The 144,179-nt window shown below is 42.8% G+C and overlaps 1 protein-coding gene and 2 long non-coding RNA genes across 5 annotated transcripts; all 3 read right to left on the reverse strand.

Moving 5' to 3' along the window:
- Positions 1–28,876: 28,876 nt before the first annotated feature.
- On the reverse strand, positions 28,877–36,761 carry LOC116595338. Its single transcript, XR_004287624.1, has 3 exons — positions 35,242–36,761; positions 29,528–29,595; positions 28,877–29,118 (listed from the first exon to the last, which is right to left on the reverse strand). It is a non-coding gene; the product is annotated as an uncharacterized LOC116595338 (long non-coding RNA).
- A 30,047-nt stretch (positions 36,762–66,808) lies between these two features.
- On the reverse strand, positions 66,809–99,347 carry LOC116595337. Of its 2 annotated transcripts, XR_004287622.1 has the most exons (6): positions 99,160–99,347; positions 84,095–84,599; positions 80,863–81,043; positions 70,723–70,862; positions 70,197–70,276; positions 66,809–68,062 (listed from the first exon to the last, which is right to left on the reverse strand). It is a non-coding gene; the product is annotated as an uncharacterized LOC116595337 (long non-coding RNA). The 2 variants fall into 2 exon arrangements; XR_004287623.1 differs by lacking the exon at positions 70,723–70,862 and having other exon boundaries at positions 66,810–68,062; positions 99,160–99,340.
- Positions 99,348–101,921: 2,574 nt separating this feature from the next.
- On the reverse strand, positions 101,922–106,282 carry FOXA2 (forkhead box A2). 2 transcript variants are annotated; one of them, XM_032351567.1, is made up of 3 exons: positions 106,049–106,282; positions 104,954–105,023; positions 101,922–103,938 (listed from the first exon to the last, which is right to left on the reverse strand). In XM_032351567.1, the coding sequence occupies exons 2-3, from the start codon at positions 105,020–105,022 to the stop codon at positions 102,634–102,636; spliced, it is 1,374 nt and encodes a 457-aa protein (XP_032207458.1). In that variant the 5' UTR covers position 105,023; positions 106,049–106,282; the 3' UTR covers positions 101,922–102,633. The 2 variants fall into 2 exon arrangements, with proteins under 2 accessions (XP_032207458.1, XP_032207457.1); XM_032351566.1 differs by lacking the exon at positions 106,049–106,282 and having other exon boundaries at positions 104,954–105,058.
- Positions 106,283–144,179: the final 37,897 nt, after the last annotated feature.

The following is a 144,179-nucleotide window of genomic DNA, read 5'->3' on the forward strand; positions in this document are numbered from 1 at the left end:
ATTTATTTATTTGTTCAACAAAATTCCAAGTATATTCTAAGTAATGTGGTTGAAGAATTTCAAACAAATATTTCTCTTTTTTTAAATTGTATTTTATTTTTTCAGTGTTCAAAGATTCATTGTTTATGCACCACACTCAGTGCTCCATGCAAAACATGCCTTCCTTAATACACACCACCAGGCTCACCCAACCTCCCACCCTTTCCCCTCCAGAACCCTCAATTTGTTTCTCAGAGTCCACAGTCTCTCATGGCTTGTCTCCACCTCTGATTTCCCCAATTCACTTCTCCTCTCCTTCTCCCAAGGTCCTCCATGTTATTCCTTATGCTCCAAAAAGTGAAACCATATGATAATTGACTCTCTGTGCTTGACTTATTTCACTCAGCATAGTCTCCTCCAGTACCATCCATGTGGATACAAAAGTTGGGTATTAATCCTTTCTGATGGAGGCATAGAACTCCATTGTATATATGGACCATATCTTTTTTATCCATTCATCTGCTGAAGGGCATCTTGGCTCTTTCCACAGTTTGGAGACCGTGGCCATTGCTATTGTGAACACTGGGGTGTAGGTGGCCCTTCTTTTTATTACATCTGTATCTTTGGGGTAAATACCCAGCCATGCAATTGCAGGGCCATAGGGTAGCTCTATTTTTAATTTCTAAAGGAATCTCCAAACTGTTTTCCTTGCATTCCCACCAACAGTGTAAGAGGGTTCCCCTTTCTCCACATCCTCTCCAACACTTGTTTACTGTCTTGTTAATTTTGGCCATTCTAACTGGTGTAGGTTGGTACATCAATGTGGTTTTGATTGAATCTCCCTGATGGCTAATGATGATGAACATTTTTTCATGTGTCTGCTAGCCATTTGTATGTCTTCTTTGGAGAAGTGTCTGTTCATGTCTTCTGACCTTTTTTTTTGACGTGATTATCTGTTTTATGAGTGTTGAATTTGAGGAGTCCTTTATAGATTTTGGATATCAGCCCCTTGTCTATAGTGTCATTTGTGAATATCTTCTCCCATTCCATGGGTTGCCCCTTTGTTTTGTTGACTATTTCTTTTGTTGTGCAGAAGCTTTTGATCTTGATGAAGTCCCAAAAGTTCATGTTCACTTTTGTTTCCTTTGCCTTTGGAGATATGTCTTGAAAGAAGATGCTGAGGTCAATGTCGAAGAGGTTACTGCCTATGTTCTCCTCTAGGATTTTGATAGACTCCTGCCTCACATTGAGGTCTTTTATACATTTTGAGTTTATCTTTGTGTATGGTATAAGAAAATGGTCAAGTTTCATTTTTCTATACTTTGCTGTCCAATTTTCCCAGCATCATTTATTGAAGAGACTATCTTTTTTCCACTGTATATTCTTTCCTGCTTTGTCAAAGATTATTTGACCACAGAGTTGCGTGTCCATACCTGGACTCTCTACTCTGTTCCACTGGTCTATGTGTCTGTTTTGGTGCCAGTACCATGCTGTCTTGGTGATCACAGCTTTGTAGTAAAGTTTGAAATCAGACAATGTGATGCCCCCAGTTTGTTTCTCTTTTTCAACATTTCCTTAGCAATTCAGGGTCTCCTCTGGGTCCATACAAATTTTAGGATTGTTAAACAAATATTTCAAAATGCAAATCATGGGAAATATGACCCAAAAAAGTCATAATCACCTAATAAATATGAAATAATGTAAAAATAAATAAATTTTAAAAATAAAAAATGCTATGTGAGATAACTAGTTTGGGGGGACTTTTTTTAAAGTGCATCCACCTCTCACAGATGATTTTTTTAAAAAAGATATTCAGTAATTTGCCCAAAGTCATACTTAGTTTTTTCAAGAATCAAGAAAACATTAGGAGATTTCTGGTTCACTGCTGGTCCCCAAATAGATATTTGAAAAATATTAGCTTCTTTTCCTTTTCTCTGAATTCCAATCCCAGTCATTTTCCACCAAATCCCTCCCCCCACCCCCGCGTTTTTTGTCCTTGGTCATCACCTTGAATTGAATGTGATGAAATAGACCCACTGACTTGTTCATGGGGGAAAAAGAACATGAACACTTCTGGCTCTGAGTGAACACAGTTGATGGATGAATCCTAGCTCTTAGGGATTGTGCTTCAAGGGATACACCTGCCTAAGGTGGTTAAAGAGAGATCTATTTCTATAGCAAGAACAACCATAAATCAGAAAGAGATAAAAGCATTTAAAAACAACAAAGCAGGCAACATTTTTTTGAGTAATTGAGCCTAGTTTTAGAAAACAAGAAATGTCTGTGTCAGTCCTTGTCTTTCAAACATTATTCTCTGTTTGGATAAGCTATACAAACACCAGGACTCTGATGTAAGGAAGACTTTTCTTTTTGTATGTTGTACATAAATGTCTTTAATCTTTTGAGTTAGGAATTTATTGGTTGAGCCTTCATGGGTAAATTCAGCAAAGCTCTAAAATGGTTTTTCCTCCAAAAAGAAACAGCAGGGAGGAGGCAGAGAAGAGTAAGTGAAGCTCAAACCAGAAAACCAATCCCCAAACCTCAACCCATGAAGAAAAGTGTTTTCCTGGCACAAGAGAATAGGTGAAAGTCCAGCTGACCTTTAGCCAGCTTGACTCTGGGGTGTAGATCAGGTGGAGGCAAAGGGGCTGCCATTGAGCTTAGCTATTGCAAAGGAAAGTGCTTGGGATTTCATCAGCAGCTACAAACAAAATAAACCCACACCATAGTTTGAGACTCATAGTTGTGCTCTGGCCTCTTGCTCTGGTTCTTCACTCTTTTTGCCCATTCTAGAATGCTTTGGTCAAGGCCACATCACAACCTGCCATCCCCCTCAAGGGTAGCTCATGAGCTGGGATTCAACCAACTCTCCTCTCCTTCGTGGGCTGTTGAGAACAAGCAAGAAGTGCTTCATGAGTTGGATGGGAGACAAGGAGAGTATATCAGAAGAAGCAAAGGTTGCTGCTTCTGGTTTCACTTCTGTTCCTTCTCCTACTATCCCTGCTCCCAGTCTCTGTCCCCACCTCTGCATTTCCAGCTCCATGAAAAGATTTTGCACAGAATAATGTCTACAAAAGACAGCTGGATGCCAGTTTTGCTTGATTGTTTTAACAAGAAAGTGATATTTTAATGCTTGAAATATATGAAAGAGGTCTTAATCTCAACTCCCAGGTGTCTTGGAATTTGCATTTTTTTCTGAGAATTTACAAAGGATAACTCTATAAGATGTAAATCAAAGGACTTTTAGAAATTGGGTATATCCATCTGTTGGGGCTGTTGTGACAAGTGACACAAACTGTGTGGTTTAAAGAACATAAATTTAATGTCTCATAATTTGGAAGCTAGAAGTCTAAAATCAAGGTGTGGGAAGTGTTGGTTCCCTCTGAGGACCATGGGGAAAGGATCTGCTCCATGTCTCCCTCTTAGCTTCTGGTAGTTTGCTGGCAACCTTTGGCATTCTTTGTAGAGGAACTTGTAGAGACATCATGCTATCCCTGCCTCCATATTCACACGGGTTGTCACAGATTGAATAACTGAGTAAGTGGAGGAATGAACAAATGAGTGTGTGCATCCACAGGCTTGTTCAAAACACCAAAGTCTAATTTACCTGGATTGAACAACTTGAACTCTGAAGTTAGAAAACTTGGGTTCAAACTCTCCACTGAGGCCAAATGAGGCTCAGTTCCCTCAGGACCCTGAGGACCCTCAGGGCCCCTCAGTGTGCTGTATAGGGACAGAAGGGTGGTGTTCTCCCACTGGCCCTCCCCTCTGTTGGAAGAGCTGTTCCATACCTGTGTTAAGGTCACCTCTCCCTCTTCCAGGCTCTGCATTCAAGAACAACTGGACACTTCTCCAAAGCTCAGCCAGAGACAAGGAATTGTTGCCTACAGTTACTGGAGAGGTGATCCCAGGAAGCCAGAGCCAGAAAAGGAGGAAAAGTAGGACAGAGTGCCCTACTGCTTGGTTACTGCACTCCCATAGCCCTGATTCAAGATTGGACACCTCTGGGAGATGGCTGTGGACTGCCTCCCCCATTGCCCCACAATCCCCTCCAGACCCTCCAGCTCCTTTCCTTGCCTGTGTCTGAGCAGCCGCCTCTGCTCAGATTCCCAGGTGCCATGCTTCTCCTAGGATGAGCCCCAACTCCTGCCTGTCAGCTGGAACCCTTCACCACGTGGAACCAGCTCTTCTTGCTGACTCTCCAGCTCTTTCCCTGGCACCCTGTGGGTGCCTTCCAAGTTTGAGGCCTCCAGCAAATAGTCCTCCTCACTGGCACAGCCTTTCCCCACCACCTCTGTCACTGAGAAATCCTACCTATTTTTCAGGTTCCACCTCTCCCATGAAGGCTTCTAAGACGACCTCCCACCTCCCCAAAACACACAAAAACTCATGTCACACACATACTGCATACACACACATACCACATATACCCTCCCCACACACACCACCCACTATACACACCTACACATCTCCCCTCCCCAACACAACATACCTCACACACAATAGACACCAAACCCACACATGCATCACACATACCACCACAACCTATGCCTGTATACACCATACTATACATGCTCATGCACACTCACAGAGACACCACCACCAGCTCCCTCCTGTATGTTCTTGTACTGTTTTGGTTACAGCGCCATTACTGGTCACCACTTGAATTCATGCTTTAATAACCAACCATTAGGTATATTTATATTTATATCTTATTTGGCCCATAGAAGCAGATTCTATGGTTAATTTTTGTCCCCCAAAACAAACCAGCATCCCACGCACAGTGATCTCAGTGAACATTGGGTGAAATAAACTGAATATGATAAAATTGGAGTTAATTTAACAGGTGGAGGATGTAGAACAAGTAAATACACAGTGGTGGGGACTCCACAGGCCCTGGAGGGAAGCTGAGGTGGGTATTTTCTTAAGTCCACAATGGCAAGGACTCATCGCCTTCCTGACTGTATAACCACCATGAGGCACATCCTGACCTGAGAAGCATGGCAACAGGAAAGAAAACTCTGTGCCTGGGGTCCGGTGACTCCAAGGTCCCCTCTGTTGATACCAGTGAAGGACCCAGAGGGGATGCTCAACCAAACAGAAGGGAGGCTGGGACTACTGAGGGCTGGCCAAGCCAGGCCAGGATTTGGATTTCTATCAGAAGATGGCAGGGATCTGCTTTAGGGCTTGGAGTTGAAGTTAAATGTGACTGAGGCTGTACTTTAATAACCAACCATTAGGTATATTTATGTGGAAAAATCTTCACATTTTGCAAATAAGCCAGGTATGCGTTGTCTGCCTCATCGGGAATTCCACACACAGCTTGATGCTCTCACAAATTCACAATTCAGAATTAATTGGTTTTTAGGCCATGCATTTAGGTCAGATCACCCAGACACTCCATTTCATGTGGTGAAAAGAAATTAAGTCAATTTTCCCCCTGCCAGACCCTCAGCTCTCATCTTGCAGGCCTGGCGAGCCTTCCCTCTGCACGCACGGGAGGAGACAACCTTTAAAGGCATTCTCATTATTTCTCAGGGAGATGTCATTAAGTACTGTAAACATGTCCTGAATGAGTCCATGTCACAAAGACTGCAAAGTGTTTATAGAATAAAAACCTATAAGCACCAAAATGAGATAAAACAGGGAGGGGAGAGAGTAAGAGGGAAAGAGAGTTTTTTTTTTTTTTTTTTTTAAAGGAAAAGGAGATGTCTTCTTGACCAAGATGTTAAGCTAAAGGCACAGACTATAAGGTGTGTTTGCCCTGGGGTGGTTTGACCAGATGAAAGCAAGAATGGAATCCAAGGGGTCCAAGAGCCCACTATTCCTTTTCTCAAGCTCTTGGCAGACATCATTAATTGATCACACCCATTTTCTCTGAACTCACACCTGGCAGACATCACTAATCCATCACACCCTTCTTGCCCTCCAAATTCACATCTGGCCTCAGAATTCTTGGCAAGAAAACAATCCAATCAAGCAGTCTGAGCTTGAACTTAAACTTCCTTTAAGTTATCAGGAAGTTTAAACAAGCTTAAACTTCCTGATGCTTCTGTTTGCAAGAGGTTCAGTTTGTCCCTATTTCAAGTCTATGGCACTCCATTAGAACAAGGAGAATGATTGGCCAAGATGAGATGAGTGCATTGTCTTTTTGAACATCATAAAACAACACTAATGTGTTATTATTCTGCATTGTTGTTTACAATCAAGCTAAGGAGATATGAGGCTAAAAGTCTGCATTGACTTTAATCCCCCAGAGCTGATATAAGGGCACAGGCTCTAGAAGATGTCTAGAATAGATGGTACAGGGAATGAAGGAGGATTGGTGTCTTCATTTCCAAGAAGGAATGGCAGCATCAAGGCTCTCTTTGGGGATCCACCTTCAGCTACCAGAAACCCTTTGCCGCTCCCCTCATGCACACAGAAATGTCTTGGAGTTTACATCCTCCCCCCACCAGGGGCAGGCCAGAAACCAACAGTGTTAAAGTAGCCACCATGCCTTGGGGTAGGAAAATTCTGAGGCACACATTATGCACCAGATTCCCCATGGGCTCAGGCTAAGGCTGCCTTCTGCACAATTTTGAGATCACACACCTGTTTGGTTTCCTCCCCTCCTGCCCTATTTTTTCCACTTGCTCACTGTCCCTGGGAATACTTGCTTAATACATTATAACTTGCACATGAACTGTACTCTTGGACACTGCATACCTTCCCTGAGTTTTGTCACTCTAAGGTAGGCCAGACCTGCTCCTGGGACCCCAAATGACATCATCCCACAGGGTGTGCCTGGCCAGGGCTCTGTACTAGAGAACAGGGTTTAAGTTTCCTTTGGTGATGAGAATGCCTGTCATTTGCCCAACATGCCAGGAACTATGCAAGGGACTGCATGCCAGACAGCCCTGGAAAAATGTCACCACATCAGGTAACACAAGACCACTAAAGATCACCTAAAATCTTCCCAGAAGAAAACATAAGAAGAAACTACACAGGACACCAATCTCTGACAGAGATTTTTTAGAAAAAAAATTCAGGTGTATAAAAATATTCACTGAAGAAACTGAGAAATTATAAGGAAAAATAACAAAATAAAAATCATACCAACATACAGGAATGACTGCTATTCACATTTTGGCATACATTTTTAGACTTTTATATACATATATGCATATTTAACTTTAAAATTAGAGTAGACTTTTTTTTATAATCTGCTTTCATTTCATCATAAATGCTAACCACAGAGTGAGACTTTGTGAGGCTATTAAGTAATTTCAGAGTAGTTTTACTCATTTTATTTATTGTATTTCACAGGTACAATGATTTGTTCTGATTTTAAATAAACAGGGAAAGTTTTGCAGTCAAAGGGTTGTTAGCTTCTGAAAAGCAACGACTTTAGAGGACTATTTTCTATTCAAATTAGGCCAATGTTATTCAAAACAATCTTTGTGGGGGGGAGGAGCGCCTAGGTAGTTCAGTCAGTTAAGCATCTGACTTGTAGCTTCAGGCTCAGGTCATGATGTCAAGGTGATGAGATTGAGCCCCACATTCAGTGCAGAGTCTGCTTGAGATTCTCTCTCCCTTTCCCTCTGCCCTCCCCCAACCCCACCCCCTACTTGTGCACTCTCTCTCTCGAATAAATAAATCTTGAAAAAAAAAAATTCCTTGTTTGTAAAATTTACCCTAGAGCCTATAATACTTCTTTTCACCAAAATGACAGGATCAATCAGAGCTGATTGTTTGATAAAGCAGAGGAGAAAGAGTTAAAAGTTTCTCTAGTTTGATGTTGGTGAGGAGGCAGAGAAAGGGGAACCCTCCTACACTGTTGGTGGGAATGCAAGCTGGTGCAGCCACTTGGAAAACATCATGGAGGTTCCTCAAAAGGTTGAAAATAGAGCTATGCTACAACCCAACAATCACACTATTGGGTATTTACCCTAAAAATACTAATGTAGCAATACGAAGGGGCACATGCACCCGAATGTTTGTAGCAGCAATGTCCACCGATAGACAAACTATGGAAAGAACTAGATGTCCATCAATAGATGAATGGATAAAGAAAATGTATATATCTATAATGGAATACTATGCAGCCATCAAAAGAAATGAAATCTTGTTATTTGCAACAACGTGGATGGAACTAGAGGATATTTTGCTGAACACAATAAGTCAATTAGAGAAAGACAATTATCATTTGATCTCCATGATATGAAGGATTTGAGAGGCAGAGCAGAGAGTCATGGGGGCGGGGGTGTGGTATGGAAGAAAAAAATGAAACAAGATGGGATCAGGAGGGAGACAAACCATAAGAGACTCTTAATCTCAGGAAACAAACTGAGGGTTGCTGGAAGGGTGCAGAATAGGGATAGGGTGGCTGGGTTACTGACATTGGAGAGGGTATGGGCTATTGTGAGTGCTGTGAAATATGTAAGCCTGACAATTCACAGACCTGTGGCAAACAATACATTATATGTTAATAAAAATAATTTTTTTTTTAAGTTTCTGTAGTTAAAGTTAAAACGTGGCAAGAAGACTACTACTGAGTTGGATGCTCAGAAGCTGTACAGGGAGGAGATCCATGTCCCGTGGAAGGACTACACATAGGATGAGTGAGCATTCCACACACAGAAGAATGGAAGGGATATCATCTACTCAGATTTAGATTTCTATTTTGTTGCATTCTTTTTTTTTTTTTTAATAGTGGTCCCATTACTTCCTGAATATAATCACAGGATATGATTTCAATTTTTGTTTTCTTTCTACTCCGGGTCTCTGCTCCAACTCTGGCCTATGCTTAGACTATCCCATCCCCCTGTCAAGGCTTCTCAGACCCCTCTAGTCTGAATCTACCCATTCTGGACAGAATGCAGAACCCCTGTGGCGCTGGTCCCTATCAGAGTGCCAGACCAGGAGGAAACCTTACCTATCCCATCTTTGTTAGTCCCACTGTGCCCAGCACAGCATTCTCCTCAGAGCTGAAACTTGGAATTCTAAACTAGAATATCCTGCCCCCATATCACACAGGAGAGAAACCGAAGCTTATACAGTTGGCCCCTTTCCCCTGCCAGGGTTCTGCTGCTGGAGCATGGCACCTCAAGACGGGGCACATGGCATTCATCCCAGACTCTTGTCTTTTCGTATCTGTTTGCCCATAAGCTTTGAGAGGCAGCCTCCTTGCCCATCTTCAAAGCCAGCAAAGCAGGAGTGGGGTTTTGAGTCCTTCCCCTGTGCCTGTCTTCTCTAGTCGCATCTTTGGAACTCCCTATTTCTACCTTCCTCTTCCATTTTTAAGGACTCTCGTGATTATATTGAACACCCGCAGAAATCTTCCTAGAGAAAACAGACCAAAAGGCATGTCATGAAATGTAATGGGTATTCGTATATCAATACTTGATTGATCCTCCACTGGTCAAGTATCTATTAAGCATTTACTCTATGCCCATCAGCATGCTTAGATGGAAAGACACAATTAGAAACAAATGAGATCTAGGGTGACAACTATCCTGATTTATCCAAAACAAAGGTTTCGGGGACACAGGATCGCCAGTGCTAAAACTGAAATAGTCCAGGGCAAACTCTAGGTACCATCTCTGCCCTGAAGAGTTTATAACCCAGCACAGGACATGAACAAAATGCCATTGAGCATACTTCTTCAGTGGCCATATGCACTTTAAAGGGGAAAAGGAAGTATGAGGTAAAGATGAGCAAAACGGTGGCATGCCTTTCTCTGTGAGCACCCCTTTTGGATAACATTGATTGTATCCAAACACATTCCGGAGGCAGGCTAAGTGATACACACGTGATCTTTAAAGTTCACAAAAGCCCCATGCATGGAGGATATTTATTGCCTACAGTTTGCAGGTGATAGAAATCAAGAGAAATAACTTGTCCAAACATCACAAAACTACTGTTTTACGTCAGGTTCCCCAGAAGCAGACCCTGACACAAGGAATCATGAGCAAGCAGTTTATGAAGGAAATGCTCCCAGGAGAAATGAGAAGCTAGCAAGAGTTAGCAAAAGCTCCAGAGAGTGTGCTTTCTCTTGGTCTGGCCTGGGAATTCCAAGGTGTAATTTACCCCTCAGTTTCTTCCAAAAAGAAATGGGGTTCATTCTTCCACACCTTGAGTTGGCTGGTTATGGACCATTCTGGGAGCATGTAAAACTACCAGGCGTTTCCGGCTCTTTCTGCCATATGCGCAAAGTGGCTTCTGTTCAGGAACTGGCCACCAAACAAGAGTCACATATTTGGGCCTGTTGAAAATGGAAGTGCACCAAGGCTGGGAGAGAGGACACACAAACAGAGAAGGTAGCCAAGGTGTTCTGCATGGAGTATCAGCAGCCTCCCCATCTCTTCAGCCAGAAGGTGCTAAGGCAGAATGTGAAGTTCCAAAGCAAAGTTGTTAAGCTTCTCTTCCAATCCATCTACTTTCACATTCTTACAAATTTCCTTAAAACCTAAAATTTATGGGGTTTTTTTCTGATTTTTTTGTCTTTTGCAGGAATACTTCTATTCACCAGGATTGCTGTCATAAATATTAAAACTCCAAGGGTGCTGCCATTTAACGTGGACTGTCGGAGCAGCATGGCATATGGACTGTCGGAGCAGCATGGCATGTAGGTAATTTACCACAGTTTCCTTCTGACACTTGACTTGCTAATAACAGAGAACTAATTAGCATATCACTGATAAGATTATGAAGATTAAATACCAGTCTCTGGATCTCAGTGATTTGTCAAATGGCTTTTGGGCGTCAGAACCCACGTTAGAATTTCCTTATACACACAGGTTGTAATTACGCCAGGGCCTTTGTGTAAATGGGAAGGCAGTATTGTGTCTTTTCAGAATTATTATAGGAGTGGTAACTCCTAATTTCAAACATCAGAAGGCCTTCTTATTCACTGCAAATGTGATGTTACAGTGTGACCTTGGCTCTTTACTATCTCGGAGAACAGATCCTTTATGGGTTCCAGATGGGAAGTGTAAAGTTAATACCCCCTTGTAGACTAATACCCATATGTTTTCCATGTACTGCAGAGATGTACTTTGTTCATAGTGTCATTTATTTAAATGAAATTAACATATAAATGATGATAGATTGTTTGTCCAAAATTTGTGCTAGACATAGCAAAAAACAACAACAACAACAACAAAACTATTTAATATAGGCATCAAAAGTCTGAAAGAAGGAATGGATCATCCAAATGGTGATGATGATCAAAATCAACAACCTCTTGTAACTGTGTGTGTGTGTGTGCACAATGCGTGCACTGTTACTGTGTTTAGAACAAGATGTTTTCATGCCCAAAAGTAAACAAACACAAAAAGCATGGTTCAAACCCATCAAATATATATGTGCCTGTATTACTTAGGACTAGGTTTGACCACCGGTAATAGGGATTCACAATGGTGACTGAAACAAGAAAGAAATTCATTTTTCTCAGACATAAAATACAAATCTGCTCCATAAATTCCTTATGGCTCACTAATCAGCCACCTCTAAGCTCTGGCCCTGGTCTTCATGATCCAAGATGTCAAACCATACTCCCTTTTCAGTCAAGAGGCTGGGTCAGTTGTCCTTGACGGAAGGATCCAAAAAGTGGGTCCCACACTTCTACTTGTGTCTTATTGTCCTGGTCTGGCCCATGCCCAGGCACACAGGAGGCTGGGGAATGTAGTCTTTTACATAGTAGCCAAGGGCCCTGCTAAAATCTGGGGGTATATTACTGTAGACAAGGGGTGAATGGATCTCAGGGAATAAGCATTTATGGTAATTTCAAAGACATGAATAGAGCTAATTTCAATAAGGGCTATTTCTGTTTCCTCTTCAAGTCAGAAGGAATTGCTTTTATCCCTCAGCTCACTTATTCCGGAGTTAGAATCAAATCTGAGACTAATTCTTAATTGCCATGTTGAATGAAGTCCTTTCGGAACATGTGAAATCAATCTGTGGCAACACCAGGTCATTTTGGCAGGACCCAATTCTGTAATGGATCGTTTTCTTGCTTCAGGGACAGAGGGCCTCCTCACCCAAGGCCATGCCTTTTCTTCCAGGAACCCCACATGCATCAACTTATCCATGAGAGGCTGATGCCCATTTGGTGATTATAAACTTTAAGGAGAATGTGCTGTGTGGAGGAGAATGAGCTCCATCTTGGCTCTGCCATATTCAGGCAGTGTGATGCTGGCCAGTCGACTTCCTCCTTGCTAACATCAAGATAAAAACCCCTGCTTCACTCAGCATCTTCTCTTCCAGGCCCATCTATGGGGAGATGGAGAGGAGAAGGGAGTTGGAAGAAACTGGAGCGGGAGATGAACCATGAGAGACTGTGGACTCTGAAAAACAATCTGAGGGTTTTGGAGGGGCGGGGGGTTGAGGGGGTTGGGTGAGCCTGGCGGTGGGTATTGTTGAGGGCATGTATGGCATGCAGCACTGGGTGTGGCACATAAACAATGAATTCTGGAACACTGAAAAGGAATTTTAAAAAATAAATAAATATTTAAAAAAAAAAACACATCTCTGCTTTAAAGGTTGTTGAATTAAATAAACTATTATGGGTTAAACTGCCAGCTTTTCAACGTGCCCTCTGCCTACTTCATGTATGCCCCAGGCTAGGGTAGAATTTACTCCCAAATAAATAGTCAAGGACAAGGCTTTGGCTTTCTTACTGAACTTCGCAAAGTTCAGGGAATTCTTAAATATTCTCAGGAATATTCAAAACAGCCCCACTACACTGAGGGCTCTGATTTTTCTTGTAGTGGCCAACTTTTTTCTGTAGTTAATAGCCACACTAACTAACACTGTAGTGACCTTGGGTGGCTTACTCCAATTGCTTCCAAGTAGTGGATCATTTTCCCACCCTTTCCTCTAGGCCCAGAAATTCCTCTCCGGTTAGGGGGAAAAAAAAAAAAAAGAAAGAAAAGAAAAAACAAAAAAACTAGAAACTTAATGTACTTATTCTCAGAACATCAGTTAAATCACTGATGCAAAATCTAAGGCTAGCAGGTTAGAGCAGTGGTTCTCAAAGTGAGGTTCATGGACCAGGAGCATCAGCATCAGCAGGAAACTTGTCAGAAATGTAAATTCTTGGGCCCCAATACAAACATACTACTGAATCATAAACTCTGAGAACAGAATTCAACGATCTGTTTTTAACCAGCTGTCAACAGGAGTCCTGTAAAATTTGAGAATCGCTGTTCAAGAGGAACCCAAAGGACATTGATAGGAAAGCCTTCCCTGAGAATCTTGCACTGGTCTTAAATCCTGCCCCCCACCTATCCCACATACAGTCAGCATTTGGAGGCTTACTTAACACAGGCAGGTTTTCTAGTGTTGGTCCTGTGCCTTTGGAAAATCAAAACAACTAAACACTTGTGAAAATTTTTGAGTGCTTAAGTACGAGATTTGGCTAATCTTTCCCTACTTGTTCTCCAGTTTAAAAAAAAAAAAAAAATGGTTGATAACTTTTAAGCCACATGACCTGGAAAAGGCTCCAGCTGCTGACGGTGGATCTGACCACTCCGAAGGTAATAAAGGGTTGGCTAACCTGCCTTTATTTGCTTTCTGCTCAAGATAAACATTTATCACTGGGTGTATTGATTAACACCATATCACTTCCCTCCTTACACTTTCACAAAGGGAGCAAGCTCCCCTTGGGAACACAAACCTTTGAGGGGCTCCCACTTGTTACTGTGGCTAGGAAGCACTGTGGGCTACAAGAAAGTGTGGGACCCCCTCTGCCAAGGAGAAGACAGTCACCATATTCCAGAGCTGGTTTGAGTATCTGAGATGCTCTTGGGGGAGCCAATCAGGGAGCAAAATGGTTGCTACAGAGTGATATGTGGAATTCACCGTAGGATGCATAAAAGCTGCAGGAAATAACATTTCCCAAGTGCAGAACCCCTACTGAAAATGTCTACATTTTTCATGGCCTGGAAAATAGGCTTCAAATAAACCTTTCATTTTTTGAAGTTCTGCTTTGTTTTTGTATTTTGTTTGTTTGTTTGTTTTTCTATTTTTGCCAGTGATGGAAAGGCAGGGCTAGAGAGAAACCAACGATATCAACTTGACTTCCAATATACGAAAGACATATTAATGAGTAGCTACGGTGTGAGAGTGTCTTAATATTTGAGGCTGCCTCAGTTCCTACCTAGAAGTCTGTGCAGTATAAATTATAAATAGATGGACAAATATGTATTGATTTGCCACCAACTATCTGATCTTTTGTTTTTATGTTTATATCCAATTCCTGTAACTAATAATGTGGTTTTTGAGCCTATATAAGAAGTGAATTAAATTATCTCAATTTTAAAACCATCATTATTCATCCTGAGAAGGATATTTTATTTATTTTTTTAAAGATTTTATTTATTTATTTGACAGAGAAAGATCACAAGTAGGCAGAGAGGCAGGCAGAGAGAGAGAGGGGGAAGCAGACTCCCTGCTGAGCGGAGAGCCTAATATGGGGCTCGATCCCAGGACCCTGAGATCATGACCTGAGCCGAAGGCAGAGGCTTTAACCCACTGAGCCACCCAGGCGCCCCAAGAAGGATATTTTAAACATAGTCTAAAATGGTTAATTCATGACTAGTTACATACTGTGACTAACCTGACCTGACCTTCTGTTTTCCAGACAAATTATTATGACATTAAATTTAACAGTTTCTTATTTTGCTATTTTGGTTCTGGAGAGAACCTTGGTAGTCCATCTATCCTTTAAGGGAACTAATGTAGAAGGAAGGCTTTGGAGCTGTACCTGAGTCCCTAGAAAGCCAATGATTAGGATCACTGGCTACAATTGCTTCTTCATGATTTTCTGCAGATATATTCTGGTTTATAAACTTAAAGTTACCCTTGTTAAAAATTGGGTGCAGGTTTTGTTTTGTTTTCTACCTTTAATTTTGCAATAATTATAGATTCATATGCGTTGTAAGAATTAATACAAAGAGATTCTGTGTATTCCTTAGCCAATGTTAGCACCTTGTGAAATTATTAGATAATATCACAACTGAGATATTGACATTGAGAGCAATAAGATTAAAACATCTGCATCGCCACAAGCCTCCCTCATGTTGTCCTTTTATAGGTAAGATTGTGTCTTTCTCATCTTACCCTTTCCTTCACTCCTGGCAACCGCTAATTTGTCCTCTGCTTCTATGATCTATATTTTGTCATTTCAAGAATGTTTTATAACTGGAATGACACCTTATGCAATTTTTGGAGATTTAACTTTTTCCCTTCGATATTATTCTCTGGAATTCATCCAGGTTATTGCATGTATCAATATTTTGCTTCTTTTTATTGCTGAGTGGTATTCCATGACCTGGATATACCACATTATATTTAACAATTCACTCACTGAAGGACATCAAAGTTGTTTCAGTTTGGGGCTGCTATGAATACAATTGCTATAACTATTTGTGCACAGATTTTTGTGTGAGTGTAAGTCTTTACTGCTCTGGGATAATATTCAGGAGTGCAACTGCTGAGTCATACAGTAGTAACATCTTTTGTTCTGAAAGACACTAGTGAATTGTTTCCCACACTGGCTGTGGCATTTTACCTTCCCACCAGAAATACAAGAGGGATTCAGTTTCTTTGCATCCTATCCAGTTTTGGTATTGTCACTATTCCTTATTGTGGTTTCAAATTTCATTTCTCTAATGGGTAATGATTTCCCTAATCCCTAATTAATTCCATGTGATTATTTGCAATCTGTATATCCTCTTCCATGAAATGTTTTTTCGTGCTTGTTTTTAAGTAGGATTGTATGGCTTTTGCCATTGAATTTTGAGAATTTTTAACATATTCTATATACTAGTCCTCTTTGAATAAATGTTTTACAAGTACTTCCTCCCAGCCTGTGGCTTGTCTGATCACCTTAACAGGGTCTTCCACAAGGCAAAATTTTAAATTTTGACAAAGTCCAATTTCTAAAAATTTTTCTTTTATGCATCATGTGTTTGATGTCAAATCTAAGAAACTTTATTTTGTCATAAATGTTTTCTTCCAAAAATTTTACAGTTTTACATTTGCATTTAGTCCATAATCCATTTTGAGTTAATTTTTGTCTAAGGTTTGAGACTTAGGTCAAAGTTCATATTTTGCCTATAGACATCCAATTACCTTATTGAAAAGACTATCTTTGCTCCACTGAGGGACTTTTGCAACTTTGTCAAAACCCTTTTGGGCAAATTTATGGTGGGTTTGTTTCAGATTCTCAATTCTGTTCCATTGATCCATGTGTCTATCCCAGTACTGATTACTGTAGCCATAGTTAAGTCTTAAGATCCAATCAACTGTTTCCTTCCACTTTCTTTTCTTTTTCAAAATTATTTGTTCATCCAAATGTCCATTCATTCATTCATAAATTCACTAACTCATTCACTGAACCAAACCTGTGAAGGGCCTGTTACAAGCAGAACCTAGTATGTGAAGATGCATGAAATAACCTGAATGAACTGAATTTTGACCTTGAGAAGCTCTTTGCCCAAGACTGTCCCATATGCTACCTGCCAGGAACCAAACCCAAGAGCACAGGCATCTGGCCTTTGATATGTTATTACTCTTCATCCATATGCTATATGCTTAAGGTTGTCTGGACCACAAAGAATGAAAATAAGAGTTTTCTATTAAAAAAAAAAAAAACTAATCAGAACACAACTATTTAAGTGAGCAGAGAATTCTTTAGAGCAGTCAGTTCAGAAGGGTAAACTCTTCTTCTGTTGATGATCACAGAGATTGGGAAATTTGGCCCCCCTGTCAGCCCTCCTCTCGTACCTTATTAGTTCACCCCAGGGGTCACATTACAAAGGATCCAAACATGACTGGAGGCTTTCACCTTCTCTCAGCCTGAAGGAATTCTCTGGCCACCAGAATGTATGGGGATGTATTTGAGGCAGGCTGGAAGCTCTGAGATTCCAACCACTAATCTAACAAGGCAGGGAATCAGTGGATCAATACCCTTGGTAGGATGAGTCTGAGGTATGTCCTAGTCTCTCTGAAACTCCCCAGCTGATTTGAACCCTAATTGCCCAGAGTTTCTGTTTTAAAATAATACACATATGTATGTATCTGTGGATATTTTTACATGCATATATTAACTAGTAAAATATCCTAGGGAACACTGGAATTGAGAGGCAGAGGTGGGAAGAAGACTAACTTACCTTTTTTGGGAACTAGTCTGCCTAGATTTCAATCCCAACAACCCAACTGGCTGTGTGTCCCTAGGCAAGTTGCTTAACCTCTGGGGATAAATGACTGCACAAATCTTACAGTTCATTGCAAGGATCATAGGAATAAATATATAAAGTGTGCTTAGAACATTGTCAGCACAGTAAGTATCACATAAAAGCTAAGTGTCATCATCAACATCATTATTATTGCCATGTATTTTGTTCCATATTTTTGTATCAATTTTCTTGAAAAATAATAACTTGAAAACATCTATAGACATGTGAAAGAGTAGTTTTCTGACAAAAATCAATCAGGAATTATCATTTAAGCCATAATTGCGTTTTGTCAGAGGGTGCTGTAGGATACTTTTCTGTACCTGTAACTTGAAAGAATTTAAGGAATGCAATGAGATCTGTTTAGAATATAAAATAACACAAAAGAGAAGATGAGTCTGGGGATATATCAGTATTTCAGTTCAACTCCATAAGAATGTTCTATGCCAGTTTCATAATTATGCTCCTCATAATCACTTATTTCTGGGTTGGCTACTAGAGGATGCTTATTTAACTATGATTTTGTGTTCTACTTAGGGAACAGGGATATCACCTGTCTGCAAGCCTTTGCAAGGGAAAGTCAATTATGGGTCAGCTGGAAAAAAAAAAATTATCTGCTAACGTTGTTTGCTGACATTGGGTGCCTATACTGACTGGTGACCAAGTCCCCTGGAGCTGGAACCTACAATCATATCATCTTCATCTGAAAAAAAAAAAATCAAAGTTCAGGAATGATGGGGAAATGCACAGAATGAACACTTGCACAACTCCCCACCTCAAGCCCCACCCATAGAGGACAGTAGCCTTGAATGGCTGCGAGGGCCAGAGGCTGGTTCTGTCCATTCTTTGGTCAGCATCAGCTGGAATCCACACACCTCAGCTGTGTTTGACCCAACTTTAACCAACTGGGAACTGCATCTGAGTACAAAGACCTCTCGCAAGGGGTGTGTTTTGTTTTGTGTTGTTTCCTTTCTTTAACAGAGAGTCCGGCAGAGCGCTATATTTAAATACCAAGGTCTGGTAATCAGTTCGTCGTTACTGTTAGTTTGAATAAAATGTCTTTCCTATTGTCGCTAATTGCTTGAATATCTGCAAACTGATATACTCTTTGTAGACATTTATGCTGTCCTCTTTTTATAACTTTATTTCATTTTCTGTTCATTTCTGGTATTGACTCAAAGGGCCTTTATCACCTGACCCTGATAATCTGTGCTTTATGGCTGCTGGTGTGATTGGGAGCAGTTGAAGCAGCAGAGAGCAATAATACACGCATATAAATATTTGAACAGGAAAAAGAAAGTCTGTCTGATATAGGCCATGGAAGAAATGCATTTAAACAAATAATGCCACTAGAGGGACCTTGACTCTCAACCAGGACCAGGCAAGGTCACCCTACCCTTGCGCTACTGTAGGTGGCCCCAAGTGGCCAGGGCTGATTTCAAAGAGGGCATTCCCAACCCCACCTTAGGGCGCCTAGCCCAGGGTCCACACTCCGGTGGGCTTATGACGTCATTATCATGGATCACTAAAATAACTCCCCCTGAGAAGAATAAATTTTCTCTGGCCAGAGGTTAAAGACCTGAGAGGTTTTAATTAGTTTACCCGGCCTTTGCATTTGGTCACCAGACGTTATTGCGGGGTTCAAAGAACATGACGCTGTGTGTCTCCCTCTCCCGTTTTCCGGGGGGGGCTTCCGCCCCCCTCTTCCGCACCTCTTGTGAATAGTCGAAAATGAGTGCAAAATGACATTCGACTTAGAAAGTGAGAGCACCAGGAAGCAAAACTGGAGGCAAACAGAGCAGCTAATTTGGCCAGGCATAGCTGGTGCTGTCCGCGGTTGTCCCTGACAGCGGGGCCGGCTCTGAACCACCTGTGTTTGCTCACTAGCTTTCCCCAATCTGCGAGAAAATGGCCCGGGCCGGTCACATGGCAGCCAGATAGGCCAGGCACCATGGGAATACAAAAGCCGGAGCTTTTAGCAGAGTTAATCATTAATGCGCCTTTTCTTTGTCCCATTCAGGAGTGCTGACAGGGCTTTGATAGCCGGTATTTGCCATGGGGCGGCTGCAGCCCTAGCCAGGTACTAATGAGCCCATTGGCTCCACGCTTTGCTCCAAGTGCCCGCAGAGCCAGATCTGGACCTGGACACTGCCCTCTGCCTGAATCCTGGCCCCAAACACACCGCCTGGCCTCTAGGTGTGCTCCCACCCCTTTGGGGCTTGGTACTGAGCCTCCCCTCAGCTGTGTCCTGTATAATTTGTGCATCATCTGCCTGAGCCCTGAATAGCAAGGCTAGACGTGTCATTAGTGAGACTGGTAAACCATCCCCAGGTTTTATCTTTCCCTAGCCAGAAAAATTAAAGATAAAGTAAAAACAAAACAAAACAAACAAAAACAAAACAAAACAAAACAAAAAACCTAAACTAAATGGTTTTTGTTCTCTTAAATGTGTAACAAGGATGGACCATTTTGCTCTAACAGCAATGGGTTAGTCTCTTCCCAAAATTTAGTTTTGAGTTTCACCCATTGGCAAAATATTCTGATATTTATATATCAGCAACTAAAATGTAGGTTTCCCTTTTTTTTTTTTTAATGGAAAAAACCCACCTTCACAGTATTGCTTGTGTGTCAACAAAGTGCATTCAGGGTAAATGAAAACCAAATTAAAACCCCCTTGCTACCTATTCTTTTATCTGACTCTATGAAGCTGTTCCACTCCCACGAACAAGATAACCAAGACCTCCGCATTTATGCTTTGGCCTCCAGCTTGCTGAAAATGTTCTTTTCATTTGTGCTGCCACAGCACTGCCAGTCTGCTTGAATACACAAACTGGCTGTCAGGATACAAACCCTGAGGACCCCATTGTCCTTTAAGAGTGGTTGGAAACAAGCAAATTAAAAGTATGTCTTTGAAGCCTAGCTTATAAAAGGCAAACACTTTAAAATTTTGAGATATTTATTTATTTTTACTTTATTTTTTTAAAGATTTTATTTGTTTATTTGACAGAGAGAGAGATAACAAGTAGGCAAAGAGGCAGGCAGAGAGAGAGGAGGAAGTAGGCTCCTTGCTGAGCAGAGAGCCCAAAGCAGGGCTTCATCTCAGGACCCCGAGATCATGACCTGGGCCAAAGGCAAAAGCTTAACCCACTGAGCCACCCGGGTGCCCTAAACTCTTGAGCTATTTAAAGAGAAGGGAAAAAAAAAAAGAAAAAATAAAGAAAAAATAAAAAATAAAAAAAATAAAGAGAAGGGTTTTTCCTAGGCATTGAGCACATGAACATTTGGCTGATGGCTGCTGATCGTGTAGGAAGACATTGTCAATAAAGATACTACATTCAAAACATGGTTGTATGTTCATAGATCTCCCGTTGGGTAGAGTCAAAAATACCTTTAAAGATTTAATCCAGTGTTTGCTTCGGAAGTACATATACTAAAGATTTAATCCAATTGATCTTCACCACAACAAAAGCATACTGGATGATGACAAATTGTATTGCCTTTGTTTTTTTTTAATAGATGAGGAAGTAAAATTTGGCTGACTTGCTTCATCATCTTGGAACCATTAGTAGACAGATGATTAGAATCCCAGAAGGATTAGATCCCGTGTTTTAGGATAGATGGACTGCTCATTGTTGCAGGCGGCACCCTGTACCTCCAAGCTTGATTTTATTCTTAAGGAAAATACTTGTCATCCGAGTTTATTGGTCATCTACTATGTACTAGAGAGCACTCGGCTCAGGAGGGAATAAAGATGGAGACAATATGGTTCCTATCCCCGAGCAGTAGCTCAGGAGAAAAGAAAAGTACCACAAATAAATATAGCACCTAAAGGAAATGTATTCCACATTTAACTATCACATGAAGAAATACTGTAGTATTTACAACCTGGTAGAGCTTTGTCCCAGATCTGAAAACTCTCCAGAGGGAGGAAAAGCGGATGATTTCAGAATGCTTAGATGTTAGAATGTGGAAAGCATCCAGTTCAAATAATGTTATCAGTTTTAACATAATGAGTACGGTCTGTGGTAAATCAGCCTCTACTTTTCAAAATGCTTTTCATACAGGAAGCATGACCAAAGTCTATACCCTGAATAGTTCATTTCATTTCAGGCTCATCCAGCACAGATTTGTGTTAAATTTAAAGTTGACTCAACTGTAAAAATTCCATCTTTGTTTCTCTGCCACAGAGAAACAAATTCTAGCTGGTCTAGAATACAAGCTGCGGCTTTGAAAGGGCGCAAAGCTGTTGACTAAGCATGCATTCAGATAAATATATTTCCCTACATCCAAGGAACAGAAGAGAAAACTATTCTGTGATTTTTGGAGGAAAAATTATCTGAATTACACCTTCTTAAGATTAAACCAGCAATTAAAATGACAATTTTGGGCAGATAATGGAGATCAAATTGATGCATTGATATTGATATTGACAGTCTCTTGAAATTGCTAAAGTAGACTGAATCAAGAGAGGAGCGGAGTTGTGCTGTGCATAGTCTCATTTCCTGGGAGCAAAGACAGAAGTCTTAGTTTGGGATACCCCTAGTGTACTAAGTCAAGAATTTGAGTACAGATTGCTTATTTGGAACATGATCCCAGGAAACAGAGTGAGGGAGAGAAGAGACAAAGAAGGGAGGAAGACCACCAAAGGGTGGGTTATTTATCAGGTTACCAGTGTGTATGACTGGAGCCTAACCTGCAGGGCACCCAAGGAGGAAACCATGCAGAATCTCCTCCAGGACTGTCCCACTAGGGGAAGGGAACCAGGGCTACTTTCCTTGCAACTCCTGTCCTTCATGGATTGAAGGTTTCTTCTAGGGATGTAAACTCTGCAGTACTCTGACCACTTCACTCACTGGGGAATGCATTCCTCTGTTCAGAAAGCACCCTCTCACAGATGAAGCATTTGGTATATAGGGAAATCTGCAGATGACCTCAGATGGACCAAGGAGATATGGGAAGGGCATCAGCAGCATCAGCAGCATCAACCACAACAGACTTTACTGAAGCAGACATGGAGAGAAGAGCAAGAAGGCTAATGATTGTTTACAGAGCTCATAATGACACCCACAGTCATGGAAACCTCTAAACATACAATAGCAAGATGCTGCTTCTTGGACAACCACAGTTCTTTCTGGAGTCTTTCATTTGCAATATGACCATACTCCAGCCTGGAGAAACAGGATCCACCAGGACCAGAGACTGCAGGTGTCCAGTGGTTTTATTGTAAAAGCATAAGAAAGCCGTCATGAGCTTGGGGAGGTTCCACTACAAAAGCTTTACAAATACCCCCATGTATGCCATGCAATTCCTCATGGAAGTTCATCTTCCCAATAGCCTGCGGAGCTTGGTGGGTTGGCTGTGGTCATATTGAAATAAAGAACCAGGAAGTGGACTAAATGCATTTATTCATACCTTTTGTAGAATGCTTGTCAGTTTTCTTTTTTCCCTTATTCCTCAGGGATTTCTTTTAAGATTTATTTATTTTAGAGAGAGCTACAGGGGGAGAGGGAGAGAGAGAATTTCAAGCAGACGACTCTCTGCTGAGCACAGAGCCAATCGTGGGGCTCAATCTTCTGCCCCTGAGATCATGAGCTGAGCTGAAATCAAGAGCTGGACACTTAACCAATGGAGCCACCCAGGTGCTCCTCCTTACTCCTCAGTTTTAAATAGAATTCATTTCAAGATACAATATCAAGTTAATAATGCTTTTCCAGAAGGAGAGATCTCTTGATTGCATTGATGCATCTCAATTTTTTACAAAGCATGCAAATAGGAAATGCATGCATGGGAAGCACAGAAACACAGGCACTTGGGATGCCCACCTCTGAATGTAACAACAGATAAGGCTTTAGAAACTGCCTTCCTCTCTAGGTCTGTTTCTGGAAGAATGGTATTTTCTTCCTTCTCTGGACCAATCTTGACCTCGGGAGAGTAGTCGAGAAAAATCATTCCCCACATGGAGTGGCATGGAATCTGATGGTCTTCAGCAACATGCCCAGCACAGCAAGGCAGGAGCTGGTGACTACAGAGTTGCAGGGCACAGACCCTGCTGTTCTTCCCCACTGACCGCAATCCACTGACCACACTCCAGATGAGGGTGGGAAAGGCCCTACCTTTTCCTGATCACCCTTCCATGTCTGCATGCCTGATGCCTGAATGTCTGATGCTTGCATTAGGATACTGGTATCCTCCCCCTGGTGTCTTTATCTACACAGTGGCCCCAAAATGCAAACTCCATGCTTCTTTTGCTATTCCAGTTCAACCGAATGCCCCATTTTCTATCCTGGCCAAAGGGAATGCTGGCTTCTGGCACCCACTGAAGGGAGTAATGCAAGTCTCTAGTGTGGTTCCTTTTGATAGGATTTTTAAGAATAAAATCTACATAACAGGTGTTGTGGGTGGGTTTCATGGCAAGCAGACACTGAAATGGAAACTAGCAGGGAATGAGATCTCCAGCTGGGAGAGAAAAGGGAAGGGAGCAGATTAGGCAGAAGGAGTCTCCCCCCAACCAAAAAAAAAAAAAGGGAAAAAAAGGGTGAGGGGAGCCTAAGCTGTCCCCAAGGGGAGTTCTGGAGCTGGGCTAGACTTTAGGGTGTTTCCTGTTTGAGACAAGGAGGATGGGCTTTGACCTCAATGCTGATCAGGCTCTAGGTAGGAGATGCCCATGGAAGAGGGCATGGCCTTGGACCATTCAGTATTCTTCAGCCATCTGGAGAGTAAGGACTTCAGCCCTGAAAGGGAGTCATGAGACACATCTCGATGTCTACTACAGTAGAGTTTGCCTTCTCTATCAACTTTGGGCTTGACCCTCACAGAAGATGGACCCTGTACTATTCTGACCTCCACTTACTATTTTGGATGAGCTATTAGAAAATCATCTGATTTTCTGTATTCATAGCAAAAAAAAAAAAAATCAGCCAAAAAGTAAGACTCCATTTTCCCTAGTTTTATAAAAAGCACAAAGTAAAATATGCTTTTGTGCCTTTTGTTATTATAATTACCTTCCCCACAAAAGGATTTATTTCTTAAGACACTTAATTTTTTCCCTCAATAATCAAGTAGAGGATAATTTCTCAGTCCCTATCCCACTCCATCCATAGAGTAATGTTTCAAACACAAAACATACATTACAGATAATTTCATGCTACATCCAGATTTGAAAGTTTACCTCAAGTTTACTCAAAGTTTACTCAAATCCGATGGACTTGAGGGGTGACTGTCAATCATTTAGGAATCTTATGATAAACCTGAAAAGTTTAACTCATTCAAACACCAAACTGAAAACAGTCCAAGTGTCCAACAGCAGGTGAAGGGAAACACTGAGATATCTGAACAACGGAATGCTACTTAGTAACGAAAAAGGGTGAGCTTTTGATACATCTAGTAATGTTGGTGAATCTCAAAAATGTTATGCTGGGTGAAAGAAATCAGTCTCAAAAGACTATGTGCTATGTGATTAAATTTACATTAAGTCTCAAAACAAAGTTAAACTATGGTAAAAAGGGAAGGCACAACAAAACCAACTAAGAAGGCACAGGAGAGAATTTACTGGGTTAATAGAAATGTATTATCTTGACAGGAACTTGGATTTCACAGGTGTCTACATTTATCAAAATGCAGTGAATGCTAAATAAAACGTGAGTGTATTTTATTATACTTAAATTTTTACCTTGAAACACTGCAAACAATCATCGAACCCTAGTTAACAATAAGATGCATGCTGTTGTGTTCAGGGGTGAAATACATGGATGTGTACAACTCACTTTGAAATGCACCAGAAACAATGAGGGATGAGGAGGATGGTGCGGGAGAACATAAGTAATCAGAAATGTTAAGGGTTATAGAATCTAGGTGGTTGTTTGTTTTTAATATTTATTTATTTATTTATTTATTTGAGCAAGAGAGGGGAAGGGGTAGGAAAGGTCAGAAGGAGAAAGAATTCCAAGGTGACTCTCCACTGAGCTCAGAGCCCAGTGCAGAACTTGATCTCAAGCCGAAACCAGGAATCGGAGGCTTAACTGACTGAGCCACCCAGGTGCCTGTGGGTGTTGTTCAGTGAATGGTGCATCCATTTTTTTTATGTGTTTGAAATTCTTCATTATGTGATTCTGAAGGAAAACCATTAAAGATACACTTACCCTTTCCCATTCCTGAATTTACCCTCTCTTCTTGGTGACCCCAACCCCTAAACTATGATGGCAAAAATTAATTCCTTGTGGGCACTTGGCTGGCTTAGTCAGAGAAATGTGTGGCTCTTGATCTTGGGATCATGAGTCGGTGTCCCATATTAGGTGTATAGATTACTAAAAAATAAATAAATAAACTTGAACAATTATTTTCTTGTACGCAAGTCTCTTTGGAGACCTTGGTTTATACCAAGAACTAAGTTTGTTTTTTCTTTTTTTTTTTTTTAAGACTTTACTTATTTATATAAGAGAGATGGAATGAGCTCACCAAGTGGAGGAGAGCGTGTGGGGGCAGAGGAGGAGAAGCAGACTCCCCACTGAGCAGGAAGCCCAGTGCGGGGCTTGATCTCAGACTCTGAGACCATGACCTGAGCTGAAGGCAGATGCTTAATCTACTGAGACACCCAGGTGCCCCCAGAACCAAGTTTTGCATCTATTTAGAACATACTGGGTTACTCTTCAAGCTCAATCATTTTGAACCCAGGTGCAAATAGGGAGGTTCCTCATAATCTGTGGGCATGTACAAAGTATGCATCACTCTGCCTCTAGTGATGAGAACGCTTAGTGAAGCAAGCTCATGGACTATTATTAAAATAAAATAGTTCTCATTTATTATGGACTGAATATCTGTGTTACTCCCAAATTCAGCCTAATTCTCAAAGGGATGGTATTTGCAGGTGGGAGCTTTGGGATAATTAGGTTTAGACAAGGTTCTGAGAATGGAGCTCTCATGATGGAATTAGTATCCTTATAAGAAGGGACCAGAGAGCTTGCTTGCTCTCTCTGTCTCTCTTTGCCATGTCAGGAGTCAAGCCAAGAAGACTGCCTTCATCAGACACAGAATCTGCCAGCACCTTGACCTTGGACTTCATAGCCTTAAGAACTGTGAGAAACAGATGTCTGATATTTTCTTATAACAGCCCAAGTAGACTAATACATCATTGTTCTGAAAAAAACTTCCAAGATTCACACTCATTCTAAACACCAGCTTTAAGTGGCTTTAAAGTCTCTAACTATTTAGCCCCATTGATGAGTCATTCAACATCTCCATTCTCTGTTTCTGTAAGGTGGTGGTGTGAACACATGCCCTGAGGTGGCATCCACCATGGACAGGGCAGGACCCAGGGGCAAAGAGAGGGGAAGGACAAAAGATCTAGATCCAGTAACATGGAGGTGATACTGGTTGGACTGATAGCTAGAGATGCCATAGCAGTAACTTTCCAAGGTGCCTTAGACACAAGTTGATATATGTGAGAAGGGATCGAGGCAGCGTGGTGGGGACGGTGTCCTTAGAAGAGAGGAGATGCTGAGAGTAACGACTGCCAGTATTTCTTGAGCTCTTACTCGGTGTCAAGCACTACTCCACAAACTTCCCTCTCAATTGCAAAAATGTACCAAAAACTATATGAAGTAGGTGCAATGATCAGCTCCATTTGAGAAAAAGAAACTGAGACTCCCAGAAGTGAGGACTACCAACTGTCACAGAGCTGCCCTATGAACTGAGTAGAGCTCCAGCCCTCTTGGCCATGCCACCCATGTGCCAACCTCAGTTTTGGTCCATTCTGGAGTGCAAATGGGGGCTACTGAATAGGGGTGATGGGAAGATTCAGCGAAATGTGTAATGGACTTGAACATGTTTTCGAAAATGAAAATCTCTCTACAAACATCAGAAACTATTGTAGTTATATTTCTCATCTGTTCTGGAGAAGAGAAGGTGTTTTTCAACAGCCGAGAATATCCCTGGCAGGACACCGTGGAAGTTCCTCTATACTATCGGGTAATAGGTGGCTGTCAGTCACACCATGGAGTTAAAGCCTGAGATCTCTTGCTGGCATGAGTAATGGTTCCACAAGCAGATGGCCCTGGCAATGAAATGCTGAGAGGATCTATGAGAAACACCTGCCTGCAAATAGACCACTCCCCTCGGCCCCCACCACCACCAGCCCTGCTGATCCACTTGCCCTATTTGTTCCCTCAGTTACAGGAAGCTCCCAGCCATGATGCTTAATAACCACAGGTGCTGTGCTTGGGTAATCTGATGGGCACCTCACCCTCTTGACAGCAGCAGCTGCCTCTCCCACATGGCCTCCTTGTCCTCATCTAGAATGTGGGTTGGTATGGGTAGGGACAAGAGACAACATGGGCTGCTGGGGACACACCTGCTTCAGATCTTGTTTACAGATCTCCTCATCCCCCACCTCTACCAGGGACCAGGAGCTCTCCGTGTGCTCAGCAGATGCTTTACCAATGCTGTTTTCACAGCATGGTGTTTTTCTTTCCTTGTCTTTTTCTTCTCTCTCTCTTTCTCTTTCTCTCTCTCTCTCTCTCTCTCTCTCTCTCTTTTTTTGGATCAAGGACTTGAAACAGCTGTCCAATGGGCTGCTTGCTTCTAAGAACACATTTCTTCTTCAAACAACAGCTTGAATCTGGAACAGCCTTCAGACCTGATAACCCTCCCTTGGTGATCCATCCATTTTTTTGCTTGCCAAAGTTTCTCTCAGAACAAGAGAGAAAATAAAGCTGAAAATATGTTTTCGACAGTGACCATCCTGCACCTCAGCAGTAACCTTCGGGAAGCCCAGCTCACCCAGCATGGGGAAGCTCTGCCTTCCCGTTCACATTATGGTCCTGGTCCTGGTGCCTTCAAGGGTCATCCTTGCCACAGAAGGAAACTTAATGAACTTCCAGAAAACTTCAGTTACCTCTATTTAACATTTTTGTCCTATATTTACAGTTGTTTATTTTACCATGTAAACCCTGCTGTCTCTATGGCTTTGATGTGGAAGGTCTTTTCTCTGTGATCAGAGAGGTTTGCAAAATACGGGGACACAGGAGAACCAGATGAGACATATTTTGGAAGAGGAGGAATGTAAAGAGAGTGAAAAGGTGTGTAGGTGAGGAGCCCAAAACAATAACTCCTCTTACATTATCCTTTGAAATGGCCGCCATTTTCCTCTTGTGCTTAGAACAAGCCTTCCCCTCTATTCCCTCTTGTTGCTTCTTTTCATCACTCTCTATCTTACACTGACCCAAGGACCCCTGGGCTTTCCACTTAGTGTCAGGGAACCCAGGACGTTGAGCTTGACAGTTTTCTGAAGACAATTCAGCCCTGAAAAGCCTTCTGATACTTGTGTATGCTATCAATGGCCAGTCTGTAATAGGCATTATGAGAAAAATATGGGTGAGATCAAAATAATTCATCCTCAGCACTGGAAAACCAACTCCAAAATCATGCTCTCTATATGGAATGTCTATAGACTGTTGAACATATCTTGAATATATTTTGTGGCTTTGGGATACAACAGACAGAACACAATTGCTATCTCCTTGTTACTTGGTGGTGAAATGAACAGAGCACTAGACTTAGAATCAGGACATGTGAGTTTAAGTTCCAGTTTTGCTAGTGGCCAATGTCTTGGGAAAGTCACATACCTTTCCTCTTTAACCACCTCAAAAATGATAGACATAATCATAATAACCACCACCAATACCACCTATGCATTTTATTTGGGAGTTATGTGCTTGTGGTTCAGATGTGGAAACTGAGGGTGCAAAGCTGGGGAGCAGAGGAGTGGGATCATCATTAGGATCTGCTTATTCCTAGGGGTATCTTTCCATAGCCACACCTTCAAGAAATCAAGGATTTGCTCACTATTGAAACTACCTCTTGTCAGCTCAAGGCACATGTCTTCAAAGTGTCACCTTCATCAGAGTGCTCAGCATGTTCCATTCTGAAACATAAAGACATATACTCATGGTCTTGGCTTTGCACTGCTATCTCAGACTCAATCTCCCTCCCGTTTCCATCTAGCTTCCCTGTAATCTCAGCTGGTGCTCTGTGCCCCATTCTCACTTTTCCCAGTGGCTCCTCTCAGCAATGGCTGTTTTCCACTCCAGCTATGCTGTTTGGGGTTTTAACCAGTGGTTGGTTCAATATACACCTGTGGTGGTTTATGCTGTGTCAACCTGTTTAACCTGGGAAAAATTTTCTCCAGAGTCCCCTTTCCTGTATTATTTTGCATTAGTGCTGACCAACAGAGGAATTAGTACAAGTTTTGGGCTGTAGAAGCAAGGCAGTGGCCATTACCCTCAAGAGATTGCCAGGGGGTTGGATACAATGATGGACAAGGGCAGAAGTACCTGGTCAGGGTCAATTTGTCCTGGTTCTTCTCTGCTCGGTGTCTAGATCATTTTCCAGACCCTCAGCCCTGCAGAACAAGAACTGAATTAGACACCAATAGTGGTAGCTACAGAGGAAACAGCTTTCCATAGATCAATAGAAAATAGATCGTCTTAAGTTATTTATCATGGATTTTTTTTTTTTTTCCAAAATGGAGGAATCCTTTCCCCAAGCTGGCAGAGACATTTCTTGGCACCTTATTTTCTGAAACCTGAGGGGTGATCAACCATGCAAAACAGAACTAAGGGCTAAAACCTAAATCAGTGACTCTGATAAGGAGTACATGTGGGTCTCCATAAATGTCAAGCCATGTTGTAAAATTCTAAAATGATAATTACCATAAATCCACTCTAAACATAAAAGGTCGGAAAAATAAATGGCCAATGGGAAAATGAAGCAAATTGCAAAGTCAAATGATCAAGAAGATACCTTTCCTGCAAGGTTAAGAGGTGGGTTTTAAGAGGAGTGGGGGCTGCTCTCTGGAAATGTTGCTAGAAGCTACACCAAGAGTCTGGGTGGCCAGCGCCCAAGCTGTCATGGCTATAAAGATAGGGTGTCAGGTGACAGATGGGCTCCACACTCCTTGGTGATGTTACCTGGTGCCTGGGAGGGACTTGTGCTGAGGGGCCTTGAGGAGCAAGGATCAGCAAACAGGAAGGAATTAAAATGTCTCCTACCAGCAGTGAAGATAAGCCTTTTATAGGGGGCAGGCTGAGTAAGATTAAAAAAAAAAAAAAAAAAGTTTGCTCCAGAGGAACAAAGAAGTCATTCTTTTCCTTTGTTATGCGGTGGGGTGGAAGTGGGGGTGGGGGCAGAGTGAGGAAACTTCTACTCAAAGCCTTTCAGGAAACTAAGGCAGCCTTTGAAATTCCCATTTTTTATTTCACAACCAACATCCAGTACCTGCGTGGTGTGCCAGCTGGGAGACAGAAGAATCCAAAAGGAGGCCTCTGTGGGTATAGGATGGAGCCACCAATCATCTGTCTGTAGCGGGGAGACTGATAGCAGATGCTGAGTGGGGATGGAACAAGGCTCTAAAGCCAGAGGAGGCACCAAGGCAGGGAAGGGAGCCCTGCCCAGCTGGGGAATGACACCACGGAGGTTGAGCATGTTTGGAGAAACCACAGTTTGGCTTGCCCAGTGCACACAGAAAAGTGATCAGAGATGACACGAATCTAGAAGGCAGGGCCACATGGTAAAGGACGTATAGGTCTTGTTAAGGAAACCAGACTTGGTCCTCAGGGCACTGGGCTCTGTCCATAATTATCTCATCCCCAAGTTTTAAAGCACTAAATTAGGGGCAACTATGTGGCTCAGTTAAGCATCTGCCTTCAGCTTAGGTCATGATCTCAGGGTCTTGGGATGGAGCCCCACTTTGGGTTCTGTGCTAAGCAGGGTGTCTGCTCCTCCCTCTCCCTCTGTGATCTCTCTCACCCTCACTCTCTCTCAAATAAATGAAATCTAAAACAAAACAGAACAAAATAACACTAAATTGTACCTGAACATCTTGAAACTCAAAAGTTGTCTTTCCTCTTTAGAATTTACTTGAGAGCAGAGGTTCAGGGTTCCATCCTCACAAAGGTAGAGGATGGTTCTCTCTGCAGGGTCCTGCAGAGCAGATGCTGGGAGCACTGGGCCAACACTGGAAGGTGAGTTTCCAGATTCAAAGAAACATGGGAATGCTGGCATAAGTCAGAGTCCTAGTGTGAGTTAGAGATTGCCTGAGAACTCCGTGTTGGTGAAGAGGTAGGAAATTTCAGATAAAGGTGATTATAAAACCCCACTGCAGAATACACTGGAGTTCAGGCCCATGAGTCAATTCTGTGACACAAGCTATGTGTCAGATGCTCAGTGGCCACACATGACTAGAGGCTATCATACTGTACAGGGCAAACATAGAACATTCCCATCATCACAGACCGTTCTATTGACCTGCTCTAAACACTGACATTTTACATTATCATAAGTGATACTAAACACACAAGTGTTTGGAATCACCCTCCCACATTCCACATTGCCTATTATTTTTCACTAAGTAGAAATTTAGGGATAGAGAATTCTAGAAAAATTCTTGTAATTAGCTAGTTTCATCCCTTTCTCTTACCTGGTTCGTGTATGTGTGTTGATGGCTTATAGGTGTCTTACATGGGCATGTGCACACTTGTGTTTGTGCATGCATGCAATAAAGCAGGGCTCTATTTCATGCTGCATCCCAGGCAAAACTAAACTATCTCTATTAAACCAGCTAAAAAAGTTCTCACAATCTCCATGAGGAGACAGAAAGCACCTGAAGGCAGCACAAGGTATTGAATATGCTGGTGACTCTCCTAGTGCCTCCTAGTGCCTCTTGGGCATTGCCTTGCATCTGGTCTGAGCACAGGAGAGTCAAAGCTTACAAATTCTAATGTAAGTATGTAGGACACAAGTATAGTTGAAAGTAAACCCTGAAAAATCTCTGAAATTACCCAGAAAGATGATGCTATACCGCATCTTGGTATGGGCAAACTTCCAGCATCAGTTTCTCCTCCAGCAACAGAAAAAAATTGGCTATTTCCTTACATAAGCAACTGGTGAAGTGTTGGTTGGAGTTCCAGTATTCATTTGTGAGAACACAAGAATCTTACCAGTTGCTCATGCTAGGAGAAACAGACAGGATCCAAACCAAGGGAGCAGCAGAGTTCATAGGCAGTCCTTCTCAACCAGTGGGATGGCAGCTGAGTGCAGGGAGGACCAGCTAGCTCTCTCTCAACGTACAGAGCAGGACCCATGGGCATTAAGTGCACCTATGATGTGACACCAGAGTGTTGCCATGGCAACTATCTATGAATAAACATAATCACCCCCACACTGCACACCGCTGCCTCTCAGACCAAACTCTTGCCAGGCCACTGGGCCAGATTTCCATAGTCTGGATGGCTTGGTTGTCCACATAGGCAACATTTGCAATGCAGAGGTAGCTCTGCCAGCTAATTCCTTTCTGCCTTAAGTCCCACCCCTTGCCAGGTAGAGAGAGGATCTCTCTATGACAAAACAGATAGTGCCCTCATGGCCTCAAAACAAGATGATGACCCTGATTTCAAATAACACCAAATAGAAGTGTTAGCAAGTAGGTGTGACAGGGAGCAAGAAAAGTGGCAACAGCTGAGTGTTCTGGGGGCCAGGCACATGGTTCTGAACACTCATGGCTGTAAGTACCCAACCAAGCTATTTCACTAGTGCTTTCTTTTCCTGATAATGTGAGGGAGGAGACTGAACTTCCAAGAGCAAGATGACAGAAAACAAAATCATTTCTGTACTGATTTGTTACAGTCTCTGGGGGTCTGTTATCAGAAGTGGGTCAACAGGGCTATATTACATGATCCTAAAAAATGTGAAATTAAAAAAAAAATTACTGTCTTAATGTTTCCTATGTAATGTAAAGAGAAAGTATCAATGTCAAATTATTTTCATATTTCCACCCAGATGGTTGCTGTCTAGACCAGCTATTGAGGGCAGCTTAGGGGGCTTAAAAATTTTCTGTTTATCACACTTGCCTAACATGTGTTTTAGGAGCCAGGAAACATTTGCTTGTTGTTTTTTTGTTTTTTTGTTTTATTGTTTTATATTTTGGAAGTGATTTTGAAATTGGATTTACAAATGCCACACACACTCTACTGAGTTGGAGATCACTGGAGTCCTCACCCACTGAAGACATATTGCACCAGCCTTAGAATATAGGTTCACCTGCCCTTTCCTGTCACAGGGAAAGACATGGAGATTGCAGATAGATTGTGCCTGGAAAGGTAGCACTTAGGGGTGCCTGGATGGCTCAGTTGGTTAAGTGTCTGCATTCAGCTCAAGTCATGAGATCAAACCTGCTTCTCCTTCCTGCCCCCAACTTGTACTCTCTCTATCTCTCTGTCTAAAAAAAAAAAAAAAGAAAGAAAGAAAGAAAGAAACAAACAAACAAACAAAGAAAATGTTTTTAAAAAACTAAAAAGAAAAAAGAAAAGAAAGGAGAAGAAAGGAAAAGAAAAAAAAAAGAGAAGAGAAGAGAAGGAAAGGAAAGGAAGGAAGCACTTAAAATTACTCGGTGCTGTTACTCAAAAATTTATGCAGGCCATGAAACCAATAAAATTGTTCTTAAAAATAGCATGCTTCACTTGATATGATTTAACTTTTTATTTGATAAAAGTTATATGTTAACTATAAAATCATTGACTTTAGGATAAGCAAGTGTTACCAATTTAAACTAAGAATTAGTATGCCAGCTAGTTGTTAAACTAATAAAATGACTCCTTTTTTAATTTTATGGATTGAGGTCCGTGGCATACAAATTTATTTGAAAACAAGGCCAGTTATTTTCCTGAAGAAAGCCTGAGAACCATAAGAATAGCCCAAACTCCCCATTGTACAGAAGAGAAAAATGAGACCCAGAAAGGGTAATTAGTAAGTCATAGACCAGTTCATCAGCAGAGGAGAAAAGTGTCGTATCTTTTCTTCTAGGTCCACTAAGGTTTTTATTTTACTCTACTGATTCTCTCCCCTCAATAAGCTCAGGAATAAGTTGGAATTTCCAATTCATTTCTGAAGTGAAGGTACACAGAGTAGCTCTGTGGTATGGCTAGCCACCAGCAAATAAAATCTTAACTATATTAAAATCATTTTTTTTTTAGAAACTGAAAGCTAACTGAGATTTCAGCTCTTCAAAGAGCAGGTAGGCAAGCTGGCTGTGCTTGGACTCCTACCAGCCTGACACTAGATGACCAGCGCAGGTGAAATGCCTTGGGGACAGCCACCCGGCAGGCTCAGAGTACACATTTGTCAGTGCCCTCTGATAGAAGAAATCTAGGCTGGCAGGCAGCGGTCAGTGTCCCCAGTTTCCTCACCAACTCACCTGTCACCTGACCCTTCCTGACCTTCACGAGTCACCTAAGGCCACCCAAACATATTTTGATCTAGATTTATTAACAACAGCAACAAAAAGCAGAATGGGCCATGAGGGGAAAGGCCATTTTGTCTCTGAATAGGAGAGGGGGTGTCTGGGAGTAACGGAGGGAAATAGGAGGAGAAATTAAAATACCAGCAGGGACTAATAAAGCTATGTGTGTAAGTGGTTTTTTAGCATCATTGTGGAAATTTAGTACCTACTGGTTCCTGGCACTGCCTATTTCCCATTGTGTCTGAAAGGTGGCTGGGGGGGGGTTGTGACCACAGCCCTGACAAAGTCAGTACACCCAGCCGGTGGGCTGGCTCAGGGATAGAGGGACCTGTGGACCCCCAGCCCAGTAAGTAACAGGAGGCTGAGGACACCTAAGGATTAAAAAGTGCCTTTAGTGCAGTAATTCCATCTTGCTGAATGAGTACAGTTGCCAGGTAAGGAAAACAGAAAAGAAACTGTTGCACTTTGTAAGTCAGAGAAGGTGTGGAACTTTGCTAAGGCCCTCTGAATGGTTGACAATAAAACAAGGGAAGCCCCCAGCTTTCCTGTGTCCTATTAGTGTTCTTTCCACCACAACCACCATTTCTGAGGAGGAAGCTTTAACTGACAAGGAGCTTGAGGCTTATCAACTTACTTAATTTATCTGTAGGCCAGAGTGCTTTGGGAAATTTTATCAAACAAGCAAAAAGCAAACAATCAACAGAATAACTAACTCCACATGTGAGAGGCAGACTTTTCTCCACTTCCACTGACCTCGCTGTGACCACTCAGGTGGGCTCTGGGTACCACTGGCAACCTGCCTCACTGGCTTTTGGTCTGCTCCTGTTTACCTGTTTTATCAAGAAAGGGACAGTGTGTCAGTGCCTTGCAGGGAATTAATAAAGATAAGAGAGGCCCTAGCTACCAAACAGAGTTTTCAAAAACCTTCCCCTGGTTTCCCTGGCTGCAGGGCTGCATGCACAGACACACAGAGCCACTGATGCAGGGACTATTATCGCCATCTGATTATTGTCATTATAATATCTATTCAGTTGCCCCTTTGTAAGTTCCTAGAGGGCAGGGACCATGTCTTAGGCTGCTTTTCATGAGTTTATGCCTTCCTGCTTCCATTCACTCATCCTACAAACATTTATTGAGTGCAGCCCTCACTGTGCCCACACAGGGCCACGGACACAGAAAATACATCACATCCTGTGTGTTCCTCGGCAGCACAGCCCTGCCCTGGCTGTGAACTGTCGTTCACCATTATGGGAACAGAGACCCAAATAAGGCACAGGCTGCACCATCTATAGCAGCCTCAAGGCCATGGGGCAATGGGTGGCACCCTCCCCCAACATCTTTGCTCCATCCAAACTTCTATAATATGCCCATATTTCTTTTATAGTAAAAACAGCAATCTAATAAAGTCTACTTTTTAAACCTACTACTATTTTAAACCTAAAATTCTACTTTTCTCATCCTTGGCTACCCATTTGAATCACCTGAGGAACATTGAAATCCAGGTGGTGGGTCCCCCACACAGTGAGTCTGATTTCTTGGCCTGGGCATTGGGAGTTTTCAAAGTTCCCCCAGGTGATTCTAATGTGCAGCCAAATTGAGAACCGCCAAGCAAAACCCAGAGAGGGGGAAGAAACCTGCAAGCTCATAAGCAGGTGTTACTCTTAGATTTGTTTCTCTGTGAACCTGCCATGCATTTTGGACCCCAAGATCCTGACTCTTCCTGTCCTGATCTCATATCACTCATCTGCCCCCCTGTACCTAAAATCTTACTGCGCTCCATGTTTTCCTGCCTGCTCTTGCATCAGGATGTGTCCCTCCACCCCCTTTGCCTGGGGACTCAGAACGCACATGCTTCCGTACTCTCTGGTTCAGCTAAGTCTCCAGGATTCTGACCCAACATGAAGTCATCTGCCTTACAATATGCTCTGTCTTCTGACTTTAAAAAGCCTGCTCACCTCCATTCTATGCACACCAGGACTCCTCTCTGTGGACACCAGGACCCCACTTCTTCTCAGCTTGGAGTGAAAACCTCTTTTCTATTCCCCTCGTTGTCAGGTACATGCCACTCCCCACCCCTCTCCACTGTGGTGGCACTGATGTCCTTTGGGAAGGAGATCCTTGTTGAGGTATGTGCACATGCAGCCTTTTGGTGGTTTTGGGAGATGCCAGGTGGACCTGTGGAGGGCTCCAAAGATCATTCCAGATGACAAATACCAGAGGGTGCATAGCCTTGTCCTTGAAGTCCTTCGAAAGGTCATGTGGACAAAGATGACTCCTGGAATGTGCAAATCAAAACGACAATGAATCATTTTTAGAAAAAAATATAAATTTTGTCAAGGAGGTGGAGAAATTTCAGTTCTTGTACAGGGCTGATGGGAAAATAAAACAGTATAGCTGCTCTGGAAGGTTGTTTTGTGGCTCCTCAAAACATTTTAGCATAGAATTCCCCTAAGACTCAGCAATTTCACTCCAAGGCATATACCCCACAAAACTGAAAACAGCTGCTCAAATATATGTACATCATCATGTCCATAGTAGCATTATTCCTCACAACCAAAAGATGTCACATGTCAGACAAATGGATACATTCATGAATGAAACTACATATATATTTTTTGGATGAAATTATATATATAAGATATACATATTAGATATATATTATATATGAATAAAATTATACATATGTATATTGTTATATACTGAAAAATATAATTGTTTAGTGAATAATCTATATTATAATAAAGTATATTGATTCAACAGGTATTTACTGTTAGATTACCTTACAAAATACAGAACACACACCAAAATTGAAACTGAAGGATGAAGTTAAAAATATAAAGGAATTTCTCTTTCTTCGAGCCCCCAGTGGGACCACCAATGTGCTAGACTACTCCCACAATTGTTTCCCTTTGCCACCATATTCCAGAAGTTAAAATCTGAAGAGATTTCCCACCCTTTATATTTGCTTTCTTTTCTGGCTTCACTGACGATTTAGATTTAAGGACAAGATTTGTTGCGCTGCTGTTTTTAAGGTAATTGTTTTATTTTCCAAATTACCTCTGGATAGACAGCATGGGTATTTGGATTCTTTCAATTCGATCCGTCTGCTTGGAAGACAAAACTGTGTTTAGGATGTGCCCATGAACACAATGAAATACAGGTGGGGAGCTCTGGTGCTAGAACATGAATGCAGACATGTAGGTCTGAAGATCTCCAAACACAGAGCTATTTTCAACTTCATAGTCTACTCATCCCCAGTCCCCTTGATAGGTAAGAAGCATGCATCCTGAGAGTCCAAGTGAGGGCTGGAGATAAGGCAGCTGGGTGGTGACTGGCATCCAGGTCTGAGGTCACACTGGCTGGTGTGAGGGCTTGAAGGGTGGATTTCAAGGTCGCCATCACCCTGAAGCTGACTTCTGTGGTTGCCATTATGAAGATGTGAAAACACTCCTTAGATAGTTGTAGCTAAGAGTTGACCCTTGAACTACATGGGGGTTAAGGATGCCAGTCCCCCATGATAACTCTTGACTCCCCCAAAACTAAACTACTTATAGCCTCCTGTGACTGAAAGCCTTACTGATAACATAAACTATTGATTAACACATACGGCGCACATTGTGGGTATTTCGCATTGTCTTCTTAAAATAAACTAGAGGCAAAAATATGTTATTAAGGAAATCGTAAGGAAGAGAAATACATTTAAAGTCCTATACTGTTTTTATTTTATTTTAATCTGCATATAAGGTTATCTGTACAGTTCAAATCATGCTGTCCAGGGGTCAACTGTGTGTCTACCATGTGACACATGAAAAACGAATATGGGGACGCATTACTTCTAAGCAAGGCAAGGCAAAGCAGGAGAAATCAATTCTGAAAAGATAAGTTTGTTTGATTAAAACATTTTGTTTTCAAAATAAAATCCATGAACTGCTTTAATCTATTCTAAAGCGTAATGGGCAAGTTGACAAGGAAATCTACATATTTTGAACCATATGCAGTGCTAGTACCTGACCACTTCAGACCTACGGAAGCATAAAGTTCAAATAGTTCAACCTAACCCTTAGGTAACATAATCAGTAAAGTGTGACATTTCATCAGAAAATCTTTTACTGGGTATAAAAGTATAGTGGGGGGATGCCTGGGTGGCTCAGTCGTTAAGCGTCTGCCCTCGGCTCCGTCATGATCCCAGGGTCCTGGGATCGAGCCCCGCATCTGGCTCCCTGCTCAGAGGGAAGCCTGCTTCTCCCTCTCCCACTCCCTCTGCTGCTGTTCCCTCTCTCATTGTCTCTCTCTCTGTCAAATAAATAAATAAATAATCTTTTTTAAAAAAGGTATATTGGGTATATTGGGGAGGATCTAATTTAAGAGCAATTATCCAAGAGAGAAAATTAAATCAGCAACAATTACATTTGAATGAATACAGGAATGCTTCCTAAAAGAAGAAAAAAACAGGGAAATATCAACAGGCAAATATATAATATATGTTTTACACACATAGTGATATGGAAAGTAATGGATGGACAGACAAAAAATCCATATTCATTTCAAAACTGTTCTCTGGTAGCAGCCACTCTGTAGAAGGACAGATCATCATCAAGAGCGTTGAAAAATTGATAGAATGCAATGAGAAGGTGCAATGTCACTTGTCGGCAAGCAGATAGCAGACATGCTGGATGGGACCAGGGTTCAGACAAAGGCTCCTGTATGGTGGGAACAGGTATAAGACAGATGGTTGGTTAAACATTGCCAGCATACTTGAGCAGTGCCATTCGGCGGTCAGAGCCTGGATAATGGTCACAAGGACATTGTGTAGCAGCGCATTGGCTAATTTCAACCCCGAGAAAGCTATTGCTTATCTTTGTTGGTTTTGCAAAGATTAAGGCTGTTTCTCCCCTTTGAATGCACCACAGCTGCCCAGGAAAGCATTCCTGGAGTTTTGTCTGGATTCCGGCTGCTAAGAGGGGCCAAGTAAAACTTGGCACATGCAAAGACTTGTTCTGCTCGTCATTGGGTTGCTTTCCCTCCAAAGACCCAGCTCAGTCTTTATACTTCTGTGGTGCTGGAGGAGGGTGGGTAACTCTGGAATCATGGTGAAATCTCTTTAGTGAAATCTCCCCCGTGAGCTTCAAAATGCATCTGCAATGGATTTATTAGGACTGGATTTATTTAGGACTGATTCATTTGCTACTTTTGTGGAAAAGGGTAAACACCATCGTAAATTCCATCCGGTGAATCATGGGGAGGCGGTGGTTCAAATTAAACGTGTTTGCTTTCGGAAGGGAGCCCTTGGCTTCTTATCTTTATGTACAGAAGAAAATAGAGCTCATCCTGGCCCCTACAGCCAATGGAAACGCACCTGGCCTGGTCAGCTGGCGAGGCTGGGCTTCCAACCTGCTGCTCCTCTGTGTTGTTTGCAGACAGAGAGAGAGGATGTAATGCAAAGGGGCTGGCCCGGTGGCTGTGCCTACAGCCCCAGACCCAAGGGGTTACAGTCATTATCTGGGCATGTTAGGAAAAAGTGATGCCTTGATCAATGGGGTATTTCTGACAGCTCAGATGACTTTATCTTCTTTTATAGGTCGTGTGTAGGAACCTAACCTTACTGAACAAGTGCTGTATTTACTTTAGGCAACCTCCTCAGACTAAATTAGATCAATTCCAGTTATAAAATTGAGATACTGTGCCCAGGGGATAGACCCTAAAATTATCCTTTTTTACTACATCTACAGAATCAAAGAAAAAGCCAAAAAAAACTATGTATATACATGTATGTATGCATATATACACGTGTGTATATACATGTGTGTATATACATATACACACAAGTATGTCTGTATATATATACATACATATCCTCTCTCTCTATCTTCATACACACACACACACACACACTCAGCTAGGCCTCAGTGTCTGCACTTAGTATCAGGTGTAGTCATGAAGAGTCAACCACCAGCAGCAAAGCACTACTGCTTTTGTGATCAGGGTGATCAGGTACCCATTGCAGGACAGGAGATCCCACTGGGAAACAATGTGCTAAATTTTGTGTTACCATATTTTTGGAATTCAAAAGAGGAGAAAAACATGGGCTGAGAAGGGCACCCCAAAATTCTTTACAACATTTAAATGTACTTTGTACTCAAGTGCAAAGAATTGAAATAATAATAACACTCAGGTCATGGCACATCATGTTTACACATGTTGTAAACATCAACAAACTCTGTTGATTTCTTTTACTTTTTTATTTCCCCTTGACCCTCCCTCTGTATTCTGGGACCCAAACTGCTTGGTCACAAAGGCACCACCCAAATGTATTTCATCCATAGGTTGGGATCTGGGCAGACCCATGAAGGTTGTATGGGGCTGTTTGTTCTGACAGTGCTTGTTTGAGAGTGGAAGGACTTCTGCTGATTTCAGGTCAACTTTTCTGCTAGGATCCCAATAAAGGATTGCTATTTTCCCCATGCTATGTCCATTCAACCTGGTTTCAGTATGCACTGGTGGATAGAGAGTCATACCCATCTTTTTGTCATCGCATTTTTTAAAAAGGTACATTTACTAGTTTGTTTTTTGTTTGTTTCAGAGAAAGAGAGAGAAGAGCGAGAGAGAGCACAGGGAGGGGCAGAGGGAGATGGAGAGAAGCAGACTCTGCTAAGTGCAGAGCCCAAGGTGGGGCTGATCCCACAACCCAGAGATCATGACCTTAGCTGAAATCAAGAGTCAGACGATCAATTTACTGAGCCACCCAGGTGCCCCTGTCATCTCACTTTTGAAAGAATCAGATTTTAGGGGCACCTGGGTGACTCATTGGGTTAAGGGCTCTGGTAATGATCTCAGGGTCCTACAATGGGGCCCTATATCAGACTCCCTGCTTCTCACTCTCCCTCTGTTCCTCCCCCCTGCTCGTGCTCTTTCTCTCTCAAAAAAACAAATCTTTTTTTTAAAAAAATCAGATTATAATAGGGATTTGGGGCTGTTTTGTTGATTTCTTATCTTTCTTATGTTCTTCCTATCACTTTGGCTTTATTGTATTTATTATTTTCTCTATTTTTTAATATGTTTAGTGATGTCCTTAGGTCTTTGGCTTTTAATATATCTTGTTTACTGTTAGTGTATTCAAAATTATACAAAACTAAGTGCTACTTTAGCTGTGGGCCACAACATTTGACATTTGACACTGTCATTATTGTTCCTTTCTAGATATGTTGTAATACCTTTTAGTATATGTGCTGCCGAAGCGAGCACTGTTGTAATACCTTTTAAAATTTCCTCTTAACCAATCACTGTGTAGTGTAGTTGTTTTTTTTTTTTAAAGATTTTATTTATTTATTTGACAAAGAGAGAGATCACAAGTAGGCAGAAAGGCAGAGAGAGAAGGGGAATCAGGCTCCCTGCTGAGAAGAGAGTCCGATGTGGGGCTCGATCCCAGGACCCTGAGATCATGACTTGAGCCAAAGGCAGAGGCTTAACCCACTGAACCACCCAGACACCCTAGTATAGTTGTTTTATAGTCCAAGGAAATGTTTGAAGTTTTTTTGTTGTTACTAATTTCTTATTTACATCATTATAATCAGGCAGCGTAATCTGTATATACTGATTACGTGATACTTATTGAAACTTCCTTTTTTCTGTGAGAACTTAAAATGAATACTCTATGGATATATGTTTGATGTTTATCTATTAGATTGGTGCTTCCCAATAGAAATAAATGCAATAAGAAATAACACAGAGGACATGGGGAGATGGAGAGGAGAAGGCAGCTGGGGGAAATTGGAGGGGGAGACGAACCATGAGAGACTATGGACTCTGAAAAACAATCTGAGGGTTTTGGAGGGGTAGGGGTTGGGAGGTTGGGTGAGCCTGGTGGTGGGTATTATGGAGGGCATGTATTTCATGGAGCACTGGGTGTGGTGCATAAACAATGAATTCTGGAACACTGAAAAGAAATTTTAAAAAAATAAAATTTTTTTAAAAATTTTAAAAATTTAAAAAAGAAATAAAATGCAAGCCACATATATAATTGTATTTATTTTCTAGCAGCCATATTAACAAAGTAAATGTATATAGGTAAAGTTAATTTTAATTATTAATATTAATCAAAAATACATCAATAACTCTTACAATTCAACACCAAAATAAACAAACAATCTGATTTAAAGATGGGTAGAGAAGCTGAATAGATGTTTTTTTCCAAAGAAGACATACAGATGGTCAATGGACACACAAAAAGGTGCTCAACATCACTCATCATGAGGGAAATGCACATCAAAACCACAACCTTATACCTGTCAGAATGGCTAGTATCAAAAAGAAAAGAAACAACAGGTACTGGTGAGGATGTAGAGAAAAAGGAACCTTTGTGTGCAGCACAATTGGTGGGTACTGTGGTGCAGCCACTGAGAAAAATAGTATTGAGGTTCCTCAAAAAATTAAAGATGGAAATGCCATATGGTCCAATAATTCCATTACTGGATATTTACTCAAAGAAAATGAAACACTTATCCAAAAAGATATATGGATCCCTATGTTTATTGCAGCATTATTTACAGTAACCAAGATGTGGAAGCAACCTAAGCATCCATTGGCAGACATATGGATAAAAAAGATATGGTATATGTAGAGAATGGAATGATTTCAGTCATAAAAAAGAATGAAATTTTGCCATTTGAGTCATGGATGGACCTAGAGGGTATTATGCTAAGTGAAGTAAGTCAAACAGAGAAAGACAAATACCATATGATTTCACTTATATGTGGAATCTGAAAAGAACACAAAAGAACAAACAAACAAAAACCAGATTCAAATATAGAGAACAAACTGGTGGTTGCCAGTGGGGGGATGGGCAGTTGGGAGAAATAGGTAAAGGGGATTAAGAGGTACAAACTTCCAGTTATAAAATAAATAAGGGACAGAGATGGAAAGTACAGCATAAAGAACATTGTCAATAATATCGTAATAATGGTATATGGTGACAGATGGTGACTACACTTATAATGGTGAGCCCTAAATAATGTATAGAACGGTTGAATCTATGTGTTGTACATCTGAAACTAATATAACATTGTATGTCAATTATGCTTCAATTAAAAAATTTTAAGAAATAGTTAAAATTAAATAGAATTAAAATTCACTGACTCACTCACATTACCCATTACCCACTTTTCAAATACTGAAGAGCTCTCTGTTGTTCTCTGCTATCATATTGGACAACGTGCATTAAATTATCCTTATAACTGCTTTTCACACATTTCAAATCTTTGCTATTTTTTGTCTCTTGATCAGATAGTTTTTATTATTTTTTTAAAGATTTTATTTTTTATTTGAAAGAGGGAGAGAAAGCAAGAGCAGGCAGAGGGAAGGGGAGAAACAGTCTCCCTGCTGAGCAGGGAGCCTGATGTGGGGCTCCATCCCAGGATCCTGAGATCATGACCTAAGCCAAAGGCAGATGTTTAAAAACTGAGTTACCCAGGTACGTTTTTATTTGAACGATATATTGGCAACTCCTGCTAAACTATCTATGAGACCTTGGTATCTGAAGTTATACGTATTTCCATCCCTGTTTATTTTTTCTCTTTTAGGTGCTCTTGTTTTATGGATAGTGACACTTCCATTCTCCATATTCTTAACTTTTCTTTTGTATTTGTCATCTCTTTAACTCCCTGAGCTCTGCAGAAGTTTGTTTTTTTTTTTTTTTTTAAATTTATTTTATTTGACAGACAGAAATCACAAGTAGGCAGAAAGGCAGGCAAGGTTGGAGGGGAAGCAGGCTCCCTGGTGAGCAGAGAGCCTGATGCGGGGCTCAATCCCAGGACCCTGAGATCATGACCTGAGCTGAAGGCAGAGGTTTAACCCACTGAGCGACCCAGGCGCCCCTCTGTAGAAGCTCTTAATCTGATCTTCTGCTCCTTAACTTGTACTGCCCCTGAATCCACCCTGCTATTCAGTCCCTCCACTGAGCTCTTTATTTCAACAATTGAAGTTTATGCCTGTGTGTTCCTGTTTTGTGCTTCCTGATCTCTTTGAGGATATTTATTAAGCTTCTGACCTATCAGTGTTGTGTTATCCAGTGGAAGTCACTTAGTTTTTAACAATGCTCCCAGTAAATCTTTTTATTTTCTTGTGAGCCCACCCATACTTGGGAGCACCATTTTCCTTTGTGGGTCAGATGTCCCTTAAAGATGGAATAAGGCCCAGGCCAGGACTTTCCCTGCTTTCTGGTGAGAACACAAGTCAGAAATGGTGTCAGAGTGGAGGACTTTGATGCTTATAGTCAGCTAGAGCACACCCAGATTGACCCACCAGGGAACTGAGATGCTCTAGAGAGCTTTAGAGAGCTCCTAAGAGAGCTCCTGAGACCAGATGCTTTTTCCACAGCTACCTCCTTTGAAATTATCACTCACATGGCCCAGGTGGGAGCTGGAGTGGAGAGTGTGCTCAGGGACCAATGATGTGCTGCCTTCTGTTATGCCTTCTGCACCCCAGCTGGTGCTGGGCTAACAGGCTGGTGGGACTTGTTCCTCACCAAGATGATGGAGTAAGCAGTTATCCTCCCCAGGGAAGTGTGGGGAAAGAAAACCAGGTAATAGAGAAACCCCAGCCAACTTTTCTTTGATCCCTGGCCACTGCCCACTAAGTTGCTGTTTTCCTGATTCACTGAGAGAACCAACAACCTTCAGCATTCCATCTGTGGTTCATCACGTTTAAGATCGCTCTCCATTTCATTACTTCTCATCTGGCCAGAATCTCAGAAAATGATGCTTAAAAAGACACATAAAAGTGTTGGCAAGAATCATTAACTTGATATTATTGTTATCGTTTTGTTGTACTTCCTTTCACTATGATTTTCAACAAATTCTGAGAGTTGAAGTGAGAATCAGAGAGATCTTGCTAGGTTCTTTAACCTTCCCAAACCTCATCAGCAAAATAGGGACAATAAGGGAATCTCATTCTTTGGGCTTAGAAGAGTCAATAAAATAATGCATACAGTAAGTCCTCATTAAATAAGGAAAAAGGGTCACAACTGTCCAGACCTCATACTCCTTTAACCCATTGACTTGTTGAAAGGATTAAGGATTAAATGCCTAGCACCATGGTCAGTTTAGTAACATTTCCCTGAAAAACAAACAAACAAACAAACAAAAAACAAAAAAAACCCTCAGATAATCAATATACCAAGTTCTTAAAGCCATGATAACACATGACCTCTCATAGTTCAGGTATGTTGCTCACAATTTGACAATGAAGAGTAAATATGGAAAAGTGGTACAATTATTTGTCCAAGGCTATCAGGAAATTTTCCAGGTTAATACCAGCAGTCCTTAATCAATGAGCCATCCACACTTACAAATGGGTAGCAGGAAAGAGTCATGGAGAAAAACCCTTCTCCTCTTACATTGCTTCTCAACTTTGAAATGATGTATGAGTCATTAACAAGACTTAATGGGCTGCTCTAAAAACCAACTCATTTATGGCACTAGAATTTAGGGTATATTTCCAGTCATTCATTCAGTACAAAGGCAAGCAAACAAAGTCAATCTTTCAGACAAGACCTTTACCTAATTGGGAAATGTTTGGGCCTACAGTGTTCAGTACGGTAGCTGTGACCCACATGTGGCTATTGAGCACTTGAAACATTCTGGTCCAAATTGAGATGCGCTCTGAGTGTAAAATACACACTAGATTTTGGTGATTTAGTATGCAAAAAATAATGTAAAATATCTCATTAATATGTTTATATTGATTAACTGCTGACATAATGCTTGATTATATTAGGTCAAATAAAATATTATTAAAGTAAATTTTACCTGTTTTTTTAAATTTTCTAAAGATTAATTATATTTTTAGAATTTAACTGGTTGTATAAATCTCTTTATAATTATCAAATAAGTATCAAATATTTACATTTTTTTGTTCAATGGAAAGACCATTTTAACCAGGAATTTAACAAGGTACCATGTTTCTGAAACATGTCATTTACAATCACTTCTTAGAAATCTGGGGTGACATTCAAGTTATTTCTAAGAGATTGTACCCATTTATTGATTTATTTATTTGGTAAAAGCTACTGACCTCCTTCTGCATGCCAGACACTGCTCCTGGCCCTCAGTTCTCTGCCACTTTGAGTTTTATCTTCTCATGAGCAAAGACAGTGAGTAAGCAATAAAAGTAAGAAGTAAGTGAATTTTAGAGCTTTCTCAAAGCTAATGAGTACTACAGGGAAAAAAAAATAGTGAGGGAAAGAAGGAGGAAGGTGCAGGCAAATGGATTATGATTGTAAATGTGGTGTTTTCAGTAAGCAAGTCCTATTGGAGCAGAGACATGAAGGGGGTTGAGACTGTCAACGATTGGGGAAGAACATTCCAGAGGGACTGGAGGCCTATGGAACAGGAGCAGGTGACCAATGGGGAGAGTAGTAGATGTCTCATTGAGGAAGTGGGCTGAGCATGTCAGAACTTTTACTTTAATCTCAGGGAGAAGGGCATGTCACTGGCAACTGTTGAGGTGGCATGTGGTTTAAATCACCTTCCATTTTTAGAAGACGATTCTTCTTGCTTTGTTGAAAATATAATGTAGATGGGCACTACACTGTATCACTGAGGAAGTTCCAGCAATAACCCAGGGGCAGGATTGTGGATGGTCACATTGGTAACATTGCAAGTGGTAGGAAGTGGCAGGTTTCTCAATATATAGTCCTGCTCTTTTGAGGTGGGACTAACAGGATGTCTTGATGGATTGAATCTGTGGGGTATACAAAAGGAGAGAAGAATCAAGGATGAATCCCAGGTGTCTCTCCTGCAAGGGATTTTTGGAAAAGAAACTACTTTGAAAAGGCTTATATTAAAAGTGCCAAATACATTAGGTCTCCCTTAGTTTGCCCTAAGCACGTGGAAGGGCACAACTACTGAATATCCACTTTTTGTGCCAGGTAGCAATTAACGCAAGAAATACGAGAATCCAAATGTTCCTTGCACCAAAGGAACCCGAGGCAGAGTAGCAAGACAAACTTGTCTAAAGTGTTGGTATACCTGTGAAAGGAAAGAGATGACCATCTTAATGTGGCTGTCGGGGTAAGCAAGTGAGGTTTCAACTTGGTTATCTGAGGTTGTATAAAAAATTCATCAAATCAAGAAAAGATATCAACAGGCATTCTAAGGTCAGGAAATAGCACATGCAAAGCCCAATGTTGACAGAGAAGATGGTTTACTCAGGTCTTGCAAGTACAATGTTGATGGTGGGCTAACCATGGGAAGTGGACCAACTAGAGGAGAGAAAGCTACAACAGGGTCTGCAGTGCTTAGGAGCTTGAACCTTTCACAGGCAGGGATGAGAGATCAGAATTTTCAACATAGCATAGTATATAGTCAAATTTGTGTTTTCTAAGAATGGGTCATGTAAGTCTATGAAGATACACAGAACAGTTAAGAAACTATTAAAATTGCCCAAGGTTTTGTGAAAGGTTTTAACTGGAAAGAATTAGAAGTACAGGAGGGACTGACTGGGGAGATTCTTGAAGGTTTAATTCACAGATATCAGTGAACCAATTAAAAGGTGGACTTTCCAATATGGAAAACAGAATACGACTGGGGAGATTCTTGGAGGTTTAATTCACAGATATCAGTGACCCAATTAAAAGGTGGGCTTTCCAATATGGAAGACTGAGAATACAAATGATCTCTTGAGGTGTTATTATTAACTGGGATGGGGAAAACACAAGGAAGAGAAACATGTTTCAAGCATGCCAGGCTCAACGTATGTCTTAGTTTGGGTTCCCCCAGCCACTGACCTGAAAGAAGGAGTCATTTATAGGCAGCATATTTGGAAGGTGACATTGTGAAAAATTGTGCTACAGTTGGGGAAGCAAGCCAGGAAAGGAATAGCACCAATACAAAGTTGTGGCGGTCCCAGCTGTGTCTGTGGGGCACTTGTCCTACTGGGCCCTTGGGGAGAAACAAAGGACATGCATCAGAATCCACCTTGAGAAGAAGGAGCTGATGTATTTATTCACCAATTCTCAGAGAAACCTTGATTCCTTACTTCTGTATGTTGCCAGAGGCTGAGAAAGCCTTGAGGCAGAAAGGAAGGTGCTCCCCTCCCCAGAGGAAGGTCTGGTGCTTTGGGTCTATGAATGGGAAGGCAAGTGCCAAGAGGACACTTGTGGGACAAGGGGCAATAAAAAGGTGTCCCTTGAGATCTTGAGAGGGATCCATGAGGAGATGCCAATATTTACCACACAGAATATGAACATGAAGTTCCAATGAGAAGTCAAGCAAGAGACAGTGACTTGGAGACCTAATGTATTTGGCACTTTTAATATAAGCCTTTTCAAAGTAGTTTCTTTTCCAAAAATCCCTTGCAGGAGAGACACCTGTAAGACTTACCAGTGCACACCCCATCTATCAGGCCCCAGCTGAAGCAACTTGGGTAAGACTAGATTGAATTTGTGCCCCAACTCCCCTCCTGTGATAAAATCTCACTTTGTTAGATAAGAAGCATGGGATTTTATTCCTAATTCTCTGAGAGGAATGGTTTTCTAAGATTTCATGTCTTAAAGGCAACTTCACTCTTACACAAACAGGTGTTCCCATGATTGAGTCCAGCTACTGTCTCATGGACAAGTCTTAGGAGTATTCCTGAATTTGAGTTGGAATTTTCATTTTAGAAGAAAAGCTACAGACTTGATTATAGAAAAACCAAGAATGAAGAAGAGTGGTAAACTTCTTTTATACTAAGACAATAGTATTGAGTAGAAATAAATATGTCTGCCCTTTCCTCTTGGACCACCTTTATTCAGCCCCACCTATCAGCTCCTACCCTGGAGCAGAAAGCTTTCAAAGTGTTAGAAGCATACACATTGAATTCCCAGTCTGTCTTCCATAGCTGTGGGATCCAATATGTCTAAGAAGTACCTTCTACAGATTATGAGTAGAATCTTGGGACCATCTTAGACTCTGGCTAAGTTCAAATTCCATGTCTTTCCAGTTAATAGTGGGCCCGTGGGTAAGTCATTTGTCTCAGCTTCCTCTTCTGTGCAGGGGCAATAGGCCCACCTCACAAATTTTTCAGGGTTGGATGGGGTGGGGAATGGGAAATTCCCCAAATCCTGAAAAGCTCTCAATAGTATTAAAAATTTAGTCTAGAATGGCATTTACTATTATCATAGGCCTGAATCGTTTTTAGCCTTCCTGCAGTGCTGGTTGCAGAGTGCAGGCCATGGTCTAAAACCCTCAAGTGTGAAAGTAGACATCCACCACTGGGGTCCCACAGCACCTGGCTCAGAGTTATTCAAACACTAGAGGTCCCACTGGATTCTCTCTTTCATTGAAAGCACTGGACTATTGAGAGACCCTGAGTTCTTGACCCACTTGGACCTCCCATTATAGTACGACTCTCGTTGGATTACTCCGTCCCTCTGCAAGAAGGAAAGGAATGAGTTGAATGGGTTTAATTCCTCCAGCTCAAGGCTTCTAAGACTACATTTAAGACTCTGCCTTGACTAACCCATACTCCCATTACTCTGGTTGACTAAGAAGCACAAATGATGGGAGTTGCATGAACTATTATTTTTCTAAGAAGTGCTAAGTGCCCATTCTGAGAAACTTCTCAGTTTTCTCAGCCCCTGAGCATGTAACTCAACAATCTTCATCCTCAACCTTCCCCTTTAGGTTCTCCTTCCCAGGGGGACTATGAAGGGGTTAGAATGAAGGGGCATCCTATTAGATGCCACTTTCAAAAAAAATTTTTTTAAGAGTTTATTTATTTATTTGACAGACAGAGATCACAAGTAGGCAGAGAGGTGGGCAGAAAGAGAGGGGGAAGCGGACTCCCTGCTGAGCAGAAAGCCCAATGTGGGGCTCGATCCCAGGACCCTGAAATCATGACCTGAGCCAAAGGCAGAGGCTTAACCAACTGAGCCACCCAGGTGCCCCACCACTTCCAAATTTTTAAACTAAACTAGGGTTGACTTCATTCTCAGTTCAGGGTGAATTTGCGGATGCGTAAACAAAGGACATGAGTTAGGAATGCAATGCTTTGATTCAGTTCACATCCCTGAGGATCTGCAATGGCCAGCATTGTGCTGGATCCTGGAAGAAGTAATCGGAGTAGAACACTGCTGAAAACAAAACACATTTCAAAAATAAATGTCATTTAGGATATGACTAACAGATGCACACTTCCTATATATTGTCTGTATGTTTTTAATCATTCTGCCTTCAACTGTAAGACAAGTTTCCTCAGGCCCACCCCCAACCTTGGCCCAAGAAAGCATATGTCATGTAGAATGATGGTGATTCCAGCAAGTACAATGAGTCAGGGACATATGGTGTCCCCAAGGTCTCTGTTTACTCTTGTACCTGGGGAGATTAGTCAGCCAGAGGCACAGAATCAGCCTGAACACCATCTGGCTATTCCCTGGTGCAGGTTGAAGGTGACAAGTCAGCCCTACATACCTGGATAGCTAGGTGAGGCCTTGGATCATTCCCAGTGGGAACTTGAAGCGGAAGCCCTGAACTGAAGGTGAAACTGAGGAATCATGCCCACCTTAGACCATTCTTGCTCACTGGGTAAGGAAAGAGCTGAACTCTGCAGAAGGAGGACTACCCCTTAGTGGTGGTTCCATTTTATCCAGGCCTCCCATGAGGATCTCTACCCAGCTCCAAGATATTAGGTGACTGCCATCACTCTTCTCCCTGCTTGTCTACACTCCTTAATTGTTGGTCTAAGAATTATAAGTATTCTGTATTCAACGATGGTGCTTTGTAAGCAGAAAGATTCTAGACTTTGGTCTTGTGTCTGCCTGCTTTTAAGCTCTGGTCTTGAGGTCTTGGGTAACTTTTTCAACCCCCTTAAATCTCTCTTTCTTTGTTGAATGACAATCCTTATAGAGCTGTTGCCTAGGGTGAACTTATCTGAGATAAACTATGTAAAGTACCTGGATTTAGGAGGACTGCAATAAAAGTGAGTGCTCTTCCCCCTTCCCTGGATTATTGGGTTTTATTCCCCCCACCAAAAATTCCTTAGTGAACAGAAAACTGTTCTGTTATTTGCCTGTAATCCTAACAAGAAATAAAATTCTCATCAAAATGATGTTGTTGTCTCATTGACATGTCTGGGTCACAAAAATAATGATGTGGTAAAAACAAAGTTGAGGCCACTGGCTGAAGGAAGAGGTTAACAAGTCTAACAGATGCACAGTGTAAACAAAAATAGGCTGGTACTTGGAGTTCCTGGATCCTTCTCTGGGAAGGGTAAAATTGCACCTCACTCTCCAAGGAGGTGCTGGAATTTCTGTGGGTCTTCACACCTGTTTTGGTCAAAATTCTCCCCAGCTCCTAGTATTTTGGATTTATTTCTTGGGGGTCTACTCAAACCCATCAGAATTGATGGCACTTTCCAGCCCACCAGCTCCAGAAGGAAAACAAGTTGCAATGGATTTTATAATAGATCCCATTTAGAGAGCTTCTCCATCATTTAGCTTTGGACAAGATAGGAAGTTACAAGTTATGGGGTTCCAAATTATGAAGGCACTGATTCTGGATTTCTACTGGCCTGATGGTTTTTGTTACAGGATTTGCATTTGTTTCTGAGAAGAGAAATATTATCTTTAAAAAAATTATCTGCGTGTAATAATTATCCCATCTGCAGCCACTCATTGCTGGTTCATACAAGCTCCTGGGTACTGCTCTCATTACTGAACTTCCCCAGGCCTGTTATGGGGAAATTGTGAAACATCTGGTCAACTTCAAAGAAATCAATGAGGTCTGGAATAGTGGACTTTGCTCACTTGTGGTGTTCCAATGAATATTTTCAGGCTTAAGGAACTGACTGTCCAAAAATCAAATTCATTGATTTTTCCAAAGGGCAAGTACAAGCAGATGGCCCCATTAAAAAAAAGGTCTCCCCAATGATTTTCCAGCACTTGCACTTTATTCTTTACATTGAACAGATGCTCTTATGGAAGCTGAAAAGAAACACACACACACACACACACACACACCCTAAGTTTGGCTACTGTGGAATATGCATAGGGCAGAGGGCATTTTCTATAGAAAAAGTTGACCGGTTTTAGAAAGCCATTTCATAAAGCTCATGCCCTGAGTGCAGTCTCTCTATGCACTCCTATGCCTGGTGGATCTTCTGGCTCTGAGTTCTGGTATGTATTTCTGCACCAACGTCAGACCATTGCATCCAGGATAGCTCTGTCCCCACAAAATGAGAGCAGCCCCAGAGTCCAAAATAGCACAAAGAGCTAGAGGAGAGCAAACTTCCTAGGCATAGCCTCTCCTCAGATGCATAAAGTAGGACCTGTGACCCACTTCTAAAAGAAGAAAGGGTTTCAGAGCAGGAGGAATAGGTTCTGGCCTACCTAGACCACTTCTGAAATGAGTCAGTCTCTCCTGAGATGGTCACGTTCTTCATTTTTCCCAGGGTTGGTTTCTTCATCCATAAAATGGATTAATGGTGCCTCTGGAAGCAATGGGCTCGCAGTGTGGGTAAAAGGTGGTACTCAAACAAGGATGGAGCAGCCTGTGAGATTCTGTGAAGATTCATCCTGCTCCAACCCCAGGAGCACTTTGCCATGTCAAGTGGGAGCACCAGGTCCCCCCTCTGGTTGTGTTCTTAAATGCTGTAATTCCAAGGTGGGAAGTTGAGAGCATTGAGCTGTCCTGGAAAAACAACCATTAATGGTAAAAATCTACATTTGAGCTGCAGGCCAGGATATTGATCTTTGCTAGTCTCTGGCATGAAACTGGGAAGGATGATATTGGTGGTTAATTTTCCAGAATGAACCCTTGGCCTCCCAAACTATCCAGATTCTTCCTGGATTCTTATTTCAAGGGAGAAACACAGCATATGCAAATACTTGCTTTTTGGGTCTAATTATTATCTAAGTTAGCCCTACTTTTACAGACAAAGAGAAATTGTGTCTTTAGAAAAGTGCTGGCATTAGGCATTAGGCAACCATGCCACAACAATTATGAACTCCCTTTATAGATGGTCAGTAATTCTCATATTGGTATTTCTGGTGGCTGGACTCCTTTGGTCTCATGTACCTGCCTTTACAGCCTAAAAAAGATCCAAAGTGGGCACCTGGGTAGCTCAGTCAGTTAAGTGTCTGCCTTCTGCTCAGGTCATGACCCAGGGTCCTGGGATGGAGTCCTGCATTGGCCCCCCTGCTTAACGGGGGCGTCTGCTTCTCTCTTTCTCTCTGCCTTCCCCATCCCCACCAGCTTGTGCGCGCTCTCTCTCTCTCTCAAATAAAAATATAAAATCTTTTAAAACGTAAAATGAAAAAAACCAAAGTCACAGACAAGCTGAATCAGGGAGCTGAAAGGGCCATAGAAAAACTGTAATTAATTATTCTGTTAATTAATTAGAGAGAGACATTTCTATAGGAGTGTGGTTTGACTGAGAGCTCAGGACTGGTATTGCAGTAGCATCTCTCCTGCTGTGTAATGTTGGGCAGTCCCTCTAACCACTCTGATCATGTGTTTCCTCATGTATCAATATACAAACAACACCTGATAACACTTACTTTGGCTATACCTTGAGGATGTCAAGGATCCAGCAAGAAAATAGACCTGATCATATTTTGAAAATACTAAAGACTATAAAATATTATAATAAATTGCCATTATTATTATGTCCAAGGACCACTAGCTAGAAGATGACACACATTTCTCTACCTACTGGATAATTTCTGGGCTTCTATCTACTGGTTAATTTCTGTTCATCATGTTCAAATTCATATCTTTGTGCTCAAAAATCACCTGAATCAGTATATGTGTATCCACTATAAAATTCTTGTAATTTTCTGTATGTTTGAAAATTTTCATAATAAAATGTTGACAGATTAAAACATTTTTTAAAACATTCTAACTGAAGGCTACAGTCTCATACATGTCTAAAGACAATGAATCGAGAGTTTCCATTTTGGGGAAGAGACAAGAAATGGAAGGAAGGAAGGAAGGAAGGAAGCAAGGAAAGAAGGAAAGGAGGGAGAAAGGGAGGAAGGGAGGGAGGGAAGAAAGAAGGGAGGGAGGAAAGGATGGGAGAAGGAAGGAAGAAAAAACTGGTGTCATTATTAAATGCAAAACAAAAGAAAAAAGTCATAAATTCTGACCCAGCAAAACATTCTATAGTTCTTGGATATTCATTACAATCTTATTTATAATAGCACATCATTCTCCAAAACAAGAAAAATGTTCGAATTTGTTACGGCATAATATTTTGAGGGAATGCCCATCAAAACAAAGAAAGATGATATGGTAGCTTTCTGCCTACCATAATGCTGAGTAAAACAAGCAACAGAAGGACAAACTCTTACATGCTCATCCCCAACGGATGAAATAAAGAAAACAGAAAGATTAGTAGAGGCACCCAAAGGATCGCCGTGATTGGATAAAGGGCCAAGAATTCCAGGAAGACTTTTTCTTTTATAATTTTTCCCCTTTGATGTGGTGATACTACATTTAGAACAAAAGAAATGTTTTTATTAACATCATTTAGGGTAATTCTTTTTGAAAAAAAAGAAATGGAGTCTTTTATACCAGGGCCCTCCACTTGGCACTGTTGGCAAGAGTAACTTTGTTTTGAAAGAAGACCTTGTTGGGTTGCCAAATGCATTGTTCACTTGTAGCTGCATCAATGACTTTGAACACAATAGTTGCCAGGTTAAGGGGCGCCCGCCTGTCCAGGTTCAAGTCCATTGTTGCTTCCAGTACTTCTGCAAGGAGGCCATGTCACCAAGCTTTGAAGTTGGGTTCACAGAGCCTATTTTCTCAGAGCTTGAAGTTTATGCTGGAGCCAGGTTTGGGGGTGGGGAACAAGAAGTTACAGAATGACCCCAAAATCAACACAGAAATGTGTCAGGAAATATTAGGGGCCATGCGCTGGGGTGTTACTGATAGGACACTGGACACAGGCAGGACCTTTATTTCAGAAATGAGCCCACGATCAGGGAGCCTTTGGTGAACCAGCCCCTTGGTTTCCGCTTAAACTGCCTCTCACAAAAGAGCCATAATTGCCCTTTGTTCTTAGGCAGCAAGAATCAGGGTCACATCTCAGAAGATCCCATCTAAAGCTCCTGGTTTCCCAACCAGGGCTGGGCAAGGCTGAAAGGCCATAATTCAAGGGCAACATTGCGCTGTGCACTTTGTCTAGTCGCAGACCTGGAATTCCACCTCTGCCCTGCTCCTGGGTGCATTGCCAGTGGCCTCAAATACCCAGAGTCTTGGCTCTGTCCCCAGTCATTTTAGGGGAAGGTCCCAGGTGCCCATTTTGTTTTAGAGAAACTTATATTTTTTTCCAGGGCATTCAGCTCAATGAGGCAACAACAATATTTCTTGAAGAACTTCTATATATAAGAAGCTAAAGTGTAAATATAAATCAAATGCATTCTGGCCCTCAAGGAATTCAGAGATATATAGGCTATCTACAGCATATATATAATATATATATGTATATATACAGCTAATATCTTAAAAGTAATAATATTTGTTGGGCTTTACCAAGCACTCTTCTAGGGAATTTGCCTGCATTAACTCATTTAATCCCCACAAGAGCTCTGTGACATGGTTATGACAGCTCCATAGTATCATGATTATGTGCATTTGACAAAGAAGGAAACTGAAGCACAGGCAGTCTGGCTCCAGAGCCTGGGGTCCTAGCCACCTCTATCCCCAAGGCTGCCTCACACTGACATGTCTCATTGACAGATGTCGCAGTTGTCATTAATTTGGGGCAGGGAGGTAAGTATACCTTTCTAGGTGTTTGGGAAGTTTGCTACTCCAGTGTGAGAGCTTTTCAGTGTTGTCAGATCAAAGGTTCAGATAATAAAAGTCTTTATTTATTTATTTCAAAATTTCTGATTAAATATACATATTTACATGTATTTTACTTTAAATGTATATACATATTTTTAACTATTATAAAAACAATACAAACAAATCACAGAATGTTTCTTAATTCAAGAAAAGGCATCTTCCTATAACTCCTGTGCCTGAACCTACTCAGAGTGATGTTTTGGATACTTTACATTTGCCCTCTCTGCCTCCGCCATTTAGCAGGTGCAATAATACAACATACTACAATTTGCCCCCATTGTGTTCATGTCACTTAAGTATGTAGCAGATACAAAGTTGTTATATCATTTTTATATTTGTCACTTTAACATATTCCTTCTGGTAGATGGTCATTAATTGACCAGTATCTATTTTTTAGAACATTCTTTCCTATAAATACATGTGGTTAGCATCTCTAGGTCTAAAGCATATTTCACATATTATTCTTTCCATAGCCTGAGTTCTCAGAGGTCGGAATATTTTTTTTATTTTGATACAGACTGAATATTATTTGCCAAGTTGTACTATAAGGCTGAACGTTTTGTTAACATTTGACCACTTGTGAAGCAGAATTTTGAATAATGAATCAAGTATATGTGTGGACAAGAATATAGGAGAGTCCGGACTGAAGGAAGGGAGATTTTGAAGTCCCTGGAACCACTGGCAGATGGTCAGGTTGACCTGGGAGAGGAAGCAAGGGGATGAAGAAGTGGGCTTGATTCTGGAGATAATGGGGAGCTCCTCCAAAGCCTGTAGGATTAGATTGGCAGGTGTGATGGTAGCAGCTGTTGGTAGCAGTGGAGAAGATGGGCAGAATGGTGGGTGATGAGAAAGCGGAGCTCACAGAAGGTAGACGGAAGAGTAGGTGTGCTACCTAATAAAAGACAGGGATGGCTGGAGGACGAGTCTGGAAGAAGGTGATCAGTGTAGCTTGAGTGTGAGGAACTGAGTATCAAGGGAGGACTACTGAAGAAGAACTGTACACAGGGGTCTGAGCGCTGGGGACAGGCCTTGGGGAGGGAGATGGATTTGAACGTTCCCACTGCTCAGAGTAAGCTGAAGCTCTCTGAGTCAGGTGGTCACTCAGCGACGGGTGCCAAAGTGGGTTGAAGGGAGAAGACCAGCAGAAATGCTGATATTCTGGGACAAGAAGGATGACAAGGATTCAGAAAAGGAGAAGAATGAGGAATGTTCTGGGAAAAAACATGACATGGTGCATCCAGGTCATAAGAGGATTTATTTTATTTTTTTTTTTTACTTTATTTTTATTTTATTCTATTTTTTAAGGATTTATTTATTAATTTGAAAGAGAAAGAGAGCACAAGCAAGGGGCAGGAAATGAGAATGCACTGAGTGTGGACCCTTATGTGGGGCCCTATGTGGGCCTCATGACCTTGAGATCATGACCTGAGCCAAAACCAAGAGTTGGATGCTTAACCGACTGCACCACCCTATTTTATTTTACTTTTAAATAATTTAAAAATACATATCTCCTCTGCTCCTGGGAGAAATAAAAAGGAAAAAGGAAGGAAGGAAGGGAAGGGGAGAGGAGGAGGGAGGAAGGGAATGGAGAGGAGGGGAGGAGAGGGGAGGAAGGAAGGAAGGAAGGTTTGGTTAGCCACATCAAATATTGCAGAGATCAGCTACCACCCAAGGATAAGTATTATTTGATGATGATTTCACAACTCCCTGACCCTCAGTCTTATCTGTAAGTTGGAAAATGTTACTCTGCCGTTACAAAATTGTTGTGAGGTATGGTTGAAAAAAATACAAGTGTGACAATTTCCCGTAAGCCAGCACTTCCCAAGGTATATTTTGTGGAATGTTCCTCAGGTCTTGAGCCATGAGATAGAAGTGTGTTCATGATCTGATGGGATTAGGACACATGATGTCAGAAAACATTCAGCAGGCTTCCCTGGCACAATTCCTCTCTACCTTTAATGGACTCATGTTCATAATGAGTTTCCAAGACACGGGCACAGTTTTCTCAAACATGGAATACGTTCCACAGAGCACCTTGAGGGATCACTGCCTGTAAAACCCACTCTGGGAAAACCAGTACCTTGGGTACAGGGACATCCACTCTACCATGCTGGGAGGATTGGGAGGGTTAACATGCGGTGAGTCCCTGGCAAGTCAGCAGTCAGTAAGTGTTAATTCCCTCCCTACATCAGGAAATGAAAGCAGGGGAATCATTCTAGAAAACCAGAGCTAAAATGGGTTAAGGAAATCATAGAAAACAGTCTGGGACACTACATTCTGCAACCTCTCCTGTGAAGTAATGATGATGTGGGTTCAAGGACCAGTCTACCACTTCCTAGGTTTGTGATCTGCCAGGTGTTACTTCACCTTTCTGAGAAATGATGCAAAGATGAAATCAGATAATCTGGTATGTGTTATTCCCTACCTCCTGCTGTGTAATGAATTATCCCAAAACTTAGTGGTTTAATCAACACACACTTATCTCACACTTTTGGCTGGTAGAAAAGCAGGCATGGTGTAGCTGGATTCTCTGCTTCAGGGTTTCTCATAAGACTACAGTTGAGACGTTGGCTAAACTTGGGGTCTCATCTGAAAGTTCAGCTGGAAAAAGATCGCCTTCCAAGCTCACATGTGTAGGGCTTGGTAGGATTCAGTTTCTTGAGGGTCTTGATTCCTCCCTGGCTGGTAGCCCAGAAGCCACCCTCATTTCTTTACCATTAGGCCCTCTCCAACATGGTAGCTTGCCCCACCAAAGCAACAACACAGAGACCGCTGGCAAGATGAAGTCATAGTATGGTATAACTTCATCAAGGAAGAGCATACCCTTACTGAGACCACACTCTGTTTGTCAGAGGCAAGTTACTCAAGGGAAAAAGATTACACAGGGCCATGAATACCAGGAAGTGGGTCACTAGGGGTCATCTTAGAGACTGTATGCTCTGTATATTGCAAATTCCTATATAATGTTTGATTATTCTTATTCTTAAAAAAACTTGTCAAAATTGAGTAGTCAGTGATATTAGCTGATTATCACCTTACAGAGATAAAACACTGGGAAACCTGCCAGTGGGGAAAGAAAAAGGAAAAACAAACAAAACAGAACATGAGATTCACATGTGGCCAGTTAATATACTTAGCACCTTGAAATGACCTTCAACCATCTTCCCACTGCTGCTGTACAGTTTTTCCTGTCAGGGAACAATGTTCTTGGAATTATACCACTAGCAACCTTTTTGTTTGTTTGCTTTTTAAAAGGCAAAGATAATGAAAATTTATAATCTTATACATTATACACATAGTAAGTCACTTAATCTGCAGGACAACCATGCAAATTAGGTTCTTTTATCTCCATTTATAGATAAAGAAACTGAGGTACAAGGAGGTCACGGATGGAAACAATCATCCTGAAACCTGGTGAGTGAGTGGTAAATAGGAGCTTCCTTTCTTCTGTGCGATCGCACATCTCCATCTTAACTTCCACAGTTTATAGCCTTATAAGAATGGAGTGTGGTGTCTCTGGTCACTCAGTATAAATTAATTTAGGAGAAACCAAGCTCCAGACAAACACTAGGAATTTGGGGAAGGGGGTGGAGGATGAGAGGTTAGTAGGCAACACTGCCATGTGGGTTTGCCTAAGTTTCTTGCATCAGTTGACAAAAGCTGGCTGGGTTCCTGCCACAAATCATAGGGGATCAGGGTCCCAGTTACTCTGTTGTGAGCTCCGATGAATTTCTTGGCCTTCCTGAACCTCAAGGTAAGAAAGGATGATACTTAAACTAAACAATCTCTAAGAGCCTTTCCTATTATCAAGAGTCCACAAATAAACAGGCCTGGGTGACCTTCAGAGGTAGCTCTGGGGAAGGGGCCATGCTCCAGCTGGTAAAGATCACAATGGACCTTTTTCAAATTGATGATTTGTGTGAGTGTAGCACAAAGCTTGGAAACCTGACAACATGAGTGCATATTTCTGTACTTGGACAAGCCCAGGCCCCACCACATCAACTTTTGGGGACATTATGAAATAAAAAATGCTATCGTGGAGTATTGTGCTGAACCCCTCCCTCTTCCACTCCCACAGAGAAAGGCAGTTTCTCTCCCAAGAAAAAAAGAAGAAAAAAGCTTTGAGTTTCTCACAGGAGAATCCTGGTGGTCACAGGGACAGTCCATGTTTGTGCTGAGGATATCACAGCACTAATAGGTACGTTTAGAAGGAGCAGTTAGCACACAATGTGACTAAGAAAATTGCTTGGAAGAGGGGCTGAGAATGTGAGATCAACCCTCCCCAACTGCAATTATCCATCATCTAAAAAATGAAAAGGCAGAGTCGGGGGAGGGGGGCATTGGTAGAAAGCACCAGCACCTCTGCCATTGTTCTCCTTAACTTTGAGACCTGCTAATCAACCACGAAGCCAAATTAGCTGGGCCAGGAACAAAGACCTATGGGGGCAGGGAGAAAAGAACAAAGCACTCATTCTCTAGGCCCAATGCCTGGAAAGCTAACCAGAAAGGTGCCTGCAGCCTGCAACACTGGAGTCCAGCTACTTTGAAGATCCTGCCTTATGAGTCTTTCCAAACTAGTCCCAGGAGGAGTTCTCCCCAGCACCCTTTGAGAATAACGCAGCCAACAAACACACACCTCCACATGTATACACACATATCACCTTTACCGCCATCCCGCCATTTTGAGACATGTTCCTCCCGATAATTCCTAACATTGATGTGTGGGAGTGATTCCAATCATATTCAGAGATGCAGTGGAGTTATTAGAATCTGGAATCAAGGAACAAGATCTATTAGACAAAATCTTTCTTCCCCTCCAAATGAGTTCCCCTGCAACAAAAAGATTGCCTTGATTATAAATCAATGTCTTTTCTCTGGTATTGATATCACTAAAGAAGATGGGAATTTAAGTTTTATGTCCTAAGAAACTCTCTTCCCTTCTCCTACCCCTAGGGGGGCTTCATGCAATCTCCCCATTTCCTTGCTGTGTGATCCCAGACTAGATGTTCAACCTCTCAGGGCTTCTAATCATTTTCATGTAAGTCAGGGTCATTGAACAGATTTGGTTTGTTGGCTGTGAGCACAGAGTCATATAATGTATAAGACAAGTCTTATTTCTGACCCTTCATTTCCAAAGCATTTCTGAGATGATTCTCAAAGGCACTCTTGTCTTGTCTTGTCCAGGCAGATATGTAAAGTGTTTTTCACTTCCTTTTTAGCGTCTCCAGGCAACCAGGACTTTGGGTCACTCAGGATTCTTGAGGGTAACTACATGGTCCAGCCCCTTGGAGTCCAAACCACTGACCAGCTTACCCTACAAAGCAGAGACTAAGAATTTGATTAATTCAAGGTCAACCATCCTCTGTGTACTGTGTACTGTGCCTCTGCTCCATATTGGGACCTGCTGTTAAGGTAGATATTTCTTTCCAGTAAACCCTTTTTGTGCTGAATCTCTACTTCCTTCACCCATATTTCCCTCTGGTTTTTGTCCTTGAACGAGACTTCTGGATTTTGGTCCCCACCCTGTTCCTTCTTATCTTGCTGGTGACTGCTTGGCTCCCATTTCCAGCCTCAAGTGCTCAAGGCTGACTCCTGTTGGATACTTCATAATTGCAGCTCAGAGAATTCAGAGCCTTAGACCATGGAAGCGTCTCAAAGCACAGATATTGTGTCTAATCTCTTAGTATGAGAAGTACATCTAAAGCCAGCTGCCTAGCAAACCTTACTGAGTTCCCATTATATCCCAGGCTTTATAGCTTGTCAGGATATTTTTTAAAAATTAATAGAACCTCAAGAAACTCACCATCCGGTGAGAGATACAAGCATATGGAGATATATATCTATATCTATATCTATATCTATATCTATATCTATATATAGATAGATATAGATATCATGAAGTGATCGTTCCTCCTGGGGGCTATTTATCTAGGCTTTGACTGAACATCCCTATGACAGGGGCCTCCCTTTATGATAGGGTTTAGTCTATCACCAAGTGTTTGTAATTCCTAAAATATCCTTCCTAATTTTGAGTCCATATGTCCTCCCTTCTGCCCCACATTAGATTTAGAGTTTGAGCCCAAGTCAGTCCAAGATCAGACTCCAATGTGACTCTGAAGAACTTTTTCTACCTCTCTGAGCCTCCATTTTCCCAGCTATAAAGTGAGGATGTTGATACCCATTTGGATGTGCTATACCCCATGAGATGGCATGTTTTGCCCCATATCACTGTTTTAAATAGTTATCAGTACAGATGTCATCTTCTCTGTTTTGCCTAAGCTAAGCATTCATTTGACTCTATTCCCTTAGTTCTCCTCCCCCCTCCAGCTTCCGTCACCAGCCTTCCTCTTCCACCAAAGATGCCAATGGCTTCTTGGCTATCTAACCGAGTGGCCTCTTTTCACAGCTTCTCTTTGGAACTTTGGAAATGGTTCAGCACCTTCTCTTTCATCAAAGAGTCTGCTTGCATGGCTTCTATATCACCATGTTCTGGAGAGTCTCTCTCTCTCTCTCTCTCTCTTTTTCTCCTAGAAGACTCTTCTCAGTATCTGTCATGTTATCTCTTCCTTAGTCCTTCCTTCATCACCTGTGGCTGCTCCCTGGTGCTTCCCTCAGCCCTCAGTCTTGTAAAAATGCAGTGAAGACTATCAAATATTCTGTGTCAGATACTACTCTGAGCACCTCGCATGCATGTATATGTTTAATTCCCAAGTAAAGGCCACATGTACTTGACTTTTAGTTTGCGGATGAGAAGACTGAGGTTCAGAATAGTTAAGAAATGTGCCTAAGCCAGGTCAGTCTGAGAAAGCATGCTAACATAGATGGACAGGCTGTCTCTTGACTAGTCTGTCTCTGAGTGATTCTGTCCCTGTCGAAGATTCTGTCTGAGAATCTGTTGGCATCTGCTATGTAGTTGTCTCCAGGAAAGATCCTTCTTTTAGGCTCTAGACCCAAATGTTAACTCTTTGCAGGGTCTCTCTGGTTGTCTGGATGTCTGTGAATTCATTTGCTTTCCCTACAAACCCATTCCATCCTGTCTTCTCTCATCTCACTCAAGTCAAACACTAGGAAGTCATCTGCCTCTTTCAGCCATCTAGGTGCTGGCGCTGCCTCTTGAATGCTCCTCACCTCTGCCCTTTACTCTATCCCCCTTGCCATTGCCTCACTTCCTGCAGCCTTCATGCCTTCCCTGGATTTCCGAAAATCTCCTAACTCCTCTCTCCCTGTCTCCAGTTGGACCTCCTGCAATTTGTTGTCCTGTCTGATCTTCTAAAATTCCATACTCCAGGCTTAGGATTCTTCCTTGGCTAATCGTTACCTTAGAGATAACATCCAGATTGTTGAGCACACAACCCCAGCCAATTTACCCTCTGTTCCTCTGCCTCCCCAGTCTCATCCTCCACCATCCCCTGCCTCATCTTCTGTTCCAGATTACCTGGATAGCTTGAAGTATGAGGATAACTGTGAAAACTGTGCAGAAGAGCAGTGTTCACCAGGGGCTACACAAATGTTTCTTGTAATCTTTACAACTGCCTGGGATGAAGAAATTATGGATGTCTCACTAGTGAAGCAACTGGAGTTCAAGAAGCTGTCACTTACCCAGAATTTTCAAAATTAGGTCTGTCTAAGCTCCTCACCAACATGCTCTAGTGAACTGGCTGACTGCTCGGTGTGAACCCCCTCTATATTCGCCTCCACCCCTATTCTAGGTTGGTTGATTCCTTTAGGTCTTAATTCAAGGGTCAGCCTTCTGGAAATTCATGGTTGGCCTCTGGTCTCCATGCTGACTCATTATTCCTTTATGTATCATACTTCTTTCAAATAAAGATTCCATCATTTATAGGATCCATCCTTGGCTTAATATTATCTCTTCAGGAAGACAAAAATCTCACCATGATAAATATAGACATCTTTAATCATATCTCACACAGTATATACCATATATACACACACAAGATAACTCCCATACAAACAGAGTTCATCTCTACTAGCCTGGCTGCACTGGTCCATTTTCCAAATCTACTAGGCTAAATCTCTTGAGGGCTTGTTATCTCATTTTGATACCCCAATGAGTGATACACAGTAGGAGCTCAATGAATGAAACTTGAGCAGATAAATAATAGGTGGCAAGAAAAATATCTAGCATTTTCTGAACACATACAACACCAAGCATTGAGCTAGGTGTTTGGCATGATTATGTCATTTTATTTGCTCACAATAAAAACTATGAAATAGGGAGTTTTCTTATCTGCATTTTACATATGTGGAAACAAAAATCAGAGAAGTTCATCAAATCACTTGAAGTCAACAGCTAGAATGATAAAGGATAGAGATTTGAAACCAGTTTGGCTGATGTCAGAGTTTGAGATCTGAACCCTGCCTTTCCAAAGACCAAAGATTCTTATAGCTCCTCAGAAATGATATTCATTTAGTTTCTTGCTTCTCTCACCTTCCTGTCCCTCTCACCTGAGGCCAAACCAACCAAGATCTTGCTCATCTTCATTCTTATATCATACTTCTCTTTTTAAAACTACACAAAAATTAAGAGCAATGCAAAAGTGGCATGGGCAGTATGGAAAACAATAGGACTAATGCTTCCTTTAACCTGGATGCCAAGATTTTGACCTATTTTAAGAGCTAAGATACACTGTCCATTTAGGGGAATATGTGGTCACCTTCACATCTAGGTCTTTCTCATTAAAAACTAAGTTAGGCTGCCTTAGTCTTGCATTTCTTTCAGTTGAAGACTCTATTACATCAATATTATTTATAATTATGATTTATAATATAATATTTATAGTATTTGTTTATATTAATTATATTAACAAAGTAACTAAATTTATTAAATAATTAAATATAAATTTAAAAGAATCAAATTTAAACTAAGTATGAATTTAAAATAATTAATTAATTTTTAATTAATTATATTAATATTTATTTTATACTATGGTGATAAATTTATAATATATTTATGATTATAATTTATAATATTTAAAAAATATTTTATTTATTTGATACAGAGAGAGAGAGAGAGTACAAGCAGGGGGAGCAGGAGAAGCAGACTATATAAAAAATAATATTTTTTAAGATTTTATTTATTTGACACAGAGAGAAGGAGTACAAGCAGGGGGTACAGGAGAAGTAGACTCAGCTGAGCAAAGAGCCTGATGTGGGATTCAATCCCAGGACCTTGAGATCATGACCTGATCCAAGTGATCACATTTTTGATGCTTTCAAACTGCTCAGAAGAGCCTCAAAAGTCCTTAGAAGTGCTTTAGAGTGTGCAGAGTCTTGAACATGGGATCTGAGCATTAGACTTCTCTTCCATTCTGCACTTGAATTGCTACAGAGTTTGAAATTCACTTAAATCTCCTAGAAGCACACCTTGGAAATACTATCCATAAATGTGAACCACAATCAGGCTGGCACCAACAGACAGGATATTGTAATACAGTCTCAATATAATCTTTGCAAAAAATCAAACACACAGAAAAGTCACCAAGGCAAATGTACACTTCAATCCATACCTCATGGATTATGGACCTAAATGTAAAATTATAACAGTTCTAGAGAAAAACACAGCAGAAAATCATTGTCACCTTGGATTAGACATGTATTTCTTACTTATGACACCAAAAATACAACACATGAAAGAAAAAAATTGATAAAGTGGACTTAACCAAAATGAAAATTATTTTTAAAAGGTACTGTTAAGAAAATGAAGAGAAGCCACAAATTGAGGGACAATATTTCCAAAACACATAAAGAACTTACTCAGAATATGTTAAAAAAAAATTCAAATATAATAAAAAGAAAAAAAATCAATTAAAAATACCTGAGCCCACATTTCACCAAAGAAGATGATTTATGGACAAATCAGCATTTGGCAAGATGCCCAACATCATTTGTCACTAAATAAATACAAATATAAACCATCACAAGATACCAATATGCTTATATTCAAATTTGAACTGTTCCATACATTGATTTTGTTATCAGTTACATGACTGTGTATTTGTTGAAACTCCTGGAATCATACAATAAGAAAGATAGACTTCAGTGTATGTAAATTATATCTCGAAGAAAATTTATTCCTGTATAGAGCAGCCAATGGTGGAGAAAACCCAGGGGGCAATTAGTTGGACCTTCATCTGCATACAGGTAGGCTTTCTGTTTACAATCCCCTTAACTATTACACAGCTAGCTGCCTTTGACATAGATTTTAGGGGCCACCTAAAGTTTAGAAACAATAAAAGGTAGAGAAAAGTCTCTTAGAACCTAGGAAGTAATACAATAGAAATTTTATGCTTATACAATGTATACTTTATTTTTTAAAGATTTTATTTATTTACTTGAGAGAGAGCACAGAGGGAGAGGAAAAAGCAGACTCCCTGCTGAGTTGAGCAGGGAGTCTGACTAGGACTCCATCCGAGGACCCTAAGGTCATGACCCAAGTGGAAGGCAGACGTTTAACTGTCTGAGCCACCCAGGCGCCCCTATAACATATATTTTATATTTAATTTGGTAAAGGTCCAGTTTATCAAGATCTTTTCTGACCCAGAAACTATGTTAGCCACCCATTCCCAATCAGTATCCCTGAATGGGGTGGGGGGTGGGGCGGCAAACATCCCTTCTATTTCATCACCCAAGCAGAACATGAAAATATTAGACAAGGCAGCACCTGTGGCAAGAGAGCAGATGTCTCTCCATGTGGGCATCTTTCAGCCAACATTCCTCTCCAAGAATATCCTAATTGCTGGAAAATAAAGGCAGAACCTGGACTTCCATTTCCCAAAGCTTAGTGTCATAAATTGGGCATCACTCTGTGTCTCAGACCCCAGCTTGGAGTACATTTAGAAGGAAATAGGAAATAGTTAGGAGTAAAGAGCCATGATGTGTGCACCTACCTTACTCTCAAAGAGCTCAGGAAATAAATATTACTTTTTGAAATTATCATTATTATTGTCAAAATTGTTTCCAAATAGAAAGCTTCTTAAAATGTAATCCTTGAAGCATGTCATTTTAAATATACATTTAACACTGTGAACATCATTTAATTACAGGAGATGGAGAGGAGGAAGAATGAAAAATGTGTTTTTCCAAGCCCTGCAAAAACCCTCCATAGACTCGATCCTTATGAAAATGTCAGTTCTAAATATCACTTGACAGATGTTTTTTCCCAGGCTTTTTATTGGGAAGGACATCAGGCACACCTTCTCCTCCAGACAGTCTTCTACGGTGTGGTGGGCCCCTGCAGACATCCACCTGTCAGTCATTTCCAACACAACTCTCTCCTTTTTCCTTAAGATTCTCCAAAGAAGGACTGAATATTTACTGCATTCATGTTAACATTTCACCTTTTCCACTGTTTGGCTTGGCTAAGACCTTTTTGGACACAGTCAGTGATCCTGTTTTCAGTGATTTAGGCAGTCCATGACCTTCTTCTTCTTCTCAGTCATTTTACTGCACAATACAACTTGGAGTGGGGAGAGGTACACACATAACAAGGAAGAAGAAATTAACCCCAGTTCCTTGCTTTCATCATAGATGTGTAGTCCTGATAGATGCTGATGAGACAGGAAGAAGAAACTAGTGGCTCAGATGAAGTTTAAGGATATGGATAAAATTGTTGGAGCAAACACCAAACCTCAGAGAGTTAACATACTGAATGTTCAGTTATCACACTTACAAAGGTTGATATGGGTTAGGTTGTCCTTGACTTTTGTGTCATCTTCAAGATGTATCCTGCATAGCTGTCACGGCATAGGAAGAAAGAGTGGGTGGCATATGAATATGTATGTGTAGGTCCAGAAGTTGCTTACATCACTTCAGTCCACATGGTACAATCAACAATCAATCACAGAGGTTGACATTTCTCCACTGAGAGATGGGGTTATTTGTCCTCCCCCTTGAAACTGGGTGGACACTTCTAACTACTTCTACTACTGAAACATGGTAGAAGTGACACTGTAGGACTTCCAAGGCTGGGTTGTAAAGGGCAATATGGCTTTGGCTTGGTTCATTCTCTGTCTTTTAATGTGAATGCTTGGACTTCAGCCACCATGTTGTGAGGAAGCCCAAGCCACGTGGATATGATACATGTGTATGCTCCAGCCGATAGCCCCAAATGATTCCCAAGCTGAGAACTAGGAGCAGCTGCCAGACCTATAAGTGAGTGAGACTTCAGGCTTCTGGGGCAGGCCTTAGACATAATAAGGTGGAAATAAACGATCCTACAGTAACTAGGTAAATTAAAGACCCACAAAAATTATAAGAAATAATAAATCATTGTCATTGCAGCGTAGTGATCCGAAGGGGCACATGCACCCAAATGTTTATAGCAGCAATGTCTACAATAGCCAAACTATGGAAAAAACCTAGATGTCCAACAGCAGATGAATGGATACAGAAGATGTGGTGTATATATACACAATGGAATACTATGCAGCCATCAAAAGAAATGAAATCTTGCCATTTGCAACGTGGATGGAACTAGAGGGTATTATGCTTAGCGAAATAAGTCAATTGGAGAAAGACAACTATCATATGATCTCCCTGATTTGAGGAGGTGGAGACACAATGTGGAGGTTTGGGGGGTAGAAAAAGAGTAAATGAAAGAAGATGGGATGGGGGGAGACAAACCATAAGAGACTCTTAATCTCACAAAACAAACTGAGGATTGCTGGGGTTTGGGAGGGTAGGAAGAGGGTGGCTGGGTTATGGACATTGGGAAGGGCATGTGCTATTGTGAGTGCTATGAAGTGTGTAAACCTGGCGATTCACATACGTACCCCTGGGGCTAATAATACATTATCTGTTTATAAAAAAAATTTTTTTAATTATTAAATGTAAAAAAAAAAATCATTGTTATCGCTTTAAGCCACCAAGTTTGAAAGTAACCTGTGAAGCAACACAATGAACACCCTACTAGTCTCTGCCATAATTCCCCAGCTTCTTGCAAGCAGTTGTTCATCAGGATTCTCAGACCACCAGCTTGGAGAAAAGAAAAACACCAAAACCACTATTACTACTGCCATCCTCATCAGTTATCATGAGTCAGGGTCCTGGCAAGAAACACAAATGCCTCACTGAAAAGAGGATCATGGAGAGTTTTTAAAGGTGGTTAGGGTAGGATTAAGCAAACTTATTAGTGACACACCCAGGTCTGACAGCAATGAGGGAACACTACCATCCTAGGCCTCAAGAGGCCAGGTAGGGAGTTGTGACTAGAGTCCAGTAGGAGCTCTAACTACAGGGTAGGGGGACTAGTCCAACAGGAGCTCTAATTACAAGTGGGGGAACTAGATGAAAGGGACTTTGACCCCTAGAATGCAACCACTGTCAGACTGAAGCCCAGCAAAGACAGCTGATGGAATAAATGCCCCCAAACTCTCCTCTCACTCTGATTTTCTATTCATAGTTCCTATTGGCCAAATGCAAGAGAAGACCAAAAGGCAAGGGAGTCTGGCTGATGAAATCCATAGGGATCAACTTCCCAGTGGACAGAATGGGATGACAAAGGTGGAGAGTAGACTCAGAGAGGGAAAGCAAATATCCTGCACATTCACCATCATCAACACCATCTTCATCATCATCATTTTTATACTATTCAAATGCATGTACTACTTCTGGGTTTACAGAATAATTCTTCATACTTTCTCTTGTATCGCCCTCAGAAAGTCACTCTTCCAGTATCCCCTGAATCTGCCAGAGGCTTGGTACATAACTGGTGCTGAGTTCTGTCCCATACATATCTCAGAATACTTACTCTAATCAAGGCTCCAGGCCTCTGTACATGGGTACAGAGAAAACAATTCCAAGATAAATATGTTAAATATCATAAGAAGGACACAAAGTTTTAGGAAAGCTTAATCTGAAAAGACTCACAGATGTGGTGGTACTCAAGTATGACCTTCGGCGATGGACAGATCTCAACAGGTGCACTTGGAAAGGAGAGTTTTCAGGTCCTGTTAAACACATGAAGAAAAAGTTTAAGGTGGAGAAATAGAAAGTGTACTCTGGTGACAGAAGATATTTCCATTTTTCTAGGGCATAGAATTTATAGAGATTAAGATGTAAGCTATGAAATTGAAAGTATTGAATTGTTATATTGAGGTAAGTACAGAAAATGAGATGCATTGGTGCCGACGTAGTAGGCACAGGGGAGTCACTGATGGCTTTTGAGTAGAGAAAGAAAGTATTCTAACTGCTCTTCAGGAATACCAAGTTTATAGCAGTGGGTGGGATAAATGAAGTGAGTACACACATGCTGCAGAGAGATTAATTATGGAACTATTGCCCTAGTTATAGTAATGAGAAGCTTGCCCCAGGGGATGGTAGCAGAAGCAGAAAAAGAGGATGTGGCATCAGGTTGACAATGTGAAAACCAAGAGTAGACAATGGCTTTTCTTACATCAGTCCCAGCTGGGCACAGGGATGTCATTTGCTCATCATTCACAAGTATTTACTGAGTGACTACTTTGTGCCAAGCACTGTTCTGGACTTTATGAACACAGCAGGAAGCAAGATGGTCAAACCAGTCTCACTGTCTACCTGGATTCAAGAAGAGAAGGTAGCTTCACCAATAAAAGCAGGACAAGTGTCCAGATATGTTCTGTAAAAACATGTAACGTTTTATAAAAAATGTTGGAGCACTGAACGTTTTCTTTCAATTTCAATGTTCAGCATATATATAAAGTAAGTTTAAAAATTATGTTTCAGGGACACCTGAGTTATGCTGGCAACTGAGCAGCCAACTAGTGGTTTCTGCTCAGGATGTGATCTCAGGGTCGTGAGATCAAGCCTCCAGTCTGGCTCTGCACAGACCACGCAGTGTGCTGGAGATTCTGTCTCTCCCTCTCCTTCTGCCCCTCTTTCTGCTTGTTCACTCTCTCTCTTTCTCTCTCAAAATACATAAATAAATCTTTGAAAAAAGAAAAGAAAAAGGAAAAGAAAAGAAATTACCTTTCAGAGAACATTTGGAAAGGAGAAAGGGAGCTTAGTGAGATGTGTTGGAGAAGTGAGGGGTAGAAGGTTTAGACTTGGGTGTTTATATATAAAGATACACATCTTCCCAGCACCCACCCACTCAGTACTCCCTATGGGCCTCCACACCCACCCCAAGCTGCCTAGGTCAGTGAGGGATGTCGTCTAGACAGGTCCAGTGCTTGCAAACCAAAAGTGTGTCCAACTTAGTGATATTTTTTAAACCAAGAAATACAAGTACACAGCACACAATAAGATGTTCAACATCACTAATTACCAGGGAAATGCCAATCAAACAGCAATGAGATATCACTTCACAACTGTCATATAGGCTATTATCAAAAAGACAAAAAAATGACAAGAGTTGGTGAGGATGTAGAGAAAAGGAAACCCTTGTACACTGTTGGTGGAAGTGTACATTGGTGCAGCAGCTATGGAAGATGATCTGGATGGGTCCTGAGATCAAACCTGGCATTGGGCTCCCTGCTCAGCAGGGGAGTCTGCTTCTCCCTCTCCCACTCCCCCTGCTTGTGTTACCTCTCTCATTGTATTTCTCTCTGTCAAATTAAAAAAAAAAAATGAAATCTTTTTTAAAAAAAATTGAAAATATCATTACCATACAATCTACCAATTCCATTTCTGGATATTTATCCAAAGAAAACAAAAATGCCAATCCAAAGAGATATATGCACTCCTATAGCATAATTTACAAAAGCCAAGGTACAGAAACAATTCAAGTGTCCATCAATAGACAAATAGATAAAGGAGACATGGTGTATATACCATGGAATATTGCTCAGCCATAGAAAAGAGGGTTTAAGGCTAAGTGAAATAAGTCAGACAGAGAAAGACAAATGCCATATGATTTCACTTTTATATGGAATCTGAAAACAAAACGAACAAACAAAACAGAAAGAGATAAAGGGAACAAACAGGTGGTTACCAAAAGAGAGAAGGGGGGAGGGGCAGGTGAAGTAGGCAAAGGGCATTAGTAGGTACAAACTTCCAGTTATTAAGAAAAGAAAAGAAAGAAATACCAGTACATGACCTGACCAGTGTACTTACTAGGGAAAAAATGGCAGACCATTTAAAAGTGGGCATCTTTCAGAAAATCTGCTGACATGTGCAGGTATGTAGGCATCTTTATACCTGTGACTGTCAGGAGGGGTTTGGGTTTAGGATTGGATGAGGGGAAGAAGGTGATGAATGGTTCATTTACTCAACCATCTTTATTGAATACTTTCTGTTCTCCACAGTGTGCTGAGGACTGAGAGCCATGAGATGAGTGAGAAAGCCTCAACTCTAAAATGTTCATATTCTCCAAGAAAGGGAAAAATACCCATTGATGAATTTAGCAAATTAGTTCTTATGAATTCTGAGGCCCAGCACTGTGCTCAACTTTATTCAGGAAGGTGGGCATCCAAGATCGGGTTATCTTCATTTTTAAATAGAGAGAGTTTGAGCACTGGCTTAAGGGCAAACAGTAGAGGACTGGCCAGCTTAGAATGATCTTTCCATTACATGCCAAGTTAAGGTTGGGTAAGCCAAGCTAACAATTTCAGACTATGGAGACCCCACCTATGGCTTCCAGTAAGCTGTCTTGAATCATAGGTGGATTTACCCTTCAGAAGTTCAGGTTCAGAACTGGGCAAAGGCATTGTCTTTGAGGAGGTGAGTGTAGAGTCATAATTGAACTAGCAATTGAGATCAGATAGAGGATATTGAAGAAATAAATTGAGAAATTCATCTTGTAAGAGACAGGATCACTCTGATGGCCTTGGTGAGCACAGGAACAGAGAGGCTTGGGAATATGTTCCAGATGTCAAGCCACAGAGTAAAAGATGCTGGGAAAACCCAGAAAGGGTTTTCTGGGAAAGGAGGAACGGAGGAAAACAGAGGGGCCTGCACCTGAGTGTTGGAGGTGAGGATGGAAGAGGAGATGAGACATTACAACGAAGAGCTAACAGTAAATATGGTGCCTAAAGAAACATGGAAGGGGAGGAGGAAAGGAGGAATTCATTTTGTGGAAATGCTGGGTATGAGGCAATGATGTCTAGGGATAACAGAATAAATGTCTGACAAGCACCTGTAGAGACTAAAGAACTCAGGAGAGGCTGGGTGGAGGGTCCCTCCACAAAGGTGATGGTAAGCAAGTGTGGCTTCTTAGATGGAAGAGTCAAGAGAAGAAACAAACAGAGAGCTGAATCCTGGAGCCATAGAGGGGCTTCTGTGAACCAATGGTAGGATGATGAGCAGTGAGTTAAGGAAACAATTATAACAACATCAGAAGAAAATCAGTAGCTGCATCATCATGGAAAGCAAGAAAAAGAGTTTTAAGAAGGACAAACTGATGAATGGTGTCCATCGCTGCCATGCTCACAGAGAGATGGCTGTTGGGTTTGTGATTCCAGAGTTGAAATGTGGTGTGTGTTCTGGTAGCAAACTGAAGAGTGGGGATTTGAAAAGGACATAAGGAGTAAGTTAGTCACAGCATCTCCTAGACAACTTCTTCGACTAGGTCACCAGTTACCAGTAGGAGGGGCCTTGACAAGAGTCTAGGAGAAGACCATCTGGCTTCAGTGGACAGGAAGATGGTCACCCAGATTCCAGTCTACCTCTAATATGAAACTGCTGAGAGATTTGAAAGGAAAAGAGCTAAACAAATGTGAGCCCCAATTTTTTTTTCACTTTTTATTTTGGAAATTTTCAAACACATCAGAGACAAAAGTATATCACATCACTCTACTCCCAGAATTTCCAACCCATGGCCAATCCTGATTTACCTTCCTTCCACTCACTGTGTACCCCAGCTGCTTCATTTGGAAGTTAACTCTACATTTTAAATCACTCCTTCTTTAAATAATTTTTTGAATGTTACTCTAAAGGATACAGACTTTAAAAAGTATAGTCATATGCCATTGCTACATCTAAAAAGTTGACAATAATTCCTGAATAGTTCATACGTGTGTAGATTTCTCTAATTATCTAATACTATTACAGGGACTAAAGAAGTGGAAGGGGAAGCTTTATTGAAATCAAGATCCAGATAAAGTCCACACGTGGCAACTGGCTAACATCCATTTTCTGTATGCTTGAATTTGTAAGTTCTCCCTGTCTCTTTCTCTCTCTCTCTCTCTTTTTTTTAATGATTATGTATTGAAGAAACAAGGTGATATGTTTAGTATATCCTGTTTCCCACCATCTGTATTTTACTGACAATACCCAAATGATGCTATTCAGTTTCTTCAGTTCTCTGTATTTCTGGGAGTTAGATCCAGAGGTTTTATGTGTTTCGTATTTCATTTTTGTCAAAAAATGTGTGTTTTCTATTGTATCATATCGATAGGTACAAATGTCTTATGGCCTCTCTCTCTTTGTGAAGTCCAGATAAATGTGGGATCCAGAGACACCTACCCCATCCATCTATGGTGAATTCCCAATTCCTTTCACTATGTTTGTGGGGAAATACAAGTTCTTACTCTCTTACAGAAAATCTAATCTATTTTTGAACAGCAAAAAAAAAAAAAAAAAAAAAAAAATTAAGATTCTATACATACTAGGTCCAATATATATAAAAATTGATATTCCTTAAGTTAAAAAAATATGTACGTTCAGGGGTGCCTGGGTGGCTCAGCGGGTTAAGCCTCTGCCTGTGGCTAGGGTCATAACCTCAGGGTCCTGGGATCAAGACCCACATCAGGCTCTCTGCTCAGCAGGGTGCCTGCTTCTCCCTCTCCCTCGGCCTGCCTCTCTGCCTGCTTGTGATCTCTCTCTATCAAATAAATAAATAAAATATTTTAAAAAATATACGTTCATATTCATGACAAACTATAGTTGATTTTTTTTAAGATGAAAGCAATGTTCAGAATGTGGTCTGTCACTGACATTGAAATGATCAGTTTAGAATGCCTCCAAAAAAATGCAATGATAACTAGAGATAAGCTGCTTGTTCAAACTCTCCTGCCCTGTGGGCCTGGACACAAACTTCCAGAAACCAACTATTGGTAATAACACAGGTGGTACAGGAAGCTGATTTTCCTTGTCATAAAGGGCCAATATGAAGGTGCTGGCAGGGAGAATGGAAAAGCAGTGATAAATGTAACATTACGAAAGAAGAATTAACAGGATTTGGTAAATAATTAAAGAAAGGCAGGGTTGAGATGTTGCCAATACCTTGGCCAACCAACTCTCAAGTAACAAAGGAATGTGATTTGGAAATTTCACAAGAGCGTGAAAACTGTCCTGCTGGTTTACGCCAATGGACATCCCAACTGGTACTGCTCTAAATTCATAGATAAGTGGTGTGCTCAGATAACCCCAGAAATTTCCCTAAGCCATCAGAATCCACCCTCTCATTTCAGGATATTTCTTAGAAAACTGCTAATAAATATCAAGTACACCCAGGCTCAGAGATATCCTAAAATGCTGAGCCATGTGCATTTTAAAGAAATAGAATATTAACCTCTTTATCTGGAAAATACTCCAGGGCTTCAGTCCCTATGTAATAAATTGGTTAAGCAAACACACAGGGGCTGGAGCTGGCAACACCCCCATGCATATAAAGAATTCTGTAGAATAAGTCAGAATTATGCTTTCTGCTATATGATCAATGTTATTAATGATTCAGTGCATGGCAGAGCCTGGGGGGGCTGGAAACTTGAGCCCCGACAAGAGTCAGGAGACACACTAGGAGCCCATACCTGAGTCCTGGAGGTGAGGAAGAAGGAAAGAGGAGAACAGAGAGTGTAACCTAGAAATTAGGTCTGAGAGATACCACTTGGGCCTGGAACTGGACCCCCAAATGCTTATTAGAAGCTGTACACTATAACAAATAATAGCAGTTTAGTTTAGGCTTTCCATGGAGCCTGTCACTCAACCTATTTGTCAGTGGACATTCCCAGACCAAAAAGAGGCTGTCTGCCAGCCCATTCAAACCCACCTTGATGCAAAATTAACTCTGATGTGGGACAAGGGTCTCATCCCTCCCAGCTACCTCACTAAGAAGTGACCCAATGCAGACCCTGGCATTTGACAAGGAATAGTACACACAAGCATGCAGAATTAGGCATCCATTGGGATGGCAGTCTAGGTCTCCTGGTACCTGGAAAGAACCTTCTACAGACAACCAGGGCCTCTCAGTGGATTGCCTTCCATGAAGGGGCCAAGGGCTCTATCCAGGGGGTCCCAGGGAAGGAGTCAGTGTTTATTGGGAATGGGGACTGCTTTAAAGGTGATGAGAAGATCTTTGTCATCTCTTTTCAGTGTAAGAGGAAATCAGTGGAGGGCTCTGGGCCCAGAATTACATGGTAAATTGTGGTTCTTATAAAAAAGCAAGTTTTGTGTGCCCGGAGGTGGCGTTTGGAGTGCAAGAGACAGGAAGGAAGAAAGTGGGGAATGTGTGCTGAGCCGAGTGTGATCTCAGCGCCTTCCCCTGGCAATACTCGAGCCTCACTTGAGACAAATTCTTAAGATAATCATAAAAAACCATAGCAACCTTGTTGATGTTGGGATTTGCACTGGGATTCCAAATCGAGAGGTAGGGCAGGAGAAACAGGTTTGGATTTCTCTCACAAAGCAGGCAAAAGAATGCGAGTTCTTCTCAGTGAAGGTAGAGAGCTGACTGCTGACAGCCTATTGGCCTTGCCACACACAATTGTGCCCCATGTTTCCATAAAAAGCTATGAGTCCAAAATGTACCACCAGTGTCAGTTATGTCCAGGGAATTTTGTGAAGCCATTTTTTTTTTCAAACAATTGTCTGTGACATTGTTTTGTTTTATCCTCTGACAGACAGAGAGTGACAGGGGACAAAAGAGATGGGTTGGCATTTACAAGCCTTCACCCATGTTACCTCCGAGGAGCTGAGGGTGAAATGCAACCACCCCCGTCAATTCTGCATCAATGCATCAGTGTAAAAAAGAATAAGATGCAGCCAAGAGTGTGTGGCAAGTGAGTTCAGACGCACGAAGTCTCCAGATTTATGGGTAGAAGAATAAAGTGAAGGGGACAGCAAAATGGTTCTCCCACATTGTTCCTCCCACACGGACTGACTGGCCAGCCCCAGCGAGGATGGGGAGATAAGTGGAGGACAGCTCTTCCAGCAGGAAGCAGGACATGTGTGCATGTGGCTTCCTGGGAACAGGACCTCAAGAAACAGGAGTGAGGTACAGGAGAAGCACCATGGGGCTGCTCACTGCCATCCCCACTAAGGACTTATCAGAACTGTCCCCAGAGGAGCAGCACCTACCTCTGTCCCCCAAAGCTTGCAACTGCCATGAGATGTGACTTTGCCACATAGGTCAGGCAGGGTCATGCCTCCCAAGGGCAAAAATCAACATTCTGTGTCAATGCCAAGTGCATCACAGCCCTTAGGGACAACACTCCACAGAGCAGGCATCAAGACAAGGTGAAGAGTCTGTGAATCAGAGCCCAGAAGGAACTCAGTATGTTCCCAAACCCAGGAAACCCCCAAAGACATCGCCTAACAAATTATATTCCTTACATTATTCAGGAAGACACTGACATGCAGTGTTGGTCCTGCACAGGTCTCTCCCCGCCTCCTACCGTCCCACTCTGCTCTTTGCGGCTTCTCCTCTAGTAGAAGGGAGAAGAAGCCTGCAGGCTGCATGTCCAGTGTGTGAGCCTCAGCCTTGTGGCTTCTGAGCCACCTCCCAGCCCATCTCCTCTCACCTCTCCACCTGAGCTCCCAACATCAGGATGCCAAAGAGTCTGTTTTGAACACAGAGAATACAAACCCTGTTACCTTCAGAATCCCCATGTTTGCAGCTGTTATGCACACTGATGCATTTTCAGTCCCTTTACTCTGATTCCAGAGGGATGAAGATGATCAGAGGTCCCCTCCCCTCTTAAACATATTTGGAGGAAGGGAGTCTGAGTCTTCGGTTATTCCTCAGGTGATGCACCTGAAGTGGAGTCTTCCCAAAGCAGCACTGACAGTCCACTCAACCACCACAGAGGAAGGAGTAGCAAAGAAAGGGAGAAAGGGACACTGGCTTCTTTGCAATAGGACACGTCCCTTGTGGGGCTGAGGCCGATGACAGGGGACACTGCTCTGGGATCAGAGAGGGATAACCCTGCCCTTACTGTCCATCCGATCTTAGAAGCATGATTTATTCACCACGTACAGGACCTGTTGCCACGCAGATGGGACCAGGATCAAAGTAAATACTCAGTACTTCTCCCCAAAATTTGAGTCTCCAGTTTTCCCCTCACCTTTTGCCCTGGTCTAAGTTCCATAAGGAGAGTGACCTTGAAAATTACCGCTAGGAGCCTTTCAGAACACCTTACATTTACCACTTAAAATTTAACACATTCTTTTTTTTCTACATTGTTTAGGGCCCTTTCTTTGGAATATTAAAAAAAATAATAATAATAAATAAAATAAAAATAAAAAACCACCTCCGTACAAATTCTTCCCCAGAAAATACATCATTAACATGATCTGGAACAGTCAGATCACAATTTAGTTGCCTTCACTCTCCTATTCCATTGCTAACAGTAAAGTCCTGAGACCTGGGATATTTTGTTTCTAGCCTTCACTGCTTTTTCCTTCCAGGAGCTGTGACAGAGTAAACTGCTATTCTGTTTTGTTTCTGATACAGGAGACCTCCCAGGCCCTGGAATGTGGGTGGCTGGCATTTTAATTAATGTTAATGCCTGGACTAACCACCTTCCTCCCCAAATGATTTTTAGTAAGATAAATAAACCAGCAAACCAGAAAATAGCCATATATGAGTGCATGGGTTCTTCCTGGAAAAGGTATCCTTCCAGGTAGGCAGGCCAGCTCCAGGTACCAGACCTGCCTCCATCCTCACCACCCCCAGTCAATTTGGAAAATTTAAGTTCAAGTACCAGTCGGTTGGGGGCCCATGGGGGGTGATATTTCTCCTTTGAATAAATAAAATAAATACTTCTAGAGATTCAGAATCCATTTGGAGTCTCCATTTCCTCATTAGCAGGATCATTTTTATTTTAAGATTAATAATACCAAAATGCATTAAGCCATAATTTCACAACAACAAAAAAGATACTTGGCAAATGCCCTCGAATTCCTAGAATCCAGCCCTGGAATCAATCCGATATTTAAATCAACATGGATAACGCTTTGTTGGGTCAAAATATAGTCACAGTTTCCCCAGAGATATTGTGTTTCTTTTATCTTTTTCTAGTAAATTTCTATTTTTCCCCCCAACCTTCATGGTTAAGCATTTTATCCAGTTTAAACGATGGGGATTTAAATTGCTATTTTAGTGGAAGAGGCTTGATTAAAACCTGTGTCCTCATCAAATTATTGGACAGTGGTTCTTGGGCTCTGTTTACATTAGTGTCAACCTTAATTTAAATTCTGCATAACTATATTTGCTTCACTAAATGCATTCACCAGGAACACACCACAAATTACTTTGCATTATGAGCAGAGTCTCTTTGTCTATTGCAAAGTGTTTTGAAATTAGCACCATAAGTAACTAGCTGTAAGTGTCACTCGATCTCCTTAATGCCTCATTAATCAAACCCCGTGGCAGCTGATGTGATGTCCAAGCCCATCTCATATAAGATCAGTATCACTTGCTCCTTGCTTCTGACCACAGTCTTTTAAACTTGATTCATTATTTGTGCCTTTGCCCTCCACTGTGGCATTCCTTCTCCCCCAGAGGCCTCTCAACGCATGCAGCTTTGTGCTGTATACCAGACATATGGGCATTCTTTGCAGAAATTGACCCAAAAAAACCCACAAAAAAACAAAAAAAACCCAATTCCCCTTCTGTGGAAATCCATGATCTTGAAAAGAGAAAAGTCATTTCCACAAAGGTTCAATATGATTTTCAGATCATTCTTAAAATGCCATAGGAGAAAAATTTTCTTCGGACAAGTTTTTCTTCATGTCAAGAGTTAGGGAGGAGAAAAGAAATACATTTACCTAAGAAGACTACTATTCCTTCACCTGGTTCAGTTTTTGTAAATGGTATACATTTAATCTAAGCACCTAATCAGGAAAGAAGATGTGCTTGTGCTTTATTATGTGGTAGCATTTCTGTACTAAATACAAAATTTTAAAATCTATGCTTGCAAAACAAATGCATAACATTTTATACTTGATAGTTTTATTACAATTCTTGTAGGGGAAAAAAAAGGTTATGCCATCCATATATGTTTACACAAAAGCATAGCAAAAATGACATATATGAAGGAATCTTTTTTCATGGTCCCATCACACATTTGCAAAAGTCTAAATAGAACCACCCCCCCACCACCACCCCGCCGCCTCCAACTCCCATATTCTCTCCCTTCTTCCCTGCAGGGCAGAACACACACCCACACACTCACACACGTTTTTTAAACAAATTTAATACTCACTGGCATTAAAACTACTTAGCAGCTCTACTGGACAATGACCACACGACATTTTGCAGGATGTCTTGAGCCCCGTGTGGGCACATGGGGTGGGCGTTTCCCAGCAGTGGTGGGGGGGGGGTCGTGGGGAGGAAGTCTCTGTCCCCTGCCATGGGGGTGGTGCGTGGCTGCCCTCCCCCCGCACGCGCAGAGCTCACCAAGGAGTGGCGGAGACCCGACAGGTGCTCTCATCTCCTGCGGCTGCTGCACGTGAGGTCGGCTTTCCGTAGAGCACTGTCTCAATGGGAGGCCTTTGGCTTCGTGGCCTTTCCTTCTGACCACCCAGCAGGAAAAATATACAGAAGGTTTTTTTTTTTTTTTTTTCCCTGTGAGTTTTGTCTGTGGAAAACAAAACAAAACAAAACAAAACAAAAAACAGCATTGAAACTTTCTACTTCCCGCAGGTGGGTTTCTGGCCTGTGAACAATTAATAGAATCATAGTAAAACTTGAATTTTCTTCCATGTTCAACTTTTTTGCCTTTTCACCTAATAAAACTATTCAGGCTAAATAAACCTTATTACAATAGACTTAAGCATTGTGGCTTGGCTCCCAACATTGGTGGCAAAACCCACTGAGTTGGAACACACACACAACTGCAAACCCGTGTTAGATTCTGACTTCAAAATGAATTTAAGGTAAAACATACTTTGTGCTTGTTTTTGTATTATTACCATGTCTACTGTCTCTTACGGCATTTAAAGTAGGCTCCGACTTTAAAAGAGCAAATGTGAAAGAACATTTGATTACATTTTAGGTGACATTTACTCTGATTAGTGGTATAATTTATTGCAATTACAAAAGTACATTTTATGTTCATCTCCAGATTATCCTAGTTTTAACTCTGATTCCAGCAACCTCTTTCCATTCCTACTCTGAACAAAAGAAGTTTGGAAAAGAGAGGAGTCCAGAATGATTTTTCAGAAGTGACAGATCATCAATGAACACAGTTTTTAAATTGACAATTCACAACTTTCCCATGTTTCCAACAACCAGAGAAGCCTGGTTGTTTAAACCAAAAACTCTGCCTCAACCCCCCCCCCCCCCCCGACTTTTCTTCACTATATACACACCTTCTGCTTCTTTCCCCAAAAAGCAACATATTATCCAGCGACCATTACAAATCACTGAACCCTTCTATTTAAATGCCCCACAAAGACTATATCTGATCACTGCCTGGATTTAAGAAAGAAAGGAAAAAAAAAAATCACAAATCAGATACAAACCATGTCATAGTCCCAGCCCCCCACACACCCTTCCCCCACTCCATTCTTCCATTCTCTCCCTTGCCATCCCCTTGTAAAATAAAAGGGAGCCGAGCCTAACCCATTACAGTAAAGGCACCCCGAGATTTAGGGGGATAAGTACAGCCTTACTTAGCTGCAATGCTGCAGCTGTGCTCTTATCTGGCCAAAGGAGACAGGGGACAACAAAAGACCCCAAAGAAGGGACGGTGGATGCATGGGAAAACCACTACCCCAGCATTGTGGTGCCCTTCTGCTGAGCAAATAGTTCAAACTGTTCATTCCCATCTTCTATTCTCTCCCTGGTACATTGTTTGTGCCCTTGCATTTCATTCTGCAAGGAAGGTTGCTCTCTGGGCCTATAAGCAAACAGTCCAGAAAAGAGCTAGCCAGCCTCTTCTCTTCCCGGGAGAACTAGCATTTTTATTTCGGCTCCAAGCTGTCAAAGACCTGGAGAGTTTATGTCAGTGTCCTGAATTAATTGCTTTAAGCTGGAGCAAGCTCCACGGGCTACCAAATGTCCAGAAGATGTTTATTAATAACGTTTCCTCCAGGATTCTGGCTCCAAGCTGTCCCTTGGTGGTGGCCTTTATCCGGCTACCACCCTCTTGCCCCTGGTCTCTTCGTACTCCGGGGAGGGGCTCGCCTTTTTCAGTCATCGTGACAAAATTTAGAATTGCCTGGGGTGGAAAATATCCACTTATGGAAAAGGACGTGTACGGTGAACATCTTTGTTCAGGCCCAGAAGGGCCCCGGAGTTACAGAAACTGTGTGTGTGACCCTAAAGGGGGCTAGGGGAGAGAATTTGCAAGGACACTCGCCTGTGGAAGCTCACTTAGCCAGTACAATTAGAAAAGGGAGCAGAATAAATGGCTTCCCTCTGCTCCCCTTCTCTACCTCCTCCCCCAAAAGAAAATTCAATGAAACTGACAACATGATGCATTGTGAAGTTTTCCTGGTATTAAGGGGGGGAAAAAAAAAAACTCTTTAATAGAATGAAATAATAAACCAATTTATATACCGATATAAGACGAGGATCGTGAGTGCCATTGTGTAATTTTCCACTTGACTTTTCATTATCTACCTGAACAAAATCAATCTATATGTATGGGATCAACATACAATTCCAGAGATAAAAGCTGAAAATAAATGTGCTTTGCATATCCCTCAGATAAAAGACACAGTCCTTCCTACTGCCTTTTCTTCTCCAGCAGATGCATTTATAAAATAAATTGTGTGTCAAGAAAAAAAATGAGACGTACGTAGTGGTGTATCTTGAGTGTTGACTCCTTTGCTGGAAATATTGATCCCACAAATGAGCAGTGGTTAATAAGTACCCAGCAGATGATATCAGGTCTTTTGCCCTAGTTTACCCAGAGTGCAGTCTGGGTCAATGTTTCTCCCAACCAATCTCTCCACCAAAAAAAAAAAAAAAAGACTTCCCCTATTAACATGGATTTAAGGCTGAGGACTTCAAGGGCTTTCTGAAGCCTCTCCACGGAGACAAAGCACACTAAAAAATCACATTATGTTAGAAACCCCCATGCAGCAAATGGCCAGCTTGTGAAAGACACTCAGTCTTCAAAAGGAAAGAAGAGGTGCTCTGTGGGCCTTGGGGTTGACATTTTTTCACTTGAAACAGGTTGAACTCTGTCCCTTCGATGCCCTACTTCACCCCAATAATGGAAAATGGCACTCAGAGTAATACAACTGTCCCCAAGCTGACCATCCCTGAGACCCATGATTCCCTTCCTTTTGGAATGTGTCATCACCAGTGTGCCATGTGTGTGCCATGATGGGGAGATGTCAGAGGCCTTGGTGTGCGTGCCCTGGGCTACTCGTGGGTCCCGTCAGGGTCAGGGTTCCTTGGGGAAAGTGCGCCTGCTCTGCTACTCCAAGAAGTTCACAGGGCCTATGTACATGCTGCCCACTCTGCTTTCTATAAGGCAGGGCCACAAAATCTTATCAACCAGCAAAGAAAGGCCCACAAGGGATGAATACTGGAGCACCTTTCACCCCAAGCAATCACTCTGCGTCTGTGGATTTTTTTTCCCCTGTCACTGAAAAGTAATGACATCTTAAGATAGTCCCTCACTTTTAGGCCAGGAATTTTTATAAAAATTGGCCACCCATCATTATTTACTCACAGTAAGCTTTATTAGTCATGGTAAGAGACTTCATGGAAGGTTGAAGGTCTACTTGGGCAACCTAACCATCACAACTTCAATTTGCACTGCAGGGCAAATCAACACTTTCATATTTTAACATCTTTTGTCGACATATTCTGATGCTTTGTGGGTCTGGTAGTTTGGTCCAAGGCGGCAAGTCTCGATTTCCATGTGCCCCCTTCCCTTTATCTTGAGAGCTCCAGGTGCATACACAGCACCCATCTGGACTTGGGCCATGGCCTCTCTATTAACAGTCTGCTTTTGTGTCTCATTCCTCAGTTGATACTCTTTGAAAACTCAGAGGAAAGCATCCAGGAGCAATTCGAATCTGACAGCAAAAGTATGGCCTGTTGGGGACACTCTTGTGACGGTCAAAGTTCAGCCTGGGGAGAAGTTCATGTACTTTCCAACACGTGGGACTCTTAGAAAAACAGTAGCTTCCTCCATCTCATCTTTCTGTTCTGGTTGCTGGGAACAAGCAAATCTAGAGAAAACATAAGAATGCAGTCAAGGAGAATCAGGCAGTCATTCGAATTTTGTTTGAAAAGTGAACTATATATATCCCAATGGTATGTTTTGAAGAGTCTCTATATTTTCATTAGAAAATTGATGTCTTCCATGCCTAGAACATATGGCCTCAGTGAAGATATATTTTATACATGCTTTATTACTCCATGATTCAAACACTTAATCGGCATCATAGAGGACCAGTATAACACAAGAGCTTCACCCATCCTATGGAAAATCTTTTCAGAGTTTTGTATGACTCCCTGAGCACCAGAACCAGATGTTCCTACTTCCACAGCCACACTTGCTTGTGCTGGAAAATGTTACTGCTGAGTGACTTTATAACCATTTTGTTAGTCATGGGCAACTTTCTATGCAATAGCAGAATCCTGACACAGAGTCAGGCCACATCCATGTTATTAGATAAATATTTACTAAACAGAAGAAATGGAGGTGTTTTAAAAGGTGTTTTTAGTAACCATGTCAGAGTTGAGCTATCTTGATGTTATTTCCCAGGAGAAGAAGAATGGATAGTCAGAAGTTCTCTCTCTCTATATATATATATGCACCTACATTCAGATAAATAGAATTAGACAGAAAGTTATCATCAACTTTGCCTAGCTCTGGTGTTTTCCATACATCAACAGTTGAAAATCTTTAGAGGAGGAGACAAAGGGTATAAGCAATTTCAGGAATGGGGGTGAAAATATGTGTACATCGGTCTTCCTGGCAGGAGGTAAAAATGAAAAAAGACAAGCACCTCAGGCTGTTGGCACACCACAGTTGTTGAAAGCCTAACGGGGCCTGGAAAACTGAAGAAATTACACATGCATAAAGACAGGCTGGCTTGATAATATATCTGCCTTGGTATCTTAAGCTACCTTATTTTCCCCTGAATAATTGCTTCATTTTTCCTTTCCCGTGTGTGCACAGCATCTTGGAAAATAACCAAAGTGCACAGTGTTGTTGATCTCCATTAACGCCAAGAGACACAGTCACAAAGCCTCACTGTGTCCCTTCACTCCAGACTTGATGGAGAAAGAACAAACCCATTTTACAGATGAGGAACTAAAATGCCACTCCTGCACCATGGAAAAGGCATCTCAGTTTACCCTTCATAAAAGCCAAACTGGGAATGCTTTTCAAAGCTGTTGCTTTTGCTTTTGCTTTTTGGGGGGCAGGGGGAGGTGAGGATGGGAACCGGGTGAAATAAGGCCCTCATTTAGAATCTCTTGCACAGGGATGCCTGGGAGGCTCAGTGGGTTAAAGCCTCTGCCTTCGGCTCTGGTCATGATCCCGGGGTCCTGGGATTGAGCCCCACATCAGGTTTTCTGCTTAGCAGGGAGCCTGCTTCCTCCTCTCTCTCTGCCTACCTGTGATCTCTATCTGTCAAATAAAAAAATAAAATAAAATAAAAAAAAGAATCTCTTGCACATCCCTCTAGAATCATCCACTCAAGCTCAGTGAAGATAAAATTCCTCCTCCCAGTTCTCTGAATTGTCAACACAGAAATCCATTCCAAAGAGGAAGCAATCTAGAAAGAGAGTGAGGAGACAGCTTTGCTGTACTCTAAAGATGCTATAAACTTTCCTTGGTACTTACAATTTCCTTCAAGCGGTACTAGATCAAGAATTTGTTTTTGTTTTTGTTTTTGTTTTTTTTATGATGAAAAAAAAAACCCACTGTCATTTACACAGGGTGACAGTTTGAACAGTGAATCAAATTTTCATTTTGAACACATACGGTCACTGTGGAAAAATTACTGGATTATAATACTGTAGAATGCTGGACAGTGTCTAATACATGCTGTGAGAGACCCTCTAATTGTGTCTCTGTCTTCTTATCTACCTTGAGCTGTTCAAAAAAAATTTTTTTAATTTGGAGAACTAAATAAAAAATCAGTAAAGTGAAATTAACATTTGACCCATCACATGCTACTTTTTGCACAGGAAACTTGCCAGGAGAAGGATCTTTGTTCATTCTGTATCTGTTGCAACTTTTCTTGGTTTGAAAATGTTTCAAATTTCATTCCTTAAGTATGTCCTTATTATTTAACAATAAGAACTATATGTCCCTACTCCTTTTTTCTGCCATGTTACTGTACACAAAGAGGACATAATACCAAGGAAGGAAACAAGTTTCTTTTGAAGAAATATGAAAGCAGTTGCTTTGTTATATAACGTGAGAGTGATAGTGGCTTTATGACAAACTCCTTTAAAATAATATCCTTCCACAGATAGAGTGTCAGACACTCTGTTTTGCATAGGACTCCAAGCTGCAGTGGCAACAGTTGTATAGAAGAGGGTGATGTAATGGGGGATCCATCAGAATTGAGTCAGGTGTTCAAATATACTTTATTTTCTTTTCCACAAATTCTACAAAATGGAGATGTGAATTCACACAGGCTCACAGAGTGAAGTTACTTGGTTCTCAATGAAGCCATGGTGTGGTTATTAAAAAGGAACTGTCTGTTCTCGGCCCAAATGATGATTCCTTGTTGAAAGCATCACTTAAAAGTTCAAAAGAAGTATTTGCATCCCAGCCTGGGGAATGTGTTTTATTCCCAATTTACTCACCCCTTTAAAATGGTTAACATTGGCTGTGGACTTACTAGATAGATCAGGAAAAGCATGGGAGCATCTTTGCACACTGTGAAATTATAAAGCCAAAGAACATTTTCTCTCTTTTTGCTTTCCTCTAGGAGTTAGGGAAAGAGTGAGAGGACAGTAGAAAATACACTAGGAGTCTTTTGATTTTGAGGAAAGATAAGCATCCATTTTCAAGGAATTTGAAGAGTGAGAATGCTGGTCTTGAAGAATTTCAAAATTAACTTAAGCCTGATTTAAATACTAAATACTGAGGTGCGATTTCTTTGCAGTTGTGAGTTTCTTTTTCCTATTGAGTAAAAAAGGAAAAAAATGGAATGAAGAAAGGCCAGGGGAAAAGGGGGGAGCAGATTATTAGATATTTTGTTTGATAGCACGCCAAGTAGTTTCCCACTAATGAAGACACACTGGATTTCACAAATTCAAATGTTACTGTCTTAGCTAACAAGTCATGCCATACCCAAAAAACAGGCTTGAATTGATGGCTGATTTTATAAAGATTTTAGGTTAGATAAGAGAACTTTCTGGAAAATTACATAATGGCTTGGGGTGGAATTAAATAATGTGGTTAATTCCATGTCCATTTGGAGCTCATTTATGTTTACATCTTTCTTCTATTTTTGCCCGCTTTCTGCAGCTCCTGTATGCACATACAGATGGTTACATTCTCATACTGGGCACTGAGAGAAGGTCACATGCTTTACATCCATGGCAATTAGTTCCCTTTTTAAAATGGAAAATGTCATTAAGTTCTTGAATAATTCAAGAGTAGAGGTCACAATACAGTGTCCCTTTTGGGGGTCTTTATGGTGCAAATGGCAAAACAAGGCGATCCTATCAGTAAGAGTAGATCTAAGGTTTACAATGTAGCTCTATTTAGTGTGACAGGAAAATTAAATTACAGGAGGCACTCATTCATTGTCACCCGTTAACAGGCTTGGGAAAATTGTGGATCCCTGGGGGCAAATCACTGACAACGTTGGAGGCAAATAATAATATTTCATTTTAATTGGCTGCTGTTTCCTTTGCTTGATTTTAAAAAAAACAAATATAAACATGCCCCCACAACTCTCCTTGGAAATGGGATCCTGAATCTCCAAAACACGACCACAACTTATGGGTAGATTTAAACTCTGGAGAACATGGGTTGTTTACTCAGCCATAGTTTAGCTAGTCTTGATCCAGGGCTTCCGGGAAAAGAAATAAAGGGGCAAGTTTCAAATAAAAATTGGCTTTCGCTACTCCCCACCCCTCCCCTACCAGGGTTCGTGGGACTGGACTTACTGCGTTTCAGGAACAGGGTCTGCCCCTCAAATCTACAAGGATTGAGGAGGAATCCAGGAGGGAGGACCAAGTGACGCGGAGGCCACCAGTTGTCTCCCCTTCCCTGGGGACAAAAATTCAGACCGCCATTGGCGATCCCCGGCCTGACCACGCTTGGGTGTTCGAACTGGGGAAAGCGCAGGCTGCGGGGCGAAATGAACATCCTTGGGGTCATCAAATGAAGTAGAAGTTTTTCCAAGTCCACGCCAGCACATCCAAGTCGTTGCTGGCATCCCCAGCCTCCCCACAGACCCAATTAACACTGCTGGGCATGGCTGCCTGGGTCCTGCTCCTACCCTAGCCACCCTTGACGGGTTCACGCAGAGCGCCGCCGGCGGTTCCACCTGCACGTCCTGCCGCGCAGCGCGAGCCATGCGGGCTCTCTCCGAAAGTGTCCGCGCTTGGCACCTGCTGGAGAGCGCCGGGCGCGCTGGTTTTCTCCCAGGCTGCCGGGAGATGGGGGAGGGGCAGGAGAGGAATAAAGTTTGCAGGCTACTTGGGGTGGGATTGGCCCCATCTGGTGGGTTGGCCACTTAAGGTTTGTTCCCTGCACTTTAGAACTTGGAAAAAGGCAACACTGACCCGCCCCCGTTCCTTCTCCCCACCGCCTATTGCTTTATAGATCTCTTTCTCTTCTAAAAAATAGGTTTTTGACACTTCCCTTTTTCGGCCTCCTCCACGAAGACCCTGGGAAGTCCTGCGTTAACGAAGGGAGCACCGAGAGCGGGGCGAAGCAAGGCGCCACGTTTCCAGCTTCCAGGCTTCCCAGACGTGGGAAAGCCCGCCCGAAGCACGAGGAGGTTCCCGGGGCTTTGCCGGCAGCTCCGCGGACCCAGCGTTCTGGCAGTCCCGGCTGCGCAGACCCGGGGGTGCGGCCGGGAGCCCCAGCACCGCTGCTCGCTATCCTTCCGGACCCGCGCCGCCCGGGTCAGGAGCGCACAGCTTGGTTGGCTTCCGCCCGGCAGTAGCACAAGGTTTCCCCGCCGCTCGCAAGCGGCAAAACCGTGCCCCACAGCCTATGGCTTGGGGCTCATTTCGGAATTGAGGAAAGAGGGTGCCGCTCGGTTTCTGAAGCACTCCCGACTTTAGTAACACTAAGTAAAGGGAGACAATTTTTAAGAAAAAGTTCTGTTCCAACGTGGTTGATGCCTAGGATGAACGATTGATGCCTGAGCCTCAATGTATTTCTAAGAGAAAGAATAAATTTCATAACTGCGGGGGAGTGGCGGGTGGGAGATGGAGGGGAGCAATTTAGGGTTTTTCATTTTCTAAACGCTTCAATTTAAGCAAACACTTGGGGGCTCCAGGCCGCTGTAATTCCAAAGACAATTTTCCCGGTTTTAATTTGATTTGCATTTTTCAACTTTGATAATATTCAATTTCATGGCTGAATACACATGTAAACACTGTTAGGTCGTGTTTTTCGCCCCTTGCACCAAACAGAATATCGCTTATTTCAGAGAGCCATAGGAGGTTACAACCTGCGTCCCAATATCTACGAGTTAGAATTATCCTGAATTATTTTTCAAAACTTAGCATGGCTATGCCTGGGCTCCAGAGAAGGTGAACTATTACAAAATATCTAAACTACTCCCCAGGTGAGGGGAGATCTGCACAAACATTGCAAAAGGAAAGAGGTAAACAGAACAAATTCCTCTTCTACATAGAATCTAGTCCATTTTTACTTGGAGACATTTAAAAATATACTTTATTCACGGGCTTAATCCAAAAATGATCAATGAACTTGCTACCCCAGAAATATTTTCAGTGTAAATTTCATAGCTAGAAAGACAAACTTTGAGAAATACAAAGAAATCATCATTGAAAGGAGAGATTTAATTAACATCATTGAGCTATTTTATCAAGCATAAAATTCAGAGGCAAATATGAAGTGAAATTAGGTAATTAGCTTTAGTCTTAGCCAAGCTGGTATTTAACAAAATAGCATTATCAATAACAATGAAGCTAGAATGCTGTGAGCTGCATGTGAACAGCTACACCCAAGACCGTAACACAAGTGGTCGAGGGGAGGGCACTCTGTTATTCTTCCTTTTCTTCAGGACACAGCATAGACTGTACATGATGCAGAAAAATAGCTGAGTCTTGTCAAATATGCAGATGGTTTGGCACATAATAAATAAATCAAAACCCCAAGTGTATTTTATTCTCCTTCACAAAACTGTACTAGGAAAACGGAAGGGGTTCAAAGAAATGGCATACGTTATTGCTTTGTACCTTATATAATAAAATAGCAATTATTTGCAAAATATCCCTCATTAAAAAAATATTTGCTTAATGTGCATGATTGTGGAACACTCGATATTGTGAAAAATATCTCTATCTGAAGTCCTAAGAATTTACCCATTACAGTATCTATTTTCGTTTGTTTTGTTTTGTTTCCCTAAAAGTGGATGTCTCATGGACAAAATTGGGGACTTAAAAAAAAATAAAAGATATTAGAGTTTTGGCATCTTGCGAAGAATAAAACCAGGTATTAGATCTGTAAGACTTTTAAGAAGCTTTCTGCTGGAGGCTGGCTGATATTGAAGAACTGTATGTGAAGCTGAAGTGATCTAATTTGAAATGATTTTTTCATGTGAAAGGAATTTAAACAAATAAAAACGAATTCCATTTGAAATAGGACCAACTTGGAAAAAGAAAGTTCCTTAATTTTTAAGAACACATTCGTTGCAGGCTGATTGTGTCTAACACCTTCAGAGAAACTGTGCTTTATTTATCATTTGATTCCTTTTTCTAAGAATTATTGAATTTTAAATGGTCATTGTTTAGGATTTGCACTAATCTTTTATATTGTGATGACTGGCAATTATGTCCTTCTATTTATTTTACACAAATAGATGGCAGAGTGCGCACGTTCGACACAATCACTTCAGAGCGAACCTGTTCCTACAGATAGAGCTAAATGAAGGGGACCTAATTAAAACAAATGGTCTATTCAGAGAATTGCAGATTGTGGACAATAGGAAGCATCTTTGTCTTTTACTATTAGTAATTGGAGTAAATGGGGATCTTGCTAAGAACCTCAAAAGTTTGATCATGGGAGTGAGTTTGCTAATTTAATTCGCCTTTATCCCTGAAGAGATCTGTATCCTGGACCCTTCTGTCCAGTGCAGCATTGCAGACAGGGAATCCGCCCCTCAACCCCCAACTTTGTTGAGCTGGGTCTGAGCTGCACCGAGCTTATCAAAGACAACCCAGACCTCGGGAAGCACTGAGGGTGGGGGAAGGGAGGCCAAGGAGGAATAGCCCAAGGAAGTCCCTGGCAAATATTTTAGTCAGGTGGGAACTTTCAGAGGTGGCAGCATGAGGAACCCAAAGGCACAACCCTTTCTCAAGAGCTTTCCCTACAGATTTAGGAACTTGGGAGGCTATGTCCTTTGGGAGAGAGGTGAGTTTTAGCAGGATATGTATAGCCCTACTACCCTGAAAGACCCAGACACTGGGGGTGGGGAGAGAAGCTAGCTGGGGGTGTTTGTTATAAAGGGACAGTGGTCTGACTATCCTTTCCTGATTAACAAGAGTCTGTGGGAGGGGAGGAGTGTGTGTGTGTGTGTGTGTGTGTGTGTGTGTGTGTACACACGCACAAGCTCGATGCACTGCGCGCGCGCCTGTTTGAGACAGAGAGAGAAAAGGAGAGGGATTCAGCTGAACGTAAGGAAGAAATCCCGCAGTTACTTTTAGTTGTTTACTGAGCAAGGACAAAATCTAAACAGCGCTTTCCACAATCAATGAAAGGATCGCCTCGGGTTCCAGAGTTGAGCTCCCTAAATGAGTCTGGCATTCTGATAACTGCAGGTTAGCACCTGAGATCAGCTCCTTCCCACGGCTCGATGCTGGCACGAGATAGGGAAGCATCTTGTTCCTGAGCTCTGGGAAGGGAGAGGCGAGAGGGGGATTTAATTGTTTGGCTGGGTGAATCGAAATGTCCTTTTAAAGCAAAGAAATCAAGAGAGATTGGCCTTTAATTGGCAAACTGCTGGTGGGAGGGGAGTGGTCATTAAATGGAGGGTGGACAAAATATAGATTGGATGTCTGCTCCCTGCATGTCCCCATAAACAGCCAGAAGATTGCATTCGCCCCTTTTCAGACAGTTCTTAGGAGGCTCAGCGCTCAACCTGACTGAGCGACTGTCACTCTGGATGCATTCTCCCCACCTCAACCTAACACCGCAAGTATCCACTTTGGAGTGGAACATGGTTTAATCTAGAACTAATGCAGTTCCCAGAGTCGTTTATTCCATGCCCTAGACATCGTTGTGTGTGGCAATGGCCTTAGAATCCAGTTGTCCAGAGCCTCCCCTCAAATCCCAAACTGGAAGATGATAAGTCTGCAGGAAACCTCACACCATTAAAAACCCTGGAAACCCAGGGGCCTTATCTTCCAGTAAGCTGAAAAGAAAAAAGGAGACCTTTACTCCAAGCCTGTTTTCAAGAGGACCCTGTTCATTTTATACTGTGTCCTCAGGGCCTAGCGCCAGCAAGAGTCAGCCACCAGTTCCTACACACCCATGGGTCCATGTGCAGCTGCTAGGTGGACACTCTCATCTCTCAGACTGCAGGCCTACTGAGTGCTGGGCCGCATCCCATCCTTCCTCTGTGATGGAAGCAGGCCAGTCCTCCTGGGCCAATATCCCATTCAGGGGCAAACCTCTGAGGCCTCTGTTTACCCGGATCTGCATTTGTATATATGTGAGGGCGAGGCAAACTCTGGGGGCTGGGGCCTTGCTCTTCCTGCAGCTGGGCCAGGGGCTGGGACAGCACATGGAAGCCCAGCTGTGTGTGATACATGCATTCCAGCTGTGCTGTCACCTGTGCCATCAGGCCACCAGGTGTGGGTCATGGGGAGGTCAGAGGCAAGAGTCTTTCAGAGCATTCCTGGCCTCTACTCCAGAATCCCCAGTAAGGAATACCACTGGCAGGCTACATCTCAAGAAATAATTTGGCTCTGTGCATTGTTTAAGCCCATGTCAGGTTGTTTTTTCTGCCCTTGACTTTTTTTTTTTTTTTTTTCTCTCTTCCCTGGCATTTTCTCTTTCTGATCACACCACAGAGGCCACCTAGCTTCGGATTCCCACCCCCACCCCACCCCCGCCACCCCACCCCCCACCCCCGCTGTCTCCACCCCTCCAGCCAAGCCCTCGAAGCTTCAGTGAGGTCCAGTCTTGATTGAACCTCTGGCCACTTTGAGAAACCATGGTCACAGAGGAATGCTGTGTTGCTCTGAGAGAGAAAATAAGAATCCCGCCTGATCCCAGACATAACGCATCCTAATCCCTTCTAGGACAGGAGGTGGGGTCTCTGCCATCCTAGCAAGGAGGACCCAGACCTCATTCTTCTGGAGATCTTCCTGTTTCTTTCCAGCCTTCTCCTAACATTCCAGCCTTCCCCTCTACCAACAGCAGCTCACTGTATTCTAGAGAAGACAGGTTTCCTACTACAATGGAATCAGAGAGTTCTGTGCCCAGGGTCAGATGAGGCCACTAGAAGTTAAAAGAATATAAAGTTGCAAGACTTGAGTTCAGTGCTGAGCTCTGAAGTCGGAACAGGTTCCCTCGCTTCTCTCAAACCCAGGTCCATTACCTATTCTACTGGTGGGGCATGGGAAAACTTAAATGAGGTCATGTTCATGAAGACACCTTGCCCAGTGTCTGGCACAGGGGTGACAGTACTCATTGGTGGTTGAAGTAAATACAATTGTGATAAAGAAAAGAGAGGGGTGATGCGTGGTGGGTGGTGGGAGCTGAGAAATATTAAGAAGGTAGGATGAAGGGCACAAGTTTTGCCAAGAAGTTGACTCACTTTTCAGTATAGAGGGTGAATTTTCTCAGCTGAAGTTACAACTTCTTTCGTTTGTGAATGGCTCAGTTGAACATAATTCAGAGTTGCTGGCCAAAGGAAAATACATAATGGGTTGGTCTTTTTTGTTTTAAATTTCTTAGATAGGGTTTTAAAGACAAAGCTTAAGCTTGAGTGGAAGGAGTCCGCATGTTGACATCCTGATTTCTTTGCTAAAGATGCCTCTGGCCTCCATACACAACTCCCTGTGACCCAGGTCCTGCCCTAGCTGACACTGTACCCTGTTCCATCATGGAAATGACATATAAGCATCCTCTGCCCTTTCCAGTTCTCCAGCCACCCACGTCCTGCTTTAAGTCCTGTCAAGCCTTCTCCTCCAAACACTTCTCAATATTATGTGTCCACTTCCAAGTAATGTGCTTTTAACAACTATGTCGTCAGATTAGCAATGTGTGTTCTTTTTCATATGAGCAAAAATTTCCCAACAAAATTCATTATATAATTATGTCTGCTTTGTGAAAGAGGAAGGGATAATGGATTGAGATCATCTTTCTAATGAGATAACAAGTTGAAAATCACATGCACACAGTCCTGTTTTGATTTGCTGGGGTCATTACCAACCCTGGCCCAAAAACATCCCTGCTTATTCTTGAACCCTGTGGCTTTATTCTTTTCAGATAAATGAAACAATAGAAAAGCTGATTTACCTATGCAGGAAGTCAAGCCGAAGCAGAATCCTTTCTTCAAAGAGAAATGAACCACAGCAAACAATTTCCCCTTCTTAAGTTCTAATGGCAAGAAAAACTCCAGTATTTCTTCCTCACACGTGTTGGTGATGCTGAAATTTTCCCTCTCCGTTTAGTTGATGTGTTAAATTTAAATAAATATGATGATGCTGGTATGGTGTCCTGACATCAGAGAGAACTTTCCTGCCTCTAATTAGCTTCAAGAGGGGGGTAAACCCCAGGCCCTTATTCCAATGAGAATGTGAGACCTCTACTTTTGCATGAATGAAAACAACTTAATTTGTGTTGCTTCTTTTAGCAATCCAGCTCTCAGTTGTGTTATCTGACAGTAAAATATCGTCCCTTCTTTGGTGGGGGGGGGGGCATAAGAAAAGGAGAGGAGGAAAAGAAAGAGAAGGAGGAAAGGGGGAAGAAGCGGAAGGGGAAGAGGAAGAAGGGAGAAGTGTAAAGGGTAAGTTGTCAAAGCATTTTAATGGGAACCTGGTGAGGAGGACGAAGGCATGTGTGACTAGTTCAGGTCTTGCTGGCAGTGAGCTCAGAGCTCTGAGGAACATCCACCCACTGATGTGAAAAACAAGCCAAGTATTGTGACGATGTGCTTGTAAAACATCCCTGCTCTCTCTACCTGAGCAGGAGATGGACTTCGGTGGCAGCTTCTTCTGCAGAGGATATACAAAGAATCCGGAATGAGCCCCTGGGTGCAGGGGCTGAGGGGGAGGGGAGACTAGGAATCACCTCCAGTCTGGCAATAGGGACCACGATGGAATGACAGCTTGTAAAATAAGCCTCCATCAGTCTCCCAGGAGACAGCCGGCTTCAACTTGGGTGTTCCCCGCTTGTTAGCCTCAGTCATAATTGGTCTCTCCTCCCATCCCACGTTGTTGGTTTTCTGTGTGTGGCTTTTGGTGTGAGCGTGTTAGGTCATCAACAAATACAATGGCGGGAGGGGGCGAGGGGGGACACACATGATTGTTTTAAAGAAGAAAGGAGAAAAAGGATAAGAGAGTGGGCAGGAAGGCTGCGAACAGAATGGGGAAGATGCCCCAGGATTTAGGCTTCCGAGGCAACCTCTGGAGAGCTCTGGGGTGGGGAGCTCCCTGGGAGTTTTGACAAAGGGAGAAGAAGCCCCCTGGAGGTGGGGACCCTGCTGAGCTCCATTGGCTATGAGCATCTATTCTGTGCAATTTTGTTTGCTTGTTTCTGGAGGTGACTGCAACACCCTGCCCATATCCGGTGAATCTCATCAAAAAGGAGTTTTTCAAAAAGACCCAATGGTGGTGGCATGCCCTAGGAAGGATGTAGTCTGAAGCCAAGGGCCTAAAGCTCAGCCCCAGGCCCTCCAGGGACAAGCAGGCACACAGGCACGTTTCAGTCACCCTTTCTCCATCTATTTCTTTTTAAAGTTTCTCCCACTCTCCTCATGATTTTTTTTTTTTTTTTCCTCTCTCCTTCCCTCATGTTTCTCCTCTTCTCAGAGGAAAACTCATCCTGGGCAGGGGGCTATGAGAAATTTGTTATCTGAACTCTGTAAAGCTGAGAGTGGTGAAGATACAGCACATTGGTTTTGCTCAAAGGGGCCATGGAAGGTTCTGAGAGCCTCAGACATTTCGTTACTATAAGAATAACTTTGGATGGGGGAAGGGAGCAGCAGAAATGTAATGAAAATCAAGTCACAACTTTGGGGAAGTTTTTTCTTGTGTTTGTGTTTCTGTTTTAATTTTGCTCCATCAACCCTTGGCAGACTGGGGTTGCCATGGTGCTGTGGCCAAGGCTGGTTTCCACAGTGTCTCTGACCCAGCAAAGGCATTTGGGGTCTCAAATCTTGCTCTTCTGCTACAGCAGGGACAGCAAATTGGGGGTGGTGGCTCTGAGGGGTGTGTGTGTGTGTGTGTGTGTGTGTGTGTGTCTAGGGGCCTTTTCTACGCTGCAGGACTTGGTGCCCACAAGTCTGTGGGCATTAGCTAGCACAGACCGTCCTGCAATGTCCAGGCCCATGGTGGGTGGGTGACTGTGAGAATGCTCCCTGTCCTATCGCCTCTGGCAGGGTGAAGATTCACAGCCAGAAAAGGCCCAGTCGCTTCCTCTGGACGTTCTGGTTTATACACTCAGGACGACGTATCTGCGCACCTCACCTTCAAAGCCCTCAATACCTCCAGACCCCACGCTTAGGAGAATGCGCTGTCCCTGAGAAAACCAGTTACCCCGAGGTACCTCCAGGTACCTTCTTGAACAAACACCTGTTCTATGCCTTATTAAGCCTCATCTCTTGCTTCTCCCCACCCCACCCCTACATTAAAAGCCCCCCCCCCCCAAAGCACTGAGGACCGGCTTTTCTTTATAAAGCCGGGAGGGAAGGCAGGCGATAAAGATCAGGCGTTTAAATTGGCCATTTGGAAGATTACATCTCTTCAGCGACGGTCTTTCTTTCAAAACTCGCACTGAATTGAGGGCCGCGGCTACTCCGCGCCCGGCTCTCAAAGGCCGGACACCTTTTCATTCGGCCGTGAGTGGGCTGGGCTGGGTGACCTGGAGCCATCAAAGGCCCGAGGGAAGGCCGTTAGGCTACACTCGTCTAATGACAAGTAATTGACGGATTCGAGGCCGCGCATTACCAGCAGAACGGTGAAGCATTAATTATTTAAAAACGATTAGTCTAGGCGTATGTCCTGCAGGCGTTCTATCTTGTTTAGGGAAGATAACCGTCGCGAGCCGGAACCCGGGCGTGGGAGCTCGGCGGGCGCTCTCTCTAGCCCGCCGCGGGTGAGGTGGACAAAAGTGCCAGGGCCGGGGCGCCAGGGAAGGCAAGGAGGGGGCGCCTGTGCTCCCCACACAGAGGTGCCCACAAAACTGACCCTGCCAATCACAGGGACCTATTTCTGCCCTTTTGAGTTCGGGATCTGGTGATTCCGGGGCAGACGGGAAGAGAGCTTGTCTCTCCGCCTGGCGAAATACCTAGAAGTCTGCGCGGGCTTTAAAAAAGGCCGGATGTCCAGCTCTTTAAAGCAAACACCCTAGGGGAAATGCAAATTTCAGGGAACACCTGGTAGACTCCAGAGGAAAGATACTTTTTCAGTACCCTATGCCCTGCCCTGGGACCCCGGGTTCCTGCAGTTTCAACTGGCAGCTTTGGAACTTTTAGCTTTTCGGAGCCGGTGCCTTCCCGCCCGCGGCAGTTAAGATGCGATTGGTTCTGTTCGGCCCTCCCAAATCCCGTCCTCCCTTACCGCAGCGCACCCCTACGCCGGACAGCCTCTGGGAAAATGGAGATAAATGGCCTAGTGGCCTGTTTCTCTCCCCTCCTCCACACCCGGGGTCCCGCTTGTAACCCGCTAGGCTTCCGAACCTGTCTGTAGCGGTGCGCGCCTGTGCGTAAAGGGCACCGGCCGCTTCTTGGAGCAAGAACGAAAGTTGACTCCTTTCTTGGAAAGGCCCTGTCCCTCCCCTGATGCCTCGCGGCGTCGACCCCCACTGCGCCCGGTTTAGGGACTTGAGGCAAACGCTTAGACCAGACTGGAACCCAAACGCCAGGTTTTGGGGGAGGACTTCGCCACTCTCCGGCCTCTGCCCCGCAGCGATCCGGTACCAGCCCTCCATTTCCCGCTGCACCCACCCCAGACTCAGAGGCCAGGAGTGTTCCACTCCCACCCTTTCACTGTCCTTGGGAAACGTGAAGCCGTCGGATCGAATCCCCAGCCCAGAGGCGATGCAGGAGTCTGTCCTGGCTTCCACAGCTTCAGGGCCTCAAGAAACTCTGCATGCTCAGACCCCAGACTGAGTCTGTTTGCAACTCTTCACCCCTTCATCCACCCACACCGTGCAGTCTCAGAAATCCCCGGAAAAAAAAAAAAAAAAAAAAAAAAGCCATCTCCCAAACCCCAGGTCTCTTCACCGACTTAGTTTCTCACTCCCGAACCCCCAACACCTTGCGTTGGAGCTTTTAGAAGGTTAAGGGACTGGCTGGGGGAGGGGAAGCGCGCGGACGGGAATGGGGGGCGGACGCTGCCCAGGGGACCTGGTTATGGCCCCAGAGTGGGCGCGCTCCCTACCTGCGGTGTGGCGGGCTGGCGGCGGAGCGTCCAGCTCGCGGAGGGAGGCGGCCAACTGCTCCGAGCCGAGGCATCTCCGCATTTATTTGAGCTCAAACCGAGCGACTGTTGACTTTAGCACACAAAGCAAAGATTTCACTGCCCGCTAGTTTAAAAATGAATATTTTACCAAGATATCGATCAGCGTTATAAAATTCAGTTAAGTACAATGGGATCCTAGCAAAAAAAAAAAAAAAAAAGAATAATAAAGGAGGGGGAGGCAATATAATATCTGTGCAAATTTGCTGAAGTGTGACGTGGCATGGAAAGTTTACCCTCCTGGAATTCGGATCTAGAATGTTTTTTTCGGTTGTTTACTGACTTTGTTTATTCACAGATCACGGTTGCTTAAACCGACGCGCGGACCGCGCGGGGAAAGGGAAGAAAAAGAGAGAGAGGGAGGAAAAAAGAAACGCCGCACCCTACAATACTTAGAGTTGGGGAAAGCGGGAGGAGGACGAACTGTGAGCTAGAGAGCTTGGAGCCCGGCTGGGGGAGGGGTCTGAGGCGGGCGGGGTGGGGGCGGTGTGTGTGAAAGACACCAGAAGCGCAGAAAAGCCTCCGAAAGCGCCCCCTCTCCGACATCCTTTTTATGTATTCGGACAGAACTATATCTTATCGGCCGGGATCAGTGGAGGGGGGAGCGCTAAGTAGTTTAAAACGACCCTCGCACAATGGGCGTGCGATACGAAACATAGCAGGTTAGGGCAGCGCTTTCAGCCTCCATTGTCCCCCACTCGGCCCCCGGCCCTGCCTCTCCGCTCCTTCGCCACGGGAGCCTTTTATGTGATAATGAAACACATTTCAGGCCGGGCTCACGACGTGTGTGTCCTTGCCAGGGGGAGAGACGGGCCTGATTGCTGGCTGTGGCCTCCGGATCCCCCCCACCCCTCCCCAATTTCTCTTCCTTGTGTTCCTGGGACAATGTGGCATGTTAAAAAGGGATTTGGAGCCTGGGCGGGGGGGGGGGGGGGGTGCTGATGCGAGGGGAGGGCAAACCCCCTCAAGCGCGTGGGAAGGCCAGGGCTTGAGGGTGCCGAGACCCCGCAAGGTGGCAGAGGGCGAAGGGGGGGGGGCTGTCTCCATGTCTCCAGAGTAGGGGCGAACCTGGGACACTCCAGGTTTGGGTGCTCAACAAGCCCAAAAATCTAGTCCTTGAAAACAGGGTCCTGGGCTGTGAAACTTTGAGGCAAAAAGTCCTGCTTCAGAAGCCTGTGCAGGCGGTAATCGTCCACCTTAAGATAGCTGTGAATGGCACATCTCTAAGTCTGCGGGGACACTGGCTCCTGCCCTCATCCCGCCAGATTGTAGGCCCGCACATGGCCCAGGCAAAGTCAAAACCGGGTCCGTTTTGCCCGCCCAGGCCGTGCTTCGCCTGGCCTCTCGGGTAGCCTGTTCAGTCCGGTTGGCTGCCTATTTAGGGAGGCTTCACAATCTGTGGGGAGATACAGCAAGATTTGTAAGAATCTATTCTGGTCTTTCTTTATACTTTTAGATTTTTCATTTAACGTTCACAAAACACCTCCTTATACCCTTGGCCCTGCATTCCTGAATTCCCAGCCTGGGCTAATTGTCGACTGTCCAAAGACGGGGTTGTTTGTGGAAAGGGTGGAGTAAACAGATCTACAGACCCTGGGCTCTCACCATTGGCCAGGGTCACTTGACAACCTCAACCCCAAATATACCTTATTTTATAAAGGAGATTTAGACCATCACCTTGAGCGATCCCTTTAAACACCAATTCCAGGAGAAATTCTGTTTCTCTGAATCAGGTGCCACAGTGGGAGGAGGTGGTCCCGAAAATCTCACTGCTCTCTGGCTACAGTTAGGTCTACCAAGGCTGGGCAGAACATCTAAATGGAGGAGGGTAGGATAGGGTGGTGGAGGCTAATGGGAGCCCTGAGGCTTAGGATCTACGCAGAGTTCCAGTTCTGTAGGAGGGTAAAGGGGTGCCAGAGAAGCAGAGATGAAAGTGGTGCACCAGGAATTTGCAAATCCAATCTGGGACTCACTGACTTGAAGGGAGGCCTAAGATTGGAAATACAGTAAAATACAGGCTTCGCCCCAGAGAAGTCAGCTTCCTGGGGCCCAAGAGACATCAACTACATTGTTCCTTCACATGACCCAGATGGGAAATTAAGATACATGTTTTCTCCCAACTTTATACGTAAACCTGCATCAAACCCGGGAATGGTCCACCTTGGATCTGTGTGAGTCAGTGTGTGTAAAGATCAACTCAAAACTCCAAAAGCAATCATAAATAATATTGAGTTCTATTTAATGATGTTCTTGCTTAAGTGTTTAGGGGTAGGTGTACTGATGTCTGAAATTTACTTTGGAATGCATTTAGGTCTATGGCCATACCATGCTAAATGGGCTTGATCGCGTTTGAAATGCACTTAGAAAAAAATAACCTGAATTGATCAATGGAGGTGCAGACAGCTGGACAGATATGTGATATAACAAGAATAGTGAAACAATAGCTGTTGGATCTGGGCAATGGGCACATGTGTGTTTTCTGTAAAATCTGTTGTACTTCAGTGTGTCTGAAAGTTTTAATAATAAAATGTTAAAACAACAACCATCATGCCCCCCCTTCACCAAAATAAAATGAAATCTCCAACCAGACAGGATCCCCTTCCCCCCACTGTTAAATAATTTCTGGACCTGTTTATTTTTCAAGTCAGGCAAAAGGAAAAAAAAAATCTTGAAGATTCAAGGGGTAAAACTGGCAATAACACTTTAATATAGATTTGTGGAACTCTGGCCCTTCCAGCCAGAACACACATTTATAAGCCATAAATAAAACACGCAGAAACCATAAATTAATCAGACCCGAGACCTGGATTTCACCGTGTCAAGAATGGGAATGCATTTTTTTTTTCTTGGTCATTTACAACAGACCCTTACATCTTTTTTTGTTTTTTTTTCCTTTTTAAACAATAGTACAACTCTGCTTCTCTGTTAAAACTACATGGTTTTACACTGAATCACTCACAAAAGTTTGTGGGGTTTTGTTTTTGTTTTTTTGTTTTTCATTTTTTAATAAAGTAAGACATCCCTGCAACAGCAGCAATGGAGGAGAAAGACAACAACAACAAGAAAAAAATCAGAACTCGCAAATGCTTAAAGAAGCAGGTGTCTACACAGTAGTAGAAACCAGAGGCTTTTTGCTCTTTTCTTCCTCTCTTCTGTTTGTTTGTTTTTGACTATATCCCTTTTTGCCTTCCCTCCTTATACAGAATAATAGATATCAGTGTGGCCCCTCTGTTTGGGAGGGGGAGCTGCTGAGGGCGAGGGGAGGCTGCTGTCCTGGGGGTGAGGAGGTAATGGATTTCTTCTCCCTTGGATCTCTCCAGCACCCCTTCCTCAAACTCTCCACCCCACTTCCTTTTTTCTTGTCCTTGTCCCAAGCTACCTGGCTCCAGCATCTTCTTAAGAGGAGTTCATTATGGGCCTTGAGTACACTCCCTGGTAGTAGGAGGTGTCTGCGGCCAGTGGCGAGGCATCCAGGCCCGCTTTGTTCGTGACCGGGCCCATGGCCAGGCTACCCGGCATAGGGGAACCATAGCCAGGGTAGTGCATCACCTGTTCATAGGCCTTGAGGTCCATTTTGTGGGGCTGGTGGTGGTGGTGGCTGTGGTGGTGCTGCTGCTCCGAGGACATGAGGTTGTTAATGGAGAAGGGGTGGTTGAAGGCGTAGTGGTGCTCGGGCTTAAGGTGAGCCTCCGGTGGCAGACCTGGGTGATGGGGAGGGCCAAGCAGGTGGGCCGCAGCCTGCTGCTGCTGCCCTGGCGATGGCGCCGGCTCCGGGGGGCTCAGGGCCGCAGCCGGCGTCCCCTTCAGCTCCCCCAGGGCCCCTCGCTTGTGCTCCTGGCACGGAGAGGCGCTGGAGTGGGGCGACTCGGTGCCCGCTGGAGTCTCAGAGGCCGGCCCGGCAGTCTCCCCTAGCTGACCCTGCGAGGCCTGGGCCCCAGCGGCGGCCTTCTTGCCACTGCCCGTGGTGCCTGAGGCTTCCTTCAGGGCCAGCTGCTTCTCACACTTGAAGCGCTTCTGGCGGCGCAAGTAGCAGCCATTCTCGAACATGTTGCCCGAGTCGGGGTGCAGGGTCCAGAAGGAGCCCTTGCCGGGCTTGTCCGGGGAGCGCGGCACCTTGAGGAAGCAGTCGTTGAAAGACAGAGAGTGGCGGATTGAGTTCTGCCAGCGCTGCTGGTTCTGCCGGTAGAAGGGGAAGAGGTCCATGATCCACTGGTAGATCTCGCTCAATGTCAGCATCTTGTTAGGGCTCTGCTGGATGGCCATGGTGATGAGCGAGATGTAGGAGTAGGGCGGCTTGGCGTGCGTGTAGCTGCGCCGGTAAGTCTTGGGGTCGCGCGCGCGGCTCAGGCCCGCCTGCCCGTACATGGGGCTCATGGAGTTCATGTTGGCATAGGGGGTCAGGCCGCCCATGGCCCCGGCCGCCTGTCCCCCGAGCGGGCTGAGGCTGGGACTCAGGTGCGGCCCCATGCCCGCCACACCTGCCGCCCCGGCTGAGCCACCCATGCTCGCCATGGCGCCCGCCCCGGGGGACATGCCGGCCAGGGACGGGCTCATGCCCGCGCCCACGTACGAGGACATGTTCATGGAGCCGGCGCTCATGTTGCCGGAGCCGCTGCCCATGGCGGCCGCGGACATGCTCATGTAAGTGTTCATACCGTTCATCCCCAGGCCGGCGTTCATGTTGCTCACGGAGGAGTAGCCCTGCGGACAGAGCCCGGGGAGGGAGGCGCACAGGGTTAGCATCGAAACTAGAGCGTGCCCTGACCTCCCACCCACCGGGCTAGCCCAGGCCCCCGCCTTCGAGGAGGCCTCTGGGGAGTCCTTCCCCCGGCCGGCCCCCTGGGCCCCGGACACCGAGTCCGTTTCACCCGGAGACAGCCGGGATCGTCCAGGAAGAGTTGGCCAGCAGGTTGCTGCTGTTTGCATGTGGCTTGGATCCTAGCCCTTCTGCCCCTTGCTCAGATTCTAAAGCAAGGGTCCCCCGGAGCACCCCTAGATCAGGCACCCCAAATGCATCTCCTTTCCTCAACTCTCAGGCCAGCATACTGAGATTGAGCATACACCGTGGCCTCGGTCGCGGCCTCCGACCCTAGTGAACAACCTGTGGGTCACAGCCTAGGGCGCCCAGCGGCCTCAAGCGGAGATTGTTCCAGGCTTCTCCGTTCATCCTTCCTCTTGGGACCCCATCCTTGGCCCCAGGGGAACCAAAACCCAGTGCCTGCGCAGAGTTTGGGGCCAGCTGGAGGCACTGAGTTGAGGGGCAGGGAGGAGACCGAAAACCGAACTACAGGCGGCTGGGCTTTGCAGCCACAAACTTTCTTTCTCTTTGTCTCTAGTCTTCGAATTTGCCTCTACTTCAGCCCCCAACTCCTATCCACCTTCTCTCCAGCTCCCCACCCCCTCGCCGGCCGACCTCCCACCCCTCCCCAGCCGCGCGCTGCCAAACATAACTCTGTTAGGATAGTGCGTGGCTCGGCCACGAAGAGGATTTGGAGGCGCCGCAAGTCAATATTTGATCACAAAGTTAATATTATCTCAAGGCTAACAGTGTGTCGTATAAAAAAGAGACCCATTTGAGTCGAAGGAGGGTGGAAAAGGCGGCTGCCCAGAGCGGCTGGGGGTGGGGGGCGGGTGCCGGCGAGGGAAACGGTCCTGAAGTTGGGGAACAGTGCGAACGCCACCACCCCACTTCCCCCTGGAAAAGGCGAGTGCCTACCTCCGGCTCGGCATAGTAGCTGCTCCAGTCGGACGGCTCGTGCCCTTCCATCTTCACCGCTCCCAGCATACTGGAAGCCGAGTGCATGGCAGTTTAAAATTTAACAGCCACAACAAACGACCAGCAATCACCCCCCACCCCCACCCTCTTAAAAAAAAAAAAAAAAAGTCAGCCAAGGCACCGTCCCCTCCCTCCCTCTCTCGCACTCCTTCTCTCCCGTTCCACTCCCTCTCTTTCCCTTGGCCTGCCGGAGGCGGTAGTTGGAACGGGCGGGAGGGGTCAGCCACGGGAGGAGGGGGCCAAGGATGGGAGGAGGCCCGGACCCGAGCCCCGCTGTAGGGAGCGCCCGCCGCAGCCGCCGCCGCGCTTGCGGGCTGCCGGGCGGAGGCCGAGGTTGGCAGTGCGAGCTGCCCGGAGGCGGCGGGAAGCGCTCGGCGCGGGGGCGGGTGGGGGGGTGGAGAGAGGGAGGAGGAGGAGGAGGAGGAGGAGAGGAGGAGGAGTAGGTGGAGAAGGAGGAGGAGGAGGAGGTGTGGACCGCGGAGCGGACAAGTGCCGCAGTGACGTGGGCGGCTGGTGATATAGCGCGGCGCGCTGGCGCGGGCCTCCAATCCCCAGACCCGGGGCAGCCCATTTGAATAATCAGCTCACACCTAGGTGAGAGGGAGCCTCGGCAGGCGCCCGGCACCTGCCCCTCCGCGCCCGGCGCCCGCCCCAATGCCGCCGCGCCCGCACCGGTGCCAGGCCAGGCGAGCGGGGCGAGTGGGCGAGCAGGCTCCTTGCTCCAGCCCCCATCCCCCCCCCCCCGCCCCGTGCGCGGGGAGTGCCCGTGGGAGGAGGGACCTAGGAGGAAGCCACCCCAGTAGCGGCCCAAGGCTCTGACCGCCGCCCGGTCCCCTAGCGCCCGGCGCCTAGTGCGCCTGTCGGAGGGCGAGCCCGGCCTCCGCTCCCGGTTGCCCCTCCGCAGAGCCTTAGAAACGTCGCATTCACTCATCCCGGGTTTCTTCGCTCTCAGTGCTCATTCCCTGTCAAAACGACAAGACGGTGACAGAGCCAATTTGCAAAGCGCTGTCGTATTTAGAAAAACTGTGTACACACCTTGAACTCGCCTGCCGCTGCTCCTGGGACGCCCCTCCCTGTTACAGTTCAGACCCAAAGCGGCTCGGGAAGGCGTGCGGGGCGCGCTTTCTCCTCCTCCGAGCCCAGCCTTCAGCTACCGGCTGGGGAGTGGCTGTCGGGCAAGAGCACTGTCCGATCGCCGAGCGCCCCGCGCTCGGCCCCCGCCAGCTGCAGTCGACGGTTGGGAGACTGCTATTTGTCTCTGACATTCAGGACGCCGTGTTTCAAGGTTACTTTGCAGTCACAACCGAGGTGCCCACAGCATTTCGTAACTAAAACAAACAGGGCAGGAGGTGGAGGGTGAGGCGGGAGGAGAGAGGGGAATAAAGGAATCAATAATGGGACACATGGAATTTACTTCAGGAAGGTCTCTGTTCTCTGCTTTCTTGAGGGGCTCTTCTGTAAGAATTAGAAGCCCAGCAACCATATACTTCCTTTTTATTTTTGCTACCGCTTCTGGGTTCAGCTTATCATCTGTCCTGGGCCAGCTACCAACACCTTAAGTGAGCCCAGATTGCAGGGTTTGGGGCTATTGCAGGTGTTTGATGTGGACTTCTTTTCTTGGTTCTAAAAACAGGCTGGGCCATGAGGATTCAGCCCCGTCCCCTCACCACAGAGATAAAGAACAAATAGGAAATAGTGGGTATCTGGTCCACTGGCCAAAGTGATGGGTAATGGTGTCAGAAGACAGGAGCTGAGCACCGAGAATGGAAGGACTGTATGAGGGTCAGTCTAGAAGGACAGCGAGGAAGAGCAGTCCATGCAGGGAAGACACCCTTTCCTTCCCACCCCCCTCATCCCAGGCCTGCATCTCTTTGAACCAGATGCAGTCGCTGGTACCACCTTTTTTGCTGAACCTCAAATGGTTTGACCCATTCATAGTGAAGGGGTTAGAGAGTGCCAGGGTAGGATCCCCCAAAGCTGAAGTCTGAATGGCTTTCAAAGCCCTGCGCAGCCCAGAGGGCTCTTGGGAGAGGCAGGCCAGCCCGGTGCACCTAGGAAGTATGTTGTGGGGTATATGCACACTTAGTGTATGTGCGTGCTGGGGAGCCCAAGAGACAGATTCCCGGCATCTCTCACCGGGTCTCAGAGCACGAAGGGAGCAATTTAACTGTTCTCCCCAGGGCTTGGGGAAGAAGGGTGCGCACTGGCACTCAAGAGGTAAGTTGCTTGTGTGTGTGTGTGTGTGTGTGTGTGTGTGTGTGTGTGTTTTAAAGCTTTCTGCAGAGGATCAGAGCAGAAACGCAGCTGTACACATACACACACACCTCAAAACACTTTGTCAATTCCACACACACCCACACACCCCTGCCCAGGGAGCGCTTCTCAAATTCAGTAAAAAAGAGACGCCCAAACAGACAAACCTGCGAAACGACAAGACACATAGCTTTCTGGTGTGTATGGAGTTGAAAATTCTGGTTAACCTAATCTTTCCATGTGTGTATGTATTCCATTTCCCTTTCTCTTTTTGGTCCTGACTGAAACTATGGTTCTAGAAATTATTCCACGAGCAGAGGAGCGAAAGGGACCTAGAGAGGAGGTCCGGGGGAGGAAGGAGCGCTCCCTTCCTAAAGAGCGAACCTTTCAAGTTCTCGCAGGGTCGGTGGTCGGGATTCCGGCGCACCGGGAGCGCTCGCCCCCGGCTCCCGCAGTGACAGGACGCCCCCTATCGGCCGCGCGGTCCCTGGGCCCGACCCGAGCCCTCCTTACCCCTGTGCTCCTAACCCCGAAACCCAGGTGCCTGGCCACCTTTTCCCCCGCCTCCCAGATGCGGGGTTGGCATTTGCTCGGAGACCCCCGAAGTTCTGCACAAACCCGAACCGCCTCCTGCTTCCTCGGAGGCGCCCAGGGCTCTGGTCGGGTCCGAGCCGCCAGTACGGGACACTCCCGAGCACGCTTCCGCTCGGAGGAAGGCGAGGGCGGCCTGCAGAGCGCTCGAGGCACCGACTGCACGGAGCAAACAGACAGGAACGTTCACACAGCCTGAGGTTCGCTTTCCGTCCCCGGCGCGGAGGTCTTTGGAGGCGCTACCTCCCCTGCACACTCCTGGTCCTCCCCGGCAGCTTCGGTTTCTAAAGGTTTATTCAGAGCGTCTGGCACGAAAGCCTCAGGCTGGAATGCTGTAAATTGCTCTGAGAGCTTCTCTCCAGGAAAAAGTTCGCGGGTAACTCGGGTTGAAAACAGATGTTTCCCCTGATACCTCCTTAGTTTAAATGCTACCTAGGACCGAGACCTGCAAAATTTTCCTTTGCCCGTGTCCTCCCCGTTTTCCTTTCTTTTCATTCGGCGCTGCCCCGTTTCAGTATAAGGCCTCCTTGTCACTGACGGCTACGCTTGGGGATAGCACACGGTTTATATTCTGATGCTCCCCCAGCGGATTTGACTTGGGCTCAAATCTGGGCCTCCTCTGCTCTTGCTGGGAGAAGACGCTACTATCCTGCATTTCCCTAGCAAAACCCCTTTCACCTGGGGGCTTTTTCTGTGCTCTAACACTAGCCTCTGGGGAAAGGGATACCAAATTCCCTAAGAAATAACCTCTAAAATACCAAGGATGGGGGTCGGGATGTGGTTGGCATTTGGCTCATCGATTCTACAATTCCTGAAGCCCTTCAGAGAATAAAGGTCCAGGGCAGGCCTTGCTTCTAGGGCATTATCAGGCTGGTCTGCAGGTGAGATTAAGATAGAGGAGAAGGAAAGGTGACTGCACAGTTTTGTGGAAATACACTTTTTACTTTTAAATAAGTTTTCGACTTGGCAGAAATCAGATGCTTACAGCTCTCAAAATGGAATTTTCAGGGTGAATCTTAGGTCTTCATAAAGAAAAGGCATATAGTTATGCCAAAGGTTACAATCATCATTTCACTTTCTGCGGGTGGGTTGTTATTTCTGAAATTTTATTTAAAGAAACCTGACCATCAAAATTAGTCTATTTGGTGCTGAACACAACCTCAGATACTCTTTTGCTGGCTTTCATATTTCCTTGATGGCCCAAACCACCAGTTGTTTATGGAGAGGTCAATCAGAAAGTTAATTAGCTAAGACTATGTTATCAAAGGAGATTTATGTGAAGATTGAAGAAAAGATTAAGCATGTCCTAGTCTTCAGAAACACATGCATACACACAGAGGAACATGCTGATAAAAGTGGGGAAAAAAAAGCATAAAGCAACAGTACACGTTCAATATGCAATGCCCCTGGATACAATGTAATCTTGCTCTCCTGGGCAAGATTCACAGGAAAAGATGGGAAAGAAGTAATAACAAATAAGGATAAAATAAAATGAAATAAATATGGTGTTTATATGATTTTTGAGTGGTACACTCATATGTTCAATCTACATCTTTTCTGCAGTATAGCTGTATCGTTTTGTATTATTATTTATTATTTGATTATTAAAATGTTTAAATTATTCTAAGGTGAAATATGTAATAAAATATTAGATCTGATGTCAAGGAAACTTTCACAAACTAACTTAGAGCTATTCCTTCAATTCTCACACTGAAAAGGAGATGGATGAAGGCACCGTTCAAATGAACCAAAGGTTTGAGTTCGGAAAAGCAAACCAATATTATTTTTTCTTACCTGTCTCAGAAAGTGGGCTGTGCCCCTCCTTGAATTGAGGGAAGGAGAGAAGTAATAGTCATGCCAGCCACAGATGGTGACTTCCTAGCATGGCACAAGAGAAGAAAGAAGACAGTCCTTGGGGTGCTACTAGAATGAATTTGGCACCTGGATCTCTCTCTCTCTCGTTACATGTAATGTGATTGCTGTTGGGAGGTTGGTGCAGTTATGGATTGTTCCTCTTTTATGGGCTTTCCAGTAGTTGGATTGAGCAGTTGTCAACTTGGCTTCCATCTGTGTGGGTCTGTGAAGGCCAGCACGCTGCCTTTTGGGTCCAGGGTTCGACAAATATTTCTGGTATATACTTAGCATCCTGTCCACTGTTCTTGAGTTTTGAGCACTTTCCTAGTATGCGAGACTATTATAGCAGGTAATTAACATAATTGGAAGAGATAAAAATAAAGAAATGACAACTTTTAGTAGCAATAATAACATGTCAACGTGAGTGAGCATAAACTCTTCTTTGAGGGATGCCTAAATTAGATGCATCTGCATTTGTGGCCCTGGGAGCTATTTCATATATTTGAATGTTATTCTTGGAGGCAGTCTCTGTTATTCCTGCCAAAAAGGCAAGCAGTAAACTACACTGGGGACAGGAGTCACGAAGAGTGGGTCACAGACCTGAAGAATCAGACCCTGGGCATTTCTTCTTGGGAATCCTTTGCTACACAGAGAGATAATTGTTTTTTTCTTTTTAAAAAAGTTTTTAGGGGCTCCTGGGTGGCTCAGTGGGTTAAGCCTTCGGTTCAGGTCATGATCCCAGGGTCCTGGGATGGAGCCTCACATCAGGCTCTCTGCTCAGCAGGGAGTCTGCTCCCCCCTCCACCCCTGCCTGCCTCTCTGCCTACTTGTGATCTCTCTTTGTCAAATAAATAAATAAAATATTTTTTAAAAAGTCTTTAATTCCAGTTAGTTAACATACAGTATTATATTAGTTTCAAGTGTACAATTTAGTGATTCAACACTTCCATACATCAACCAGTGCTCATCAAGATGACAAGTGCCCTCCTTAATCCCCATCCCGTATTTAACCCATCCCCCATCCACCTCCCCTCTAGTAACCATCTGCGTATTCTCTGTAGTCAAGAGTCTGTTTCTTAGTTTGCCTCTCCCCTCCCCACTCTCCTCATTTGTTTTGTTTCTTAAATTCTACATATGGGTGAAATCATGATATTTGTCTTTCTCTGACTGATTTATTTCACATAGCATTCACTTTAGCTCCATCCATGTTGCTGCAAATGGCAATATTTCATTTTTTATGGCTAAATAATATTTCACTGTATTCAAATACCACATCTTCTTCATCCATTCATCTCTTGATGGACACTTGCACTGCTTCCATAATTAGGCTTTTGTAAATAATGCTGCTGTAAATATAGGGGTCCTTGTATCCGTTTGAATTAGTGCTCTTTTATTCTTTGGGTAAATATCCAATAGGGTAATCCAGGGTAGTTCTATTTTTCACTTTTTGAGGAGCCTCCATACTGTCTTCCAGAGTGACTGGACTAGTTTGCCTTCCCACCAATAATTCATGTGGGTGTCTACAACGTCACCAACACATGCTTATTGTTTTGTTTTGTTTGTTTTTAGTAATTCTGACAAGTGTGAGGTGATATCTCATTGTAGTTTTGATTTGCATTTCCCTGGTGATGAGTGATATTGGGCATATTTTCATGTGTCTTTTGATCATCTGGATGTCTTCTTTGGAAAAATGTCTGTTCATGTCTTCTCCCCATTTTAAAGTTTTTTTTTTAAAGTTTTTTTTTTAAGAGTTTATTTATTTATTTGACAGACAGACATCACGAGCAGGAAGAGAGGCAGGCAGAGGTGGGGGTGGGAAGCAGGCTCCCTGCTGAGCAGAGAGCCCGAAGCGAGACTTGATCCCAGGCTCCTGTGATCATGACCTGAGCCGAAGGCAGAGGCTTTAACCCACTGAGCCACCCAGGTGCCCCCTTCTACCCATTTTAATTGAATTATTCACTTTTTTGGCTGTTGAGATGTGCAAGTTCTTTATGTATTTTGCATATTAACCCTTCCTTTATTGGTTATGTCATTTGCAAATATCTTCTCCTGTTCTGTAGACTGCCTTTTAGTTCTGTTGATTGTGCCCTTCATGGTGCAGAAGCTGTTTATTTTGATGTCATTCTCATATTTATTTTTGCTCTTGTTTCCCTTGCTTCAGAAGACAGATCTAGAAAAAAGTTGCTACAGCTGATGTCAAAGAAGTTACTGTCTATACAGAGAGGTAATTAAGAATTAGATCTGTGAACTACTGATTATTTGTGTGGACTAACAAATACACTTCCAGTAAGTATGAGAGGATGAAGCATATGACAGCATGTGACAGTTGTGGAGATGAGAAAGTGCTTAGTACTGTCTGGAGTTTGAGTCTTATGGTTAGAAACGAATTGCTTGCTTTTTGTCTCCATCTCAAGATGATATAGGGGCTCTGCATAAAGATAAAATAATTATGCAGAACTTGCTCCAAAATTAAGTAGAGACAATGAAGAAGCATTTATATATTGTTGGTCCATTCAGCAACTATTTTAATAAGCATTTACTATATTCCAGAGGCGAGGATGCAGCCCTGAACAAGGTAGGCAACACCATGGGCTCATAGAGATTGTTTCCTTCTACTTTCTCCTGCTGATTCTGCCACCTATTCTAGCAGAACGTATTTTCCTTATGTTTTCGTGTCTCCTTTCAGCCATGATGCAGAAGTTGCCCAACCCATTCCAAAGGGTAATCTACATTTCGCCATTCAGAAATAGTCTATCTCCTGGCAGGGATGGACTAAAACCCAAGACAAAGTGTTCTGTCTGTGTTGACCCAGAACTGATGGCAAAATCAAGGGCTTAGTCCTCTGAAATAGTTGGCACAGTGCCAGCAGAATGGATCTGGCCAGAAGGTAGCCAGAAGGGAGAAACGTGTTGTTCAAATTACCTGTTATAAATCCACCTTTTACGATCCCTCTAGCATATGGGGTACTAGAGGGCTATGGCTTTGGAAAGAAGGAGCAGGAAGCAGGGAGATGCTTCTGCTAGTGGTTGATGCTGGCTTGAGAACGGAGTCTTGTGGGTGTGAGAAAAGCAGTTGGCACAGAGAGCTCTCAGCCCTCAAGTGCTTGTAATACACACCTCTGTATCCGTTGTCAATTTCACTTCCGAAAGTAATTCCAGAAGGAGGATGGTGGAGCTTCCTGAAAAGTGGGAGCTTTATTTTACAGGGAGGGGTAGCATAACAGAACAACAGAAATCCACTGAGACTGAGGTAATTAACCAGACCCAGGACTGCCCCTCAAATTTTTATGTGCATGGGAATCCCTGGGGAACTTGTTAAAATGCAGATTCTGATTCAGCAGGTCTGGGGAAGGACTCAGGAGTTTGCATTCCAACAAGCTTCCTGGTGAAGCCATGCTGCGGGTCCTTGGCCACAGACAGACCAGCTCAGCCCTTCAAGGCCTGTTTCTCACTCAGTCTGCAGTCTGTCCCGAGATGGATGGTGGCATGTGACTTGAAAAAATAACAAGTGCTAAGTCCTTCTTCACCTTTGTCTGTTCTCCCCTCATTGGCCTGTGACTGCACTGACCCTCCCCTCAGCTTAGATTCCACCTTCCTGGCTCACAGGAGTAAGAACCTATCTGCAGGTGCAGGCAAAATAGTGCTGTAGCCCATGCTCCACCCAGAGCGCCCCCGACAGGTCCCATACCTGCTCTGCTCACACAAGTCTTCAGGAGAGAGGGACCTCTCTGCTTGGCTAGGAGGGACAGGGGACCTGTGGCTATGATCAGTTTGCAATGTGGAAACTGTCCTTTCCCAAGCATGGAAAATGGCCTAAGCAAAGTTTCCATTGTTTTCACATGGCTTCAGAAAACGCCCACCAAGGCCCCTTAACTTTTCGTCTTAAAGAAGAGGTCCCATGGGACCCAGTCTGGTCTTGCCTCCCTGTAGACCTTTCCTAAATAGCCCACAACCATTTAGCTGATCCCAACATGCATTTTGCTTGAAGAAAAATGGAAAGGTGTTAGAGACAGAGAAAGAGCAAAAGTGAGAGAGAGACAGGGGATTCCTGTTTACTGAATTTCCAAATGGGTTTGCAGGTTTGCAGGTTTGCAGGTCCTTCTCCTGGAAAAGACATAGGCCTCTCGTGATGGTGACTGAGAGTAGGAATTTTCTTCCACAGACTGACCCGATGCTGGACCGGCCCTGCCCACCAGTGCATGAGAAAAACAACATCATCAGAAGTAATTAAAACTGAACTCACAGACAATACCAAAGTGAACCCGCTGTTAAGAAACACATTGTTTCCCTTGCTTTGCCACTCATGTATTTTTGTATAAAATAGAAAACGTTTATGAACTAAAATCTGAGTCTCTAAGGGGAGAGCAATTTAAAAATTCAGGATGTTTTTTCAATGCTTATTCTATTTGCAATATGCACTCATAATTAGTGCTTAGAACACCTTTCCCTTGTCGGAATTTAAATAAGGCATTCATTCTGAAAAGGGCTCCTTCCTTCCAGGTAGGAATTGCTCAAAGGGAGGGTATTTTTTTTTGTTTTGTTTTGGTTTTGGTTTTGGTTTTTTTTTGTTTTTTTTTTTCCCTGTAGAAGCACGTGGAGAATTAATGTCAATGCAGTGAGAAATTTAGACCAAGTACTTAACCTGGGTTTGATTTTAAAGCAGCGTGAGTTGTGATAGTGAGACTGGTGAGGGAATTGTATGAAGCTGCTTGGAACTGGATATAAAATACAAATTGGTTTTGTAGCTGTCTCTTTCACACCCGCTAGTACATGGCTTGCCTCTTTCAGCTCAAAGGACAGCAATATGTGATACTGAACTCAAATGTATTGTTTAATATCATGTAAGTTCTTTTCTTTTTTAAAATATTTTTACATTTATTTATTTGGCAGAGAGAGGCGCAGTGAGAGAGGGAACACAAGCAAGGAGAGTGGCAGAAGGAGAAGCAGACTTCCCACTGAGCAGGGAGCCCAAAGTGAGCCTCCATCTCAGGACTCTGGGATCATGACCTGAGCTGAAGGCAGCTGCTTAACTACTGAGCCCCAGGCGCCCTCATATAAAGAATTATATAGTCCGCATAATATTCTCCAAAGTAGTCTACATAAATGGGTCTATAGCTTTCACAATTATGAGAGTTTAACTCACCCCTTTACAAGAGAAACCTGGTGAATTCATTCCTCGAAGTCTTCAAAATAAAGTGCTAAGTAGATGCTAATGATGGGAAACATCTGGTCTTTGTGGGAGTCCTGTGCCTCACCTCTGAGACACACTCCCTTACAGTTCCGTACAAACTGGAAGGAGAAGTCTTCTTTCTTCTTCCTGGTTGTTTCATTCTTTTCTCCCTCTTGACATGTTGAATTTCAGAATTTTTTCTACGATTCTCCCTGGATCTCCTAGTTGACACAGGTGAGGGAGAATAGAGAGGTTGTGGAGGGGCTAATATTTCACACGCAGGCCTGTCTGTGATGGGAACTCAAACTGTTGCTGTGGTCTTGGGAGTGAGAGATGCTAATAACCAGCCTCTGGCCCCTGGTCCTCCAGCCCTCCCATCCACACCCAGGCCCTCTGACCCAGATCTCTTCCCCTTCCCCACAGACCTTACCTTACTGAGATGGAACAGTTTTCAAAAACCTTGGGAGGAAAGAAAATGCTCCATTTATTGGCACCCTGTGTATGGGTGTGTGGTGTATCTACAACATGTCCAATATCAAAAGCCCAAAAGAATATGGTTAAATAAACATCAACCCAACTTTATTGTGGAATATTATGCAGCTGTTATACAGAATGACCTCAATCTTTCTAATATCATGTAAAATGTGTATATATTTATGACGAAGGGTTAAATAGTTGCAGGATAAGGTGACTTGATTTAGTTTTGATGAAAATAAACTGTGAATCTGTCTGTGCATAAAAAAGATTTGAAGGTCACATGAAACTGTTAACAGTGACACCCCAGAAGTTGGGCCCTTGGGGATGTTTGGGAGAAGAGCTTCCCTTGCATTTTATACATTCTTCATTTTTTACCATCCTCTCTTTTGTCTTTGTCATTAAATACCATTTGATGACAATGAATAAGACTTGAAAAGTCACTGGATATCACTGGATAGCTGACAGACTGCACACAAATATCTCTGATTCTTATTAAGCTTTTCTTATATGCTTTTCTACATCTTATTTTGGAGAAAAAGAACAAGTCTGTTGAAAGAAAGAGATTGTATTTGCAAGAAGAGAATCAAATTGGGAACACCCACAGGCCAAGAGAAGTTAGGTAACAAAAAAGAAACCACTAAGATTTGTTAATCTGACCTAATTAAAAAATTAAAAAGTGGATTCACAAGGTGGACTTAAAGAACCAGCTATTACTTAAATGGCTGTGGGTCTTAATTGCTTATGGACCTCAGGAAGTGAAAGGATCGAAATGCAGGCGCTCTGTGGTTTAGTTTAATTAATATTTATGACTGCAGAAGAAAATTAAATAAGGCAAACGGTGTAATTTTAAATAGCCTGTGGTCATGGTTAGCAGAACTCACAACAGATTCAGAGGCAAGAACGAGGGATCTGTGGGAATGGTGTGATTTCAGTTTTCTTCATGTCACCGATCAGTGTTCTTTGCTGTGTGAGACCTCCAACAGGGAGTCTCAGAATGTCACAGTAATTGTTTCCACTTACCTCCTTTGCACATTTTCATGTCTTTGTGACTGATTGTCCAAAAGAATATTTTTCTTGTTTGGTGGGGGAGCGATTATGCTTCAAGACATTAGCTCTGGGGCTATCTATAATTGTTGTGTTGGGCAGTTCTAGGGTGTATATCTGCCATTTACTGATTCTTTGCATGGATTGATGACATGAGTTTTTCCATCTGGGAGCTGAGTGTTGATTAGATAGCATCAGTTCCTATGATGGAGAATCTGAAATTGGTTCAACTTCTGCATGCTAGTAAATGTTTATTGAGTAGGTGAATGGATGACAGATGGATGGATGGATGGATGGATGGATGGAAGGAAGAATAGAGGACAGATGCTATGCAACATTAATTTAAAACTCATACTTAACCTGGGAAGACTGGTTTTGGAAGGATCAAATCAGATTACAACAAATCCTAGCCGAGTGCTTTTCAAATTTCAATTGAGGGCTTATTAATATGCTGTGACAGCAGTTTATTCCATTAATACTATCATTAAATAAAGGAAAGAAATACAAAAGAATCTTTCAATGCATTTCATATAGCAAAGACATGTGTTCTTTTGAAAAAAAAAACCCATTTCTATTATTAATGTGTGCATTATCCATTTCAGGATAGAAAATTCATTTCTTACTGTGGGTTCTCATTTATGAACCCGAAAAATTTGGGTATACTGGAGACTGAGGACTCATTAGCTCTGCCTTCAAAGAAGCTTCAGATTTCTCATCTGTAAAATCGGAAGAATAACAGAAGCTGCCTCCTTGGCCTGGGTGAGGATGAAATCAGCTGAGGCACATGATGATAGCTCAGTCCACTGCCTGGTACATCAGGAACATGGGTCAGTGTTGTTTTCCTTCTTGTATCCTGTACAGTTTCTCAGCAATACCCTGGAGCAAGAGCTCAGCATTTTACAATTTCTCCTCTCAACTGTAATAAAAAAACAACCTTCTTAAAGGAAAAGGGTATTTGTTCAAAATGATACTGTAAATTTGAAATGATCATTCTGATGTAAATGCTGTGCTTACCTCTGGGCCAAGGGCAACTCCAAGTTTAGCAAATGGGTTCTCCCATCTTGTGATTCTTCGTAGCAAAGAGCTAGAAGCTGAGGAGCCTGACCCAGCTGACAAGTAGTCTGAAGCTTCACTTTGCTTTAATTCCATGGCTTTTCCTCCCTTTGAAGGCTAAGTCAATTCAGCATTTCATTTTTTTGTGCAGATAATAACCCCAATCATTTCCAAGACCTTTACCCCTTTTCCTTCCTGCTCTCTTCCTAAAGTCCAGAAAAGAAAACCTTAGCTTCCACACGGTAATATGTTGCTCACCATTCTTTCTCACTCCCTGTAGAATTAAAATTTCTTTAATTTCTATACTATGCTGTTCTCTCACCCAGAAAGCTAACTTCCACCCATGTGATGTTCTCCGGGTTACCCAAATCGGGCAGAAGCTTCCTTCATTCATTTTTTCAGAAAGATCCTCAGCTACCATGGCCAGGCTGCTACTCCTCCTACCAGCTTTTTCAGCCCAGCCTGGAGAACTTGCTCTGGGAAAAAACATTTGCCAACTTCCATCTTAGATAAAATACAAACCAAAATAAAACAAAATAGCAAACACTTCTACTTGGATTCAGGTAACTTGAAAGAACTCACTCTCTTAAGCTGATCAACATAGCCACCTGTTCCATGAGAAAGTGAAAACCTTGCTCTTAGCAATGGAAAATTCTTCCCTTTTCCATTGGACCTGACTGGGTGGTGAGCAGGAATGGAAATTCCCATAAGGAGCTGCTGCTTTGCTCATTGCTTGGAAAAACAGAAGAAGTCAGGCTGGTAAAAAGAAAGTGGGGTGGGGGGCGGTAGAGGGAAAGAAAGCAGGAGTACATGATGGTGTGTGAGGGGAGAATTATGCCTTTGTTAACTTTTTAAAAAGGTTTTATTTATTTATTTGAGAAAGAGAGAGAGGAAAAGGAGTGGGATGAAAGGCAGAGGGAGAAGCAGACTCCCCACAGAACAGAGAGCCTGACTCGGGGCTTAATCCCAGGATCCCGAGATCATGACCGAGCCGAAGACAGATGCTTAACCCACTGAGCCACCCAGGTGCCCCTCTTGGTTATCTTTCTTAAAACATTGCTCAGAGTTATTCTTTCCCTGAAATGGTATTTTAACACAGAGATCCATATTACATTCCAATTAGCTTTTTCTACACAAAGGTATGTCTTGGGGATATGGGATTCTCCCATGTTTAAACATGGACAACAACCTCTTATTTTTCACTATGGTATGATATATACATTCCACCAGTATTTAGTCAGTTTACTACTGCTGGTGTCTCAGATGAGCTCCCTAGAAGCAGAGTCTGGAGGGCTGGAGCTCATTTGCTTGTGATTTACTAAGCTAGTCATCCCAGGTAAGGGATGGGGGAAGGATGCAAAGACCAGCAAAGAACCATCTTGGGTAAAGCCCTGCAGACAGGAGCTGTATGAGTTCTCACTCCTATGCCCATCATTGGTTAAGGCACATCCTGGGGTCAGATCACACATTCTCCGGCACTTGGAACTCTCTGTGGGAGCACATGAAGAGGCTCTTAGAGCCCAAGAGCAGGCTCTGATAGAGTAGCAGGCACAGAAGCTTACTGAAAACCCCACACCAAATGACAAAAATGGAAAGAGGGAAGCTGGCTAGTGTACCAATAGTATACATTATGGGACAACTTTACATTTTGCTAAATAGACAGTAGTGCAATGAATATTTTTTGTACATGTCTGTGTATGCATGTGACTGTGTTTCTCTAGTGCACAGAGGGTCTGGAAAGATCCACACCATACTTTTCTGGGGAGGAAAAAGTGTGCACTGTGGGTGTTAAAGGGGGGGTATTGAAGGAGACTTTGCCCTTACTTGTAATGTTTTAAATTTTTTTGCAAGAAGAATATGTCTGTGTGTTGTTTTTGCATTTAACATATGCTAAAATATCTTCAACAGCATCAACCAATTAAATGTTAGCAATTCTGGTCAAGGGGCTTGCCAAGTGTCTCTGCTCTGAGCCTCTTCCTTTTGGGTTGGAGCCAGAGATAGCAGTGATGGAACTAATTCTTCCTCTTTTGCTTGCAAGCTCAGGAATTAGGAATTCTGTGAGTCCAAGGCTACTGAAGAGGCCCTCATTCTTTTCCTGCCCCAGCTGTGACAGGGGTGTGCATTAATCTTGGTCTTAGCTCCCACTTAAAGGCACATTTATCTGTGTTTTGGGAGAAGCTCTGCCAAAATGCATTATATAAACGTGTACTGAATCCCCAATATGTCTGTGGATTCACAGATCATGGGCACCACAAATGTCTTCAAGGAGTTCACAGGGTTGGGAGTAGGCCAGGAACAAACTGAACATAATGCAATGTGTTGCTGCAACAGTAGGCCGTGTATCCCCAAGACAGGAGCAGTTTGCTCTTCTTTGTCTGGGAAGGCTGAGGTGCCTCCTGTTTGATGGGGCAATAATTAAGTCAAATCCTGGGGGAAGAGGAAGAGTCTGTTCCCCAAGTTGAAAGGAACTGAGGGCTCCTCTGGTCTCTCTCTAGTTGGAGAGAAACACCAATGCAGGGGTATGGCTCAACAGTGGGGGTTTGGGAACATCCTTGGAGAAACAGATTGCTGGTGGGAGATGGGAGGATTGCCAGAGAAGCTGAAGAATAAGGAATTGGACCTCTTTCCTTGAGGATGGGGAATCACTGAGGGTTTGGAATAGTTGTTCTCTCAGTAGTGTGGAAGAAGGTGAGGTGGGACCCAGGATCACTACTAAACTGGTCCTTATCAAAGAAGGACAAGTTAGTCAGCTGTCAGTCCCTTTGGAGTCACCTCATCTGCAGAGATAACCTCTCTTGAAGTCACAGCCCTTCATATAACCCAGTCATCTCTACCAAATTCCAGAAAAATCTGAGGGCCACACTAGCTCTGGAGCTCTCTTTGGGGTGGACCAAGACAGTTTTGGAGCCAATATCTACCCCCCAACCCTGGTTCCTGCCTCCTCTCCCCACACAAGTCATTGATCCCCTGTTTCTTAACCATGGCTCATGCTAAGCTCTGACTTAAAGGCTGCCTTCAGGGAACTCAGCTAATGCAACCATTTAGGAGGCTACAGCACTAATCTGGGTGGGGAAGCTACACTTCTGAGACCAGCATTGTCTCTGGCTTCTACTATACAGTAATGGACATGGCCTGATTCTGGAAGGAGAGATCTACCTCTGGCCTCTGACAGTCTCTCCAGAAAATTCCAAACTGTTGAGAAAGCCAGGAAAGCATTGGGTGAAATGAAAATATAGAACCAGAGTCAAAAGTTCTGTGTTTCAATTTGGTTCCCCTAGAAGTATGTCTAAGCATTCTGTACAAACATGTTGTTTGGCCAGGAAACATTTGGAAAGGGGTGCAAACTGAGACTGGGAAAGGAAGGTAGCCAATAAAGGGCATGCCACTGAGTTAGTTACTGCTAAGGGCAACTGAGGTTTAATCTTGCTGGGGACCCTGGGAGACACAACAGAATGAAGACCTCAGGGTTCTTCCTATCAACGGGAGAGGGAACTGGGGTATTTGTACACCAAGTCATGTCAGTCATTGATTGACAGCAGCTGCTGCTGGGCAGTCTTAATTCTCTAGGCTCTTCCAGTCGTGTGTGGGAAAGGTAGGATTCTGTGGACAGTATATGTTGACAGATGGAGGGTGGGCTTAGGGGGATATATTTGGGGCTCTGACATCATTTGTTTAAGTTCTACTGTCCATTTCCTAGTGCCAAGATTTTAGAGGCCTTATCCTTGTTATAAAACAAGGATAATGATGATAAGTGCCTCATCATCACTGTGAAGTTTTCCATCTGACTTGGCTTTAGTTCTCAAAAGATATCTTTAAGAATGACTGATAGAGAAGGGAGAGACAAGTAGACATATAGTAGTAACAGTTATCACATGCTCTGGACCCCAGCACTGCATTCCCAAGAGTGGAGAGGCCAGGAGTCCCCTCCAACTCCTTCAAGATAGGATTGACCTTCCAAATTTGATTTTCAGAAGTATGTAGAGTGAATCACCTGTATTCACTAGAAGTGATATTCTCCCAACAAGCACTGGAACTATGAACTGTGTTCCTCAGAAAAGTGCCTCAGAACTCAGTAATGTGATTTTTTTCACTTTTTAGGTATAACATTTTCTACTTTCCACTTTTTAGGTATAACATTTAGGATCAGTGGGGTCGATGTCAACTAGAGGGTTAATAGGATTATGTCTCCACTGCAATGCTCCCTGAAATGCAAGGTCTTTCATTACTTGAAGGAAGGCAGGCAGAAATGCCAAGTTTGAACAGAAACATTCTAAAACTATGCATTTCCAACACTCAGTGGTGTAAGAGTCAGCTGAAGTATTGAGTAATGGTGAACCTTGTTCCTTATTAAATAGAAGGTAAACTATTGCCTTGCTTCTCATTTCCTGGTGAGATGATTCACATGCAGTAAATGGGGACTCAAGATAAAATTATCTCACCGTGAAAAATCTTCATAGTGAAGACTGGATCTCCAGCTGCTCCCTAAACCCTGAGGCCAGAAAGTACAATGTACTGGTGACTCATATTAGACTATAGATCACAGAGGAAACCTCTTACGATTTGACCCTAAGCACTTTTGTGCAAAAACTGGGACTGTGATATTCCCACTTTGTGTGAGAAGGGACATCCCATTTTCAGGACCATTTCTACAAAGTACTGATGGAATTTCACCTGTCCTTGCAAGAACTCTCACTCCCTGAGTCTCAGATTTACTTTTAACAGAAAGCCTTTGATTAGATCCCCATGAGGTTAATGGGACCTTACATCAGTTACAAAACTCTTCAGAATTTATCTGGAAATTCCACCCTTTATTTTTATCACTATCCCAATGGTCTTTCTTATAATTGAGTTTTATGTTCCAGAGATTAATCATTTTAATTTTTAAATCTGGATAACATCTAACTTCCCATTTCCTAATCTCCTTTTGGACAGCTCTGAATAATAAGTAAAGTCTTAACCTCCTCTGGTTAAAAAAAAAAAAAAATGCACACACACAAACTTGAGATGTTTCAGACTTTATGATCTGAGCATAAAAGGAAAGGGCTGAGCCTTTGATTCATATTCTATTCAACCATGAGTACAGCAGTGCTGAAGGGATTTGCATGTTTAAAGGAGTATTCAGAAGAACAACCCACATAATGAATTCTCCAGGGGTCTTTGCAGAGGAATTGATATTCATCTCAATTGCTGGTATCTGCTGCAGGGTCTGCATTCTCTCCGTGAGCTGATTGGATGCCAGTGTTGAGCAGTAGCCAATGGTAAGGCTCCAGAACAGAGACCTCAATCTTGGTGGACCTGGGAGGGCAGGAAAGGATGAGTTGAGTGGCTGTTAGGTTACTCCAAGAGGGGTGCGCGCGCGCGTGTTTGTGGTGTGTGTGTGTGTGTGTGTGTGTGTGTGTGTGTGTGTAGGCATTGAGAGGTGGGTGGTGGGGTTGGTTCCTTCCCTTAAACAATTTATCATAGACCACCCTCTTTCCTAGGGTTCGAAAACCCAAAGGTATTCCTTTCCTGATTTGATGTAGGCAATTGCATGGATCACCACCTCTTTTACTTGTGTGAAAATGTCCTGGAAAATGAAATGGGAAAGGAACTTTTGGTCATATTGGTAGGAAACTCACATTAAAATATTCCGTGGTCTGTGCTAAAACTGCAGCATATCCCCAGTACCTGGAATAGCTATGGTTGAGTTTATTTAAAATTTTACAAGAAAAGGTGAAAGCACACCACTAGTCCATATTGAAACCAACCACTGTTTCTCAAAGGGGTGTGTGAGAAGGAGCTGTAATGGGGGCTGGAAAAAAACTCAACTTTGCTTTAGCTTAACTGTATTCATCAGCACCACCTTTTCTCTGCAACTGTGTCAACATGGTGGGCTGGACCTTCTCTGTTAGTCACCATCTTTGATGTCTGGGGATTCCTGGCTCTCTATCCCCACAGATCCCTCATCAGCCCCCTGCTGGGTGTTCTTTTCCCTCAGAGCTCTGTCAGTCACTGCTTCTCCCTGAGGCTTAGCACCCAATCTAACAGGTGGTCTAGATCAAAGTTTTCTTTGGTTGAGAAGTTAAATTGGTGGAGAGTAGTAGAAAAGAGCGTGAGCTTTTTAGAACAAACACCTTGACTTGAGTCTCTGATTTTATCACTTAGGAGGTGGATAACTCTGGGCAGGTTATTTAACCTCCCAGAGACTCTGTTTCTTCGTCTCTCAAGGAAGATAATAGTTATTCCTTTCTCTAAGCATTGTGGAGATCATGGCTGTCATGGCTCACGGTGAGGACAATCTCTGTATTAATCATGATCTCTAAAAATACAGTAATATTTCTCTATATGATGGCCATCACAGGTTGTGGAAACACCTGCATGGATTTTGAGTGAATTTGGAAGTAGTCTCATATAAAATACAGGCTGTGTGGTGCCCAAGAAACTCCCTTGGAGAAGTTCTAAGAGGTGACATTATTCAAGGCAGCTGTAGGCCTTGCCTTGTGTGTCCCATGTTATCTACCTGTTTAGCGAGGTGTCTATTCCAGGAGGAGAAAAAAAAAATAGCAAGAATATATGCTTTTTAAGGATTGTCTGGTAAAACCGGACATTTAACTGGTTTTTATGTCCCCCTCCTCCTCTTCTTCCTCTTTCTCCTCCTTGTCATCATATAGACACAAGACCTAATGTCTGAGGTTGGTATCATGAAGGGGTTTGGCTCTTGCCCAGGGTTTGCTTTCTTTCAAAGGTACCATATATTCATGATGACTAAGAGTGGACTTTTTTTTTTAAGGTTTTATTTATTTATTTGACAGACAGAGACCACAAGTAGGCAGAGAGGTGGAGAGAGGGTGGGGAGCAGGTTCCCCGCTGAGCAGAGAGCCTGATGCGGGGCTCGATCCCAGGACCCTGAAATCATGACCTGAGCCGAAGGCAGAGATTTAACCTACTGAGCCACCCAGGTGCCCCTAAGAGTGGACTTTTATTATCAAAAAATATTAAACCAGTGCCTTCTTGGTCCTTCTGTAAATTACATGCTCTTTCAATCCACCCACTATGAAAGTGAATCCATGAAGGAAGAGGTTTTCCTAGACCAATGTCATTCAAATTTTACTATGGACAATAATCATTTGGGGTGGTCAAAGGTGATTCAAAGGCACATTCGGATTCAGAAGGTCCATGGGGGCCTGAGCTTCTGCATTTCTGACAAGTTCCCAGGCAATGCCTATCTAGCATTCCAAGTACCATCTTGGAGCATCAAAAGTGAAGTACAAAGGAGCCGTTTTGAGGCTTGAAGCTCTCTTTCTTGAGTCCTTTCTTGAGCAAGGAAATTATTTTGAAATCCAAGTTTTGGGGGAAGAGAAGAAGATATTTTAAACTCTAAAATCTATATTTACATATCAAGAATGAGGATGGATAGATTGAGACCCTAAAGCTTTACCATAAGTTTTACCATAAAGCAAAGGGAGGCTATAGAATGTAATGTAAAACCATTGCCCAGCAAACAGCATGTGGTTCCCTACAGAGTCAGAAGGAGTGGAGTAATAGGTGAATCTCAGGATGACAGCAGGGTATGGAAACATCTAGAAGGTGTTTCTGAGACTCCAAAGACATCTGGGTACATGCAACTCTTTCTAATATGATAGGGGCAGCTGTAGAAGAGCGAGGAAGGAAGTGAGTTTGGGGTAGCAGGTCCTGACCTGGTGTTTTGTGTCTTCCTCTCCAGCCTCCTGATGAGAAAGGGAGCCAGGCATTCCTGTAGGAGACTTGGGAGGTTTTGCACCATGCCTGAGGCTGGAGATTCATCTTGCGGCTGTGGGTTGACAGGGAGAGGGCTGGAAGGCCTTCTGGAGAAAAAGACTGTCTGGTGAGGATTTTAAGCTGAACCTGAAGGTGAACATGGCTGAGACTCAAGATCTGTGACCCCCACAGATGAGAGTCAGCCTGTGTGTAGACCCCCAGCCATGATCCAGGACCATGCTCTGCAGACATTCCAGCACAGGGAGCTCACACAGTTCCTTGAAGCAGTGAACAGGGCCAGCACTCAACAGTGGTACCAGGAGCTAATGTCTAGACCAAGTGAGAGGGGGTATTCCTCACCTGGGAGCTAGTGAGACCTAGAAGACTTCCTGCAGGGGACCCCCATTACTTGAGGATATATGAACATTTCTTGAAACTGGAGACATCTTGATGAGGCAGAAAGAAAAGGATAAACAGCTCTTAGGGGAAGGTAGCTTTAGAATAGATGGGGTAATTAGCTGATAGAGGTTGCTTACATAGAGGATATGGTGTGACTTTTAATTAGCAGGTTGCTCAGACTGCCCTTGGTCTGTAGAGGGTATACAGGTGGGAGGGACTTTGAAGTTGAGTTCAATTATAGGAAATAATGAAACCAGTTTTTCCTTTCCACATGAGAATAGTAATGTATAATGTCAGTCCTACTACAGTGTCATTTAATCAATTCAACAATAAAATAGATCTCATCACTCTGGAAAACCATTTAATTTCTATTTTCTTTCTTCTAGATTATATCTCATACATACATATTTTACCTAATAATGATAGAAAACTTGGTATTTCACCGTCTTTTAAAATTGGGCATTGTGTTAAAAATATTTCCATGCAGGACATGGGGAGTTAGAGAGGAGAAGGGAGTTGGGGGAAATTAGTGGGGGGGGGGGAGATGAACCATGAGAGACTATGAACTCTGAAAAACAATCTAAGGGTTTTGAAGGGGTGGGGGGTTGGAGGTTGGGGTACCAGGTGGTGGGTATTATAGAGGGCACTGCTTGCATGGAGCACTGGGTGTGGTGCAAAAATAATGAATACTGTTATGCTGAAAATAAATAAAAAATAAATTAAAAAAAATATTCCATGCTTTGCCTAGAATTCTTCATGTTCATTTTTATGTATTCAACCTTCTTGCCATTTATTGAGAAAAATGGCAAATATGCATTTATATAGAGTTTAGTATATATGTAAATAATGTATATATACTAGGAATATATGTAAAACTTGCTTTTAAAGATGACTAAGAGTTGAAAATTGTTCTTGTTCACCCATCCAACAAATACTAACTGCTTTCTGTATTTAAGACACTACAGATGTTATGAGGCACATAGATGACTATGATTGTGAGCCAGTCCCCATCCTAAGGTCTATACACAGATGTAAGCTCCCCCACCCCCAATACCTGGCATTTTGGGAGTTCAAATAAGAAGTATAAAAATTGCTGGAGTGTTCAAAAGGGAAAGTCAGAGAGGGGGGCATTTTTACTGGTTTGGGTGGGAAAGGTGGGAGAAGATTCTATTTGGGAGGAATGGAGTGAACAATAATGTGCAGACAGGAAAGTCAAGACATTATCTGGAAATAGTGATTAAACAGTAGGATGGGAATATGGGCAGAGCAGGGGCAGGGAGTTTAGATACTGGTTAGAATGTGCTGGGCAAAAATGCCTGGTCCAGAATCCCAGGTTTTATTCAATGAGGAATGGGGAATAATTATTTATTTTATTTTATTTTTAGTTGATATATAATATATTATTTGCTTCAGGGGTACAGGTCTGTGAATCATCAGTCTTACACAATTCACAAAGCTCACCATACCAGAATAATTGTCTTTTCTTAAAAAGATTTTATTTATTTATTTGACACAGAGAGAGAGAGTGAAGAGGAATACAAGCTGAGGGAGTGGGAGAGAAAGGGAAGCAGACTCCCCACTGTGCAGGGAACCCAATGCGGGGCTCAATCCCAGGACTCTGGGATCATGACCTGAGCTGAAGGTAAACACTTAATGACTGAGCCACCCAGGTACCCCAATAATTATCTTTTTTAAACAGAGAAGTCAAAAGATGAAAGTGATATGTTGACCCACTAGAAACATCCAGGATATAGAGTGTTGCATTAGAAATAGGAACATAGATGGACATTGCAACACTCCAGGCACAAGGCAACAGAGAAGAGGACATGATGGAACCTGGAAAGAAAGGATGTACAGGATTTGGCAACTTGCTTTCTCCCCGCCTTTTTTTTCTATATACAGGTAAAGAAAATACTCTACATGGTTTGGAATCCTTCATCATACTACAACCTGCCAAGTTTGGAAGGGTGAAAAGTTGGAGGTGTCTTCCTTTTCTGAAGCTGACTGGAACGAACCTCAGTGGGTCTGCTGATTGTCAATCATTAGTATATTTATAATAGAACTCAGATTCAGATAGCACTTAAGATTCAAGATAGAGGGGCGCTTGGGTGGCTGAGTTGGTTAAGCATCTGGTTTAGGCTCAGGTCATGATCCCAGAGTCCTGGGATTGAGCCCCGTGTCAGGCTCCCTGATCAGCAGGGAGTCTGCTCTCCCTCTCCTGCTGTGCCTCTCCTTCACCCCACTCATGCTCTCTTTTTCTCAAATAAATAAATAAATAAATCATCTTTTTTAAATGAATCGAGATAAAGTGTTTTTTGGTAGGAAATTTGTGGATTGGTGGAGGAGTAAGTCTTGGTGACTGTTATTAGCAGTGATACATTGGGGTTTAGTGATGGGCTCAGTGAATTCACACTGAAGTATCTCATCTTCCCATGGCTGAAATTCCATCACATAGAGAATGTGCTTTGGGTCTTGTGGTTCCTGAAAGGAGAATATCCTTTATGAGGAGCAAGAACTGGGATATCTGTACTGGTTTGAATTACCTAGCTCAACTCTGGCCTTGGTGTCCATTCAGATGAAAGCTCTGCCCTGAGCCTTCACTCTAGAGCCACTGTCAGAATGAGGTGTCCATCATGGTGGTACATGTTTCCCCGTGGAGCTTGTCCAGAAACATGATACAGATCTTTGGTGGGAACAGAGCAGTGGAAGTAGGGCTCCACTTACTCTACCTCTAATTGGTGTTTAGGCCATTGGGACTCACTAGGACATTCAAGATTTTTTTTTTTAATTTTTTAGCTGTAGATCCCATAATGCACAGGTCTGTGGACTATGCTGGTTGTTGATAATACTGTACTTGGGGTATAAATATTTGAAGAACTTCGTTTACTCCATTTCACTTTTTCCAGTAATTCCACATAATGCCCCAATCCTTAATGCCATATAGTGAATTCAACTTGAACCACCTGAAAGTGACCTCTTTGGTTATATTTGACACCGGTCCCAATGCCAACTGACCCACTGTTATAAGAGTGACTGCTAGTGAGCAGTGAGAAATATGAACCAGGGGCTGTCATTGGGCACCTTCATAAACCTTATTATTTCCACTGATTCAAGGGTGTGTTTTAAAAAAAGAGGAACATGCCCAAAAATCTCTCTGTAAGAGCCTGCATGGTGGAACACAAATACTAAATGCTGACAGATTTCTGTCCATGGAAAGTATGTTCATATTCTGAGTTTTCCTCTAGGTTCCCATATTTCGTGGATACAGGGCAGCTTTCTTGCTTTCTCCCAATTTGGTATGTGATGCTGGCAGATCCTATGAAAAACCCAGTAGATACACTGTATTTGGGGAGAGGGTAGCTGGAGTGAGAAAAAAGCAGCCTGAGGGAGGCAGAACTCTAAAACAGCTCCCATGACTGCCACCCACTGGTGTTCATGGCCTGTACAGTCTGCTCCACTTGCGTATGGGAGGGACTTGTGATTTGTTTCTAGCAAAAGGAATATGGCAAAGAAAAAAGGACTTCATAGATGGAACTAAGGTCACAAATCAGTTGGGTTTGCGTTAATCAAAAGGAAGATGATCCCAACTGAGCCTGACTTCATCAGGTGAGTCTGAAAAGACAGCCTAGGGCCTCACTGAGGCCAAAGGCTCCCCCTTTTTGGTTTGAAGAAGTAAGCCACTGTGTGGTGTGCTGGCCCATGCTGGGGGTCACTTGCCAAGGTTCTGTGAACCACAACCTGATAGCATCTACCTGCCCTTGGATCCTGGGGGGCAGCTTGGGTCAAAGCTAGAGACATTGTTGCTGGGATAGCTCTGTAGTTGGTCCAGGAGTGAACAAAGGGAGTGGGGGAGATTTCAGGAAGACCTCTTCTTGAAGTGGCTGTAACCTTTCCAGTAGCCCTAGAAGTTGGCTTGCCATTGTTGAGCCTACCCAGGTTTAGGGAACTATGAGAGTATTAGAAGTCCTGGCCCACTCTGTGACTAGGCCCCACAGCATCCATTACCTTGTCAACTCTTGGTAACTCTATATTGTAGGTTTTCATACCTATTCTGTGTGATCATTACATTTGGTCCTATCTTGGGGCTCAGGCCTAAGACGATTAGCTAAATTTTACTTCCTGGCCATAGGTATAAGTTCAGGGGTGGGCTCTACACCCCTGGTGAGTCTCATGGGACAAGTGCTTGGGGTATGTGGGATGGAGTGGGGGGAACCTGTTTTGTTCTTCTGAGAAGTGATCTCTGCTATCTGTCCTGGATGTGGCAGAAGAATACAAATACAAGTATTTGTAAGGTTCTGAGATCCATTTGCAGCCCTGCATGAAGCTGACCACACAGAGGGAAGGCAAGAAAAACAGAATGAATCCAGGGCCTTGACTTTCTTACTGTACCCTTGAATCAAACAAACTCGAATCCTTCCCTCCCCTGGGCCTCCAGCGATGTGATCTCTGAAGCTCATTCTGGTGTGAGCCAGAAGCATTCTGGCTTGGGGGTGGTCATTCTCAGTTAGGGCTTAGTTAGGTCAGCTAAAATGTTAGTAAAATAGAATCTTATTGGCAGAAAGAATCACCTTTTTCTATGTCTGCACCTTTCAAAGACCCCACAGCCCTCAGACCTCACAAATGTTGATTGATTTCCCTCCAAACATTGTCAAATAAAAATGCCCACTACTAATTCACAAAGTGTCTCCATTCTAAAAGAACTTGGTGAGGCTTACACTAAAGTAACACGTTTCTTCTAAACATATCTGCATCAAGATTACAATAATTACAAAGATTACTAAAAAGAAAAAGTCCTGAAACTTTTGGTATTGGAATTTGCATTTGCAAAATGATTTGCAACCAGACCTGCCAGGTAGCACTTCATGGAAATCAAGAAGTGGGTTTTGAATAGTTAGGTCATTTTTTTTCCCCCAGCACCCAAATTCATAGTAAAATCAACTTTCTAGCTATCTAGAATCCATGGAGCTAAGTGCTCTCCTAACAAATACTGAGTAATTGTGAGAAAAGTGGGTGTGGCTAAGACACAGTCATATTTAGTTAACTTACCTTAATTCTCTAAAGCAGGCTTTGTGTGTGTGTGTGTGTGTGTGTGTGTGTGTGTGTGTGTGTGTGTTCAAGAACCTTCTCGATTCAGTTGTGTTTGTCTTGTGGCCACCTTTTGTACTTGCCAAAGTTGGCTCCTCCACTCTAAATAGCTCTGAACCTGCGGCCTGGGCGTTTGGGTTGGTTTGAAATGGCAGTATTTTCCCACCCGTTTCTTCATTCAGGATTTCTTTCCTTCAAAGGATGCTTTGTGTTTTCTATGTTTCCTTCCCCAGCTTGTATGAATCTAAAATGAATCTGAACTAAAAGTACTTGTTGAGTGGTTATGCTCCCAACTGTAATTTGAAGTCAAGGTATGAATATTTTATACTCAAAGAGTCACTGAAGATTTGTAGGAGGTTTTTAAAAATAAATGAATACACTCATTTTTGTTGGCACAGGTAGTCTATAGCTGGGGGAAAACAAAAATATAGGACAAGCCCTCAGTCATTCGTCTTTAAGAAATGAATCTGGATTTGTGTTTTGGGATGATCAGGCTTGAGTGTGGTGAGTACACAGTGTCCTTTGGAGGAAAGAAATACCAGGATGAAGGAAAACCAGGTAGGAAAAAACACAAAAGCTACCCAAATCCTCCGATCTCATTTTGAACCCACCCAAATTCCCGAGGTGCAGTTTTAGAAGGTGATCTTCATGCCCTGGCAGAAATTAGGTGTCGGACTAGGGAGCCAGTATCCAGATTCCTGTGGCTTCCTTTCACTGTAAAAATAGATTTAAAAAATAGTCCAGTCTCTGGCAAAGTCTCTTTCAGGATGGGGAGACCTGAGTAGCCCCTTTAATTTCACTGTGTTTACTGTTGCAGTGATCCCACAGCCCTGTGAGCTCATAGGCTACTTCAAAGCTGTTGAACTCAGTTGAAACAGAATATTAATACATGTTAACTAAGCATCCCCCCCCTTTTTTTTTTCTTCTGTAAATCTGTGAGGTTTATTCTCTTAATAACTTCTATTGGCTTAAAAAGAGGGTCCTGTTAAGTAAGTTTGTTGGGCTCGAGCTTTAGCTTTAAAGAACTAGAAAGTGGAGAGAAAGTGTTCAGGTCCTCTAACCCTTCAAACATAACCACATTTAGGACAATTACCTAAGAAAGGCAAGCTCTCCTTTCCGGAAGATTTCTCTAGAAGGACCTTCCAGATACAACTCACCTCTGACTTTCATTAAGTACTCAATATACATTTTTATTGCTTATGATGCATTTGTTTTTCTTATAATGACCTAGTCTAAGCCAAGCATGTGGGGGCTTGGAGTGAAAAAAGGAATTTTGATACAGTGATTTCCAGTGGGGTATTGGGGACACTTTGTGAATGACAACTCTTTCTTCTTTCCATCCTTCCCTAAGGATCCTTCTGGATCCTTTAAGTGGATTCAACCTGTGAGGAGTTTGTAAAAATTCAGATGTATGTTTTAAAAAACAAAACAAAACAACAAAAAACAAAAAACAAAAACGAAATGAAAACAAAACGAAACCAGAGAAACTAGATATCATTTTTATCTACTAAACTGGCAAAGATTTTTAAATTTGTTTTACATGTACCGCTGACCAAAGTGTGGCTGAAAGTATGGCTTTTTCGATTGGGTGTGGAGTAATGTGGATGCAGTATTTGAGGACAGATTGAGAGCTCATCCTACCCACAATCTCGCTTCTAGTTATTTGTCCTTTAGCTATAGAACCAAGCAAAGATTTACATGTTGCATTTGTTGTGATAGCAAAAATATGGACACAACTTCTACGCTAATTGACAGGGGACTATTTACATAAATTAAGGTAAATTCATTCAAATGAATATTACACAACCCTGTAAATGAAGAGCTAATTAGAGTGTACAGATATCAACAGAGAGGTCATTGAGACATAGTATTTGAAAAAAAAGCAAGGCAGAAACAGGACAGGTGATTTTTTAACAACTCAGTGGTTGGGGCACTGACCTGTTGCATAATCTAAAATCCATATATAACTTTTGACTCTTCCAAAACTTAACTACTAACAACCTCCTGTTTACTGGAAGACTTACCTATAACATAAAGAGTCAATTAACACATTTTGCATATAATATGTATTACAAATTGTATTCTTACCATAAAGTAAGCTAGATAAAAGAAAATGTTATTAAGAAAACCATAAGGAGGGTCACCTGGGTGGCTAGTGGGTTGAGCCTCTGCCTTTGGCTCAGTTCGTGATCCCAGAGTCCTGGGATCGAGCCCCACATCGGGCTCTCTGCTCAGCAGGGAGCCTGCTTCCTCCTCTCTCTGCCTGCCTCTCTGCCTACTTGTGATCTCTGTCTGTCAAATAAATAAATAAAATCTTAAAAGAAAAAGAAAAAAAATAAGGAAGAGAAAATACATTTATAGTTCTGTACTATAAAAATTCTGTGTATAAGTCCATGAAAAAATGCTCAACATTACTCACCATCAAGGAAATACAAATCAAAACCACAATGATATATCGCCTCACACCAGTTAGAATGGCTAAAATTAATAACTCAGATAATGACAAATGTTGGCGAGGTTGCAGAGAGAAGGGAACCCTCTTACATTGTTGGTGGGAATACAAGTTGGTGCAGCCACTCCGCCAGGGGCCGTCCTGAAACGAAGACCACGTACTGCTTTCCGAAGAGAAATGGAAGAGCCGGGTCCCCGGGGCACGGTCGGGGCTCTGGCCGGGGAGCTGGCCTCACTGCTTGGTCCTTGGGGAGCGAGCTGGGGGAGCGAGCTGCTGCGGGTCTGGCCCTCGGGTGCGTTCTGATGAGTGCCACCTTCCACCTGCGTCCTGATGCTCGGGATGGCCTTGGTCAATGGGGATGGTGTAACTTTTTGGTTCCTCAAAAAGTTAAAAATCAAATTACCCTGTGACCCTACAACTCTGCTCCTATATAGGTATTTATCCAAAGAATACAAACAAAATGATTTGAGGGGGCGCATGCACCCAATGTTTAAAGCAGCAATGTCCAGAAAGCCAAAATATGGAGAGAACCCAGATGTCCATTGACGGATGAATGGATAAAGAAGATGTAATAAATATATACAATGGAATATTACTCAGCCATCAAAAAGAATGAAATCTTGCCATTTGCAATGATGTGCATGGTACTAGAGAGTATTATAAAGCAAAATAAATCAGTCAGAGAAAGACAAATACCATATGATTTCACTCATACGTGGAATTTAAGAAACAAAATGGATGGACATAGGGGAAGGGAGGGAAAAATAAAATAAAACAAAATCAGAAAGGGAGACAAACCATAAGAGACTCTTAACCATAAGAAACAAACAGTGTTGCTGGAAGAGAGGGGGTGGAAGGATAGGGTAACTGGGTGATGGAGATTAAGGAGGGCACCTGATGTAAGGAGCACTGGGTGCTACATACAACTGATGAATCAGTAAATCTACCCCTGAAACTAATAATACAGTATGTTAACCAAATCAAATTTAAATAAAGAATTAAAAAATAGTGTGTGTATAAGTGGACCCTCAAAATTCAAACCCATGTTGTTCAACTGTGTATATAATGTAATCCTATTTGCATAAAGAACGGTGTGTTGTATATGTGCAGAAAATTTCTGAAAGGATAGTTAAAAAAATGTATTGACTGGTATTCCTCTGGGTATGAAACTGGGGATACAAGGAGAAAAGAGGGAGATTTTGCCTTATATTTTATACCTTTTTTCTTACCTTGGTTTTTTTTTTTTAATTTAACACATTTATTTTTATTATAATGTAGATTAATAAGCCCAATGAATATTATCTGCTTATTATTTTTTTTTATTTATTTTTTTATTTCCAACATAACAGTATTCATTATTTTTGCACCACACCCCGTGCTCCATAAACCCCTGGCCCGACTTATCAAAAAGAAAAGAGAAAGGACCCAAATAAATAGAATCATGAATGAAAGAGGAGAGATCACAACTAACACCAAAGAAATACAAACTATTATAAGAACATACTATGAGCAACTCTACGCCAATAAATTTGACAATCTGGAAGAAATGGATGCATTCCTAGAAACATATAAACTACCACAACTGAACCAGGAAGAAATAGAAAGTCTTACCTTGGTTTTTGAAAAAAAAAATTATGTATTATTTTACCATGCTCAAGCTTTTTTTTTTTTTTTTAAAGATTTTATTTATTTATTTGGCAGACACTTGTGATCTCACAAGTAGGCAGAGAGGCAGGCAGAGAGAGAGAGAGGAGGAAGCAGGCTCCTTGCAGAGCAGAGAGCCTGATGTGGGGCCCGATCTCAGGACCCTGGGATCAGGACCTGAGCCGAAGGCAGAGGCTTTAACCCACTGAGCCACCCAGGCATCCCTCAAGCTTATTTTTTTAAAATAAGCAACAACTTCAGCTGTGTCTATGACTCCACATCTCCTAAATTAATCCAGACCACTTCCTGTTTACACCACTGATGGTCCACCCTCACCTCAGTTTCTCTGACAACTTCTTTTTGGCTCAGTTTCTTAAGCACAGGGGACAAATCTTTGCTTTCAGTGTTCCCCTGCTCAAGTCTTACTTATCATATAAAATATTTTCAATAAATGTTCTGTGAAACCTCAGGGACTGACTGTGATCCTGACTCCTTCATTCCCAAGGCAGGTTCTCTTGGGTTCTTTAAACACTGGAGTGATCCTTCTAACCTTCATTAATGTCATTAGTTTTCTATTGCTTCATAATAAATTACCACAAACTTAGTGGCTTAACACACATGTTTATTATCTCAATTTCTATGGTCAGTAGTCCAGACATAGTAAACTGATATCTGCATTAGGATGGCTCACAAGGATGAATTCACGGTGTTGGCTGGGGCTGTGATCTATCTCAATGGAAGGATCACCTTCTGAGCTCAGGATGTTGTTGGCAGCCTTTGGTTCCCTATTCACCTATTGGATTGAAGGTTTCCATTTCTAACTGGTTGTTGGCCAGAGGCTGTCTCAGGCTCTATAGTTCACCAAAGTCAGCAGAGAGAATGTCTGCCAGATGTTACAATCATAACATCATCATGGTGGTGACAACTCCTCACTTTTCTATCAGTTAGAAGCAAGTTACAGGTCCTGCTCACACTCAAACAGAGGGAATCATTGTAAGGGCATGAATACCAGCAGGTGAGATCATTGGACCTTAGAGTCTACCACAGTTGTGAACTTGTGTGTTTGACATTCTGCAAGCCTAAAAGGAACTCCATCAGAAAAGTCTTGTAACCACCGATGATTTTTTTCCTCAATGGTTTCCTTATTTTTCCTGTTACTTACAACTTCCTTGCAGCCTTTCCAGACTACTTTCCACCCATCCTATGTTCATTCCTGTATCTCCTTTCTGTCTGGACTTTGTCTTATGATGGTAACCCATATTGAAAGATTAATTCCATTATTTCCTCATTTGAGTCCCCCACCTCCAGTCCCAAGGGTTGAGGAAAACTGACTTGGGAGCAAGAAGGGATGGGACTACCCAGCAGTTAGTAAGTAATCCTGACTCCTCTGGGCTCTGGTTCCTAGCTCAAGTACCACTTTCCCATCAACAGTAGCAGCTGGCCTATTGCCTGTATTCCTGTCCTGCTACTCACTACATATCGTATTTTCTCCATAAGAATAATCACCATCTGAAGGTCTCTGCTTTGATTGCTTTCTTGGCTATTACTGACTGCCCCTCTAGAGGGTGGGATGCAGGAATGCGGCAATCTTGTTTCCTCTTGTTCACTGCAGGATCAGAAATGGTTCCTGGCACATGGTAAACATTTAACAAATATTTGTAGAATGCATAATTGGAGTGGTCAGTGCAGACTCTGTGCCCTGTGACTCTTCTACGTGGAGGAAGCACCATTGCTGCCTTGGCCCTAATCATTTCTCACTGTGATTTCCTAGGTGCTCACTTGGGTATATGTTTAAACTTTTCCATCCTAGTGTTATTGATTTTTGCTTTGGTAAGTTCTAAGCATTCCCCGTTCCTCACTCTCTCCTCACTGTCACTGAGCATTGTAAGGACTGGACTAAGACATATTCCAGTAAACATCTGGAAGCGGCTTCCCATCTCCAGTCTGTGTTGGTGAATGGCTGCCATATGTTAGCTCTAGACAAGAAATGGCAGCTAAATGTGGAGCATGACAACTGATCCTCTTTCTTTGCATATTTGTGGCCATAGATGAGGCAATTATAAGATGGAGATTGGTAATGGCAATGATACTAAAAGTAAGAGCTAAGCTTTTAAAGTGTTTGCTGTGTGTCAGGCTCTAAGCTGTGTGCTTTCTCTGTAGTAGTGCCTCCTTTCTGCCTTACTGCATCCCCATCAAGAATGTGAGGCAGGATCCATTCCCTCTGGGGCATGCCCACTTTTGAAAACAACTACCTGGTAAAGTGTAAATGCAGTTGCTAAGCCAGCTTCTTAGGAGAATGTCAATGAAAATAATTTTAATAGCATTTTGCATTAGGAAGAAGCCTTAATGAAAACACAATTTTACCATAATTAGATTGAAATAGTTCAGCACTGTATACATAATCTGAAATGATCTTACTTAAGCTCACCTAGTACATTGACAAGTCACTATTGTAAGCTTTTAAGAAATGGATTTCTAATATTTGATTTTTCATAGTGTTTATTCAAAATTTAATTTTACCATTAAAATTTGCATTATATGACTCATTAAGGCAACACCTTTCTCATTACTGTAACAAGAAGACACGTTCAAACAAAGGAATTTCAGAGTGCTTAGGGCTTGCTGAAAGTCCACAGGCTTTCTTTGAGCTGGTCAGTACTTTTTGCTTTTGATCAGGAGTAGCTTTTCTCCCATTGGTAGGAATGGCCATTTTTACAGAAAATTATGAAGCCCGTTTTTCTATCATGTATTTTCATTGGCTTCTTCCCCAGAGTCTATCTCTGAACACCAATGTTCTCTTACATCTTTGTGTCTCTGTGCTGGACTGTTTGTAGTAGGAGATTGAAGGCAGAAGAAGCAGAAGTGGCAGACTATTAGAAGTCTTTTTATGAAGGAGAGAACATTACTGCTTAACACCATTCTCGAAGTGACTTGTTCCAGGGTGGCATGGGACAGAGATGATGAGTACACAACAGGGATATTTTTGCCACTGCGTTGGAAAGTCCCAGATGATCATGTAGATGGGGTACTTAAATTCTGGTTCAGGTAATGTAACTGAAGCTTTCCCACGGGCTTGGAGGGATCTTGGGGCAGTGAGTGATGTGTACTAGATCAACGCGAGTCTGGAGTAATTTAAGACTGGCTTGCGTTTAAGGGTCACATCACAAAGGACTGCTTTCTTAGTTTCCTTGAACACCAATTTCCTGGTCTGTGAATTGAGGGTGAAATTGCCATCACATCTGGTCTTTGGAGACTTAATACTTAATGAAGGAATTCATACATAATATCACTCATTGGCACAAGGGAAGAAATAAAGTTGTGTTGGGGCACCTAAGTGGCTCAGTCTGTTAAGTGCCTGCCTTCTGCTTAGGTGATGATCCCAGGGTCCTGGGATCAAGCCTAAGATTGGGCTCCCTGCTCAGCAGGGGGTTTGAACTTCTCCTTCTCCCTCTGCCCCTGTATGTGCTCTTTCTCTGACTCTCTTTCTCAAATGAATAAATAAATAAAAATCTTTTAAAAAAAGAAATAAAGTTATTGTCCCTCCTTGTCCTGCCCTCATGACCTCTAACCAGTTTCTACCATGGACCAGTGTCTTTTCCTACAACTCAAATAAACTTGGGGCTCTGTTAGCAAGGAAAAGAAGTGGGTACATTGCCCAATATGTAAGCAACCACATCATCTCCTCAACTTGCAGAAAGAAAGCAGAGATAAAGAATTCAGACTGGGAAAAAGCCTAATTCAAGGAAAAGAAAAGAAAAGAGAATTTCCCATAGTGAGTCCTCCATGTCACGATTCTCTCTCATTTGTGCTTAAGAGCTCCTGGTTTCTCATTCCACCCACCCCACGTCCAGTCTTCCTTCCTCCTCAGTGTTCATTTTTACTAAATGTCTTCTCCATTGACATAGTTACTCAGACACCAAACCTGAGTCTTCTTTTTTTAAGATTTTATTTATGTATTTGACAGAGAAAGAGATCACAAATAGGCAGAGAAGCAGGCAAGGGGGGTGGGGAAGCAGGCTCTCTGCTGAGCAGAAAGCCCCATGCAGGGCCCCATCCCAGGACCCTGAGATCACGACCCTAGTGGAAGGCAGAGGCTTAACCCACTTAGTCACCCCCAAACCTGAGTCTTAACCTTGATTTTTTTTTTTTTTAACTTTTCCACACGGTCCATGTTTAATCCACAAGCAAGATATTTTGGCTCTACCTTCAAATACCACCCATCACCTCCACTGTTACTCCCATGGTCCAAACAACCACAATTTCTTTGTTAGTTCTCAAGACTATTTCAGGAGTTGCAAAGTGTGCTTTCCCTGTCTCTGCTTGCCACCAACCCACAACAAGAAGAGAAATTCTTTAAATATGTATAAATCTGATGCTACTCTTCTGTCCTTAAAGACTACCAATGACTTCGCATTGATCTTAAAATACAAATTTTGCGGAAAAGTAGATCAACTGCAACCCTCAGCCTATAAATTGTAACTCAAAGGGAGGATTCAAATAAAAGTGGTAAAGAAGTCAAGGAAGTTAATTATATTGGGTCAGAGGAAGTAGAAAGCTTAGACGGAACCACTTACTTTAAACATAAGCAAAATTAAAATGACAAAAAACTATGCAAATTAACTTCAACAAAAAGGAAAAAAAAATAAGAGATTTGATATGCTTTGTCCATTAGGATATGTCCAGTTGCAACTAGCAGAACATTTGGCTAGAGATGTCTTAAACAAGTAGGGTTCCCTCCACCCCCATAAAACAAGTGAGTAGGTAGGGAGCTCTAGGCTTGTTTTATGGCTCATTAATTTTAGGGCTCTGGGTTAACAGCTTTGCAGTTCTCTGAGCCTTTCCCTCATGAATGCGAACTGACTGTCATTGCTCAAAGTATCATGTCCTCACAGTGCACTCAGAGGCAGGACATGGAGGGCAGTGCAGGGCATTGCTCTTCTCTGTATTTACCATCTTCTTATTACAAAGTATCTTTCCTTCCCAGCATCTTCCCAGAAGAGCCCAGACTTTACCTTAAGTCTCTTTGGCCAGAACTGTGTTAAAAAGCCACTCCAGCCCACCAGTCTGGCACATCTTGTCTGAGATTGAGAATCTCTATTTAAGACTTGAACAAGGTTGGGGTTCTGTAAAAAATCCGAGAAAAAGGGAAGTATTGGGTGAGCAGCCACCATGTCTGCACAACATGCCAAAAAGAGAGATGAAGAATCCAGTTTGGAAGCAGGCATAATCCAAAGAGAAGAACATTTCCCAGAGGTGACTGTTTCATATTATTGGAGGACTTATTAAAAACACGAATTAAGGACAAAAAAATACCCAGTAACTAAATGCAGTGTGAAATCCTAGATTGGCTCCTAGACTAGATAAACTGTAATAATGAGAAAAATGGTGAGCTTGGGAGGTTAGCTAATAGGATTGTGTTAATTTTGTAATTTTGGTTATTATACTATGACTGTAAGACATTGACATTTGGGAAGCAGGGTGCAGGGTCTATGGAAATTCTTTGTACTATTTTTATTACAATGTTTCATTAAGCCAAAAATTGTTTCATGATGAAAATTGAAAAATTAAAAAAAAAATTTCAAAATTAAGAAAAGAAAGAGAATAGTATAAAATAGAGAGTTTTTTAAAGCTAAGAACATAAATTGATAAAATAATCATGTTTATAACAAAATAGAAATGACAGGAATAGAACTGACAGAGCTACAGTTATCTAAGTGACACAGAAACAAAGCTTAATTAACTATAATTAGATGGTAAAAATATTATAGAGGCAAAATATACAAAAATTTTGCTATTTTCTTCACCTTTCATAGCAGGAGTCAGATATTATTTAAAGGGAAAATGTAATTACAAAATAATGTCGATAATCTCATAGTTATTTTTTATATTCCTCTTATTTTAACTTTTAGAAGGACTGTTTAGAAGTTATCACTCCCTGCAGTGGGAAAATATCTGAATTTTAGCAATTCCTCAAATTGCACCTCACCATTTTTTCTTTGGTTAAAGTATAAGTACTTTAATTAATTCAATTAAAATGCCATAGGTAATATGATGCAATCTCTCTAAAGTTATATATTTCTCTCTGTCTGGCTATATATCTTTCTGCCTGTCTACCTATCTATTTGCCTATGTGTCTATCTGTCTACTTGTCTATCTACCTGTCTGTCTGCCTATCTACAGAGATGGATGGCTTGTGTGGTGTTTACCAACGTATAGCACTGAGTGTTTGAATTTGTAGAATTTGGGTGGATTTCTCCCACCTTCTTTGTCCTGCTCTAAATTTTAAAAATTCAGAAATCTTAAAGCAAGTATGTGTTTTATTCCTAAAAAAAAAAAAAAAAAGTTAAAAGAACAATCTTTAAAAAACAAAAGATCTTACATATTTTGGGATGTGATAAGTAAGAACATCATGTGTTGCATGTTTCCACATGAATAAAACCCTAGAATTTGAAATAATGATTCTTTCCATTGTTCCTTCTGTAAGTCCTCACACCTACCACCATGCTTTGTACATAGTATAAGACCCGTAACTGATAATGTCCTGGATTTGAACAGAAATGAACCAAAGCAGGGGGATGTCACTAAGGGGAAAAGATCGAGCAAAAATGAGTTTGAAATGAAACACCCATAAATATAAACATTTGGAGTTTATGGGGTGCTTGTGACAGGAGATGCTTCACATGTATTCACCTGGAGGATGGACTAGAACAAAGAAGTCTACAGACGCACACCTTCAAAAACTGAAAGAGGCAGCCAGCCCTGTCCCCAGCATATGGTGGGGTTGATCAAATGTTGGTTTGTTTTCCTTGCAGTTTGTGGAAGTACCTTCCTAGGGGCACAACGTGATAGTCTGTTAAAGACATGGGAGGGCATGCTAAACGGATTGGCAGTCACACCCCAAGGGGGATTTCTGATACTACTGAGTTGTACTCAAAGGGCAGTGGCTACAATGGAACAAACCAGGGTTTAATACCTAGTTTCCTCACTTCCTAGTAGGCTGTCCTTCCTCCTATGTAAATTGGAGATAATATTTTTGTGACTCACCTTGTAGGCTTGTTGTGAAGACAAATATAAGGGAATGGCCTAGAGGTAACTCTTTCAAGTTCTGCCTTCAGTAACAACTAGTTACTGTTAATATCTTTGGAAAATTTTCAGGGGTGCCTGTGTGGCTCAGTTGGTTATGTGTCGGACTCTTGATTTGGATCAGGTACTGATTGCAGGGTCATGAGATAGAACTCTGTCTCTGGTCCTGTGTTCAGTGGGGAGTCTGCTCCAGATTCTCTCACTCCATCTCCCTCGCACCCTGCCCCTGCTCCCACTTTCTCTCAAATAAATAAACAAAGCTTAAAAAAAAAAAAATTCGGCTTAATACTTAATACCACTGACGGGTTCTTTGTTGCTTTACCATTTCTTTTCTTTTTTCTTTTTTCCTTTTATTTTATTTATTCATTCATTTATTTATTATTATTATTATTATTTATTATTTTTTTTTTTCTAAAGAGAGAGAGCATGAGAGAAGAGAGGTGAGTTGGAGAAGCAGACTCCCTGCCAAGCAGGGAGCCTGATGTGGGACTCAATCCTGGGACTCCAAGCTCATGACCTGAGCTGAAGGCAGTCACTTAACCAACTGAGCCACCCCCCCCTTTTTTTTTTTAGATTTTATTTATTTATTTGACAGAGAGAGGTCACAAGTAGGCATAGAGGCAGGCAGGGGCGGGGGAAGCAGGCTCCCTTCTGAGCAGAGAGCCCATAAATGGCTCGATCCCAGGACCCTGAGATCATGACCTGAGCCAAAGGCAGAGGCTTAACCCACTGAGCCACACAGGTGCACTACCGTTTCTTTTGATTTAGATTAAATTCATTAATCTTTTTGTGCCTCCGTTTCCCCAGTCGTAGACTTGAGAAAATGACGCATTTTGTAGGTGATCAAGTGCCGTGTGCACAAATAATTCGTACCAGGAAGCTGAAGTCGGCTCTTGGGTCACCCAGCTGATACCAGGCAGGGTTGCTGACCTTCTCCCCTGTGAGCTGTTTCCTTATCTCTTCAACAGGCACCACCGAGTTGGCCTTCTTTTCCAAAGCTGCTTTTTGGCAGAGCTCATAGCTGATGATAAAGCTCTTGACAAACATGGCATGCTGAATTTCAGGTATCTGGCGGGGGCATTTGAACCAAAGGTGAGGTGTCGATAAGGAGGAGAATGCTGACATATTTCTTATGAACAAAAGTGGGCTCTTATGAACGAAGTCCTTCTTGGATACCATTAAGCAGAGCTATACAGTAATAAAATTAACCATGATAATAACTACCATTATTAAGAGCTTATTGCATTCCAGACAACGGAATAGTTGGTGGATTTGTACCACAAACAGGCCATTTTTTGACAATCCATCATATGATAAAATTTTATTTCAGATACAATCTTGAAATAAAACAAATTATACTAATGGTTTGAAAAGAGAGACATAGAAGATTTTAAAAAAAAAAGGTTTTGTTTATTTATTTGAGAGAGAGAGAGAGCAAAAGAGAGCCCAAGCAGGGGACAGGGAAAGGGAAAAGCAGGCTCCTGGCTGAGCTGGTAGCCCAATGTGGGGCTCAATCCCAGGACCCCACAGTCAACACCTTAGTTGAAGGCAGAAGCTTAACTGACTGAGCCACCCAGGCACCCCTATAGAAAACTTTCTATTAAACTTTGCATATATAGTCATGCCAGCAAAAATAATACTAAAAGCATTAACAACAACACAATGCAACACAATACTAAAAGCATTAACAACAATACAATGCAGCAAGAAATGGATTGATCCTTTTTAATTTCATTAACGTATTTTTGCGGAAAATACCAAAGAATAAATTGTATAAGTTTCAGGGAATGATTTATGCATAAACTGAAGTAATTCCACTCCTGTTTTTTTTCAACTGTATAATCATTTTTCTATTACCCCTCCTGCCTATATCCACTGTTTAAATGCAAGGGGCAGATTCAAAATGTACCTCAAGTAAGCTCAAACAATAGTGAACCCTAACAAGCTTACTCTAGAGATGAGTGCAGGTAGTGGAATTCAGGCATGTCTAGGTTCAACTGCCAGACAGGCTGATTGCGAAATTTTTATGTAAAATAAAATGTTTAATAAAGAATGGATACTAAAACTGTGCTAATTTGAAAGTTATCTGTGTATAAGACTGTTAAAACTCAAGAGTAATCATGATAATTATTCAAAACATGTTTAGACAGCAGCAGTTTTTTTGTTTGTTTCCATTATTTAGGGCATAAGTACTTGATTCCAGACAATGTTTAAAATTGTCAGTGCACTGGGATAATAATTTCAGGTTCTTGCTCCTCTTAAATTCTTTACAACCCCTCAGGCCCTTGGTGACTTATACCCTGGCCTCAGGTCTTGTTCTAAGTGCTTGGCATTCATTAACTCACT

The sequence above is a fragment of the Mustela erminea genome, chromosome 7, assembly GCF_009829155.1.
Source record: "Mustela erminea isolate mMusErm1 chromosome 7, mMusErm1.Pri, whole genome shotgun sequence".
Taxonomy (NCBI): Eukaryota; Metazoa; Chordata; class Mammalia; order Carnivora; family Mustelidae; genus Mustela; species Mustela erminea.

Excerpts from the sequence above, each read along its gene's own strand:
- FOXA2 (XM_032351566.1), bottom strand. The coding sequence starts at position 105,040 with ATGCACTCGGCTTCCAGTATGCTGGGAGCGGTGAAGATGGAAGGGCAC. Across the intron at positions 103,939-104,953 it reads GCTACTATGCCGAGCCGGAG|GGCTACTCCTCCGTGAGCAA; the intron begins GTAGGCACTCGC and ends CTCTGTCCGCAG.